The 144179-nt window shown below is 41.6% G+C and overlaps 5 protein-coding genes across 12 annotated transcripts in view; 3 read left to right on the top strand and 2 right to left on the bottom strand.

Moving 5' to 3' along the window:
* The window catches only part of MYL3 (myosin light chain 3), an 18212-nt gene extending 2478 nt beyond the window's left edge, over window positions 1-15734 (top strand). Inside the window, exons 2-7 of the mRNA XM_086867596.1 lie at window positions 3922-3949; window positions 9052-9201; window positions 10785-10958; window positions 12011-12088; window positions 12277-12311; window positions 15201-15734. Of these exons, the coding sequence (XP_086723722.1) occupies window positions 3922-3949; window positions 9052-9201; window positions 10785-10958; window positions 12011-12088; window positions 12277-12305 (459 nt within the window). The 3' untranslated portion in view covers window positions 12306-12311; window positions 15201-15734. The remainder of the gene's footprint in view (window positions 1-3921; window positions 3950-9051; window positions 9202-10784; window positions 10959-12010; window positions 12089-12276; window positions 12312-15200) is intronic.
* An 18023-nt stretch (window positions 15735-33757) lies between these two features.
* On the bottom strand, window positions 33758-46210 carry TMIE (transmembrane inner ear). Of its 2 annotated transcripts, none has more exons than XM_086867574.1 (4): window positions 45728-46210; window positions 42761-42878; window positions 37807-37956; window positions 33758-34193 (listed from the first exon to the last, which is right to left on the bottom strand). In XM_086867574.1, exons 1-4 carry the CDS (start codon window positions 45812-45814, stop codon window positions 33883-33885), a joined length of 666 nt encoding a protein of 221 aa, XP_086723700.1. In that variant the 5' UTR covers window positions 45815-46210; the 3' UTR covers window positions 33758-33882. The 2 variants fall into 2 exon arrangements, with proteins under 2 accessions (XP_086723700.1, XP_086723707.1); XM_086867581.1 differs by lacking the exon at window positions 33758-34193 and adding an exon at window positions 36282-36516.
* A 9490-nt stretch (window positions 46211-55700) lies between these two features.
* Window positions 55701-99563, top strand: ALS2CL (ALS2 C-terminal like). Its single transcript, XM_086867511.1, has 26 exons — window positions 55701-56470; window positions 59358-59466; window positions 60072-60252; window positions 61611-61676; window positions 62341-62506; window positions 63532-63660; window positions 64944-65063; window positions 66985-67061; window positions 67581-67647; window positions 68826-69022; window positions 74026-74091; window positions 75227-75325; window positions 76375-76533; window positions 76752-76863; window positions 79767-79844; window positions 81842-81882; window positions 82331-82504; window positions 83567-83654; window positions 86789-86946; window positions 88585-88623; window positions 90109-90273; window positions 91891-91933; window positions 92032-92078; window positions 94685-94813; window positions 96879-96975; window positions 97110-99563. Exons 1-26 carry the CDS (start codon window positions 56360-56362, stop codon window positions 97170-97172), a joined length of 2781 nt encoding a protein of 926 aa, XP_086723637.1. The 5' UTR covers window positions 55701-56359; the 3' UTR covers window positions 97173-99563.
* Window positions 99516-117685, bottom strand: JMJD4 (jumonji domain containing 4). Of its 6 annotated transcripts, none has more exons than XM_086867538.1 (7): window positions 117563-117685; window positions 116227-116660; window positions 113107-113272; window positions 110878-111003; window positions 106647-106914; window positions 103562-103708; window positions 99516-101549 (listed from the first exon to the last, which is right to left on the bottom strand). In XM_086867538.1, the coding sequence occupies exons 2-7, from the start codon at window positions 116483-116485 to the stop codon at window positions 100461-100463; spliced, it is 2055 nt and encodes a 684-aa protein (XP_086723664.1). In that variant the 5' UTR covers window positions 116486-116660; window positions 117563-117685; the 3' UTR covers window positions 99516-100460. The 6 variants fall into 6 exon arrangements, with proteins under 6 accessions (XP_086723664.1, XP_086723653.1, XP_086723691.1 ...); XM_086867527.1 differs by having other exon boundaries at window positions 117602-117685; XM_086867565.1 differs by having other exon boundaries at window positions 106647-106878; window positions 117602-117685.
* An 88-nt stretch (window positions 117686-117773) lies between these two features.
* SNAP47 (synaptosome associated protein 47) lies at window positions 117774-134954 on the top strand. 2 transcript variants are annotated; one of them, XR_015280280.1, is made up of 6 exons: window positions 117774-117893; window positions 120558-121104; window positions 122950-123422; window positions 128516-128631; window positions 131140-131902; window positions 132117-134954. XR_015280280.1 is itself a non-coding variant. In XM_086867603.1 (5 exons), the coding sequence occupies exons 2-5, from the start codon at window positions 120617-120619 to the stop codon at window positions 131284-131286; spliced, it is 1224 nt and encodes a 407-aa protein (XP_086723729.1). In that variant the 5' UTR covers window positions 117774-117893; window positions 120558-120616; the 3' UTR covers window positions 131287-134954. The 2 variants fall into 2 exon arrangements, 1 of the variants encoding a protein (XP_086723729.1); XM_086867603.1 differs by having other exon boundaries at window positions 131140-134954.
* Window positions 134955-144179: the final 9225 nt, after the last annotated feature.

The raw sequence follows: 144179 nt of genomic DNA, 5'->3' as shown, positions 1-144179 counted from the left end.
AAAAGGAGGGGATATTTCCTGGAGAAGTTTTCCTGGGAATTCTTTAATTTGATCAGGAATGTCCTTGTCGGTTTATGCAAATTCCTGCTCCATAAATCCAGCTCTGCTTGAGCCCCGAATCCCTTCCCAATGTTTGGAAAATTGGGTTGGAATTCTCCAAATATCCCAATTTCTGCACTGCAGGATGAATTCCATTTCTATTTCCATCATCTTTTCCATAATTTCCATAGTTTTTATCCATAATGGATAAAAAAGTTGGAAAAACATTGCATCCAAACAAAATGTTCCAAAATCCATCTTTTTTTTTTTATGGGAATATCTCAAATGATTTCTATTTATTCCCAGATTTTATTGGTCGTGTTTGGAATTTTGGGACATTTTTTTTTAACCCGTGGAAAGTCTCAAAATCAAAATATTCCTGGGGTAGGGAAAGGTGCCGCATGTAGAATATTCCTTCTTCTCCCAGTCCTGATAATGATCCCAGGATTTTCTTTGGCGCCTGGAATTATTTCAGATATTCCCAAATTTTTTTCCTCTTTTTTTTCCTTTTTAGTCTGTTTTTTGTGTCAGTTGGGACGCCAATTCCAGGGGCCTAAATGTGGGACCCATCCCTTATCCAAAGCCATCATCCCAAATTTTTTGGCGATTCTCATATGCCCGTTCTCGTCGGATTTGATCCAACGCTCCAAAATTTCCGGCTTTCCAAAGGCTTCCCGAATTTCCGAGCGCTGGTGCGATTGGATGTTGTTTGCAGCTCATCCAAAAATATTTTGGGGGATTTGTTTCTGCCTTTTCCAGAAGAGCTGGGCTCATTCCTTGGATTTTTTTCTTTTTAAGGAAGTGTTTTTCTAGGGTGATCCCTGAACTTTTTATTTTGAAGAATAAATTGTCCTGAAAAAATTTGGTTACAAAAAAAAAATTTGTCTTTTCCAAACATTTAAGTCATTCCCACCTGGAAGCTCTTTAATTTTCCCAGGAATATATTTCACTTCCATGAAAAAGAATCTGAAATCCAGAATTGATTTACGATTTTTAAGGACACGGAAAGTGGGAACGGCTCCTTTAACCAGGGGAAAAGGGATCACCGGATTGAAATCCTCAATAATGAACAGGGAGAAAATCCCTGGAAGTTCATCCCTTGGGATGGTGCCAAACTCCTGTATCCGGGTGGACTGAGTCACCCCTGGGAGACGCTGAGCTGGGATAAAGGGGGATGAGACGGGAATTCGGGAATTTGGGTGCCGGCATTTCAGTGGCTAAAGTTGGAATGAGGTGACGTTGTTCCAGGTCTGGTGACTGGGATAAAAAATCCACGTGGAGACCTGGAAGGGACGTGGTTTTCCATAGGGAATTATCCGTGATGGTCGCGTTTTCCATGCTTTCCTGGGGAAAATGTTATTTTTGGGGAGCGTTGGGATCTCAAGGCTGCGTGGAATCTGTTGCCCCTGGAAATCCCTGGAAAGGAAAAGTTTCTTTCCTTTTTTTTTTTTCTGTGTGGAAAGATGGAGAAGTATCCGGGGAAAACTAGGAGCAGCCAGGGGAAAGAGGGCACCCGGAATGGTGAATCCTGCTGGATTTCAGCTCCGGAGCTTGGAGCGTTCCGCGGGCAGAAGAGCTGCACCTGAGGCCGGGAAAAGGGGATGGGAAAAATCCCATTCCCTTGGGATGAACAAATTGATCTGGGGGAGTTTTTCTTGGGAGAGATGGATTGAATCATTCCGTTAAATCCCAACCCAGGGATGGAAAAATTCCATGGGATAATTCCAACTACCTGGCCCCAGCCAGTCCCCTCCATCCTCGGGCTTTTCCGGCTCCTGAAAAATCCAGCTCTAGGAGCTCTTTGAAATATTCCGGCCTTTGTCTTGGAACTGTCCCGAGAAATAAACAGGGATGAGCTGCCCAAGGGGCACCGGGATAACGGGATAAATGGGATAACGGGATAAATGGGATAACGGGATAATAGGATAATGGGATAACGGGATAAATGGGATAATGGGATAACGGGATAATGTGGTGACAGGAGAGCTCCTTTCCCTACGCTGGAAGGTACAACATTCCCAAAAGAATCCCTCTCAGTCCCACTTCCAAAGGGACCAAAATTTCCCTGTGGAAAATTGATAGAATCCCAGGAATTCTGGGTTAAAAGGGACCTTAAGGATCATCCCAATCCACTTCGACCATGGCAGGGACATTTCCCATTATCCCAGGCTGCTCCAAGTTCCATCCAGCCTGGCCTTGGGCACTTCCAGGGATCCAGGGCCAGCCACAGCTGCTCTGGGAATTCCATCCCAGCTCCACCCCACCCTCCCAGCCAGGAATTCCTTCCCAATATCCCATCCATCCCTCCCCTCCGGAATTTTAAGTGCAGATAGGAAATAAGGAATAATTCTGTGGGATTTTTATGCAGCAGCAACCTCTGTGTGACCTTGACAATTTTTCTATTCCTGAGATATTTCACCTTGGAATCCAAGCTGGAATTAAGGGTTGATTCCTGGTTTTGCTCCCTTTTCCTTTGGAGCTCTTGGAGACTGGATCAGTGCTCATCCCAGGACGCTGGAGGAGTTTTATCCCCATTCGAATGCCCGTGGAAAGCGATGGGAGAGGGGATGACGGGAATGTTGTGGATTAATGGGATTAAAAAGGTTTTAGTGCAAGGAAAAAAAAAAAGACCACGCGACGGTGAAACGCAAATGTAACCTCAGGATCCCGATCCCGATGGTTTTCCTGGCCTCCTTCCCAATCCCGCATTTCTGTCTCCTGAAGCAGCGACCCGAGGGAACGGGGAAAACCTCCCCAAAACAACAACAACAACAACACCCCACAAAAACCCCTCAACAAATGAAATCAATGAAAAACCCTCTGAAATCCAGCCTCCTCTTCCTCCCAATCCCTGCCGTTCATCCCCAGATTCCTCAGTGTCCTATGAAAAACCAGGAATGTTGTCTGGCTCTTGGAAAGGCTCGGTTGTCGAAACACTTCCCCCGGCTCCTCTCCCGCCTGCCGGGTGAGAACAGATTTATTAATAGGGCTGATGTCAGGCTTAGCCTCGGCACGGAGTGACGGGGTTTATTGGGATCGAGAAAAATTCCGGGAGATTGGAAGCTGTGAATGACGTCAGAGGGGCCAAGGTGGAGTTAATCCCCCCTGGAGCCTCCAGGGAAAAATCAGGGAAAGAATCTGGAGGCATTGGGATGCAGCTGATGCCATCAGGTGATGATTCCCTGAAGGCTGGAGATGAGGAAAGCTGGGATCATGCCGATGGAAAGGTTTGGATTTGGATCCTCATGGAATGTGTGGCGTTGTCTGTACGTCAGGGCAGGACAGAAAAAATGGGAATTTCTCTGTCTCCCATACGGATTTGGACCAAACCCCACCACTGAGGAGAGGGAGGCTGGGATTGGAATGTCCTGGCTTTGAAACCTTCATTCCCAATGGGAAAAAAATGCCAGGGAAAACTCAGTTTCCCTTCTGCTGGGATATTTCCCACAACCAAAATCCCAAGGGAAGCCATCCTAGTGTCCTTCCCAGGAAAAGAGGGACTGTGGAGTCACGGATCCATTTAGGGTGGAAAAGTCCTCGAAGATCGTCAGATCCAAGAATTAATCCAGCGCTGCCAAGGCTGTCGCTGTCCCCAGGTGCTACATCCCTAAAATCCCTCCAGGAATGGCCGTGGGCAGCTGGGCCAGGCCTGGACAACCTTTTCTGGGAAGATTTTTTCCCAATATCCAACCTGAACCTCTCCTGTGAGTGAGTGTCCAAGGCTGGGAAGGGCTTGGAGCAACCTGGGATAATGTGAGGTGAACCCTTCATGGACCTCCTGACCCCGCCGGGATCATAAAACTGAGATGGAACTGATTTTTCCTTATCTGCATCGTTCTTCCCTTCTTATCAGTTCTCTTATCTTGTTTTTGTCTCTTCTAGGTGGAATTCAGCCCTGACCAGATCGAAGGTGAGGAAGATTTTTCTATCCCAGGTTCAGTAAATCCATCCCTGGGAAATGCTGGGATGAGCAGGGTTGGGATATTGGAAGAACTTTGGGAAGGCTGAGCTTGAATTCCTGGTTTTTCTTCAGCTCCTCCTCAAAATCCTTCCCTCCGAAAGAAAAGCAGGGAATTTGTGTCCCATTTCCAGCAGCTGCACCCCCAACCCAGCCCAAAGACAGGTTTTTCTTCAGGAAAAACCCACAGATATCAATATTTTCAAAGGAAAACCCTCAATTCTCCTTCAGGAAATTTTTCCTGCCTTCCCTCAGAACTTAATGTGTTCCAGCTCTCCCGAATCCAGCACGTAACGCCAGGCGTGGAATTTCTTTATCCTTTCAAACCCAAACATCGGCATTCATTTCCAAACCCTTTGTGGCAGCTCGAGAAACTGATCCCAAAACCTCCTGCCTGAAGCCCTGGGAACCCTGGGGCTGCAGCTGTTCCCTTCTCCCTCAAAAATCAGCCTGGCTTTTATGGGAAAATGGATGGCTGGTATCAAACATCTGGCAGGATTTGCCTTTGCTCTTTAAACCCTTGGGATTGGGGTTAATTAGAACAGGTTAATTAAATGGATCAGAGAGGAGAGATGTTTAATTATCACCTCCCTTTGTCTTTCCCTGCTGAGCCGAGGAGGATCCCGGTGTTCCAGGAAGGTTGGATTTCCCAATTTCCCAAAGCAGAAGGAATCCCATCCTCTGGGTTGGATATTCCTGGTCTTCCCTTCCCTTCCCTTCCCTTCCCTTCCCTTCCCTTCCCTTCCCTTCCCTTCCCTTCCCTTCCCTTCCCTTCCCTTCCCTTCCCTTCCCTTCCCTTCCCTTCCCTTCCCTTCCCTTCCCTTCCCTTCCCTTCCCTTCCCTTCCCTTCCCTTCCCTTCCCTTCCCTTCCCTTCCCTTCCCTTCCCTTCCCTTCCCTTCCCTTCCCTTCCCTTCCCTTCCCTTCCCTTCCCTTCCCTTCCCTTCCCTTCCCTTCCCTTCCCTTCCCTTCCCTTCCCTTCCCTTCCCTTCCCTTCCCTTCCCTTCCCTTCCCTTCCCTTCCCTTCCCTTCCCTTCCCTTCCCTTCCCTTCCCTTCCCTTCCCTTCCCTTCCCTTCCCTTCCCTTCCCTTCCCTTCCCTTCCCTTCCCTTCCCTTCCCTTCCCTTCCCTTCCCTTCCCTTCCCTTCCCTTCCCTTCCCTTCCCTTCCCTTCCCTTCCCTTCCCTTCCCTTCCCTTCCCTTCCCTTCCCTTCCCTTCCCTTCCCTTCCCTTCCCTTCCCTTCCCTTCCCTAATTCCTTCCCTAATTCCTTCCCAAATTCCTTCCCTAATTCCTTCCCAAATTCCTTCCCAAATTCCTTCTCTTTTTTTCCCAAGGGAAAACTCGTGTGGTACAAAAAGATTCCCTGAAAAGATTTCTGGATATTTTTGCCCCCAAAATGTTGCTCCAGGACAAGAACTGATGCTCTGGGGTGAATTCCACCCCCATTTTTAGGTGTCCCATCCCTGGTTGCAAAGTCCTCTCGGATCCCTGGATTTGGGCCTCTCCAGCTCCCGGAATTTCTGGGAAGGGAGGGAAAAGGGAGCTGTTCCAGGCGGGCAGAGAGGCAGTAATTAGGGATCCGAAAATATCCTTCCCGAGGTTTCCTGGCCAGAGGGAGGGCGAAGGACACCGAGGTGGTTTTGGAGCTTGGACGGGAATTTCGTGGAGTCAGCAAATGCAAATGAAAAGATTAAAATTGAGGGAGGAAAAAAGAAAAGGAACAAACCCTTGGAAATCTGAGCCTGAGACAGGAATTTTGCTGGATTGGGAATCTTTGGGAGATGGTGCTCAGCGCTCGGGGGCGATGGGTGAGGAGCTCAGGGAGGTGGGAATATTTCCCCTTATTCCTGACCCGCGAGCACCAGGAAAGGAGCTGGGAAGGGAATCTCTGCCCCCATTCCACAGCAAGAATCCCAGGAAAATCCACGATTGCCCTCTGCTGGAATGAGGGGCTGGAAAGGGATCGGGGCTCTGCCCAGGGACAGGAGGGAAAATCCAGGAGAGGGAGGAAAATTCCAGGAGGGAAGAGGAGAGCGGGAAGAAGAAAACAAGGGAACGTTAATTAGTCCCAAATGAGAAAGTTCAGTCTTGTTTGGAAGTGTTGGATGAGGAAGGAAATGAGGAAAATTGGAGCGGAATGATCAAAATGGAAAGGGAAGGAGAGAGGAGAATCCAGGAAAAGTCCAGGAAAATCCAGGGAAAATCAAAAAGGAAAGGGAGGGAGAGAGGAGAATCCAGGAAAAATCCAGGAAAATCCAGGGAAAATCAAAATGGAAAGGGAGGGAGAGAGGAGAATCCAGGAAAAGTCCAGGAAAATCCAGGGAAAATCAAAGAATGGAGGACAGAGGGAAAGAAGGAAAGGAAAAATGAGATGGGATGAAGGGAGGGAGTTGGGGAAGATGGAGAAAATCCGAGGTGCAGAGTGTGTGGATGAATGGTGGAATAAATCAGGATTTAGGGAAAAAAGGACGATATCCTGGAGTTTGGAAAAGCGGGAAGGAAATAAAGGCGGATCCAGGGGTTTAAAGCCAAAAGGATTTCTGTGATCAGCTGTGGATGGTGCCCTGGGAAGTCGAGGATAACAGGGAAGTTAAAGGATAAAGGATAAAATTAAAGGATAAAGGATAAAGTTAAAGGATAAAGGATAAAGGATGAAGGATGAAGTTAAAGGATAAAGGATGAAGTTAAAGGGTAAAGGATAAAGGATAAAATTAAAGGATAAAGGACAAAGTTTAAGGATAAAGGATAAAGTTAAAGGATAAAGGATAAATGATAAAGGATAAGGGATAAAAGATAAAGGATAAATGATAAAGGATAAAGGATAAAGGATAAAGGATAAAGGATAAAGAATAAAGGATAAAGGATATAGGATAAAGAATAAAGGATAAAGGATAAAGTTAAAGGATAAAGGATAAAGGATAAATGATAAAAGATAAATTATAAAGGATAAGGGATAAAGGATAAAGGATAAATGATAAAGGATAAATGATAAAGGATAAAGTTAAATTATGAAGGATAAATGACAAAGGATAAAGGATAAAGTTAAAAAATAAAGGATGAAGTTAAAGGATAAAGGCTAAAGGATAAATGATAAAGGATAAAGGATAAAGGATAAAGGATAAAGGATAAATGATAATGGATAAATGATAAAGAATAAAGTTTAAAGGATAAAGGATAAAGGATGAAGGCTGAAGTTAAAGGATAAATGATAAAGGATAAATGATAAATGATAAATGATAATGGATAAAGGATAAAGGATAAAGGATGAAGTTAAAGGATAAATGATAAAGGATAAATGATAAAGGATAAATGATAAAGGATAAAGTTAAAGGAAAAAGGCTGAAGTTAAAGGATAAATGATAAAGGATAAATGATAAAGGATAAAGGATAAAGGATAAAGGATAAAGGATAAAGTATAAAGGATAAAGGATAAAGGATAAAGGATAAAGGATAAAGGATAAAGGATAAAGGATAAAGGATGAAGTTAAAGGATAAGGGATGAAGTTAAAGGATAAAGGATGAAGTTAAAGGACACCAGCCTATTGCTGCAGCTCCCTGGGATGCTCCTCTGACCCTGCAATTCCAGCAGGGAAAGGAGAGCTGGAGGAGTCGGAGTGTGTGGGGAAGTCTGTGCTGGATCCTGCACTGACTCCATGAGAATCACGGAATTGTTCTGTTTGGAAAAGATCCTTAATAGCACTGATCCCAACACTGCCAGGTCCAACATCCGATGTCCTCAAGCACCACATCCGTGTGAAATCAGTGGTGGGAAGGAGAACCTGTCCCATGGGAATGCTCCACCGGGATCCTGTTCCTCACAGCAGTGAGGGACTCCATCTGGGGAGGTGGGAAACCTCTGAAGGGAATTTTTCCAGCTCCATGCAGGAGATCCATCCTGGTCCCACTTCCTGAGGGAAAAACAAATCCCGTTCTCTGGATCCCACCCTGGAGGTGCCTCTGGGGTGTCCAGCCCTGGCTCCTCAGCACAGCAGGGACAGGAGCTCCTGGAGCTCAGGAAGGGCCTGGAGCGTCTCCGTGCCCAGGAGAGGCTGAGGGAGCTGGGGCTGCTCAGCCTGGAGAGGAGACACAGCTGAGAGGGACCCTCAGCCCTGGGGGTCCCTGGGTGTCCCTGAGTGTCCCTGGGTATCCCTGACTGTCCCTGGGGGTCCCTGGGTATCCCTGGCTGTCCCCGAGTGTCCCTGTCTGTCCCTGTCTGTCCCTGTCTGTCCCTGAGTGTCCCTGTCTGTCCCTGAGTGTCCCTGGGGGTCCCTGGGTGCAGGGAGGGTCAGAGCAGGCCCAGGTTCTGCTCCAGGCCCAGCAATGGCACCAGAGGAACGGGCAGGGACCGATCCCAGGAATTCCCCCGGCACAGGAGGCAGAACTTGTGCCCTGGGCAGTGCCCAGCCCTGAGCAGAGCCCAGAGAGGCTGTGGAGTCTCCCTGATTGGGGATATTCCAGAGTTATCGGGATGTCATCCTGAGCCCTGTGCTCTGGGACGGCCCTGCTGGAGCAGGATCCACTCTGGTCCCTTCCAACCTGAGCCGTTCTGGAATTCTGGAATTCTGGGATCAGGTTTTCCACACACCTTCACCCTCCCCCACCAATTCACTGCTTGTTGGGTGACAATCCTGGTATTTTTTCCTGGCATCTCTCATTTCCAGCTCCTTGAGGTGCTCCTGGAGCTCCAGGCACTGGCTCAGTGCTCTCAAAGTATCCAATCTTTTATCCAAGATCCACTTCCCCGGATGAGCAGAGCTGCTGTTGAATCCTGGCCCTTCCTGAGGAGCTGGAAAGCTCCCAAGGCTGATTGCTCCTGTTTTCCACACTTTCCGATGTTAACTGAGACGGAAATACCACGGGAGAAACATTTTGACCTCTCCGATTCCATTCCCCGGTGGAACCGGAAAACCCAAGGAAGGAGGAACGCAAACATCGGAGATAACAAAACTCATCCAAATTTTTCCCAAACCGCAAAACCAAACGGTCAAGGCGGTCGCTGAGAGAAAAATCCTGATGGTATTGGAATGAATTTCTCCTGACCCTTTTTCCCTTCCAGAATTTAAGGAAGCGTTTTCCCTCTTCGACCGGACCCCCAAGTCGGAGATGAAAATCACCTACGCCCAGTGTGGAGACGTCCTGAGGGCTTTGGGGCAGAACCCGACCCAGGCCGAGGTCATGAAATTGCTTGGCAGACCCAAACCTGAAGGTTGGTCACCGATTTATCAGCTCTGGGATGAGAATATATTTTGTTCATTCAGTAATTCATATTACAGGTGATTTAATTAATTTTAATCTCCTATAATGTTAATTATGCATCTTAATAAGGCCTGGATTGATGTAAAAGTATTATTTGCTGCATGTTTTTTAATGATTTTTCAAGTTCATAACAAAAAATTAAATATCTTACCTTTAATTACAGAAAAAAGGGGGGGAGCAGAGGCTACGCCTCAGAAGTATAAAAACCTTATAAATCTTAAATTTTTGAAAAAAAAGCTTAAAAAATTATATAAATACTGGAAATTTTATGAACAGTTCTTTCTGAACAGTTCTTTTACAACAAGATAAATCAAAAATCCATTTCAATTAATAACCTGGCCTCCTCTGTCCGTTTTGGGAAAGGGAAATCCCAAATTCATTCCTGGAGAAGATCTCCGTTTTCTGGGTGTGGAGTAGCTCAGGATACGGAACAGCCTCTGAAAGGGAGGAAGAATTGATCTGGAAATCAAGATTATTGTCCCAAATCGAAGGGAATTAATTAATTTAACAGCCCTGGGCATCAATGGGTTTTAAAATGATGAATTTTTGCATTTTGAAGTTGAATTTATGGAGGAATTAATGAGTTTTTCCTAAAAACATGGGTGTTTCCAGCAATTCCAGAGAAACAAAGGGATAATTTGGATGTAAGGACACGGATTGTTCCACAAAAGTGGGGCAGGAACTTCTGTAAAGATTGCAGTGATATCCTTCCGTATTCCATGTTTTCCACGTATTTCCATGTTCTTCTCTCCCTTTATCCAACTTTTATCCCCACAGTTCTGTGATCATGGATATTCCATGGTTAATTCCCAAATCTCCCAGAATCCTCCCAAATTTTCCTTTCCAGGCTCTTCTATCCCTTAATCCAATGTTTGTCGCCATGGATCTTCCACCCCATGCTGGATATTCCATGGTTAATTCCCAACTCTTCCAGAATCCCTCCCAAACTTCCATTTCCAGGCTCTTCTCTCCCTTTATCCAATGTTTATCCCCACAGATTTTCCACCCCATGCTGGATTTTCCATGGTTTAATTCCCAAATCTCCCAGAATCCTCCCAAACTTCCATTTCCAGGCTCTTCTATCCCTTAATCCAATGTTTATCCCCACAGATCTTCCACCCCATGCTGGATTTTCCATGGTTTAATTCCCAAATCTCCCAGAATCCCTCCCAAACTTTCATTTCCACCCTCTTTTCTTCCTTAACCTGGAATTCATCCCCACAGTTCTTCCCTCACAGTGGATATTCCATGGTTAATTCCCAACTCTCCCAGAATCCTCCCAAATTTCCATTTCCATGCTCTTCTCTCCCTTTATCCAATGTTTATCCCCACAGATCTTCCACCCCATGGTGGATATTCCATGGTTAATTCCCAACTTTCCCAGAATCCCTCCAAACTTCCATTTCCAGGCTCTTCTATCCCTTAATCCAACATTTATCCCCACAGATCTTCCACCCCTTGGTGGATATCCCACATTTAATTCCCAAATCTCCCAGAATCCCTCCACATTCCCTTTTCCCCCGTGTTTTCCAGAGATGAATTCCAAGATGATCGACTTTGAGACCTTCCTGCCCATGCTCCAGCACATTGCCAAGACCAAGGACACTGGAACCTACGAGGATTTCGTGGAAGGGCTCCGGGTGTTCGACAAGGAGGGGAACGGGACGGTCATGGGAGCCGAGCTCCGCCACGTCCTGGCCACGCTGGGTGAGGAAAAACTTCCCTTGGGAATTTCCATCCCTCCCTCTTTTCCCTTCGTGTTTTATTTCTCTGGTAAACATCTCATTCCCTTCACGGTAAAACGATCCCGAAATTTCCAACCCCGCCCATTCCCTCGGTTTGGTTCCACTTCGCCAAAACGAAGCCAGAGAATCCAAATATTTCAATCATCAAATGAAATTTCCTGAAATCCATCATTGATCCATGCCTGAGATCCCAAATCTGACCTTGGAATCTTCCAGAACCTCAGTCTCTGAGGGGAACTGAGTTTTCGCTGAGAGTTTTTTCACCAGGCCTTGGTTAAAACCAACCCAAACCTTCAAGATTTGGCACTCAGACGAAGTTTATTCTTAGGAAAATGAGTTTTTCCCCATAATATCCCATGGGTTTCCAGATTTTTCCCGTCTTTCTGGATTTGGGATCAAATTCACTCTCAGATTTGCATCCGGATTTGGGTCAACTTTGGAATTTGGATCAAGTTTGCAACTCCAAGAGGAACTTTTCCCATGGTCGGCACCCCAAACTCCCCCCAAGGAGAAACCTCCCCTTTCTCCTCTCTTTTGCCTTCCTCAGGAGCTTCCTAAATTCCTAAATCTGTGATTTTGATCCCTAATTTTCCCTAATTTTGATCCCTAAATTCCTAAATCCAGGATTTTGATCCCTAATTTTCCCTAATTTTGATCCCTAAATTCCTATATCTGGGATTTTAATCCCTAATTTTTCCTAATTTTGATCCCTAAATTCCTAAATCTGGGATTTTGATCCCTAATTTTCCCTAATCTTTGATACCTAAATTCCTAAATCTGGGATTTTGATCCCTAATTTTCCCTAATCCTTGATCCCTAAATTCCTAAATCCGGGATTTTGATCCCTAATTTTCCCTAATTTTGATCCCTAAATTCCTAAATCCGGGATTTTGATCCCTAATTTTCCCTAATTTTGATCCCTAAATTCCTAAATCTGGGATTTTGATCCCTAATTTTGATCCCTAAATTCCTAAATCCGGGATTTTGATCCAGGGATTTTTGTTTTCCACACAGGGGAGAGACTGACCGAGGAGGAAGTGGACAAATTGATGGCTGGCCAGGAAGATGCCAACGGCTGCATCAACTACGAAGGTGCCTGGGGTCCCTGAAAGCTTAAAATATTCCCAAGAATCTTGAAATCCGTGGAAAAAACGGAGCAAGAATTCCAGATTTTAGCCCAACCTTGAGTCTAAATTTAGTCTCCTGATGAACCCCATCAGTGAGAGGTTAATGATGTTTTCCATGGGATAACTGATCCTTCTTTCCCTCTTTTTTCCCAGCTTTTGTGAAGCACATCATGGCTAACTGAGGCCAGGTGAGTCTCCTCCCGGATTTCTGAGCCCTCCTTCCTTTAGGATTTCCTGGAAACTCCCAAGAAGGAATATTTCCCATACAAATCCCTGCTCCCAGACTCCTAAAAAAACAAGGAATTAGAGCTGAGCCAGCGGGAGAGGGGAGAAAAAACAGGAAGGGAAGAGATAAGAAGGAATCAGGAATCACCTCTAGCCGTGTATGTAGGAGTCCAGAAATGTAGAGACATTTCTGTATTCAATTCTTTAAAAGATTCTTTATCAATCCTATATAATATTGACAGAAAAGCTTCCAAATATCCCTGAGAAAGCAAAAAAATTATAAAAAATTAAGTAGAAAGTAGAAAAATTTTAAATTTATCATTGAGGTGAAAATATAGATTTTATATATATAAAATCTATATAGTATATGAAATATGAAATATGAAATATGAAATATTAAATATGATATGTGAAATTATATTATATTATATTATATTATATTATATTATATTATATTATATTATATTATATTATATTACATATAATGTTTATTATATATTATATTATAATATATATTATGGATATATTAAATAATATATATAATATATATAATATATAATACTATAATATAATATCATATATTATATATATTATATATTATTATATTATATATAATATAATAATATAATTATTATATTTATATTATATTATATTATATTATATTATATTATATTATATTATATTATATTATATTATATTATATTATATTATGTTATATTATATTATATTATATTATATTATATTATATTATATTATATTATATTATATTATATTATATTATATTATATTATATTATATTATATTATATTATATTATATTATTCTATTCTAGGGTTTCACACACGGAGTAAAGACAGAGGAAAAAGGGTGTAATTTTTAATCCTTCTCCCTTCTTCTCCATAATTCTGCAGCTTTTAGGAGCACAAAGAATGATTGGTATAGAGTTAGTCGCAGTTTTAATTACGTAATTAATTGTTAAGGAATAAAAACAATTCACTTTTGGTAGTTAATGGGTAAAAATAGAAATAAAGGTGAAACAGCCTCGTGTTTTGGGGCCATTTTTTACCATCAGAGTGAAATGAGCCAGTTTTTGGTGAATTGAGCTTGTGCAGAAAGTCTGGATGGACCTGCCAAGTTTTTTAATAAAACTTCTAATAAACACGATTTATTTAATTTTAAATATTAATTTTAATTTTATTTAAGATTTTAATGAGCCCCGGGGAGTTTTCTTTGAATAATTAGGACTGAGATAAGTGAGACTCCCCATGAGGGAGGATCCCAAGAGAATTCAGCCCAAAAGAGGCTGAGAGAGACGAGAGAAAATTAGAGTATAATTAGTATAATTAGTGGTTTTCCACAAATCCGCCTCCCGACAACGGATTGGTTTTCCAGGAAAAGTCCGGAGCTTTGTCCGGTACATCCAAACCACGGCACCACCGAGGGTTTCTCCGTCTCACCCTCACAAAGGAGCTGGGGTTTATTCCCAGGATTTCCTGGCTGGGTTTATCCCGGTTTTACTGGAAAAGGCTCCCGCTGCCTTTTCCCGCCATTCCCTGGGTTTTCTCAACCCCTGGGGAAGGACTCGACCGATCCATCTGTTCCAATATCCCGGGAAAAGCCGCGCTCGGATTTGGTCTGGACCTTTTGTTTGTTTTTAGTCTTTCCCCTCGGCTCTGGTTTATTTTTAGGCCTGGCTTTGGTTTGGTTTTGGAGCTGACCTGGCTGTTTTGTGGTGACTTTTGATTCTGGGAGTCACATCTCAGTTTTTCAGGAATTCTGTTCCGAGATATAATTTAACAAAATATAAATAAACTAAAAAAAACCCCAAACCTGATTTAGTTTGGGTTTTTTTTTCCTTTATTTATATTTCTTCCTTTTAGAATCCATTTTTTTTTTCTTAAAGAATTTACCTTTGAACTTGGAATTTTCCTTAAGGAATTTTCCTTAAGGAATTTACCTTTGAACCTGGAATTTTCCAACTGGTTCCCAGTTTTTCACTCCAAAGATCAGGAACCATTTCTTTTTTAGGATCCATTTTTTTTTCCCTTAGGCATTTACCTTTGAGCTTGGAATTTTCCTTAAGGAATTTACCTTTGAACCTGGAATTTTCCAACCGGTTCCCAGTTCTTGATACCAAAGTAATCCAAATCCATCATTCATGCCTCTTGTTTCGGGATATTTTCCATCCTTAATCCAAACCCACTGATGGAAAATTCCCGTTCCGATGGGAACCAATGTTTGCCACCAGAGAAGACAAATGAGCACGGAAAACCGGGAAGCTGGAAAACTGGGAATAGGATTGGGAAGCAAATTGATTTTTAATGGGTTTGGAAAGGTGAAGATGGAAGTTTGTGATTCCCAGGAATCCAACATTCCTGGGATTTGCCGATGAGTTTGGGTGGCATCATCCACTGGGGGCCCTTCAACCCCTGCTGTGGGGCTTGGAATATTTCGGGAAAGACAAACGGAATGGCATCTCCATCCTGGAAGGAGCAAAGGTCTTTTGCCACAGGATTTGAACTCAGTGGGAATCTGGAGCTGAGCCCAAAAATTCGGGAATGGCTTCGTCTCTTGGCCATTCCCATGGGATGGAGGAAGGAAAAGCCGAGTCTCCGTACCGGGATGAAACTGGCCCTTTCCTCCTGATTTCCTGAGGGAATTGGGAATATTTTATAGGGAATTTTCTGACCTGGATTGGCTCCAGGGACTGCTTCCCGTGTTTCCTCCATCGCCGGGATTTTGGGATGATTCCCGGTGTTTTGGCAGCTCTCGTTGTTGATGAGGATGATTCCCGGGGGAATTGTTTGTTCTTTCTTTTTTCCTCGAATTCTTAAAAATATCTTTATCTTCCAGGACAAGATAAGCAGCGAGAATTCCGGATACCGGCTGGATTTCCACCTGCTGGAATTTCTCCTTGTTTTTCAGCCCCGATTCCCATTCCAGAGCTCTGAAATGTGCCTAAATCCCAAAAAATATTTGGATATTTTTGTTTAGCTCACTTTGTTCCTCCGTGGGAAAAGGGTGGATCCTGTGGAGACCCGGCGGAAAAAACTGGAATGTGAACTGGGAATCCCTGGGTATTTCTTTAGGATGAAGGATATAAACAGAAATACAAAACTAAGGAAAAGGGAGGAATTCTTTTCATGAATAAATCGATAAAAAAAATCCCTTTTCCCATCCCAAACTTCACCTTTTCCCTGTGTTTATGGGACACCAGTGTAAAAATCCCAGGAATATCCTTCATTCTTAGGGAAAACCTGTGGAATTCCCAGGAATTAGCAACAAACAAAACCTCGCTGATGTTTTTTTTTCCCTGCTTTGGATGATGGAAAATTAAAGATAAAAAAGCAAAAAAAAACCCCCAAATTAAAGCAAAATTTGCTCAAATCCGTCTTTTCTCCACGAGGATTCCTTCCCATCCCAATAATTTTCCTAGGAAAAAAGGAGAAGTCTTCCCCAAAGGAAAACTGGAAGTTGTTCTAATAAAAACATCTCGGTCCTGGAGTTTTTGCAGTAAAAAATGGGATTTTCCGTGTCTTTGTTTCTGTGTCCGTGTGAGGGAAGGGGAAAAGGGAAAGAAATCCTGAGAAAAACCTCAGCAGAAATTGGGAAATTTCTTTGGAAATTGGGAAATTTCCCAAGGAAATTTGGGAAAGTGGTGGAAAATCACATGGATTAAGAGAACTCCTTTCCTGGGAAATAATAATTGAAAAAGCTAGGAAAAAAAATATAAATCCTCTGGAGTTGGAAACAGGAGAGGCCAGGAGCTGGTAGAGGTTTTTAGGGAATGCAAATCTATTAATTAACATTAATGTCAATATCAACATCAATAGCAATAGTAATCTTAATTTTAATATTAATATTATTAATCTTAATCTTAATCTTAATTCTAATATTAATATTAATTCTAATATTTATATTTATATCACTATATCAGGATTAATACTAATATTTCTGTTTATAGCAATATTAATATTAATATTACTAGTACTATTAATATCTATATTCATATTAATACTGATGCTGATATCAATACTAATTTTAATATTACTATGAATCCTAATATTTACACTATTATTGTTTATATTTTATTATTTATAATATTATTATTTAGACTAACATTAATTAATATATCTAATATTAATTAAGGTAAATATTAATATATATTAATTAATATAATACATATTAATATTATAGATAAATATATAACTGATAATATATAGAATGTATAATATATAATATACATGATCTATTAATTAATTAATATTTATTAATATAACATTTATATATTAACATTGATATAATGGTATTATGCAATATATTATTTAATAATCTATTATGATAACCACTATATTAATATATATTAATATACTAATATGTATTCTATATTAACATATATGTATTTATATGTTATTATTATTAATAATAATTATTATTATTTAAATTTATTAAAATTAATAATATTTATATATTTATATAGGTATATATAATATATTTTATATTTATATATTAATTATGATGTTAATATGAATATGAATATGAATATTAATATTAATATTAATGATAATATTAATATTATTATTATTATTAATAATAATAATAATAATAATAATAATAATAATAATAATAATAATAATAATAATAATAATAATAGTAATAATAGAAGATTAATAGAATATTAATTCCAGCATCAGACGTATCCCAGCCCCAATCCCAGTTTTCTCCCAGCCCCATCCAACCTGGACAATTCCAGGGACAAGAGCTGAGCTCCAATCTGGGAACGACACCAGGAAAAATCCATTTGTGTTGATTCCCATGAAATTCCAGCTGCAATCCCATAAATCCCGCAGAATCCATCCTGGATGAACAATTCCCAGAATTCCTGCCGCATCCCACGGGATTCACTTCCCCACTCTCCCTCCCGGGGTCCGGCACCATTCCCATCCCTGAATTCCACGGCACTTTTGGGATCCGTCATTTCCTTCCCATGGATCAGCGGTGGGATGGAATTCCAATCCCAACCGGGATATTCCAACCCCAGGGAAGCACTGAGGATTCTTTCCCTGCATCCTTCGGATCCCACCCAGAGTAAATTTAGATCCCGAGCTCCATCCCTCAAATCCAGCTCCCGTTTTTTAGGGATTCCATGGAACCGCCCCAATTCCCTCTCCACAGCTCAGGGATTTTATGGCCTTTCCCACATTTTTCCCACATTTCGCTCCTCCTATTTCTTATTTCCTAATGGGAAATCCCTCTCAAATCTCCCTGAGAGGAAAAACCATCCCTTAAAACCCCCCACAATCGCCAAAGTCGGAATTCCACCCCCTCCTTTGCCGCTGGAGAGGTGAAAAACCGGGATTTGGGAATTCCTTGGTTTGGAAATTCCAGGCTGCTCCGACTCCCAAATTCCTTCAAAAACAAAGGACATCATCCCATTGGGAAAATTAACGGAGCGGAACGTTCAGCTCTGAGTTTTCCTCCTGAGGGGCTTTTAATGGAGAACAGGTGCCGGAGGCAGAAATTCGGGAATAAACGGAGCGGAAAAAGGGTGAGCGGGTTGGAACCGAGAATTCCAGGGAATATTAATGCCATCAGATTTGAGGGAGAAACGGTGGTTTTGTGATTTCCTGAGGTTTTGAACTTCCTGAGATTGGGTGTGAGCATCATTCCTTGGAATTTTTCCCTTAAAAACAGCTCCAAAAATGAAAATGTTCTTTCCCACGGGAATTTTTCCATGTTTTTTGTTCTTATCCTTTATTTCTCCTTTCAGTCTCGGGAACAAATGGAATTTTTCTTTCCCGCTTTTTTTCTCTTTTCCCTGCTTTTTTTCTCCTCTAAAAGAGATCGGTGCCAGGAAAGCTGGAAAACCAGGAATATTTTTTTAAATTTATTATTAGATGATTTGGAATCCATAGGGAGACATCGGGAATTCTTAAGGAATTCTGAAAAATCTTCTTTATTCCCGGGAAAATCATCCATAGGAATATCATGGAATCAGAAATATTTCCAGCTTGGAGCAGTTCTAAATAGCCCAGAGGGAGGGAAGAATTCCTGATCCTGCTGAGAAATGAAGGAAAAGGAGAGGAAAACTTCCCAGGGGGTCGAGCCAATTCCAAAGGAATTTCTTGGAATACCAGGAAATTCCTGTTTTCCCTCAAAAACTCTGGAATGTTGGGTTTTCCTGGAAATCCAGGCGGGTTCCAGAGCTCCTGACTGGCGGCTGGGATTCATCCAAAGTTTGGGAATGGGGAAATCTCCAAGGGAGAGGAGCTCTGGGAGCGCCTCCGGTGGTGATTTAGTCCGGAAGAGGGAGCAGGGCCGTATTCCCACATCCTGGTTTTCAGCTGGAATATCCCAGAATGGCTGGAATCCATTAATTTAATCCAATTAATATTTAAATTCAAATATAAATAAAGCATAGTTTTAGGGCTGCTGCTAATCCTGGATTTCCTACATGGAATTTTCACCACGGGAAATAAATTTGGGAATACTTATCCTCACTCATATGAGGGGCGGAGGCAGAGAAACATTTTTTTGTGGGAAAAAAAACCAAAAAAGAGGAAGTTTGGGATTTCAGCCTGGATATTTATGGAAGTTGGACGGGAATCATGGAGCTGACACACGTTCTTCCACACTTCCTAAAGGAAGATTTATCCAAGAGTTTAATCCCGAGGATTGCTCCATCCGTATCCGTTTCTTTGGCTCGACTGAGTCTCTTAATCCCCTCGCCCTCGGTGGATTCCAGCCCTGGAATAAAGACAATTCCTTCCTTTCATTCCTTGTTTTTAAAACACCTCTGATCTGGAATAACTGGGAGATTGTCTCGGGATCCAAGCGGCTCCTCCCCATCCAGAAATGCTCATGGAGCCATTCCAAAGGATCCTGGGAGCTTGGGAAGATCCCTGGATCATGAGGCAGCAGGAGCCAGGGACAATTCCCAAAGAACGCCTGGATTTGGACATTTTCTTATTGGGAGAGGAGGAATTCCTGAGTGTGGATGTGAGTCAGGGTGTGGGACTGGGTCTGGAGCCAGGAACTGCTCCTGGAGGGTTTGAAAAAGAGGGAATTGTGTGTGGGAATGAAATCCATGGCCTGGAGTGTTTGATTTGTTCCATGATTTAGTGGGAAAGGGAAGGAGAGGGGACCATGGATGGGGACAAAATCCATGACCTGGAGTGTTTGATCTGCTCCATGATTTAGTGGGAAAGGGAAGAGAAGGGATCATGGATGGGAACAAAATCCATGGCCTGGAGTGTTTGATCTGCTCCGTGATTTATTGGGAAAGGGAAGATAAGGGATCATGGATGGGAACTAAAATTGGATTCCAGGATGACCTGGAGTGTTTGATCTGCTCCATGATTTAGTGGGAAAGGGAAGAGAAGGGACCATGGATGGGAACAAAATCCATGACCTGGAGTGTTTGATCTGCCCCATGATTTATTGGGAAAGGGAAGGAAACGGGATCCTTCACGGGAATGAAATCCCACGGCCTGGAATGTTGGTGGGGTTGCAGATCTCCAGGTGCGACCTTTCCTGTGAGATCCTTTCCCAAACTTTGTCCATCCTGCCTGGGAGAAGGGGCTGGATCCAGAAGGTTCTCCTGGATCCACAGCCATCCCACCACTCCCTTTTCCCACCAGGATAACCTGTGGAATACAGAGGAATTCCTCTCCTTTCCCACCAGGATAACCTGTGGAATACAGGGAGAGGAATTCCTCTCCTTTCCCACCAGGATAACCTGGGGAATACAGAATTCCTGCCCTTTCCCACCAGGATAACCTGTGGAATACAGGGAGAGGAATTCCTCTCCTTTCCCACCAGGATAACCTGTGGAATGCTGAGGTATTCCTCCTTTTTCCCACCAGGATAACCTCTGGAATACAGAATTCCTGCCTTTTCCCACCAGGATAACCTGTGGAATGCAGAGGAATTCCTCACTTTCCCACCAGGATAACCTGTGGAATACAGGGAGAGGAATTCCTCCTTTTCTCACCAGGATAACCTTGGGAATGCTGAGGAATTCCTCCTTTTTCCCACCAGGATAACCTCTGGAATACAGAATTCCTGCCTTTTCCTACCAGGATAACCTGTGGAATGCAGAGGAATTCCTCCCTTTTCCCACGAGGATAACCTGTGGAATGCTGAGGAATTCCTGCCTTTTCCCACCAGGATAACCTTGGGAATGCTGAGGTATTCCTCCTTTTTCCCACCAGGATAACCTCTGGAATACAGAATTCCTGCCTTTTCCTACCAGGATAACCTGTGGAATGCAGAGGAATTCCTCCCTTTTCCCACGAGGATAACCTGTGGAATGCTGAGGAATTCCTGCCTTTTCCCACCAGGATAACCTGTGGAATACAGAGGAATTCCTCCTTTTCCCACCAGGATAACCTGTGGAATGCTGAGGAATTCCTGCCCTTTCCAACCAGGATAACCTGTGGAATTCCTCCCTTTCCCACCAGGATAACCCATGGAATACAGAGGAATTCCTCACTTTCCCACCAGGATAACCTGTGGAATGCCGAGGAATTCCTCTGGCCCTGCCGGTTCTTACTCCATTCCCTCCCTGGACATTTGGGATCCTCCTTTTCCTCTTTCCCACTGTCCTGAGCCCTTTTCCATGCTGGGAGACATCGCCCCGCTCCCAACGCATCCCAAAAACTTCATCGGGTGCTTTTCCCTCCGTTCTGGATGGAAAATTCCCACTTTCTCCCCGTTTCCATCCGGGATCCCTTCCCCTCAAAAGAGGAGGAATCCTGGTGTTGGGAAGCATAGGATGAATGCACTTGTTCCAAGACTTTTGGGAATTAAGGAATTTTATCTTCCCTTCTTCTTCTTCCGGATTCCATCGCCCTGAAGCCTCCTCAGGGTTCCCGTTCTCCCACTCTTCCTTCTCTTTCCCTGGAAAATCCCCATTCCCTCTTTTCAGGCATTCCCAGCCATGGCAGCAGCAGTTGGAAAAGCCCCAGGATATTTTCTCCCACCCAGAACCCCCTCTCCTCCCATTTTCCTCTCCTTTGCTTCTGGAATATTCCGAAATTTTCAGCTTCCAGCAGGCCTGGACTTCATCCATCCTCTGGAAGCGGCTACAGAGCCGCTTCCAAAGGGTTCTCCAGCTCCTATTTATAAACCAGCCGGGGTTTATTATTCTTGCAATCACCATTATTATTCCTGGGCTTGGAAAAACACCGGGAAGCGTGGCCCTGTTTGTGCAGATTTGCTGTCCCGGAATATTTTGGGAGTCGTTCTCAAATCCCATCCCAAGCAGCAGCAGGAAAACAAGGAAGTGCAATTAGGAGCGGAGTCAGGCTGGAGTTTTGTTGCCCTTGGCCGGCAGGTTTGGATGGGAGCTCCAGCCAAGAGGAAATCTGATCCAGATGAAATCTCACTTCCAGCACCTAAAAAAAGGCCCGGACAGCTCTGTGTGAGCAGGGATTTTTATCCCTGAGGAAATTCCATGTGTTTTCCGAGGGGATCCCAAGCTTTGTGCTCTCACTTCTGTGACAGGAACAAAACCCAGCTCCTTTTCCTGGTCCTGGTAAAGCTTGAGGAGAAACCAGGCTCTGCTGGAACCGGGATCCCCCGTTCTCCTTCCCGGCCTCCCGGATTTTCCGCACGGAGTGACCTGAGAGGAACTTCCCTGGAGGTGCTGTTTTCCCTCTTCCCGAGCTCCTGGCAGGGCCTCCAGTTAGGCTGGGACACAGAGGCTGGAGAAAATTCCCAGCCCGGAGCGGAGGCGGAATTCCAGTCGCCGTCCTTCAACCCAGGAATCTTTTCCCTTTGAAATCTTGGAAATTCAAATATTTGAAAGCTGCTTCGAGGCACAGACTGAAGGATCCAGGAGCTGGAATATGGGACAGAGTTTCCATCCCATTTCATGGAAATTGTGCTCTCCACAACTCCCAGAAGGGAGGGATCGGGCTCTGCTCCCAGGGAACAGGGACAGGAGGAGAGGGAACGGCCTCAGGGGAGGCTCAGGTCGGACACCAGCAGGAATTTCCCCATGGAAAAGGTTCTCAGGCAATGGATTTGCCCAGGTGGGGTTTGGAGTCCCCATCCCTGGAAGCATCCATGGAATTCCAGGATGGGCCCTGGTGGGATCGGGCACAGTTTGCACTCGGTGATCCCAGAGGTTTGGGATTCCATCCTGGGGTCTTTGAGTTTGGGAAAGATCTCCAAGCCCAACCTTCAAATCCCTCCATGCCCAGAAAAATCTTTCCTCAGCCCCACGCAAAGGGAATTTCATGGGATGAGGAGCAACTTCTTGGCCAAAAAGGGGAAGGAGTTGGATTTTCCAAGTATCCCGTTATTTTTGCACTTTTGGGATTTTTGTGGCTCCCGCTCCGGGTTGTGATCTCCTCGTGCCGGGTGTGGCACAAACGTCCAGATTTCATTGTCCCAAGAAATTGTGGATGCCTGGAAGTGCCCAAGGCCAGGTGGGACCGGGCTTGGAGAAATTTAGGATAGAGGGAGGTGGGGCTGGATGGGCTTGAAGGTCCCTTCCATCCCAAACCATTCCAGGATTCCAGGATAACGCCATGTCCCATATATCCAACGTCCAGAGAACCACGGATTCTACAAATGACTGGATACAATTCCCGCACGAAGAGATTTCCTGGGAGCTCCAAGGGATCGATGGATTGGAATGCTCAGGATTTTTCTTCTTGAATTATTTGATCACCTCAGATGTATTTCCAACCTCAAGAATTCCTTCCTTCCGTGGCTAAAACCACATCCCAAACTTATTCCTTAATTCCTAAAGCTGGGAATACTTTATGTATCTACTGGGATAATCCCACGGAGCTCCAGCAGCTGTGAAATCCCTGGATAGAGGCACTGAAATTTGGGAAAATCCAAGAGCTGGCAACTCCTGAGCTTCCCCAGCAGCACGAGGAGCTCCAAGCTGGCGTTGGCTGGAGCCCAAACCTGGCCCAGGGAGCGCAAATCCCTGGATGAGGAGGGAATAAACCAGGAAAGGTTTCACCATGGTTTTCACCTGAAGCCACCTCCTGTTGTCCCACCAGGATCCTGGTGGACGATCCTGGGAGCGACTCCCATCCCTTCCCATGGATTTGTGGCACATCCTGGGCAAATCCAAATAATTTTGGGCAAATCCGGATTTTAGGCCCAGCCTGTAGGCCTGGCTTTGTGCCCAGACCGACCAGGAGCGAGGGAAGGTCACGGAGGACGAGCTCCAGCCCTTCCACCTTGATCCATCTGAAGCACTTCCAGAAAACCCTGGAGAAAATCCAAATTCGTTTTTGACCGGAAGCCGCCGAGCCAAAAAAAATTCCTGAAACCAAGTGAATGAAATCCATGAGTTTTCATGGATCCCTTGGGATGGATCCACACACGGTGGAAAACAGAGGAATTGGGTGGATTTTGAAGGAAAAACCATCCGGGAAGGAGCTGCCAGATCTAAAACGCTTTTTGCACCCCAAAAATTCATTTTTTCCCCCTTTTTCCTTTCCCTTTTTTCTGCTTTTCCTTGGAAAAAAAGAATAAAAATCCCTATAAATAACTCAGCTGTACTGCTCCGTCTGAAAACTGGGAATTTTTTACAAGCTGGACTCGGAGCCAGAATTTGGGATCTGCAAATGGGAGCCCTTTCTGCGGTGGTTGAAAAATGTGGGGAAATAATAAAACCAGGAATGTCTCGGCTTTAAAAACAAAAAAAAATCTGGAAAGGGAATCCGAACCCTCTGGTCTGTATTCCTGGTTTTTATTGGATTAAATTGGAGGGTGCTTGGAAGGGCCAGGGAAGGATCTGGAAGCTGCTGGAAGGGTTTGAGCGTTAATTAAAAGCACCTGGAAATAATTGAATTTAAAATGAGGGGTGGGGGGAGTTGGAATGTCCAAAAAATGTTTTTCCAATCTTTTTCTGCTCGGGATTCAGGATGACCTGGGATGAAGAACGGCCTTGAGTCTCTTGTAGATGTGGGGCAGTTCTTCAGAGAGCTGGAAAATCATGGAATTCTGGAGTGGTTTGGGTTGGAATGGACCTTAATTCCATGGGCAGGGACACCTCCCACCATCCCAGGCTGCTCCAAACCCCGTCCAGCCGAGCCTTGGGCACTTCCAGGGATCCAGGGGCAGCCCCGGCTGCTCTGGGAATTCCATCCCAGCCTGGAATTCCTTCCCAATATCCCATCCAACCAGTGGGAGCCATTCCCTGTGTCCTGTCCCTCCATCCCTTGGGAATTGTCTCTCTCCATGTTCCCTGCAGCTCCTCCAGGTCCTGGAAGGTCACACTGAGCTCACCCCAAAGCTTCTCCTCTCCAGGGGAACATTCCCAGCTCTCCCAGCCTTTCCTCCATCCCTGGGATCATCCTGGTGCCTCCTCTGGATCTCTCCAGCAGCTCCGGTTCCTTCCTGTGCTGGATCCAGGGCTGGGGCCTCACCTGAGCGGGTCAGGATGGATCGACACCATCCCGGAGCTTCCTTACGTCATTCCCAAGAATTCCAGAAACCCACGCCCTGCTGTTATCCCTCTTTCAGCAGCCTGGAGAGTGCGGAAGGACCTTGTTCAACCCGAGGAGAGCAAAACAAAACCCTGGAAGAGTTTGGGTGGGAAGTGACCTTAAAGCTCATCCCATTCCACCCATTCCATGGGGAAGGAGAATTCCCGTTATCCCATTGCTCCAAACTCTGTCCAACCAAATCCCACCAGAGCCGTCCTTTCCTCGTGTTTTCCCTAAAATCCCGGAGAGATGCCGGTGGTTTTTGCTGGATCCTTGCGGTTCTTCGCATTCCAACGCCAGTTCTGAGAGGAATCACAGCCGTGGGAGCGATTTTCAGGGATTGGCGCTCCTGGAATCTCGAGGAATAATCAGGAAAAGGAGATGTTTTTATTTGTGGGAATGATTCCAGCTCCTGGAGCTCTGCGGGGAAGGAGCCGGTGAAGAACATCTCCGGCAGCTCCGAGGTTGTTAATGAGGGAATTTTTACGGAGATTCCCGCCAGGAAAAAAGGGAAAATCTGGGATTTATTTCTTCCTGGAGTTCGTGCTTGGCAGCCAGAGGTGAAATTAAGATGGAAAAGCCAAAAAAAAAATCAAATTTGAGCAGAGAGGGATGGGAATTTATTGGGAGGAGGAGGAGGAAAAACGAGGGGGAAAAGGGGATTTGGGAGAGGGGATCCATCATTTTTCCCAAATATTATAAAATCCAAGTTTGTTTTTCCAAGCTGGAGAAATGAGCCTGGGGACTCAAAAGCAGGAAGAAGTTAAAATATCCAAGAAATCCTAAGGAAAAATCTAGGAGATGGGAGGTTTCAGGGAATTCTCCATTTTTTTCAGGGAATTCACTATTTTTAAAGTGAATTCTCCATTTTTAAAGGGAATTCTCCATTTCTTAAAGGAATTATTTGTTTTTACCAGGAATTTTCCATTTCTTAAGGGAATTCTTCATTTTGAAAGGGAATTCTTCATTTCTTAAAGGAATTCTTTGTTTTTAACAGGAATTTTCCATTTTTAAAAGGGAATTCTCCATTTTTAAAGGGAATTCTTCATTTTTTAAAGGGAATTCTCCCTTTTTCAAGAGAATTCCCCATTTTCAAAGGGAATTTTCCATTTCTTAAGGGAATTCCCCATTTTCAAAGGGAATTCTCCAGTTTGAAAGGGAATTCTCCATTTTTAAAGGGAATTTTCCATTTTTAAAGGGAATTTTCCATTTTTAAAGGGAATTCTTAATTTTAAAAGGGAATTCTCCATTTTTCTTCAGGGAATTCTCCATTTTTTTTCAGGGAATTCTCCATTTTTAAAAGGGAATTCTCCATTTTGAAAGGGAATGTTCTATTTTTTCAGGAAATTCTCCATTTCTTAATGGAATTCTCCATTTTTAAAGGGAGTTCTGCATTTTTTAAATGGAACTCTCAAATTATTTCAGGGAATTCTCCATTTCTAACAGGAATTCTCCCACTTCCAGCCAGGATTTCTTTGGTCAAAAGCCACAACCGGATTCCCTTTTAGAATTCCCTGTTCAGTTCCAGAAACTTCTTGTAACCACGGGATTCTTTTGGGAATTTGGCAGAGGAGCCACCCTTTGGATTCCCAAAAAAATTCCCGAAGGTTTGGGAATTCCGAGCCATCCCACGGAAAGATCCAATGGCCGATAAAGGAGGGATCCAATGCCCTCCGACTGCTGCAATTCCCAAAATCTTTTCATTAATTTTGGAGGATGGATGAGATGGAGCTGGGAGTTCTGCCCGGATTAAATTCGGTTTGGGATCTTCTGGTGGAAAAGAGGCTCAAAAATCCCAGGATTTTCCATGGTTTGAATCCTCAGGGATTTGGAATCAACTCATGGTGAGAAACTGAGGAAGCGACGGAGAAATATTTTCACTTTGGGATTTTTTAGTAAATTTTCATTTTAAATCAGGAAAATCTCCAGCACGAATCCCTGGAATTAATGGGAAAATTTGGGATTTGGGATGGGATACACCGGGATCGGGAATAGTTTTCGGCTCCTGGAGTTTCCCGCCGTGGATTTTTAGCTGAATTTCAGGCTGGGAAAGAAACAGGGCCCTCATTTTAACAAATCCCAGATATTTGGGGCTTAAAAATGACTTTTTAAACCATTCATAGATTTCAAATTCCCTGATTTCCTCACGAATTCCCAAAATCCAGAGCTCTCCTCTCCAGCCCATCCCGCTGGGAAATCTGGGATTCGGGAACAGAGATTTTCGCGGGATTTTTTGGACTTCGGCATTTTGAGGTCTGTAAAATGAAACATTTTCTCCTAAACCGCTTTTTTGAGGAGGAAAAGTTGAATTTGGAGAACCAAACTTCTCCTTTTGGGCGGTTTTGTTTTTGGATTTCACTTCCCAAAAAATCCTTTGGCTTGGAACTGAAAATAGAAAACCTCGGCAGGAGATTTTGGGGTTTTTAAAATCCGATTTTATTTTTTTCCCTGAGTTTTAAATATTTTTTTTTTCTTTATTTTAATCAAATCCAGAAACTCATTTCAAGGAGGGGGAGGGGGAAGAATTCCCTCCATTCCAGGTTTTTCCCATCCTTTATTATTTAATAAAAACGGGATTTTTTAAAATTTTTTTTTTTGTCTCTTCCAAAGCACCTAAAGCTCATTAGAGCTAATTCAACCTGGTGTTCATTAATTATTTTAATAAAATTTTAATATTTTAATAATATTCTAACAATCTTATTTAATAATATTTAATAATATTTTAATATTTAATAATATTTAATAATATTTAATAATATTTAATACTAATTATTAATATTTAATACTATTCCAACATTTAATAATATTTTAATAATAATTTAATTATTTATTTAATAATTATTTCTTTATTTAATGCTTTAATTATTTACAGAATTATTGATTTAATTGACTAAACAGAAAAATTCGAAGAATTAATTTAAGGATGTGATTATTAAATGATTATTTATTATTAAATTAATTCTATTCATTAATTATTAAATTCAATTAATTTAAGGATGTGATGGGAAAATAATTAATTAATAAACCCGGTGTTTAATTAGTGCAGAAGGTTTTAATGAGCTCATCTGGAGATGGGGGAGCTGGAAAAAAACTGGGAATGTTTCCACGCCGAGAGGAAAAAACGAGCTCCTATCGTTTTTCATTCTTTATTTTAAGCTTCCCCATTTTCCTCCTAAAAAAGTCCCCCCCTTGAGGAATGGAATTTTCTTCTCTAAAATCCCGATTTTTTTTATTTGTTGAGGAGAAATCCAGCTCCAAATGCAAAGCTGGAATCCCAAATTTTCTTCCATTCAGAGGTGATGATCCCAAAATTACCTCAAATCCCAAATTTCCTCCCATTCCAAGCTCCTGATCCCAGAATTACCCAAACCCCCAAATTTCCTCCCATTCCAAGCTCCTGATCCCAGAATTACCCAAACCCCCAAATTTCTTCCCATTTTGATCTGCTGTTCCCAAAATTATCTCAAATCCCAAATTTCCTCCCCTTTGGAGCTGCTGATCCCAGAATTATCCAAAATCCCGGGAATAGGGCCTCGTGCTCCGGCGAGAGATGGAAGTTGGGAGAATGAGAAGCTCCAGCAGGATTGGGAATTCCGAGGAAGAACACGGGAGAAGATCCAAAAGGGGTTTGTGAGAATTCCCAAAAAATACAGCAGGGCCTGCTGGGGCCGTATTCCATGGATTTGCCAAAATTCCCAGAAATTACAGCAGGGCCCTGCTGGGGGTGCCTTTTCCATGGATTTATGAGAATTCCCAAAGGAAAGGCCCCAGCAGGGCCCTGCTGCAGCTCTGGGAATTCTCACAAATCCATGGAAATCCGATTCCCGCAGGGCCTTGCTGGGGGTGAGTTTTCCATGGATTTTTAGGAATTCCAGAATCGACGGCAGGACAGGTGCGTTTTCCATGGATTTCCCTCCCTGGGTTCATTCCAAGCGGGGTCAGGCCATTCCTGGTATTCCCAAGGGGGATTTTCCAAGGGTTCTTTAACAGGGGATGGGAATATCCCAAGATTATCCCACAAATATCCTGGAATATCCCATAAATATCCTGTAATATCCCACAAATATCCCGGGAATATCCCATAAATATCTCGGGAATGTCCCATAAATATCCCAGGAATATTCCACAAATATCCTGGAATATCCCATAAATATCCCAGGAATATCCCTGGAATATCCCATAAATATCCTGGGAATATCCCACAAATATCCCGGGAATATCCCATAAATATCTCGGGAATGTCCCATAAATATCTTGGGAATGTCCCATAAATATCCTGGAATGTCCCACAAATATCCCAGGAATATGCCACAAATATCCCAAAAATATCCAACAAATATCCTGGGAATATCCCATAAATATCTCAGGAATGTCCCATAAATATCCCAGGAATATCCCACAAATATCCTGGAATGTCCTGAGAATATCCTGGAATATCCCATAAATATCTCGGGAATGTCCCATAAATATCCCAGGAATATCCCACAAATATCCCGGGAATATCCCATAAATATCCTGGGAATATCCCTGGAATATCCCATAAATATCCTGGGAATATCCCACAAATATCCCAGGAATATCCCATAAATATCTCGGGAATGTCCCATAAATATCTTGGGAATGTCCCATAAATATCCTGGAATGTCCCACAAATATCCCAGGAATATGCCACAAATATCCTGGAATGTCCTGAGAATATCCTTGAATGTCCCATAAATATCTGTGAATATCCCACAAATATCCCGGGAATATCCCATAAATATCCTGGAATATCCCATAAATATCTGGGAATATCCCACAAATATCCCAGGAATATCCCATAAATATCCTGGGAATGCTCCACAAATATCCCGGGAATATCCCATAAATATCCCGGGAATATCCCATAAATATCCTGGAATGTCCCATAAAAATCCCACAAATATCCCATAAATATCCTGGAATATCCCATAAATATCTGGGAATATCCCACAAATATCCCGGGAATATCCCATAAATATCCCGGGAATATCCCACAAATATCCTGGAATATCCCATAAATATCCCGGGAATATCCCATAAATATCTCAGGAATGTCCCATAAATATCCCGGGAATATCCCACAAATATCCCGGGAATATCCCACAAATATCCCGGGAATGTCTTAGGATCTGGACAAGACCCCAGGACTCGGGAATTCCCAATTCCCTGGGAATTCCCATGGATTCCGCATTCCCAGACCCTGGGGCAGGACGAAGGGAACCTCCCGATCCTTTTCTGCCCGGGAATGTGAAAAAAGCTGGAATGTTCCGTTTTTTCCTTCTGTTTTCCATGGAAAACCAATCCAGGGAGAAAATCTGGAGATTTTCCCAGATCCTGGATTTTTTTATCCCAAGGAATCTCCAATCCCTTAAATCCGGGTGGGATATCCCAGAGCAGAATTTCAGGAATCTGCGGAGATCCCGGGATTTATTCCCGCTCCGGGAGCTGAATCCAAGGAAATGAGCGATCCTCTCGTTATTCCATGGATTTCTGGGAATGAAAAGCAACTTTCGGCCTCTGGAATTTCCATTTCCAATGGAATTCCTGGAGAATCGATCCCGTTTGCCGCTAAAAATTCCTTCCCGTGTTTTTTCCAAGGCGATTTCTCCACCTGCTGGTGGAAAAGCGAATCCCAAAATCTTGGAATTGCTCCCGCCTGGAATTTTCCACCTTTTTTTTTTATCACTTTCTGATTTCCCGATCCCGGTGGGAACAGGGAAAAGGTCGGATCGGGAATGGGAATTCTTTCCCTCTGTTTCCACTTGGGAATTGGGATGAGATTTATGAGCCCTGGAAAGTCCAGGGATGGATTCCCCAATCCTGGGAATGGATTCCGAAATCCCAAATCCCAGAAAAATATTCCCAAATCCCGGGAATGGATTCCCAAATGCTGGGAATGGATTCCCCAATCCCAGGAATGGATTCCCAAATCCCAAATGCCAGAAAAATATTCCCAAATGCTGAGAATGGATTCCCAAATCCCAGGAATGGATTGCCAGATGCCAATTCCCAGGAATGGATTCCCCAGTCACAGGAATGGATTCCCAAATCCCAAATTCCAGGAGTGGATTCCCAGATCCCGGAAATGGATTCCTCAATCCCAGGAATTGATTCCCAAACCCCAAATCCCAGGGATGGATTCCCGAATCCAGGGAATGGATTCCCAATTCCCAGGAATGGATTCCCTGATCCCAGCAATGGATTCTCGGATTCTGGCAATGGATTCCCAGATCTCAATTCCCAGGAATTCCCAAATTCCAATTCCCAGGAGTGGATTCCCAAATCCCAGATCCCAAGAATATATTCCTAAATCCCAGGAAAATATTCTGAAATCCCAGGAGTGGATTCCCCAATCCCAGGAATGAATTCCTAGATCCTGGGAATGGATTCCCAAATCCCGGGAATGGATTCCCAAATCCCAAATTCCAGGAGTGGATTCTCAGATCCTGGGAATGGTTTCCTCAATCCCAGGAATTTATTCCCCGAATCCCAGGAAAATGTTCCCAAAGCCTGGGAATGGATTCCCAAATCCTGGGAATGGATTCCTCAATCCCAAATCCCAGGAGTGGATTCCCCAATCCAGGGAATGGATTCCTCAATCCCGGGAATTTATTCCCCAAATCCCAGGAAAATGTTCCCCAAATCCCGGGAATGGATTCCCCAAATCCCGGGAATGGATTCTCCAAATCCCAAGAATGGATTCCCAAACCCCAAATCCCGGGAATGGATTCTCAGATCCCGGGAATGGATTACCAAATCCCAGGAATGGATTCCCAAATCCCCAATCCCAGGAATTCCCCACATTCCCCCGCATCCCTGAGAATTCCAAACCCAACAATTGCCGAAGGAGAAATTGATTTATTTTTAGTTTTTCATGGAAAAATCCCTTTTTTTAAAAAAAACCAAAACAAACAATCAGCCATTCCCAGGAATCTCCCGGATTCCCCGATCCCAAGGAATTTTTTATTCGGTGTTTGGATTCTTTTTCACTGGAAAAGGAATTCCATGGAAAAAATAAACAAAGGAGAGGATTTTTCCTCCCAGAAAAAAAAAATAAATTGGATCAGGAATAAATCCGCTCCTTTTCCCTCTCCATCCCAAATTCCAAGCTGGATCCCATCCCGGAATTTTTAAGGGATAAATATCCCAATCCCAAAATTCCCACGGATCTGAGCCCGAATCCAACGGGAAAATCCCAATGGAAAGGAGCCTTGAAAATTTGGGATTGAAATTCCAAAAAAATCCCAATATTGGGATCCCAATTCCCGCTTTTTCATCCCGAGGATGGAAATTTTGGGTGTTCGGGGCAGAATTCCCAACCCCGGAATTCCCAATTTTCCTGGATGTTCTGGGAATTGTTCCCAACCTCTCTCCTTAAGTTTTCCATGTTTTTGGTGGAAAATTTGGGATTTTGGGGAATTCTTTTTAGACATTTAGGATTCTTTTGGGAGAAATTTGGAATTTTTGGGGATTTTTTTGGAGAAATTTGGGATTTTTGGGATTTATTTGGAGTAATTTGGGATTTTTGGGATTTTTTTAGAGAAATCTGGGATTTTGGGGATATTTTTTTGAGAAATTTGGAACTTTTTGGAATTTATTTGGAGAAATTTGGGATTTTGGGGATTTTTTTTAAAAATTCAGGATTTTTTCAGAGAAATTTGGGATTTTTTGGGATTTTTTGGGAGAAATTAGGGATTTTGGGGATTTTTTTAAAAAAATTTGGGATTTTTTTTTTATTTTTTAAAAAATTTGGGATTTTTGGGGATTTTTTTGAGAAATTTAGGAATTTTTTGAGAAATTTGGAATTTTTTGGGATTTCTTTTGGAAAATTTGGGATTTTGAGGATTTTTTTTGAGAAATTTGGGAATTTTTGGGGATTTCTTTTGGAAAATTTGGGATTTTGAGGATTTTTTTTGGAGAAATTTGGGATTTTTGGGATTTTTTTTGGAGCTGAGTCATCTCATCAGGCCAGACAATCCCTTTTTTTTTTCCAGAATCTTTTCCCACTGGGATGAATCGTCTGAGAGAGAAGGGAAAGGAAAATTGGGATGAGGAAAAGCCGGAAAAATGGGAAAAAAATGGGGAAAAAAATGGGGAAAAAATTGGAAAAAATGGGAAGAAATGGGAAAAAATGGGAACAAATGGAAAAAATGGGAAAAAATGGGGAAAAAATGGGAAAAAATGGGAAAAAAATTGGGGAAAAATCAGGAAAAAATTGGGAAAAAACTGGGAAAAATTGGGGAAAAACTGGGAAAAACTGGGAAAAATTGGGGAAAATCCCCATTGGAAAAACAGCAGGAAAATAATTGGAATCAAATGGATGAAATAAAAAATAATTTCCATTCCCAGGGATAAAGGATGGGATGAAACTGTCTCTATGGAGCAGAAAATTCCAGAATATCCCAAATTTTCATTATCCCAAGATTTTTCCTGCTATTCCCAAAAAACCCTGGAGTTAATTCCCCCCCAAGCTGGAATTTTTAAGGCAGAAATTTCTGGAATATTCCCAAAATATTCGGGAAAACGCCGCTCCCGATCAAATCGTTCCAATAGAATTCCCAGGAATTCCCGGGAAGGGAGGGAGGAGCGGAATTCCTCGGAAAAAATCAGGAAAATGCGGCTGAATTCCATGGAAACGACGGAATTCCCGCTGTTCCCTGCAGCAATCCAGGGAAAAAGGCACCGGAGAAGGGAGGAAAAATTCCCAAATCTCCAAAAACCGCTTGGAATCTTTGGAGAATCCCAAACTTTTGGGATTTTCCCGGAATCCCTAAAATTCCCCGTGAGGAATTGCAGAATACCAGGAAAACTTTCTCCAACTTTTCCAGCTCCTCCGGAAGAAGAAAAAATTTGGGATTGATCCCAATTTCCTTCGGATCCTCATCCCTGCTCATTCCCAAACTCTCATTCCCATTTTTTTTGCCTTTATTATTCCACCAAATTCCCGTTTTTCCTTCGGAGGAGCCGAATCCCGGCGGTTCCCATCCCATCCCGTGGGAATATCCGGGAAATCTCATCCAGCATTCCCAAAAAATTCCGGAATTTCCGTGAAATCACTTCTTTTTCGCCGGAGTTTTGGAATTCCCGTTGGATTTTCCGGCTTCTCCGTCTTTTTCCCCCTTTTTTCCTTGGGATTTGTCCTTTGATTCCTTTTCCTTTTCCCCCTTTTCCTTTTCCCCTTTCCCGTTTTTTTCCTCTTTCCCGTCTTTTTTTTTGCCTCCGTCTTTCTTGGATTCTTCCTTCTGTTCCTTCTCTCCGTCTTTTTTCTTGGAATCTTTGGATCCCTCTTTTTTTCCCGGAGTTTTTTCCACTTTTCCGGATACCGTGGGAATTTCTTCCTCTTTTTTTTCTTCCGTCGTCTGAGCTGTTCCCGAGGATAAAAAAAAAAAACAACAGGGAATTGATGGGGATTCCCAAAAAAAAAAAAAAAATCTGGGAATTGTCACAATTCCAACTCTCAGGAATTCCAGGGAAAATATTCCCCCAAAAAATTCCCGCTGTGAGTTTTCCCATCAAGCCGAGTGAGGATTTTTTTTGGGGGGGGAGGGGGGGGGGAAACAATTCCAAGGGTTGATTTGGAATTAAATTTGGAATTTTAATTAATTAAATTTGATTTGGAATTAAATTTGGAATTCAAATTAATGAAATTTGGAGTTAAATTTCCTTGGAAAAGAGAAGCCACGGGAGGGCGGGAATGAGAATTCCCAGAATTCCTTGGAAAATCCCGGGATTTGTGCGAATTCCCATGGTTTGACTCCAAATTTTGCAGGAAAATCTGGGAATCGCCAATTTTGGACTCTTTAAATCCCGGGATTTGTGCGAATTCTTGGCTCTGAATTCCGCAGGAAAATCTGGGAATAGTCAGTTTCAGACCCCTGAAATCCTGGGATTTGGGCGAATTCCTGCAGTTGGGCTCCGAATTCCACAGGAAAATCTGGGAATTTCCAATTTCAGACCCACAGAAACAGAAAAATCCAGGAATGGAGAAGCGGAAAATCCGAGGAAATCTTGGAAAAGAGAAGCCAGAGGAGGGCGGGAATGAGAATTCCCAGAATTCCTTGGAAAATCCCACAAGGATGAGCTGGAAGGATTCAGTGGAAGGACGAGGATTTATTCATGGAATTGGGATCAGCTCCGGAGGGAAATCTGGGAATCGCCAATCCCAGAATCCCGGGATTTGGGTGAATTCCCATGGTTTGATTCTGAATTCTGCAGGAAAATCTGGGATTTGCCTATCTCGGACCTCCAGAATCCCGGGATTTGTGCGAATTCCCGAGGTTTGGCTCCGAATTCCACAGAAAAATCTGGGAATTTCTAATTTAAGACCCCTGAAATCCCGGGATTTGTGCGAATTCCCATGGTTTGACTCCAAATTTCACAGGAAAATCTGGGAACCGCCAATTTTGGATCCTTGAAATACCGGGATTTGTGCGAATTCCTGGAGCTCAGCTTCGAATTCCACAGGAAAATCTGTGAATTGTCAATTTCAGACCCCCAGAATCCCGGGATTTGTGTGAATTCCCATGGTCTGACTCCAAATTCCACAGGAAAATCTGGGAACTTCCAATTTCAGACCTCTGGAATCCCGGGATTTGTGCGAATTCCCGGCTCCGAATTCCACATTTTTCTCCTTGGTGCGGCTGAATTTTTCCAAGGAATTCCCGGATTCCCACAGTTTTGGGATCCGCCTCTTCCCCCAGAGATCCCGAATCCTGGATTTTTCCATTTTTATGGAATTCCGGCTCCTGGAGAGACCCAGGAAAGAGGGAAAAAAACACCAAAAAGCGCTGAGGAAACGGAAAAATCCAGGAATGGAGAAGCGGAAAATCCGAGGAAATCTTGGAAAGGAGAAACCACAGGAGCGTGGGAATGAGAATTCCCAGAATTCCTTGGAAAATCCCGGGATTTGTGAGAATTCCCATGGTTTGACTCCAAATTTTGCAGGAAAATCTGGGAATCACCAATTTTGGATCCTTGAAATAACAGGATTTGTGCAAATTCCTGTGGCTCAGCTCTTAATTCCACAGGAAAAATCTGGGAATCGCCAACCTCAGACCTCCAGAATCCCGGGATTTGTGCAAATTCCCGAGTTTGGCTCCGAATTGCACAGAAAAATCTGGGAATTTCCAATTTCAGACCCCAGAAACAGAAAAATCCGGGAATGGAGAAGCGGAAAATCCAAGGAAACCTTGGAAAGGAGAAACCACAGGAGGGTGGGAATGAGAATTCCCAGAATTCCTTGAAAATCCCGAGATCTGTGTGAATTCCCATGGTTCAGGTCGGAATTCTGCAGGAAAATCTGGGAATTTCCAATTTATGACCCCCAGAATCCCGGGATTTGTGCAAATTCCCATGGTTTGACTCCGAATTCCACAGAAAAATCTGGGATTCGCCAATCTCGGACCTCCAGAATCCCGGGATTTGTGAGAATTCCTGTGGTTCAGCTCCGAATTCCACAAAAAAAATCTGAGAATTGCCAATCTCAGACCCCAGAAACGGAAAAATCCAGGAATGGAGAAGCAGAAAATCCGAGGAAATCTTGGAAAAGAGAAGCCAGAGGAGGACGGGAATGAGAATTCCCTAAATTCCTTGGAAAATCATCTCATCCTCTTCCTTCAGCACCGGCAGCGAGCGCAGAGCTCGGGATTGGCCCGAGGGAGGGAGGAGATTTTCGGGAATGGAATTTCCTACGGAATCAGGAAAGGAGAGTGAGAAAAAATTCCAGAGGGGGAGAAAAGATCCAGGAATGAGCAATTCCAAACCCTCCCGGAATTCCCTTGGAATAAACGGGAATTTGAGATTTGAAAGACGGGATAGGATTCCCGATTTTCTGACGGGAAAGTCGGGAATGGACGGGAAAATGGGATGAGGATTCCGGGGTTTTTTTTCCCAGGAAAAGTTTGGAATTGCCATTCCCAGAAGGGTCAGAAAAGCGGGAAAAGCGGAATTTGACGGAGTTTTTTTAGCGGGATTTGGAAAAAAAATGGGATTTGAGGTGTTTTTCCCAAGTTTTAATTTGGGAATGGAAAAATTATTCCGGCTGGAAGCGACGGGAAAATTCCTTCTTATCCAAAGGGTTTTATCCCGAAATCCGGATCTGCTGCTGGGAATATGGGAGGAATTTTGTGGTGCCAGAATTCCCCCCAAAAAAGCGGGAATTACATCCGGGAATGTCGGTGGGATAAGGGAGGGAGTTTTAACTCCCAGAATTCCCAAAAATAATTTGGAATTACCTTTGGGAATGTCACTGAGCTCAGAGAAGGACTTGGTATTCCCAGAATTCTCAGAGAAAAGCGGGAATTACCTCCTGGAATGTCAGTGAGCTCATGGCGGGAATTTTTACTCCCAGAATTCCCAAAGAAAAGCAGGAATTACCTCTGGGAATGTTGTTGAGCCCAGGGAGGGAATTTCCCCTCCCAGAATTCCCAGAGAAAAGTGGGAATGACCTCCAGGAATATCACTGAGCTCTTTTAGGGACTTTGCACTCCCAGAATTCCAAAGAAAAGCGGGAATTACCTCAGGGAATGTCGGTGAGCTCAGTGAGGGAATTTCCCATCCCAAAATTCCAAAGAAAAGCGGGAATTACCTCAGGGAATGTCGGTGAGCTCGGGGAGAGAATTTCCCATCCCAGAATTCCAAAGAAAAGCGGGAATTACCTCCAGGAATGTCGGTGAGCTCAGGGAAGGACAGAATTCCAAGAAAAAGCGGGAATTACCTCCGGGAATGTCAGTGAGCTCAGTGGGGGAGTTTTAGCACCCAGAATTCCCAAAGAAAAGCGGGAATTACCTCCAGGAACATCACTGAGCTCAGGGAGGGACTTTGTGCTCCCAGAATTCCCAAAGAAAAGTAGGAATTACCTCCAGGAATGTCGGTGAGCTCAGGGAAGCACAGAATTCCAAAGAAAAAGCAGGAATTACCTCTGGGAATATCGGTGAGCTCAGGGAAGCACAGAATTCCAAAGAAAAAGCGGGAATTACCTCCGGGAATGTCGGTGAGCTCCCCGAGGGGCGGCACAGTCTCCAGTTTATCCGCGTAGGATTTGGCCGCCTTGCGCTGGGCGTAGCGAGCCTCGATCTCCTTCCGAGTGCGCGGAATGCGGCACTTGAACAGGCAGCAGAGCGTGATAACTGGGAATAACCGGAATTCCCATGGATAACTGGGAATAACTGGAATTCCCATGGATTAATGGGAATAACCGGAATTCCCATGGATAACTGGGAATAACCGGAATTCCCATGGATTATTTGGAATAACTGGAATTCCAGGGATAACTGGGAATAACCGGAATTCCCATGGATTACTGGGAATAACCGGAATTCCCATGGATAACTGGGAATAACCGGAATTCCAGGGATTATTGGGAATAACTGGAATTCCATGGATTACTGGGAATAACCGGAATTCCCATGGATTATTGGGAATAACTGGAATTCCCAGGATTATCGGGAATAACCGGAATTCCCATGGATAACTGGGAATAACCGGAATTCCCAGGATTATTTGGAATAACTGGAATTCCAGGGATTAATGGGAATAACTGGAATTCCAGGGATTAATGGGAATAACCGGAATTCCAGGGATTATTGGGAATAACCGGAATTCCAGGGATTATTGGGAATGGAATGGGAATTCTGTCAGGGAATGGGAACGGGAATTCCCATGGATTACTGGGAATAACTGGAATCCCACGGATTAATGGGAATAACCGGAATTCCCATGGATAACTGGGAATAACCAGAATTCCAGGGATAACTGGGAATAACCGGAATTCCCATGGATTACTGGGAATAACCGGAATTCCCATGGATAACTGGGAATAACCAGAATTCCCATGGATTATTGGGAATAACTGGAATTCCCAGGATTATCGGGAATAACCGGAATTCCCATGGATAACTGGGAATAACCGGAATTCCAGGGATTATTTGGAATAACTGGAATTCCAGGGATTAATGGGAATAACTGGAATTCCAGGGATTAATGGGAATAACCGGAATTCCAGGGATTATTGGGAATAACCGGAATTCCAGGGATTATTGGGAATGGAATGGGAATTCTGTCAGGGAATGGGAACGGGAATTCCCATGGCTTACTGGGAATAACTGGAATCCCACGGATTAATGGGAATAACCGGAATTCCCATGGATTATTTGGAATAACCGGAATTCCAGGGATTACTGGGAATAACTGGAATCCCACGGATTAATGGGAATAACCAGAATTCCCATGGATTACTGGGAATAACTGGAATTCCCATGGATTATTGGGAATAACCGGAATTCCCAGGATTATCGGGAATAACCGGAATTCCCATGGATAACTGGGAATAACCGGAATTCCCATGGATTACTGGGAATAACCGGAATCCCAGGGATTAATGGGAATAACCGGAATTCCCATGGATTACTGGGAATGGGAACGGGAATTCCCATGGATTACTGGGAATGGGAACGGGAATTCCCATGGATTATTGAGAATGGGAATTTTGTCAGGGAATGGGAACAGGGAACGGGAACAAGGAATGGAAATGGGAATTCCATCAGGGAACAGGGAATTCCAATGGTTTAGTGGGAATGGGAACAGAAAATTCCATCAGGGAATGGGAACAACAGGAACACGGAATTCTGTCAGGGGACAGGGAATTCCCATGGATTAGTGGGAACGGGAACGGGAATTCCATCAGGGAATGGGAACAGGGAATTCCATCAGGGAACGGGAATTCACTCAGGGAACAGGAACATGGAATTCCAATGGGTTAATGGGAATGGGAACAGGAATTCCCTCAGGGAATGGGAATGGGAACAGGAATTCCATCAGGCAACGGGAACTTCCTCAGGGAATGGGACCAGGAATTCCATCAGGGAATGGGAACGGGAACATGGAATTCTGTCAGGAGACAGGGAATTCCCATGGATTAGTGGGAATGGGAACAGGGAATTCCATGAGGGAATGGGAACTTCCTCAGGGAATGGGAACAGGGAATTCCATCAGGGAATGGGAACATGAACATGGAATTCCATGAGGGAATGGGAATGGGAATGGGGAATTCCATCAGGGAATGGGAAACCTGGAATTCTGGTGAGTTATTCAGAACAGGAAACCGGGAATTCCCAGTGAGTTATTTGGAATGGGAAGCATGGAATTTCCGTGGGTTAGTGGGAAACCGGGAATTCTGGGTGAGTTAATGGGAATGGGAAAGCTGGAATTCCCAGTGAGTTATTGGGAATGGAGAGAACATTGAGGAATTCCGGGTTAGTTGATGCTTTGGGAATGTTCCAAATCCCAGGATTTCTGCCCTTGGAAAAGCCGGAAAAGTGGGATATTCCCAGATTTTCTGGATTCCAATCCCATTCCCGGCTCCCGGGAAAATCCGTGGCTTCTAAAATTTTTGGGATATGCCAGGAAACCTCTGGAGCAGAGGAGGAGCAGGATAGGGGAAATTCCAAGGAAAAGGTGAGGAATGATGGAAGAATACCGGTTTTCCTAATAAATTCCATTGGGATTGGATTTTAAAGGATGAGGAGTTCATCAAAATTCCCAAAAAACCCACGGGGTTGGAAAGAGAGCCTGGGATCCCTTGGGATGCTCCAGATTTATCCCGGATTTTCAAATCCCTGGGATCTCCCAGAAATCGGGATTTTTCCCGGTTCTGGAATTCCCTGGATATGGAATTTGGGGATTTTTCCCGGTTCTGGAATTCCCTGGATTTGGAATTTTGGGATTTTTCCCAGTTCTGGAATTCCCTGGATTTGGAATTTTGGGATTTTTCCCAGTTCTGGAATTCCCTGGATCTAGAATTTTAGGATTTTTCCCCGGTTCTGGAATTCCCTGGATTTGGAATTTTGGGATTTTTCCCTGTTCTGGAATTCCCTGGATTTGGAATTTCAGGATTTTACCTGGGTTTGGAATTTGATTCTTTCCCTAATTTTGGAATTTTTGCTGGTTCCAGAATTCAGGATTTTTATCAGATTTGGGAATTTCAATTCCCGGTTTCCCATTGAAATGATCCTTTTCCTGTTTATTCCCGATTTTCCGGAACCGGGAGTTGGATTTGGATTTCTATGGATCCTTTTCCTTTCGGGATATTCCAATTTTCCTGGATTTTTCCCGTTCTTCTCGGCACTTCCAGGTTAAAAATCCCAGGGGTTTCAAATCCCAGCTGAAATCAAGTGGAAAATCTTGGAATTCCAAACATTCCAGGATTCCCAAAGCATTCCTGGATTCCCAACCCATTCCTTGATTCCCAAGGCATTCCATGATTCCTGATCCATTCCAGGATTCCCGATCCATTCCAGGATTCCCAAGGCATTCCAGGATTTCCGACCCATTCCTGGATTCCCAATCTAATCCATTCCATGATTCCCAATCCAACCCATTCCTGGATTCCCGACCCATTCCCAGATTCCCGACCCATTCCATGATTCCCAATCCAACCCATCCCAGGATTCCCAAGGCATTCCAGGATTCCCAAGGCATTCCAGGATTCCCAAGGCATTCCATGATTTCAGCCCATTCCACCATTCCCAAACCAAAGCATTACAGGATTCCCAACAAAAACCATTCCCGGATTCCCAAGGCGTTTCATGGATCCCAACCCAAACCATTCCCAGATTCCCAATCCAAGTCAATCCACAATTCCCAACCCAAACCATTCCCAGATTCCCAACCCATTCCATGGATCCCAACCCAAACCATTCCATGGATCCCAACCCAAAGCATTCCATGATTCCTGACTCATTCCACAATTCCCAAACATTCCATGATTCCTGACCCAAAGCATTCCCCGATTCCCAATCCAACCCATTCCAGGATTCCCAACCCATTCCCGGATTCCCAAGGCACTCCAGGATTCCCAATCTATTCTACAATTCCTGACCCATTCCTGGATTCCTGACCCATTCCTGATTCCCAAGGCAAGGCATTCCATGATTCCCGATCCAATCCATTCCCGGATTTCTGACCTATTCCCGGATTCCTGACCCATTCCATGATTCCCAATCCAACCCATTCCCAGATTCCCAAGGCACTCCACAATTCCCTCTCCATTCCCGGATTCCCAACCCATTCCTGGATTCCCAACCCATTCCATGATTCCAAATCCAACCCATTCCTTGATTCTCAACCCATTCCCGGATTCCCAAGGCACTCAGGATTCCCAATCTATTCTACAATTCCCTCTCCATTCCCAGATTCCCAAACCATTCCCAGATTCCTGACCCATTCCCGGATTCCCAAACCATTCCCAGATTCCCAAGGCACTCCACAATTCCCTCTCCATTCCTGGATTCCCAACCCATTCCATGATTCCAAATCCAACCTATTCCTGGATTCTCAACCCATTCCCGGATTCCCAATCTATTCTACAATTCCTGACCCATTCCCGGATTCCTGACCCATTCCCGGATTCCCAACCCATTCCTGGATTCCCAACCCATTTCAGGATTCCCAACGCACTCCAGGATTCCCAATCTATTCTACAATTCCCTCTCCATTCCCAGATTCCCGACCCATTCCCAGATTCCCAAGGCACTCCACAATTCCCTCTCCATTCCCGGATTCCTGACCCATTCCCAGATTCCCAACCCATTCCCGGATTCCCGACCCAACCCATTCCCAGATTCCTGACCCATTCCCGTATTCCCGACCCATTCCCGTATTCCCGACCCATTCCCAGATTCCCGACCCATTCCCAGATTCCTGACCCATTCCCAGATTCCTGACCCATTCCTGGATTCCCAAGGCACCCCACAATCCCCTCCCCATTCCCAGATTCCCGAGCATTCCCGAATTCCCCGAAGCGCGTCTCCAGCCGATTCCCGATCCCTCCCCGCTCACTCCCAGCATTCCCAAGAACTCCAAGGGGGGATTTTCCCAGGAAGGATTCCCGTGGGGATGGGGAATTCCGGGAATTCCGGGAATTCCGGGACTCACTGATGGAGAGGACGAAGAGGGCGAAGATCCCGACCACCTGCCACAGGCGCAGCCCCCAGATCACCACGGTCTCCGACGTCACCGGATCCGGCTTCGGCTTCGGCGGAGCCGTCGTGGCCTTGGGGAAAAAACAGGGAAAAGAGGAAATGGGAAAATTCCTGGAAAAAAATAACGGGAAAGAAAGAGGGAAAAGTGGTGGGGGAAAAGGGAAAATTCCTGGAAAAAAAAAGGGAGTGAAAAGAGGAAAAAAAAAGAGGGAAAAGTGGTGGGAGAAATGGGAAAATTCCTGAAAAAAAATAAACTGGGAAAAAGAAAAACTGGGGGAAAAAAAACAGGGAAAAGAGGAGAAAATGGGAAAATTCCCGGGAAAAAAATGGGGGAAAAAAGAGGGAAACTTGAGGGGGAAACGGGAAAATTCCCAAAAGAAAAAAAGCTGGGAAAACAGGGTTTAGGATGGGAAAATTCCCCCAAAAATTTGGATTAAAAAGAGGGAAAACTGGAGGGAGAAATGGGAAAATTCCCCCCAAAAAATGGGGAAAAAAAGAGGGAGAAAATATTATAAGATGGGAAAAATTCCCAAAAAAACTGGGAAAAAAAGAGGAGAAAGTGGTGGGAAAAAAGGGAAAATTCCTGGGAAAAAAAAAAAAAAAACCTAGGAAAAAAATAAATTGGGAAAAAAACAGGGGAAAAAAGGAGGGAGAAATGGGAAAATTCCTGAAAAAAAATGGGAAAAGAAAGAGGGGGGAAAAGGGTTCAGGATGGGAAAATTCCCAAAAAAATTTTGGAATGAAAAGAGGGAAAAGAGGAGAAAATGGGAAAATTCCTGAAAGAAAAATGGGAATAAAAGAGGGAAAAGTGGTGGGAGAAAAGGGAAAAATCCTGAAAAAAATGGGAATAAAAAGAGGGAAAAGAAGAGAAAAGGGAAAATTCCTGAAAAAAAAACCCTGGGAAAAAAAAGAGGGAAAAGGGGAAAAAATGGGAAAATTCCTGAAATAAAAAACTGGGAGGGAAAAAAAACTGGGGGAAAAAAAAAAAGAGAGGGAAAAGTGGTGGGAAAAATGGGAAAATTCCTGAAAAAATATAAACTCCGAAAAAAAACTCGGGAAAAAAAGAGGGAAAATAGGAGAAAATGGGAAAATTCCTGGAAAAAAATGGGAATAAAAAGAGGGAAAAGTGGTGGGAGAAATGGGAAAATTCCTGAAAAAATAAACATGGGAAAAAAAGAGGGAAAAAAGGGAAAAAAAAAAATGGGAAAAGGGAAAAGAGGCCTGAAATCCTGGGAAAAAATGGGAAGGGAGGGATGAGAGACTAAAAATCCTGGAAAAATGGGAAAGGATTAGAAACCAGGAATGCTGGGAAAAAAATCTGGAAAGGGCCAGGATAAGAGGCCAAAAATCCTGGAAAAATGGGAGGGGAGGAGAGGTTGGAAATCCTGGGAAAAAAAAATATGGGAGGAGAGGGAAGAGAGGCAAAAAATCCTGGAAGAAATCGGGATAAGGTCAGGGATGAGAGGTTGGAAATCCTGGAAAAATCTGGAAAAGGGTAAGGGATGAGAGGCCAAAAATCCTGGAAAGATGGGGAGGGATGAGAAACTGGAAATCCTAGGAAAAAAATATGGAAAGGGAGGGAAAAGAGGCTGGAAATGCGGGGAAAAATCAGGATAAAAGCAGGATGAGAGGCCGGAAATCCTGGGAAAATGGGGCGGGATGAGAAACAGGAAATCCTGGAAAAAAATATGGAAAAAGAGGGAAGAGAGGCCGGAAATTCTGGGAAAAATATGGATAAGAGCAGAGATGAAAAACTGGAAATCCTGGAAAAAAATATGGAAAGGGAGGGAAAAGAGGCCAAAAATCCTGGGAAAAAAATATGGGAAGGGAGGGATGAGAGACTAAAAATCCTGGAAAAATGGGAACGGATTAGAAAGCGGGAATGATGGGAAAAAAAATATGGAAAATGGAAAGGGAGGAGAGGCCGGAAATCCTGGGAAAAATGGGGAGGGATGAGAAACAGGAAATCCTGGGAAAAAATATGTAAAGGGAGGGAAAAGAGGCTGGAAATGCTGGGAAAAAATGGGAAAGGAAGGATGAGAGGCCAGAAATCCTGGAAAAATGGGGCGGGATGAGAGGTTGGAAATGCTGGGAAAAATCAGGATAAAAGCAGGAATGAGAAACTGGAAATTCTGGGGGAAAAAAAATATGGAAAGGGCCGGGATGAGAGGCCAAAAATCCTGGAAAAATGGGGGGGGGATGAGAAACTGGAAATCCTGGGAAAAAAATATGGAAAGGGAGTGAAAAGAGGCAGGAAATTCTGGGGAAAATCAGGATAAAAGCAGGGATGAGAGTCTGGAAATCCTGGGAAAAAAAATATGGAAAAGGAGGGAAGAGAGGCCAAAAATCCTGGAAAAATCTGGGAAAGGGAAAGGGAAGAGAGGCTGGAAATCCGGGAAAATTGGGGAGGGATGAAAGGCCAAAAATCCTGGGAAATTCCTGGAATTCTCCCATCCCAGAAATCCTGGCAAAATTCTGCTCCAGGAATTCCCAGCTGGAATTTCCAGAGGGGGAAATTTTTGGGATCTGGGATTTTTGGGTTTATTCCAGGCAGGAATTTCCCTCTGGATTTTCCTCTGGGATTATTCCCGGTTTTTTCTCCCAAGGAAAATGCAAAGTCATTCTTAGGGAAAAGGGGGAGGAATTCCCAGGGAATTCCAGGATTTCCTGGGAATAAGGAAAAACAAGAGAAACAAAACTCATCCCAAAAATCTGGAATATCCACCAGGAATTTTTAGGATCATTTTCCCACCCCAAAAAACCCCCAAAATTCCCGATTTCAACCCCAAAAAAATTCCTTAAAAAAAAACCCCAAAAACCCCTCGGAATTCCTCGGATCCACCTTAAATTCCCGGGTTTTTTTTGGGAAAATCCTCATTCCCGACCTCCATTCCCACTTTTCCAGAGGGATCCTCCTCACCTCGATCAGTTGAGCCAAGGAAATCCTGGATCTGCTCAGGACCAGGCAGGAAAATCCCAAAGAATTCCAAGGCGGATCCCGACCCATCCTTTAATTTCTATTTTTCCAGGGATTTAAATGATTTTTTTTCTGGGATTTAAATTAATTTTTTCCAGAATTTAATTAATTTTTTTCTGGGATTTAATTCATTTTTTTCCCATATTTAATTCATTTTTTCCCCATATTTAATTAATTTTTTCCAGGATTTAATTCAATTTTTTTTTCCCAGGATTTAATTCATTATTTTCCGGGATTTAATTCATATTTTCCTAGGATTTAATTGATTTTTTTCCCCCGGAATTAATTAATATTTTCCCCGTATTTAAATTAATATTTCCCCAGGATTTAATCAATATTTTGCCGGTATTTAAATTAATATTTTCCTAGAATTTAAATTAATATTTTCCCAAGAATTAATTCATTTTTTTCAGGATTTAATTAATATTTTCCCAGGATTTAAATTAATATTTTCCCAGTATTTAAATTAATATTTTCCCGGTATTTAAATTAATATTTTCCCGGGGTTTAATTCAATTTTTTCCCAGGATTTAATTAATATTTTCCCGGTATTTAAATTAATATTTTCCCAGAATTAAATTCAATATTTTCCCAGGATTTAATTAATATTTTCCCGGTATTTAAATTAATATTTTCCCAGGATTAAATTCAATATTTTCCCAGGATTTCAATTAATTTTTCCCCTGGATTTGGGAATTTTCCGCCTTTCCAGGCCTGGTTTTTCCAGCTTTTCCAGCGCTGTTTTCCAGGTGCCGATGGATTCAGGGATTCATGGCCGGGGCGGTGTCGATGGCGGAGCCCCGGGAAGGGGGATCGGGAGCACCGAGGCCCTTTCCAGGTTTTTTTTTTTATTCCAAAGGGAAAAAAAAATTCCAGGAATTTCTCGGTTTTTCGGGATTGTTTTTTCAGGTTTAAGGAGGATTTGGGGTTTGTTTTTATTTAAAAAAAAAATGATTATTAAAAATTAATAATTATTAAAAAAAGAATTAAAAAAGAATTTGGGATTTTCGTCGAGCTGGAAGGGAAATGGTTAAAATCTTGGTTTTCCAAACGTTTTTGGGATGTGAAAAAAACAACAAAAATTCAATTATTTAATTAATTAATTAATTAATTTTTAATTCATTAATCAATTAAAGTTTTATTTCTTTAATTATTTTATTTTATTTTATTTTATTTTATTTTATTTTATTTTATTTTATTTTATTTTATTTTATTTTATTTTATTTTATCCTGATTTAATTTAATTTAATTTAATATTTAATTCTATTTTATTTATTTTTAAATTTATTTTTATTTTTAATTTTATACCAAAGGGAAAAGAATTCCAGGAATTCTCGGTTTTTCTTGGATTTTTTCAGGGATTGTTTTTTCAGGTTTAAGGAGGATTTTGGGGTTTGTTTTTCATTAAAGATAATAATTATTAAAAATTAATAATTATTAAGAAAAATAATTAAAAATTATTTGGGATTTCGGTGGCGTGGAGGGGAAATGGTTGGAATTTTTTGGTTTTTATTTTTTGTTTTACCAAACGGTTTTGGGATGTGAAAATTAATTAATTAATTAATTAATTAATTGAAATTAATTAATTAAATAATTGAAATTTAATTTTATTTCAATATTTTATTTTATTTTATTTTATTTTATTTTATTTTATTTTATTTTATTTTATTTTTATTTAATTTAATTTAATTTAATTTAATTTAATTTAATTTGTTTTTATTTTATTCTATTTTATTTATTTTTTAATTTATTTTTTAATTTTAATTTTATTCCAAAGAGAAAAAAATTCCAGGAATTCTCGGTTTTTCTTGGATTTTTTTTTTTCAGGTTTAAGGAGGATTTTAGGGTTTGTTTTCATTAATAATAATAAGTATTAAAAAATGATAATTATTAAAAAATAATTCAAAAGAATTTGGGATTTGAGTCGAGCTGGAGGGGAAAAGGTTGGAATTTTTATTTTTTGTTTTTCCCAAGTGGTTTTGGGATGTGAAAATAACAAACAAATTTTTAATTAATTAATTAATTAAATTAAATAAATTAATTTTTAATTAATTAATTAATTAAAAATGCTTTTATTTTATTTTATTTTATTTTATTTTATTTTATTTTATTTTATTTTATTTTATTTTATTTTATTTTTATTCCTGGGGAAAATCCAGGGAATAATCCTGGGAATTTTGGGAAAAATTCTGGGAAAAAATCCTGGGAATTCTGGAAATAATCCTGGGAATTTTTTGAATAATCCTGGGAAAATCCCTGGAAAAATCCTGGGAATTCTGAGAATAATCCCAGGAATTTTGGGAACAATCCTGGAAAAATCCTGTGAAGAATGTTTGGAATAATCTTGGGAATAATCCCGACAACAATCCCGAACCTCAGCTTCCTCCTCATCCCATTTTTTTTTTCTTGGAATGTTGGGAAAATTTTCCTCATCCCGGTTCCTTTGGGAATTTCCTGGGAATTCCTGGGAATTCCTTTTCCCATTCCCAGGGAATTTGGGATCCAACCTCCCCTTCCCAAAGTCCCGGAGTCACTTCCCGGATTTTTGGATGTTCGGAGATTCCCGCGATTTGGGAATGGGCCTGAGAGCTGGGAAAATCTGGGAAAAATCCAGGAAAATCTGGGAAAAATCCAGGAAAATCCGGGAAAAATTTGGGAAACATCCAGGAAAATCTGGGAATTTGGGGGAAAATCCAGGAAAAATCCAGGAAAATTTGGGAAAATCTGGGAAAAATCGAGGAAAATTTGGGAATATCCAAGGAAATCTGGAAAAATCTGGGAAATGCAGGAAACATCCAGGAAAATCTGGGTATTTTGGGGAAAATCCTTGAAAATCTGGGAAAATACATGAAAATTTTGGAAAATACGGGGAAAATCCTGGAAAAAGACGGGAAAAAATCCTGGAAAATTTAGGAATATCCAGGGAAATGCAGGAAAATCCAGGGAAATCTGGAAAAACCAGGGAAAAATCTGGGAAAATTTGGGAAAATCTGGGAAAATTTGGGAAAAAAACAGGGAAAATCCAGGGAAATCTGGGAAAAATTTGGGAATCATCCAGGAAAATCTGGGAATTTTGGGGAAAATCCAGGAAAATTTGGGAATATAAAGGGAAATCCAGGAAAAACCTGGAAAAATTCTGGGAAATCTGAGAAAATTTGGGAATATCCAGGGAAATTCAAAAAAATCTGGGAAAAAATGGGGAAAATCCATGAAAAATTGGAAAATATGGGAAAAATCTAGGAAAATTTGGGAAAAAAAATGGGAAAAAATTAGGAAAAATTAGGAATATCCAGGGAAATGTAGGAAATTCCAGGAAAAATCCAGGGAAATCTGGTAAAATTTGGGGAAAATCTGGAAAATTTTGGAAAATATGGGAAAAATCCAGGAAAATTTGGAAGAAATTGGGAAAAAATTGGGAAAATTTGGGAATATCTGGGGAAATTCAGGAAAATCCAGGGAAAATCCAGGGAAGATCCAGGGAAATCTGGGAAAATTTGGGGAAAATCTGGGAAAATTTGGGAAAATCCAGGAAAATTTGGGAATATCAGGGAAAATCCAGGAAACATGCAGGAAAATCTGGGAATTTTTTGGAAAATCCAAGAAAATCTGGGAAAAGACATGAAAATTTTGGAAAATATGGGAAAAATTTGGGAAAAATCCAGGAAAATTTGGAAATATCCAGGGAAATCCAGGAAAATCTGGGAAAAATTCAAGGAAATCTGGAAAAAAATAGGAAAATCCAGAGAAATCTGGGAAAAATTCAGGGAAATCCCAGAGAATTCCAGAAAATCTGGGGAAATTCAGAAAAATTGGAGAAAAACACTGGAAAAATCCAGTTAAATCTGGGGAAAATCTGAGAAAATCTGGGGAAAATCCAGGAAAATCTGGGAAAAATCCAGGAAATATCAGGGAAAAATTGAGAAAAATCTGGGAAAATCCCAGAAAATTCCCGGTAGGAAAAGCTCCAGAGCCCCCCAGGGAGGAAAATTTGGGAATTTTGGGAATTTTTGCCGCCTTTCCTTATAAATCACGTCCGAGACGTTTCCGTGGAGACCGGGAATGTGATCCCGGAATTCCATCCCGGGAATTCCATCCCAGAAATTCCATCCTGGGAATTCCATCCTGGGAATTCCATCCCGGAAATTCCATCCCGCTGGGATTGAGTCGGGAATGGCGGAGCCGAGCTGGAGCCGGAGATTTCCCATCGTTCCCATGAAACTTGGAATTCCATGGATTCCAGCTGAATTAGCTGGAATTAAACATGGAATTCCATCCTTGATTCCCACTGAATTATCTGGAATTACACTTGGAATTCCATCCTTGATTCCCACTGAATTATCTGGAATTACACTTGGAAATCCATCCCTGTTTTCCCTGGAATTTTCAGGAGTTAAACCTGGAATTCCATCCCAAATTCCAGCAGAATTTCCTGAAATTAACTTGGAATTCCGGACTGGTTTCCCCCGCAATTTTCAGGAGCTAAACTTGGAATTTCATGCTGAATTCCCACTGAATTTCTTGGAATTCCATCCCAGATTCCATCAGAATTTCCTGGAATAAACTTGGAATTCCGGCCTGAATTCCTCTGGAAATTTCAGGAGTTAAACATGGAATTCCATCCCAGTTTCCCACTGAATTCTCTGGAATTAAACTTGGAATTCCATCCTGGTTTTCCCCGGAATTTTCAGGAGTTAAACCTGGAATTCCATCCTGAATTCCCACTGAATTTCCTGGAATTCCATCCCAGTTTCCAGCAGAATTATCAGGAATTAAACATTAAATTCCATCCTGAATTCCCCAGGAATTTTCTGGAATAAACTTGGAATTCCAGACTGGTTTCCCACTGAATTCTCTGGAATTAAACTTGGAATTCCATCCTTGATTCCAGCGGAATTTCCTGGAATAAACTTGGAATTCCATCCCAGTTTCTCCCAGAATTTTCAGGAGTTAAACTTGGAATTCCATTCCAATTTCCGCCTGAATTTCCTGGAATTAAACATGGAATTCTATCCTGAATTATCAGAAATTAAACTTGGAATTCCATCCTGAATTCCTCTGGAATTTTCAGGAGTTAAACCTGGAATTCCATCCCAGTTTCCAACTGAATTTCCTGGAATTAAACTTGGAATTCCGGCCTGAATTCCACTGGGAATTTTCAGGGGCTAAACTTGGAATTTCATGCTGAATTCCCACTGAATTTCTTGGAATCACACTTGAAATTCCATCCAGATTCCAGCGGAATTTCCTGGAATTAAACATGGAATTCCATCCTGAATTCCCCTGGAATTTTCTGGAATTAAACTTGAAATTCCATCCTGGATTCCCACTGAATTATCTGGAATTAAACCTGGAATTCCTTCCCAATTTCCAACTGAATTCTCAGGAGTTAAACATGGAATTCCATCCTGAATTCCCACTGAATTTCTTGAAATTAAACTTGGAATTCCATCCCAATTTCCTACTGAATTATCTGGAATTAACTTGGAATTCCAGACTGGTTTCCCCTGGAATTTTCAGGGGCTAAACTTGGAATTTCATGCTGAATTCCCACTGAATTTCTTGGAATTAAACCTGGAATTCCATCCCAATTTCCAACTGAATTTCCTGGAATTAAACTTGGAATTCCGGCCTGGTTTCCCCCAGAATTCTCTGGAATTAAACCTGGAATTCTATCCCAAATTCCCGCTGATTTCTTGAAATTAAACTTGGAATTCCATCCTGAATTCCAGTGGAATTTCCTGGAATAAACTTGGAATTCCAGCCTGAATTCCTCTGGAAATTTCAGGAGTTAAACCTAGAATTCCACCCCAGTTTCCAACTGAATTATCTGGAATTAAAGTTGGAATTCCATCCCGGATTCCAGCAGAATTATCAGGAATTAAACTTGAAATTCCATCCTGGATTCCCACTGAAATCCCTGGAATTAAACTTGGAATTCCATCCCAATTTCCAACTGAATTTCTTGGAATTAAACATAGAATTCCATCCTTGATTCCAGCAGAATTTCCTGGAATAAACTTGGAATTCCGGCCTGAATTCCACTGGGAATTTTCAGGAGTTAAACATGGAATTCCATCCCAATTTCCTACTGAATTCTCTGGAATTAAACTTGGAATTCCGGCCTGGTTTCCCCTGGAATTTTCAGGGGCTAAACTTGGAATTTCATGCTGAATTCCCACTGAATTTCTTGGAATTAAACCTGGAATTCCATCCCAATTTCCAACTGAATTTCCTGGAATTAAACTTGGAATTCCGGCCTGGTTTCCCACTGAAATCCCTGGAATTAAACTTGGAATTCCATCCTGAATTCCCACTGAATTTCTTGGAATTACAATTGGAATTCCATCCCAGTTTCCAGCAGAATTATCAGGAATTAAACCTGGAATTCCAGCCTGAATTCCTCTGGAATTTTCTGGAGTTAAACATAGAATTCCATCCCAGTTTCCAACTGAATTATCTGAAATTAAATTTGGAATTCCATCCCGATTTTCCCCAGAATTTTCAGGAGTTAAACATGGAATTCCATCCCAAATTCCAGCAAAATTTCCTGGAATAAACTTGGAATTCCATCCCAAATTCCCACTGAAATCCCTAGAATTCCACTTGAAATTCTATCCCAAATTCCAACTGAATTCTCTGGAATTAAACATGGAATTCCATCCCGGATTCCAGCAGAATTTTCTGGAATTAACTTGGAATTCCGGCATGGTTTCCCACAGAATTTCCTGGAATTAAACATGGAATTCTGGCCTGGTTTCCCCTGGAATTAAAATTGGAATTCCATGCTGGTTTTCCACTGAATTTTCTGGAATAAAACCTGGAATTCCATCCTGGTTTTTCCACCTTCCCACTGACGATCCCGGTTTTTCCTGGAGCCTCTTTTCCCATCCCCACCCCATCCTTTGGGTTTGAGTCTCCCCAGTGAAAATTCCGGGATCGGATTTTCCCGGAGATTTTTTCAGGAGTTTTGGAATCACAACCGGATTTCCCAGGAATGTGAAAATCCTGGAATTCCGGCTCAGAATTCCAGGCTCGGAGTAGATCCAAGGAAATCCCTGGAAATTCCCAGTTTTCCATTCATTTCCAAAACCTGGGATAATCCCGGAGCAAATCCCATGGGAATTTCCATGGAATTCTCTGGAATATTGGAGCCGCAGATCCCAAAAATTGGGATTTTTTTTTTTCCCATCTCCGGGTTCTCCATGGAAAAATCTTGGAATATTTGGAGGGAAAAACGCCCCTGGAATTACAACCAGAAATCCTTCAGGGGGGGAAAGGGTTAAAGGGGTTTGGGAGCTCCCGACTGAGGAATTTGGGAATTTTTGGGATCGGATTTGGGGATTTTTAAGGGGATGGAAAAGAATTCCTGGGATTGAGGGATCTGGGATCTTCTGAGGGACGGATTTGGGAATTTTGGGATGGGATTTCGGGTTTTTTTTTGGAAAAGGGGAGAGAATTCCTAGGTCTGAGGGATTTGGGATTTCCTGAGGGACGAATTTGGGAATTTTGGGGTCGTTTTTAGGATTTTTAGGAGGACAGGGAAGGGTTAAAGGTTCCTGAGCTGCTCAGGGAACTCCGGGATTCCCTGACTGAGGGATTTGGGAATTTTGGGATGGGATTTAGGATTATTTTTGGAAAAGGAGAGAGAATTCCTGGGGCTGAGGGATTTGGGATCTCCTGAGGGATGAATTTGGGAATTTTGGGGTCGATTTCGGGGTTTTAAGGAGGACAGGAAAGAGTTAAAAGTGGCTGAGATGTCCGGGATCTCCTCCCGATGGATTTGGGAATTCTGGGGTTGGATTTCGGGGTTTTTTTAGGAGGAGGAGAGAGCTCCTGGGGCTGAGGGGTTTGGGATCTCCTGAGGGACGGATTTGGGAATTTTGGGATGGGATTTGGGGTTGTTTTGGGAGGAAAGGAAAAAGTTAAAGGTTTCTGAGCTGCTCAGAGAATTCCGGGAGCTCCTGACTGAGGGATTTGGGAATTTTGGGATCAGATTTGGGGATTTTTTAGGATAAGTTCCTGGGACTGAGGGGTTTGGGATCTCCTGCCCGCGGGATTTGGGAATTTTGGGGTCGTTTTTAGGATTTTAAGGAGGACAGGAAAGGGTTAAAGGTGTCTGAGCTGCTCAGAAACCTCGGGAATCTCCTGACTGAGGGATTTGGGAATTCTGGGATGGGATTTAGGATTATTTTTGGAAAAGGAGAGAGAATTCCTGGGGCTGAGGGGTTTGGGATCTCCTGAGGGAGGGATCTGGGAATTTTGGGATCAGATTTAGGGATTTTTAGGATGAATTCCTGAGGCTGAGGGGTTTGGGATCTCCTGCCCGTGGGATTTGGGAGTTCTGGGGTTGGATTTAGGATTTTTAGGAGGACAGGGAAGGGTTAAAGGTTCCTGAGCTGTCCTGGGAACTCCGGGAGCTCCTCCCAGCGGGATTTGGGAATTTCGGGGTTGGATTTCGGGGTTTTTAGGAGGACAGGGAAGGGTTAAAGGTGTCTGAGCTGCCCAGAGAGCTCCCGGACTCCCCTTCCCGATGGATTTGGGAATTTTGGGATGGGATTTAGGAGTTTTTTAGGGAGAATAGAAAGAGTTCCTGGGGCTGAGGGGTTTGGGAATCTCTGGTTGGATGAGTTTGGGAATTTTGGGATGGGATTTGGGGTTGTTTTGGGGAGGAAGGGAAAGGGTTAAAGGTTGAGCTGCTCAGAGAATTCCGGGAGCTCCTCCCAGGGGGATTTGGGGATTTTTGGGATGGGATTTCAGGATATTTTTTGGAAGAGGGGAGAGAATTCCTGGGATTGAGGGAACTGGGATCTCCTGAGGGAGGGATTTGGGAATTTTGGGATGGGATTTGGGGATTTTTTAGGATGTGTTCCTGGGGCTGAGGGGTTTGGGAATCTCCGGTCGGATGAGTCTGGGAATTTTGGGATGGGATTTGGGGTCGGATTTGGGGAGGAAATGAAAGAGTTAAAGGTTCCTGAGCAGCTCAGGGAACTCCGGGAGCTCCTCCCAGCGGGATTTGGGAATTTTGGGATGGGATTTCGGGACTTTTAGGAGGAGGGGAGAGAATTCCTAGGTCTGAGGGGTTTGGGATCTCCTGAGGGACGAATTTGGGAATTTTGGGATGGGATTTGGGGTTGTTTTGGGAGGAAAGGAAAGAGTTAAAGGTGTCTGAGCTTCCCACAGAAGTGCGGGAGCTCCTCCCAGCGGGATTTGGGAATTTTGTTGTTGGATTTCGGGGATTTTTAGGAGGACAGGAAAGAGTTAAAGGTGTCTGAGCTGCCCAGAGAGCTCCCGGACACCCCTTCCCGATAAATTTGGGAATTTTGGGATGGGATTTCGGGACTTTTAGGAGGAGGGGAGAGAATTCCTGGGGCTGAGGGGTTTGGGATCTCCTGAGGGACGAATTTGAGAATTTTGGGATGAGATTTGGGGTTGTTTGGGGGAGAACAGGAAAGAGTTAAAGGTTTCTGAGCTGCTCAGAAAATTCCGGGAGCTCCTGACTGAGGGAATTTTGGGATCAGATTTGGGGATTTTTTAGGATGAGCTCCTGGGTCTGAGGGGTTTGGGATCTCCTGCCCGAGGGATTTGGGAATTCTGGGGTTGGATTTAGGATTTTTAGGAGGACAGGAAAGGGTTAAAGGTGCCTGAGCTTCCCACAGAACTCCGGGAGCTCCTCCCAGCGGGATTTGGGAATTTCGGGGTCGGATTTCGGGATTTTTTAGGATGAGGGAAAAGTTCCTGGGGCTGAGGGGTTTGGGATCTCCTGCCCGAGGGATTTGGGAATTTCGGGATGGGATTTGGGGTTTTTAGGGAAGCGCTCCCCGCCTCCCTGCGAACGACAGGAAAAAAACAACTCCTTTTCCCAAGGATTTCCTGGAATTTTCAGCCAATGGGAGCGAGCCTGGAGGGAGGAGGAGGAGGAGGAGGAAGAAAAACAAATCCCAAAGTTTGGGGTTTTTTGGGATCACAAGAAAAAAAACCCCCAAAACCTTCGTGACCTTTTCACGTCCCGAAATTTCAACTTCCCGAAAATTTCGGCGGGATGAGCAAAATCCGGGATGAGAAAAATCCGGGATGAGAAAAATCCTGGATACGAAAATCCGGGACTACAGAAATCCGGGATACGAAAATCCGGGAAGACAAAAATCTGGGATACGAAAATTCGGGATATAAAAAATCCGGGATGAGCAAAACCCTTGATACGAAAGTCCGGGACCACAAAAATCCGGGATACAAAAATCCGGGATATAAAAATTCAGGACGAGAAAAATCCGGGATGAGCAAAATCCGGGACTAAAAAATCTGGGATACAAAAATTCGGGATACAAAAATCCGGGATATGAAAATCCGGGATGAGGAAAAACCGGGACTACAAAAATCCGGGAGGAGCAAAAATCCGGGATGACAAAATCCGGGATATAAAAAATCCGGGATGACAAAATCCGGGATGAGCAAAATCCGGGATTATTTAAAAAAAAACCTCAGGAAAAGGGAAGAGGAGGAGCAGGAATTTTGGGAATGGCGAGGATCGGGATTTTGTAATTCCGTGGGAGGTTGGGATTTGGGGCTCTGCCCCCGATGTGGGAGGGAAAAATGGGAGGGAAAAATTCCAGGCTCGGGAAGAGCGAGAATTCCCAGATTTCCGAGAGTGCCGGAGATTGTTCCAGCCGGGAATTCGCTCCCTGCCAGGTAAATCCATCAAAATCCTGGGAATTTGGGATTTTCCGGGTGGGTTTGGGGTGGTGTTGAGGGCGGGGTTGGTTTATTCCACAGGAAATTTGGGAATGGTTTCACTAAGGAGAAGCGTGGGAATTTCAGGGAGGAGTTTTTGGGATTTTTCCCATGAAAATCGCGCTTTTCCCCCCAAAAATTAGATGAATTATTATTATTATTATTATTATTATTATTATTATTATTATTATTATTATTACTATTACTATTACTATTACTATTACTATTACTATTACTATTACTATTACTATTATTAACATTATTAATATTATTATTAATATAATCATTAATATTATCATTAATATTAATATTAATATTAATAATATTTCTATTTCTATTTCTATTTCTATTTCTATTTCTATTTCTATTTCTATTTCTATTTCTATTTCTATTTCTATTTCTATTTATTATTATTGTTATTATTATTTTTATTTTTATAATTTTAATTTTTATTATTTTTCTTCTTCTTCTTTTATCTATTTTACTTTTATCTATTTAATTTCATTTCATTTCATTTCATTTTATTTCATTTTATTTTATTATTATTATTAATTGTTATTATTAATTGCTATTAATTGTTATTATTATTTTATCTTACTTTTTATTATAAAAATATATTTATATTTTTTATGGAATTTCTAAAAAATTAAATTAATTTTTTAATTATTGATTCATTTTTGTTTTTAATAAAAGTTGATTTTTTTTTTTTTATAGGAAATATAAAATTAATTTTATTGCCGGTGTTAATTCCGGTTTTTATCCTTGGGGATTTTCCAGCGGGGAATTCCAGGGTGGATCAGAAAAGCTGGAAAAGAGTCTGGGAAGGGAGAGCAGGAATTTCAAAGGAAATAATTCAGTGAAAATCATTTTGTTAATAAAATATGAAATGAAATGAAATGAAATGAAATGAAATGAAATGAAAATATAAAATATAAAATATAAATGAAATAAATATAAAATATAAAATATAAAATAAATAAAATATAAATTAAATACATAGAATAGAATAAAAGTAAAATAAAATAACAAAAAATATAAAGTAAAAAAGAGAAATGAAATAAATGAAATAGAAAAAATGAAATGAAATGAAATGAAATGAAATGAAATGAAATGAAATGAAGTAAAATAAAATAAAATAAAATAAAATAATATAATTAAAATTAAAGAATATGGAATAAAAATAAAATGAAATAAAATAAAAATAAAATATTAATAAATTAAAATGTACTAAAATAACATATAAAATGAAATAAAATGAAATAAAGTAAAAATAAAATAAAATAAAGTGAAATAAATATAAAATAATGAAATAAAATAGTAAAATAAAATAAAAAAATCAAAATAAAGTAAAGTAAAATAAAGTAAAATAAAGTAAAATAAAATAAAATAAAATAAAAATGAAATAAAATAAAAATGAAAGGAAATGAAATGAAATGAAATGAAATGAAATGAAATAATTGAATTAATTAAAATCCAATTTCCCGCTCATTTAATGAACAAAACGGACCCAATTTAATCAATAAAATCCCAAACTCCCCCCAGGAATTCATTTAAATATTAATTATTAATAATTAATATCATCAATAACCTCAGCTCCCCAGGAGCTGATCCCAGGCAAAAAAACTTCCTGGAATTCCATGAAAAACCAGGATGGGAGGATCCGGAATTCCATGGAAAGCTGGGATTGGGGGCTCCGGAATTCCATGGAAAACTGGGATCGGGGGCTCAGGTTTTCGGGAAGAGGCCGAGGAAAAGCCGGGTTTAAATTCCCATCTGAGTTTTAGGCCTGGCTTAAAATTGAGGGAAAATCCCGGAATTCCTGGAATGTGTAGCCGCTCCATGGGATTCCTGCATTCCCAAAAGGCCAAAAAAAAATGGGAATATTTGACAATCCGGGTGGGATTATCCCAAAAATCCTGCCCTGAAGGGGTTTTGGATGGAATAAAGGCGGGAATTCCAGAGGAATTTGGGGATAAAGGCGGGAATTTGGAGATTGGTGATTCCAGAGGGGGAGGATTTTTTGGGAATGGGAGCGGGAAAAAGCTGCAGGATTGGGAATTGCCAGGTCAGGATCCCTGGGATTCCCAACTGGAATTCCCAGCCGGAATTCCCAACTGGAATTCCCTTGGGAAAAGCTTTGGGCGGGAAAGCGCCCTGGGAATTTCTGCCTGGAATTGGGGGGGAATTTTCTCTGGGAATTTGTGGGAATTGTGGGAATTTCCTGTGGGAATTGTGGGAATTTTGTCAAGGAATTTCCTCTGGGAATTGCGGGGAATTCATCAGGAATTGGGGAGGATTTCCTTGGGGAATTTCATCCAGGAATTTTTAGGAAAATTTGGAAAAATTTGAGAAAAAAAACTGGGAAATTTTGAGAAAATTTGGGACAAAACTCTGGGAAAAATTTGAGAAAATTTGAGAAAAATCAGGAAAATTTGAGAAAAATCAGGAAAATTTGAGAAAATTTGGGAAAATCTGAGAAAATTTGGGAAAAAAACTCTGGGAAAAATTTGAAAAAAATTGAAAAAATTGGGAAAAATTGAGAAAAAAATTTTGCAAAATTTGAGAAAAAAAATCGGGAAAATTTGGGAAAAAACCTGGGAAAAATTTAAGAAAATTTGAGAAAAATGGGGAAAATTTGGGGAAATCTGGGAATCTTGAGCTCGGTTGTGTCCAGTTGAGCCGTTCCCTTTCATCCCTTTCCCAACTTTTCCCGAGGATTTTTGGGATGGGCCCAGCCGGGATCGCCGCTGAGGGCGGGGAATCGATCCAAGGAAAATCAAAACCCTTGGACTGGATCCCAGGGATTCCATTCCCAGGAATTCCGGTCGTTCCCGGTGTTTTCCAGGCCATGTCCGTGCCGGGAATTCTGGGATCGCTGCTCCAAGAGGAGGAAAAATTTTCCTCGTGCCTGGCCCGGCTCGACGCCCTCATCCTCAAACCTCTGCTCCAGGCAGGTAAATCCAGGGAATTTTGATCTGGAATTCCCACTGGGAAATGTTTTTTGGGAATGTTTTCTCTAAAATCGGGAAGCCCGAGCTCGGGGTTGTGTTTTTTTGGGATGGATCCGTGGAGAATTCATCCATAAATCCCTAAAATTTGGCTCCTCCTCTTTCCCTGCTCCCGTTCCAGGCTGATCCCGGATGGGAAAATTCCTGGGAATGGAATCCAGGGAATCCAAACAGCTCCGAAATCCAGGGAAATTCCTGGAGCCATTCCAGGAATTCCCTTGGGGATGATTCCAAGGAAACTGGGAAATTCCTTGGGAAAAAGACGGGAATTTTGCCTCCGGAGCACTGGGATGAGCTCCCGGAGAGTTTGGGATGGATTTTATCCCATTCCAGCAAAACCAACTCCAGGAACAGGGAAAATTCCTGGATTTTTCCCTTTTTCAGATCCATTTTCCCGGTTTTTTTTGGGTCCCCATTTCCCTAAATCATGGAATTTCTTCCTTGGAATTTCCCCTTTTCCCTTTTGTTTTTATCAGAGGCCACATTCCATGAATTTTTTGGGGAATCACGGCATTCCCACTGCATTTTTCCCGATTTTTTTCCCCTCCCAGAACCCAACGATCCAAAGGAAAAAGAGAATTTCCAGCTCTTGGTGCTGCTCAACGATCGCTTCCAAGCCCTCTGGAATTTCACGGAGGAGAATTCCCGGATACTGAGGGGCTCCGATTCCGGCTGTATCCAGGATTTTTACATCCTCTGGAAAGGAGATCTCTTCCTCAGCCTCTCCATCCAGTGAGAGCCGGAATTATTTGTTACTACTACTATTATTATTATTATTATTATTATTATTATTATTATTATTATTATTATTATTATTATTATTATTATCATCATCATCATCATCATTATCATTATCATTATCATTATCATTATCATTATTTATTATTACTATTATCATTATTATTATAAATATTATTATACATATTATTATTTTTATTCTATTTTATTATTTATATTATTATTATGATTTATTTATTATATATTGTATATTATGTATTATATATTATGTATTATTTATTATATATTATATATTATATTATTATATAATTACATTATTATATAATTTTTATATAATTTTATATAATTTTTATATAATTTTTATATAATTATTCCGGAGCAGGAAAACGGGATTCCGTGGATCCCGGTTGGGAATATCAGGAAAAATCGGGATGAGAATCCTCGGAATATCCCAGAAAATTGATTGAATTGGGGGTTTTTTTTCCATGAATTTGTGCTTTTGGGTCGGGAGCTGAGATTCCAAAGGGAATCAAATCTTATGGAGAGCTGAAATTCCATAAAAATCTTTAATTCCACCTTTTTTCTTCTCCATAAAAGTGGCCAAAATTTTTCCAGGTTGGGATTTTCCAGTTGGGATTTTCCACTTTGGATTTTCCACTTTGGATCAAAATCCCGGGAATTCAAGTTGGTTTTCCTGAAGAAATGGGGAAAAAAATGGGAATTTGGGATGAGACTTGGGAATGATCCAAAGGAATTTGTCTAGAGATTTTATTCCCGTTTCTTTTGGAATTAAACCCGGGTTTAACGTGGGATTTGTTGGGAAAATGTGGGATTTGAGTGGGAAAATCTGGGATTTGGTGGGAAAATCTGGGATTTGTTGGGGAAATGTGGGATTTCTTGGGGAAATCTGGGATTTGGTGGGAAAATCTGGGATTTGAGTGGGAAAATCTGGGATTTGCCGGGAACTTTTGGTAAAATTGCAGCTCTTGGAAAAAAAACTGTGGAAAATATTAAATGGGAAAAGAAAATTCTGAATTTGGAGAAATGAATGGAGCTCAGAACCGAAACAATTCCATCATTTCCATACCAGAATTCCCAGATTTTCCAAATTCTGATGGGAATTCCGGGCTGAGGAATTCCTACAGGCAGGAATTTCATTCCATGAAATCCGATGGAAACGGATCCCGCTCCCATCAGCGCTTTTATGCCCAAAAATCCTGGAATTAAAGTCGGAAAAAAATTCCCGGATCCGATCCGACCTTTAGTGGGATTAAGGGAATTTCCCAACGATTTGGGATCCCGAAATTCATCCCGAATTTCCTTCTCCCGTGTATCCTTGGAATTTTTTCCAGGTATTTTGTCACCTTCGCCAATTTCGTGGTGGTTCAAGGATTCGAGCGGGCGGCCGGGAACAAGAGGTCAGCAGCTGGAAAATCCTTGGGAATCTTGGGAATCCATGGAATTCAGGGACAATTCCAGGATTTTCCTCTTTCCAAGCACTCCCAGCTCCATTTAGAGTCAGAATTCTGGGATTTAGGGACAATTCCAAGATTTTCCTCTTTCTAAGCTCTCCCAGCTCCCTCTGGAGTCAGCAACTTGAAATTTGGGGATTTAGGGAAAAGATGGGATTGGAAAGCAGGAATCTGGCTGGGAATTCCTCTAATCCCAGATTTTGATGGAAACAGGGAATGAAAATGTGAATTTCTAAAGAGCCCATTCCCAAACCCTTTATTCCCAATTTTTCCGTGGCTCAGTTCCAGGATTTTCCTCTTTCCAAGCGCTCCCAGCTCCCTCTGAGTTGGAATTCTGGGATTTAGGGACAATTCCGGGATTTCCCTCTTTCCAAGCGCTCCCGGCTCCCTCTGAATTTTGAATTCTGGGATTTAGGGACAATTCCAGGATTTTCCTCTTTCCAAGCTCTCCCAGCTCCATTTAGAATCCGAATTCTGGGATTTAGGGAAAGTGTGGGATGAAATTCCCTTTAATCCCATCTTTTGACAGCTGAAAATCCCAATTCCCTGATTTTTTCACGGCGATTCCAGCAGAATTAACGACCTTTTCTCCTCATTCCCGATTTTCCAGCGAGGCCTGGAAGCGGCACAAGGCGGTGCTGAAGGAATTCCTGCGGGATTTCAGCTCTGAGAGCTCCCTGGCTCCGGCTCTGCACTCGGAGCTCCTCAAACCTTTCCGGGAGCACGGCCAGAGCTGCCTCCGGCTCCTCCGGCAGCTCCGGGAGCAGCTCCAGGAGGTGGGAATGGGTCTGGAATGCTCGGGGTTTTGGCGGGAAGAAACATTGCAAAAAATCCAATCTTTATGGATTTATTTATCTTTATTCATTGCAAAATATTCCCAAAAATCCAACCTGGATATTCCTAAATATTCCCAAAAATCCAGCCTGGATATTGCTGAATATTCCCAAAAATCCAGGCAGGACCTCGCCAAACATTCCTGAAAATCCAGCCTGGACATTGCTGAATATTCCCAGAAATCCAGCCTGGATATTCCTAAATATTCCCAAAAATCCAACCTAGACATTGCTAAATATTCCAGGAATTCCAGCTTGGATGTTGCTGAATATTCCCAAAAATCCAGCCCGGACATTGCTGAATATTCCTGAAAATCCAACCTGGATATTGATAAATATTCCCAAAAATCCAGCCTGGATATTCCTAAATATTCCGTAAAATCCAACCTAGATGTTGCTAAATATTCCAGGAATTCCAGCTTGGATATTGCGGAATATTCCCTAAAATCCAGCCTGGACATTGCTAAATATTCCCAAAAATCCAGCCTTGATATTGCTGAATATTCCCAAAAATCCAGTGTGGATCTCCTTTGCTGAATATTCCCAAAAATCCCTGGATATTCTTAAATATCCCAAAAATCCAGTGTGGATCTCCTTTGCTGAATATTCCCAAAAATCCAATCTTTATGGATTTATTTATCTTTAATCATTGCTAAATATTCCCAAAAATCCATTCTGGATATTCCTAAATATTCCCAAATATCCATTCTGGATATTGCTCAATATTCCCGAAAATCCAACCTTTATGAATTCATTACTGAATATTCCCAAAAATCCAATCTGTAAATTGATAAATATTCCCAAAAATCCAGGCAGGACCTTGCCAAACATTCCCGAAAATCCAGCCTGGATATTCTTAAATATTCCCAAAAATCCAGAATGGATATTTTTAAATATTCCCAAAAATCCAGCCCGGATCTCTCTTCCCCCCACCGGGAGCATTCCCGGATTTTTCCATCCTTTCCCAGGGCCCCGAGCGGGACGCAGCCGGAGCCGTGGAGCAGGAATTCGGGAAGTTGGAATCCTTCGTCAGCCAGGTCCTGGATGAAGCCGCCCGCACCAAGGAGCTCTGGAATTCCCTGGGATGTAAATTCACCGTGAGTCCAGAATGGGATGGGAGAGGGAATGGGAGTTTGGGAATGGGAGAGGGAATGGGAGAGGGATTGGGAATGGGAATGGGAATGGGAATGGGAATGGGAATGGGAATGGGAGAAGGAACGGGAACGGGAATGGGAATGGGAATGGGAGAGGGAATGGGAACAGGAATGGGAGAGGGAATGGGAATGGGAAAAGGAATGGGAATGGGAGAGGGAATGGGAATGGGAATGGGAATGGGAATGGGGATGGGAATGGGAGAGGGAATGGGAATGGGAATGGGAATGGGAATGGGAATGGGAATGGGAGAGGGAATGGGAATGGGAGAGGGACTGGGAATGGGAATGGGAATGGGAATGGGAATGGGAATGGGAATGGGAATGGGAGAGGGATTGGGATTGGGATCGGGAATGGGAATGGGAATGGGAGAGGGATTGGGATTGGGATCGGGAATGGGAATGGGAATGGGAATGGGAGAGGGATCAGGAGTTTGATAAGAATTGGGAATTTGATTTGGATTGGGAGTTTGATAAAGACTGGGAATTTGATATGGATCAGAATTTGATTTTCATGGGGAATTTGATCTGGATTGGGAATTTGATTTTCATGGGGAATTTGATATAGATTGGGAATTTGATATGGATCAGGAATTTGATAAGAATTGGCAATTTGATCTGGATTGGGAATTTGATTTTCATGGGGAATTTCATAAGGATGAGGAATTTTATAAGGACAAGGAATTTGATATGGATCAGAATTTGATATGGATTGGGATTTCGATAAGGATTGGGAATTTGATCTGGATCAGAATTTGATCTGGATCAGAATTTGATAAGGATTGGGAATTTGAGGCTGGAATTCCATAGAACAGAGCTGGGTGGGGGAGCTGGAGAAAATCCTGGAATTTTTGTCCCAGATGTGTTGCTGTCCCTGGAACCCTGATCCAGAGGGAATTTGATCTGGATCGGGAATTTGATCTGGATTGGAAATTTGATGTGGATCAGGAATTTGATAAGAATTGGGAATTTGATCTGGATCAGGAATTTGATGTGGATTGGGAATTTGATCTGGATTGGGAATTTGATGTGGATCAGGAATTTGATGTGGATCGGGAATCTGGGTCTGGAATTCCATCAATCAGAGCTGGCTGGAGGAGCTGGAAGAGCTCCCTGGGGGTTCCGAGTTTGTGCCCCACATTCAACACCCCGAGCCAGCTGATCCCAGTGGGAATTCCTGCCCAGAATTCCGTGTCCTCTCCCAATCTCAGTTTTTCCCACCACTCCAGGATGTGCTGCGCGTTCCGGAGCGGAGACTCCTGGAGGACAGCAGGAACCTTCCCATCGCTTCCGGCAGCTCCCGCTCCGAGCGTCTCCTGCTCTTCGACGACGTCCTGGTGCTGATCCAGGTGAGTCCGGGATCCTCCAGAGGGAGCAGGAAGAGAAAACGGAAAAAAGCACCCTAAAATTTTTATTTTTATTTTTATTTTTATTTTTATTTTTATTTTTATTTTTATTTTTATTTTTATTTTTATTTTTATTTTTATTTTTATTTATATTTATATTTTTATTTATATTTATATTTATATTTATATTTATATTTATATTTATATTTATATCTATATCTATATCTATATTTATATCTATATTTATATATTTATATATTTATATATTTATATATTTATATATTTATATATTTATATATTTGTATATGTATATATTTATATATTTGTATATTTATATTTATATATTCACATTTATATTTATATTTATATTTATATTTATATTTATATTTATATTTATATTTATATTTATATATATATATAACATATAAAACTATATATAATAATTACAAAAATTACTGGAATTTCCTGAAGGAATGGCTGGAAAATTCCAGGTTTTTTGATGCTGAAAATCCAGCAGAGTTCAGCTGATTGGAAAAGTTGGGAAAATTTTGTGTGGTTGGCTCTGGGGAAAAAAAAAAGGAAAATCTGGGAAGGAGTAGAGGAGATCCACAGGATTTTCCCAGGAAATGTAGATTCGGGCACCTTCGGAGTGATCCAAACCCTTTTCCACAGGGAATTTGGGCCCTTTGTTATTCCAAGGGATCTGCTGGATCAAGGCTGAGATCCCGGATTGGGATCAATGGGATTTTCCGTGTCTGTGGCAGGGCTGAAGATGCTGGAGGTGGTTTTGGGAATTTTGGGCTGTGGGGATGTGTTCCCGTGAGGGAATTCCAGCAGAATTCTGGTTTGGAAGCTCCTGGGATCCAGCAGGAATCTCTTCCTGCTCCTCAAGTATCCCAACACTGCCCTGGGAGCTGGAACATTCCCAAATTCTCCCAAACAAAACTTTGGGAATAATCAGAATCCAACCTTGGGAATGGGGTGGAGGTTCCCTTCTCCACCCGGACACTGCGGAATTCTCATCCCTGAGATGATGAGAATTCCCTAAAAACTCCAGGAAGAGCATCCCGTGCCATGGAATTTGGGTTTTCCACATTTTTGGATGAGCTGGATCCCGGCCCAGCTCCGGTGCCTGGGATGGGAACCGGGATCAGCAAATCCATGGAATTATCTCCGTGTTCGATCCGTGATTCCCGTCTGTGTCTTTCCTGCTGCTGCCGAGCTTTATAGAACTTTGGGAATTCCAACTGGATTGGGATGGAGCTGGTTGGGAATCTTGACATCCCTTCCTTGCCTCTTTTCCCAAATCCGGGAGAACATTCTGGGAATTCCTTGGAAAACTCCATCCTGCCAGGCAGCAGCTCCGTGTGGACACCTGGATGGGAAAGGAGATGGGAAATGGAATTTTTTCCTTTTCTTCCATGTTGGATTTTGTTCTGTTCCTCTGCTGCTGATCCCAAAATCCTTCAATTTGGGATTCCTGGGATATTTTTTGGCGCTGCTGCCCAGAGTCCGAATCCTAAATAAATCCCGGGATGGATTGGATGGGAAGGGAGTTTAAAGCTGATCCATTCCCACTTCATTCCGTGTTTCCCACAATCCCAGTTTGCTCCAACCTTTCTTTGGACACATCCGGGGATGGGGCAGCCACAAATCTCCGGGAATATCGGCTGGAATGATTTGGGAATGTTGTCGTGTGGTGGGGAAGGAATTCCCGTGGACATCGGGGTCACCTGGGAATGTTTCACTCCTGGGTGTGGCCATGGAATTTTGGAAGATCTTTAGGAATGTTCAGACCAGAAATTCCCTCCTTTTCCCTTGGTTTTTCCATCTCTGGTTCAAAAAAATCAGGAATTTGAGCTTCCCCTCCACCTCTGCTATTCCACAGATGTTTCCAGCAATGCCCTTTTCCCGTTTTTTCCAGGGAAACAGCTTCCAGAGTTTTGATCTGAAGTTGGTGTGGGTGGATGAAAACTGCGGAGAGAAATTGGCTCCGGGATCGTGAGTGAGAAATTCCTACCGGGAATTCAAAAAATATTCCAGGAATAAAAACGTTCAGGTGGATGGGAAAACGCTCCAAAGCTTTTTCCCATCTCCTTTCCGAGCGGTGGGGTTGGGATACGGATAACGGGATCTCAGCAGCTTGGAATTTGCTGCCAGATTGAAATCCCAGGATTTCTGAGGTTGGAAAAAACCCCTCTGGAATCATCAAATCCCACCTCGTTCCCAGAATTCCTCGGACACCTCCAGGGATGGAAACTCCAAACCTCCCTGAGCAATCCCGACCCAAGTTTTCCATAAAAAAATTCCCGCTGATATCCAACCCTCCCCAGGCACAACCCGAGGCCGTTCCCTCTCGTCCCGTTCCTCACCCATCAATCCCAAAATTATTTAATCCAGCAGAACTCCAGAAAAAAACCTAAAAAAACACCTGGAAAAGCACCGGGATCTCCAGGAGGAAAATCCGACAGATCGGGAATTGCGTTTTCCATCCTTTTTTTGGTTTTTGTTCCCTCCCAGGCATGGCCTGCGCGTCACCACCCCGGAGGAGACGTTCGTCCTCTCCACCAAGGACCCCCAAACCAAGGTCAGGATTCGGGATTTTCCCATTTCCATAATATTTAAATCAGGAGAATAATCCAGAGTGGGATTGGGTTGGGATTTTTCCCCTCCTTTTCCAAAAAAAAAAATCCTGGATGAGACTCCAGAGGTTGCTCAGAGCTGATGTTGGTGGGAACCCATCGGTTTTTTTGTCTTTCTTTTTTAACATTTTTCCCGTTTTTTCACATCCGAGCGGGAATTCCTCCCTCCCACCTGTCCAGGAGAATCCCCTTGGAATTTCCATAAATTCCTCAGCGCTTCCTTGACATCATCTCCGTCCCATTTTCCCGGGATCAGCGCTGATTCCCACAAATTCCTCAGCGCTTCCCTGGAGTCATCTCCAGATGATTTTCCCGGGATTGGCGCTGATTCCCACAAATTCCTCAGCGCTTCTGGGATCGGGTTGGGATTTTCCCCTCATTTTAAAAAAAAAATCCTGGATGAGACTCCAGAGGTTGCTCAGAGCTGATGTTGGTGGGAACCCATCGGTTTCTCGCTGCTTTTCAACCGGAATTTTGTCTTTCTTTTTTAACATTTTTCCCCTTTTTTTCACATCCGAGCGGGAATTCCTCCCTCCCACCTGTCCAGGAGAACCCCCTTTGGAATTCCCACAAATTCCTCAGCGCTTCCCTGACGTTTTTCCCATTGATTTTCCCTTGATGGGCGCTGATTCCCACAAATTCCTCAGCACCTCCCTGACCTCGTCTCTGTCCGGTTTTCCCGGGATCGGCGCTGATTCCCACAAATTCCTCAGCACTTCCCTGGAGTCGTCTCCAGTTGATTTTCCCAGGATCGGAGCTGATTCCCACAAATTCCTCAGCGCTTCCTCGATGTCATCTCCATCCGTTTTTCCCGGGATGGGCTCTGATTCCCACAAATTCCTCAGTGCTTCCCCGACGTTTTTCCCATTGATTTTCCCTTGATGGGGGCTGATTCCCACAAATTCCTCAGAGCTTCCCCGACGTCGTCTCCAGATGATTTTCCTGGGATCAGCGCTGATTCCCACAAAATCCTCAGCGTTTCCTCGACATCATCTCTGTCCCATTTTCCAGGGATCAGCATTGATTCCCACAAATTCCTCAGCGCTATCCAGCTGTTTTCTCCATCCGTTTTTCCTGGGATGGGCTCTGATTCCACCCCTCTCCCTGTTTTCCGTGCCCGCAGGCCGTGTGGCGCTGGAAGCTGGAGCAGGCCGTGCGCCAGGCGCTCAACGGGAAGCGCGATTTCCCGCTCTGGGGCGGCAGCGGCGACGGAGCCGAGGCTCCTTCCCGAAGATTCTTCAGCTACGGATTCCGCAGGGACAGCCGGCTCCGAGGGGCCACCTACGAGGGCGAGTGGCTGGAGGGGAAACCCCACGGCAAGTAAGGAACAGCCTGCGACACTTTTCCGGGCGGGAATGAGGCTGGAAGTGGATTTTGGGTCCCTTTTTCGGTGGGAATGATGTTGGAAGTGCCTTTTGGGCTCCTTTTCCGGGGGGGAATGAGGCTGGAATTGCCTTTTGGGGACTTTTTCCAAGCGGGAATGAGGCTGGAAATGGATTTTCGGGACTTTTTCCAAGTGGGAAGAAGGTAGGAATTGACTTTTGGGCCCCTTTTCCAAGTGGGAATGAGGCTGGAAGTGGATTTTGGGCCCCTTTTCCAAGTGGGAATGAGGCTGGAAGTGGATTTTGGGCCCCTTTTCCAAGCTGGAATGAGGTTGGAATTGCCTTTTGGGGACTTTTTCCGGGCAGGACTGAGGCTGGAATTGTCTTTTGGGGTTTTTTTCCAAGCGGGAATGAGGCTGGAAGTGCCTCTTGGGGACTTTTTCCAGGTAGGAAGGGTTGGAAGTGACTTTTAGGACCCTTTTCCAAGCCGGAATGAGGCTGGAATTGTCTTTTGGGGACTTTTTCCAGGCGGGAATGAGGCTGGAAGTGATTTTGGGGTTTTTTTTTCAAGCAGGAAAGAGGTTGGAATTGCCTTTTTGGCCCCTTTTCCAGGCAGGATTGAGGATGGAATTGTCTTTTGGGGTTCCTTTTCCAAGCTGGAATGAGGCTGGAATTGTCTTTTGGGGACTTTTTCCAGGTGGGAATGAGGCTGGAAATGGATTTAAGGCTGCTTTTCCAAGCAGGATTGAGGACGGAAATGGTTTTCAGGTCCCTTTTCCAAGCTGGAATGAGGCTGGAATTGCCTTTGAGCACCTTTTTCCAAGCGGGAATAATCTTGGAAGTGCCTTTTGGGCCCCTTTTCCAGGCTGGAATAAGGATGGAGGCGCCTCTTGGCCCCTTTTCCAAGCGGGATTGAGGCTGGAAGTGCCTTTTGGGTCCCTTTTCCAGGCGGGAATGAGGCTGGAATCGCAGGTTTGGCATTTCCGTGATGGTTGGGAAAGATCCCCGAGCTCCTCCACCACATCCGATCCTTTTCCAGGCACCTCCAGGATGGGACAAATTCCCAGAGGGAATTCTGGCCCTGAGGGAATTCCAGAGGGAATTCCAGAGGGAATTCTGGCCCTGAGGGAATTCTGGTCTGAGGGAATTCCAGATGGAATTCTGGCCTGAGGCAATTCCAAAGGGAATTCCAGAGGGAATTCTGCCCTTGAGGGAATTCCACCCTTGAGGGAATTCCAGAGGGAATTCCGTCCTGAGGCAATTCCAGAGGGAATTCCAGAGGGAATTCTGGCCTGAGGGAATTCCAGAGGGAATTCTGGCCTCGAGGAGGGGTTTAGCAAAGGCTGAGAGGGAAAATTTGGGATTAATTGTGGATGTCTCATCCATGGTTTTTTGTGGATTCAATCCAGGAATGTGGTGTGGATCAGCCTGAGGGGGGTGCAGGGGATGGTGACTCTAATTAGGGCTGGAATTAGGATTTATAGTTAATTATATGTAAATTAGATGTGTATATGTATGCTAAAAAATTATATAGATATAAAATAAATAATAAAATATAAATACATATACATATACATATACATATACATATACCTACAAATATAAATATAAACATAAATTAAAAAATATATTTATGTTTATATTTATATAAATATACATATACCTACAAATATAAATATAAACATAAATAAAAATATATTTATATTTATATTTATATTTATATTTATAAATATCATATAGAATTATATATAATAATTATATATTATTTACAATATGTATTCAAATTATATATAAAATTCTATATATTAATACCTAAATATATATAATATATTATATACATATATTATATATAAATATAAAATATAATTTATAAATATATAAATTAAATATTAAATATTCCCTGAGGAATATTCCCATTCCCAGGTGAACATTCCCAGGTGAACATTCCCATTCCCTCTGGAATATTCCCATTCCTGGTGAACATTCCCATTCCCAGGTGAATATTCCCATTCCCCATGGAACATTCCCATTCCTGGTAAACATTCCCAGGTGAACATTCCCATTCCTGGTGAACATTCCCAGGTGAACATTCCCCTTCCTTGTGGAACATTCCCATTCCCTCTGGAATATCCCATTCCTCGGGCCGAACCTTTCCCTAAAACCCAACCGAAACCTGGCCGTGCTCCGGCTTTTCCCTCCTCCCTTTTTCCATTCCCACGCACGAATCCAAAGGGAAGCGATCCAAGGATTTCAAAATCCTGGAAAAGCTGGAGCTGCTCCAGTCTCGCGGAGGCGTCGGGAACAGCCGGAGAAATCCAAACAACCCCGGGCCAGGTTTTGGTGTTTCGCCATCCGGAGGTCGGGATGAAACCTCGGGATGGAATTCCCGGAGATTCCAGGCTGCCCCTGGATCCCTGGGATATCCAAGGAAGGATTGGAGCAGCCTGGGATAACGGGAAACGTTCCTGGCACGGGGTTGGGATTTTAAGATTCCCATCAAGGCCCAAAAATTCCAGGATTTTTAATTGTTCTCATTGGGATTTGGAGCAGAGGAGGGGAAGAAAAATATTCCAACATTCCCTGAGGGATTCCAAAGCCTCCAGCTCCAAAATGAGCTCGGAATTCCTGAAATTCCCAAAATTCCCGATTTTCCAGGCTGCTGGCTTTCCCTCAGCCCAATTCCCAGTTTTAATTCCATGCTCTAATTCCATTTGGGAAGGAATTCCTGGCAATTCCATGGGGTTGGAACTTTGAAGATCCCAAAAATTCCGTAATTCCAGGATTTCCAATCGTTCCAATTGGAGGCAAAGCAAGGGAGAGGAGAAAAAAAATTCCAACATTCCCTGAGGATTCAAAAAATTCCAACATTCCCTGAGGGATCTCTGAGGGATTCCCAAGCTCCAAATTCCCAAAATTCCTGATTTTCCAGGCTGCTGGCATTCCCAGTTTTTATTCCAAGCTCCATTTGGAATTGGAAATTTGATTGGAATTTCAAATTGGAATTTTATTCCAATTCCATTTGGGAAGGAATTCCTGGCTGGGAGGGGCTGGGCTGGAATTCCCTGGAATTCCCTGAATCCCTGGAAGTGGCCATGGTTGGGATGGTGGGAATGGCCCTGGGATGGGATGGGATGGGATGGGATGGGATGGGATGGGATGGGATAGGATCAGTGGAATGGGATGGGATGATCCCAAAATCCCAAACTGGGGAAACTGGGATTGGGATCGGGACTGGAACTGGTATCAATGGGGAGGAGCCGGAATTCCCAGAGATTTGGGGCTGTCCCTGAATCCCGGGAATGTCCAGGTCGGACTCTCGGATCAGCCTGGGATTGTGGGAGGTGTCCCCAAAGCATTCCAGGATTTTGGAATTCCGTTGGAAATCAGGGATCCGATTTTCTGGGATGAGGCCGGAATTAAATTAAAGCGGGAACCCGGCAAGGAGGGAAATCGCTCTGGACCCGGCAGGAATTCCGGGATTTCGGGAATTCCATTTTTATCCTGGAATCCCTTTTCCAACCCCCAAAATCCACGGAATCGCCGATCCCTCAGGACTGGAATTCCGGGCTGGAATTGGATTAATTCCAATTGCGCTTGGATTAATCCCTGTAATTAATTCGGGATCAGCTGCCAGGTCCTAAAGGCACCTCCAAAAAATAATTTTGGGATTAGAGAATTCCAAAGGATTCTTCCCACTCATCCCAGAGCTGGAAAACATTCCGGGATTAAATCGAGGCCTGGAGGTGCCTTTTGGCTCTCTGGTCTTCGAGGAATTTTTTTGGATGGAATTTTTCCCCCTAAAATCTGGGAATTGATGAACGAAATGGAAAGGAATTCCTGGGAAAAAACCTTGGGAATGATCCAATTCCAAACTCCGCTCAAAGCTGCGGCTGAACTGGCCTGGATGTTAATTAGCGGCCTGAATGCTAATTAGACTAATTAATATTGGCTGGGATTTGGGAGCTCCTGTTCCAGGCGGGAATGTCGGGATATTCCATACGGGAATGTGGGACTGGATTCCGGGGAAAAGGGGATTCCAGGGATTTAAAATTCCAGGGAAAAGCAGGTTCCAGGGATTGAAAGGGAGAATGTTGGGATTTTCCCCATGGGAATGTCGGGATGTTCCATTTGGGAATGTCTGGATGAATTCCAGAGAAAATTCCAGGAAAAAGGGAGTTCCATGAGTTTAAAATTCCAGGGAAAAGGGGTTTCACGGATTTAAAATTCCAGGGAAAAGGGAATTCCAAGGATTTAAAATTCCAGGAAAAAGGGGATTCCTGAGATTTTAAATTCCAGGGAAAAAGGGGATTCCAGGGATTTAAAATTCCAGGGAAAAGGGGGTTCCAGGGATTTAAAATTCCAGGGAAAAGGGGATTCCAGGGATTTAAAATTCCAGGGAAAAGGGAATTCCTGGGATTTAAAATTCCAGGGAAAAGCAGGTTCCAGGGATTGAAAGGGAGAATGTTGGGATTTTCCCCATGGGAATGTCGGGATGTTCCATTTGGGAATGTCTGGATGAATTCCAGAGAAAATTCCAGAGAAAAGGGGATTCCAGGGACTTAAAATTCCAGGGAAAATGGAGTTCCAGGGATTTAAAATTCCAGGGAAAAGGGGGTTCCATGAGTTTAAAATTCCAGGGAAAAGGGGTTTCAGGGATTTAAAATTCCAGGGAAAAGGGGATTCCAGGGATTTAAAATTCCAGGGATTTAAAATTCCAGGGAAAAGGGGATTCCAGGGATTTAAAATTCCAGGGATTTAAAATTCCAGGGAAAAGGAGATTCCAGGGATTGAAAGGGAGAATGTCGGGATGTTCCATGTGGGAATATCGGGATGTTCCATGTGGGAATACCAGGACGTCCCATGTGGGAGTGTCGGGATATTCCAGGTGGGAATATCGGGATGTCCCATGAGGGAGTGTCGGGATATTCCAGGTGGGAATGTCGGGATATTCCGTGCGGGAACGTCGGGATGTTCCATGTGAGAGAATTCCCTGCATTCCAGGGGGACGCTGAAGTGGAGCGACGGCCGCAACCACGTGGGCGATTTCCGGGAGGGCCGGGAGCACGGGTGAGCCTGGGAAAACGGGAGCTTTTCCATGCTGGAATTTCTCAAGCTGGGCTTTTCCATCCTGATGTTTTCCATGCTGGAATTTGTGCTTGGATTCGCTATGCCGGAATTTTCCACGTTGGAATTTTCCATGCTGGAATTTTCCCTTCTGACCTTTTCCATCCTGACCTTTCCCATGCCGGAATTTTCCATCCTGGAATTTTCCCATGCTGGAATTTTTCCCTGCTGGAATTTTCCCTGCTGGAATTTTCCATGCTGGAATTTTCCATACTGGAATTTTCCCTACAGGAATTTTCCCTGCTGGAATTTTCCATCCTGATGTTTTCCATGCTGGAATTTCTACTTGGCTTTTCCATGCTGGAATTTTTCCATCCTGACATTTTCCCCGCTGGAATTTTCCCTGCTGGAATTTTTCCCGCTGGAATTTTCTCTTCTGGAATTTTTCCTGCTGGAATTTTCCACACTGGAATTTTCCCTTCTGGAATTTTCAGTGATGGAATTTTCCCTGCTGGAATTTTTCCCTGCTGGAATTTTCCCCGCTGGAATTTTCCATATTGGAATTTTCCATCCTGATGTTTTCCATGCTGGAATTTTCGGTGATGGAATTTTCCACACTGGAATTTTCCATGCTGGGATTTTCCATGTTTGACTTTCCCTTTCTGTTGTTTTCCATGCTGGAATTTCTACTTGGCTTTTCCATGCTGGAATTTTCCCTGCTGACATTTTCCCCGCTGGAATTTTCCCTTCTGGAATTTTCGGTGATGGAATTTTCCACACTGGAATTTTCCCTGCAGGAATTTTCAGTGATGGAATTTTCCCTGCTGGAATTTTTCCCTGCTGGAATTTTTCCCTGCTGGAATTTTTCCCTGCAGGAATTTTCCCTGCAGGAATTTTCCATGCTGGAATTTTCCCCACTGGAATTTTCCATGTTGGGATTTTCCATCCTGATGTTTTCCATGCTGGAATTTTCGGTGATGGAATTTTCCACACTGGAATTTTCCATGACTGGAATTTTCCTTGCTGGAATCTTCCCTGCTGGAATTTTCCATGTTGGAATTTTCCATCCTGACCTTTTCCATGCTGGAATTTTCCCTGCTGGAATTTCCCCCCTGAGCATTCCGCGTGTTCCCGGCAGGTTCGGGATCCGCCTGGTCCCGCGGCGCTCCGAGGATCGCTACGACTGCTACAAGTGCCACTGGCAGCAGGGCAGGATGAGCGGCTACGGAATCTGTGAGTAAGTGAATTCCAGGGCTCGGAATTCCAGGGAAAAAGGGAATTCCAGGGATTTAAAATTCCAGGGAAAAGGAGGTTCCGGAGATGTAAAATTCCAGGGAAAAGGGGGTTCCAGGGAATTAAAATTCCACAGTTGGATTCCAGGGAAAAGGGAATTCCAGAAAATTAAAATTCCAGGGCTGGATTCCAGGGAAAAGGAGGCTTCAGGGATTTAAAATTCCAGGGAAAAGACGGTTCCAGGGATTTTAAATTCCTGGGAAAAAGGGGGTTCCAGGGAGTTGAAATTCCAGGGAAAAGGGGGTTTCAGGGATTTAAAATTCCAGGGCTTGAAATTCCTGGGAAAATGGGGTTCCATGGGTTTAGAATTTCAGGGAAAAGGGGATTCCAGGAATTTAAAATTCTAGGGAAAAGGGGTTCCAGGGATTGAAAGGGATGTTGAAATATTCCCTGAAATCTCAGAATGCTCGGTGGGCATTTAGAATTCCAGAATTTTAGGAATTTAAGGATGATCCCGTTCTCATCCCATTCCATGGGCAGGGATTTTCCACCATCCCAGATTCTCCAAACCCCGTCCAACCTTTCCTTGGACATTCCAGGGATCCAGAGGCAGCCATGGCTGCTCTGGGAATTCCATCCCAACCAGGAATTCCTTCCCCATATCCCATTTTCCCAGTCCAGGGAAGGAGCTGGATCCAAGCTCCAGATCCAATTTTCCAGCCTGGATTCACCAGAGCAATTCCAAGCCCTGGCATTGATTCCTTGGATAATCCGGGAATGTCCACTTTTTGGAATTTTTATTGGGATTTATGGTTATTTTTGGTGGAGTTTGTGGGAATTTTTGTTGGGAATTTATTGGTATTTATGGGAATTTTTGGAGGAGTTTGTGGGAATTTTTATTGGGATTTATGGGTGTTGCAGCCATCGAGGATCCAATCCAAATAGCTGGAATATTTTGGGATGGATGAGCTTGAGCTCCTTGCTTCCCTGGATTTCCACTCCAGGAGTAGAAATATTCCCGACGGAATCCAATATTCCTGGATTTTCCGGCAGGTACGGGAATGGCCAGGTCTACAAGGGTTATTTCAAGGATGACGCGCGCCACGGATTCGGGATCCTGGAGAATTCCTCGGCTCAGCGTCCCTTCAAATACACCGGCCACTGGGAAAAGGACAAAAAGAGCGGATACGGAGTCTGGGAAGACAAGGAGAGGTAAAAGCGGGATGGATCCGAGGTGTGGGACAGCTTCGGGATCACTGGGATCCATCCTGGACGTTTGGGATGGATCCACGGAGATGTAAGGCTGGAATTCCTTGGGAAACATTCCCGGAGTTCCATTTGTGCGGGATAACCCGGGAGGGACGGGTCCAACGGGGAGAGGCGGGAAAAGCAAGGAAAAATCCATGGACGGGGTTTTGCCGGCATTCCAGAGGGGAGAGGTACATCGGGATGTGGTGGGATGACCGCAGGCATGGAGACGGAATCGTGGTGACGCACTCGGGGCTCTGCTACCAGAGGAGGTTCCAGGCGGATAAAATGGTGGTGAGTCCGGGATTTCCATGGAATCCGGGAATCCCCAGTACCGGGAATTCACTGCGTGGGGCCGGGGGGAGGTTCCGGTCTGGAATTAAATCTCAGAGGATAAAGAGGGTTGGAGATCAGGGAAAGGTTTTGCTCTGGGAGGGGGATGGGAATGGATATTCCCAAGGGAATAGGCGCTATAATATCGGATTGTATCAATCAGATCAGATTGGATCAGATTGCATCATATCAATCATATCATATCGTATCATATCATATCAATTGTATCGTATCGTATCGTATCGTATCGTATTGTATCGTATCGTATCGTATCGTATCAATCATATCGTATCGTATCAATCATATCATATCAATCATATCATATCTCATCTCATATCTCATATCTCATATCTCATATCTCATATCTCATATCTCACATCTCATATCTCATATCATCTCATATCATATATCAATCATATTGTATCATATAAATCATATCATATCATATCATATCATATCATATCATATCATATCCCAATCATATCAATCATATCAATCATATCATAGAAATCATATATCATACCTTATCAAATAAATTATATAGTATCATATTGTATCACATCATATCAATCATATCAAATCAAATCAATCATCAATCATATCAATCATATATCATATCTATCATATCAACTATATTGTAACAGATCATATCAGTCATACTGTAACATATCATATCATATCATATCATGTCATATCATATCATATCATATATCATATCTATCATACCATATAAATCATATCAATCGTATCAATCATATCATATCATATCTTATGTATCATATCAATCATATCAAACTGTATCATATCATATCATGTCATATCATATCATATCATATCATCCATATCGTATTATATCAATCGTATCGTATCATATCGTATCGTATCGTATCATATCAAATCAATCATATCATACCTTATCAAATCAATGATATCGTATCTTATTTTATCACATCATATCATATTGTATTGTATCATATCATATCATATATCATATCATATATCATATGATATCATATCATATCTTATCATATCATATCACATCAAAATATATCTGTCATATATCAATCATATCATATCAGTCATATCTTATCAAATCATATCATACCAATCATATCAATCATATCATCTCAATCCTATCATAGCAATCATATATCATAGCAATCATCAATCATATCAATCATATCAATCATATTGTATCATATATCATATGTATCATACCATATAAATCTTATCAATCATATCAATCGTATCGTATCGAATTGTATCGATCATATCAATCAAGTAATATCAAATTATATCAAATCATATCAAATCATATCAATGTAATGTATCGTATCATATTGTATCATATCATATCAATCACATCAATCTTATCAATCATATCTATCATACCATATAAATCATATCAACCATATCATATCTACCTAATCAATCATATCATAACAATCATATGAATCATATAATATCAATCATATCAGTCATTATATCAATCATATCAATCATATCTATCACATCATATCAATCATATCAATCATTATATCAATCATATCAATCACATCATATCAATCATATCAATCATTATATCATATCAGATCACATCAATCACATCATATCAATCATATCATATCAATCACATCAATCATAGTATATCATCATATCAGATCACATCAATCATACCATATCAATCATATCATTCACATCAATCATACCAATCACATCAATCATATCAATCAGATCAATTATATCATTTCAGTCATATAATACCAATTGTATCAATCAAATCAATCAGATCAATCAGATCAATCAGATCAATTCCATCAATTATATAATTTCAGTCATATAATACCAATTGTTTCAATCAAATCAATCAGATCAATCAGATCAATCAGATCAATCAAATCAATCACATCAATCAAATCAACCATATCAAATCAATCAGATCAATCATATCGATCAGAACGGTCACATCTATCAGATCAAATCAATCACATCTGTCACATCAATCACATCAATCAAATCAATCAGATCAATCATATCAACCATATCAAATCAATCAAATCAATCAAATAAATCATATCAATCACATCTGTCACATCGATCACATCAATCAAATCAATCAAATTAATCAAATAAATCATATCAATCATATCAATCATATCAATCACATAAATCACATGAATCATATCAATCATGTCAATCAAATAAATCATATCAATCAGATCAATTATATAATTTCAGTCATATAATACCAATTGTATCAATCAAATCAATCAGATCAATCACATCAGTCAGGTCTATCAGATCAAATCAATCACATCAATCACATCACATCAATCGAATCAACCATATCAATGAGATCAATCATATCAATCAGATCAATCATATGAAATCAATCAAATCAATCAAATCAATCAGATCAATCATATCAATCATATCAAATCATCACATCAATTATATTTTATCAATCATAAAATATCAATCATATCAATCATGTCAATCATATCAATCAGATCAATCATATCAACCATATCAAATCAATCAAATCAATCAAATCAATCAAATCAACCATATCAAATCAATCAAATCAATCAAATCAATCAGATCAATCAAATCAACCATATCAAATCAATCACATCAATTATATCATGTCAATCATATCAATAATGTCAATCAAATCAATCATATCAATCAGATCAATTTGGATTTTCCCAAAGAAAATCACATTTTCCTTGGAATTGTCTTGGAATCATTTCCCAAACAATTCCTAAAAATATCTTTCCTGAATTCCCAGAATTCCTAAAATTCCTTGGAATTCTCTTGGGAATTTTTCCCAAAGAATTCCCAACTTTTTTCCTCATCCCAAGGGCTCGGGAATTCTGTTCCTGGAGGACGGATCTGTCTACGAAGGGAATTTCACGGAAGATCTGACGTTTGTGGGAAAGGTGGGAATTCCTTCCACAATTCCATATTCCCAAATTTTGGGAATATTCCTCATTCCCAGAAGGAAAGCCGAAGCCGGGAGATTTTTGGGAATATTTGGGATTTTTGGGGAATAATTTGGGATTTTTAATGATTTATTTATCGCGGGTTTTGGTGGGATTGGGGTTTTTTTTGGTGGGGGGTTTATTGGGATTTATGGGAATTTTTGGTGGAAATTTTTGGAATTATTCAAGGGTTTTCTTGGGATTTATGGGACATTTTTGATGGACTTTTTGGGAATTTTTAGGGGATTTAAATTGGGATTTATGGGAATGTTTGGTGTAATTTATGGGAATTTTTGTAGGGATTTTATTGGGATTTATGGGAATTTTTGATGGAATTTTTGGGAATTTTTTGAGGGTTTTCTTGGGATTTATGGGAATTTTTGTTGGGAATTTATTGGGATTTATGGGAATTTTTGGTGGAGTTTTTAGGAATTTTTGGGTCATTTATTGGGACTTTATGGTTAGATATTTGGGAATTTTTGGGGGAGGATTTTCTTGGGATTTATGGGAATTTTTATTAGAATTTGTGGGAATTTTTGGAGGTTTTTATTGGAATCAATGGGACATTTCTTGGGGGATTTTATTGGGATTTATGGGAACTTTTAGTGGAGTTTGTGGGAATTTTTATTGGGATTTATGGGACATTTTTGATGGAATTTGTGGGAATTTTTGTAGGGATTTTATTGGGATTTATGGAAATTTTTGGTGGAATTTGTGGGAATTTTTCGAGGATTTTAATTGGGATTTATGGGAATTCTTAGTGGAGTTTTTGGGAATTTTTCTTGGGTTTTTATTGTAATTGATGGGAATTTTTTGGAGGGATTTTATTGGGATTTATGGGAATTTTTGGTGGAATTTTTGGGAATTTTTCGAGGGTTTTCTTGGGATTTATGGGAATATTTGGAGGAGTTTGTGGGAATTTTTGGAGGGGTTTATTGAGAGTTTTTGGTTGGGATTTTGGGAATTTTAGGGGGAGGATTTTATTGGGATTTATGGGAATTTTTGATAGGATTTTTCGAGGGTTTTCTTGGGATTTATGGGAATTTTTGATGGAATTTGTGGGATTTTTTAGGGGATTTTAATTGGGATTTATGGGAATTTTTGTTGGAATTTTTGGGAATTTTTGGGTCATTTATTGGGACTTTTTGGTTGGGTTTTTGGGAATTTTTGGGGGAGGATTTTCTTGGGATTTACGGGAATTTTTGTAGGAAATTTTTTGGGATTTATGGGACATTAAATTAATAATGGGGAATTTAGTAATAAATACAGGATTTAGTAATAAAATTTAATAATTGAGAATTAATTAAAATTCAATAATAAAGTTCTACTAAATCAAGATGTTAAATTAATAATGGGGAATTTAGAAATAAATAGAGAATGCAATTATAACATTTAATAATTAAGAATTAATTAAAATTCAGTAATAAAGTTTAACTAAATCAGGATATTAAATTAATAATTGGGAATTTAATAATAAATAGAAAATTTAGTAATAAAATTTAATAATAGAGAATTTAATACTGAACAATTCATTAATAAAGTTCAACTAAATCAGGATATTAAATTAATAATGGGAAATTTAATAATAATAAATAGAGAATTTAATAATAAAATTCAGTCATTAATTAAATCGGGATATTAAATTAATAATGGGAAATTTAATAATAAACAGAGAAATTAATACCAGAAAATCTAATAAATATTAAATAAATCATTAAATTAATAATGGGGAATTTAGTAATAAAAGCCGAATTTAGTAATAAAATTTAATAATAGAGAATTAATTAAAATTCAATAATAAACTTCAACTAAATCAGGATATTAAATTAATAATGGGGAGTTTAATAATAAACAGAGAAATTAATAATAAAATTCAATAACAGAATAGATTGTTAAGAACCAATATTAATCAATATCAGTTAATTAATAATTAATCAATTAATCACTCTCGGCAGGGCCGGCTCTCCCTGGCTGACGGCTCCGTGCAGGCAACGCCGTGAGTGAGGAAATCTGGGAATTGTGGGGATCCCTGGGATCCATCTGGGATCTCTGGGAATTCTGGGCTGGGATCCTTGGGAATTCCAGGGACTCTTCCCGATGGGTTCTGGGTCCATCCAAGATCCCTGGGAATTCTGGGGGTGCCTCTGGATCCATCTGGGATCTCTGGGAATTCCAGGCTGGGATCCTTGGGAATTCCAGGGGCTCTTCCTGAGGGGTTTTGGGTCCATACAGATCCTTGGGAATTCCAGGCTGGGATCTTTGGGAATTCTGGGAGTGCTTCCTGAGGGGTTCTGGGTCCATCCAGGATCCTTGGGAATTCTGGGCTGGAATTCTTGGGAATTCCAGGGGCTCTTCCCGAGGGGCTCCGGGTCCATCCCTGTGCAGATTCCAGGCTGGGAATTTGGGAAGAACACGGAAAATCCCAATCCCGGCTCCTTTTCCAGGCAGCTGGGCCTGAAGGAATTCCCGGTGGAGAAGAGATGGGCGGGAATCTTCCAGCAATTCCAGGAATTTCTCCATTCCGGCTGCAAGGAGGAAACCGAGGAATTTTTCACGGGATTCCACATCCAAACGGGCAAGGAGCTGAGGAAATCCCGGGAATTCCTGTTCAGCCAGGGGTATGGAGCAAATCCTGGGAATTCCCGAGGAAATCCTGGGAATTCCTGAGGAAATCCTGGGAATTCCTGAGAAAATCCTGGGAATTCCTGAGAAAATCCCGGGAATTCCTATTGGGCCAGGGGTATGGAGGGTATCCTGGGAATTCCTGCGGAAATCCTGGGAAATCCTGAGAAAATCCTGGGAATTCCTGAGGAAACCCTGGGAATTTCTGAGGAAATTCCAGGAATCCCTGAGAAAATCCTGGGAATTCCTGTTCAGCCAGGGGTATGGAGGGAATCCTGGGAATTCCTGAAAAAATCCTGGGAACTCCTGAGGAAATCATGGGAATTCCTAAGGAAATCCTGGGAATTCCTGGGGATATCCTGGGAATTCCTGTCCTGTCAAAGAGGAAATCCCGAGAATTCCTGAGGAAATCCTGGGAATCCCTGAGAAATCCCATGAATCTCTGACAAAATCCTGGGAATCTCAGAGGAAATTCCAGGAATTCCTGTTGGGCCAAAGAGGAAATCCTGGAAATTCCTGAGAAAATCCTGGGAATTCCTGTTCTGCCAGAGGTACTGAGGGAATCCCGGAAATCTCTGATGAAATCCTGGGAATCCCTGAGGAGATCCCTGGGAATCCCTGACACAATTCCAGGAATCCCAGAGGAAATCCTGGAAATCTTGTCCTTTCAAAGAGGAAATCCTGGGAATCTCTGGGAAAATCCTGAGAATCCCTGACAAAATCCCAGGAATCCGTGAGGAAATCCTGGGAATCCCTGAGGAAATCCCGAGAATTCCTGAGGAAATCCTGGAAACTCTTGAGAAAATCCTGGAAATCCCTGAGGAGATCCCTGGAATCCCTGAAGAAATCCCGGGAATCCCGTCCATCCCAAGGATTCCCTCATTCCCATCCAGGGCTCCGCTGCCATTCCAGGAATTTTCCGGCTCCTCCGGCTCTGGAGGAATTTCCCAGCCCAGCTGAGCCCAAATCCAGGAGATTCCCAGGGATTTCCGGGATTTTTCCCGTCCCTCTGGAATTTTCTGGGTTCTCTTTTCCGTTCTCACTTCCCGGTTTTCCAGAGGCGCCGAGGAGCTCTCCTGGAGAAACGGGAATTTCCCGGAGGAGCTGGGCCGGGAGCCGGAGGCGCTCCGGAGATTCCTGGAGAAGGTAAAAACGGGAATGATTCCCAAATCTAAATGATCGATGTTCCCTAATTAATCGGTTATTAATAAATGATTTAATGGAATAATTAAATATGAAAATGTTTAATATTTAATTAAGGAATTAAATGTTCCATTAGAATGGAATAATGAAAATTAATTTATTAAAAATAGTAAATTATTAATAAATAAATAAATTAAATATATAATTTTAATAATTAAATATTTAAATATTTCCTATTTAATTAAGTAATTAAATGTGCCATTAAAATCGAATAATGAAAATTAATTTTTTTAAAATATTAAATTATTAATTAATTAATGAAATAATTAAATATTTCAATTTAATAATTAAATAGTTAAATATTTCATATTTATTAAAGTAACTGAATGTTCCATTAAAATGGAATCATGAAAATTAACATTTAAAAAAAAAAACTAATTAATTAATTAATTAAATTTAATAATTAAATCGTTAAATATTTCCTATTTAATTAAGTAATTAAATGTTCCATTAAAATGGAATAATGAAAATTAATTTTTAAAAAATATTAACTTATTAATGAATGAATGAATGAATGAAATATTTCAATTTAATAATTAAATAGATAAATATTTGCTCTTTAGTTAAGTAATTAAATGTTCCATTGAAATGGAATAATGAAAATCAATTTTTTAAAAAATAGTAATTAATTAATTAATTAATTAATTAATTAAATATGTCAATTTAATAATTAAATAGTTAAATATTTCATATTTAAATAAGTAATTAAATGTTCCATTAAAATGGAATCATGGAATAAATTAATTTGTTTAAAAAATTTATTTAATTAAGAATTTAATTTATTAAATTAAATAATTTTTTCAATTTAATCATTAAACATTTAATATTTAACATTTAATTTAAAAATTGATTATTAATTAATAATTCATTAATAATTCAGTTTAATAAATTAAATAATTGTTTTAATTTTATGATTCAATATTCAATATGTCATAATTAAATAATTACACATTCCATCAGAATGGAACAATGGAATAAATTAAATTTTGTAAAAAAATATTAAATTAATAATTCAGTTTAATAAACCATATAAATAATTATTCCAATTTAATAATTGGATATGAAATGTTTCATATTTAATTAAATAATTAAATATTCCATAAAGATGGAATAATGGAATAAATTAATTTTTAAAAAAATATATTAAGTTAATAAATGAATTTAATAAATAAAATTATAGAGAAAATAAGAAATAAACTCATAAATAATATAATATAATATAATATAATATAATATAATATAATATAATATAATATAATATAATATAATATAATATAATATAATATAATATAATATAATATAATATAATATAATATAATATAATATAATATATAATATAATATAATATAATATAATATAATATAATATAATATAATGCAATTAATAGAATAGACTATGTTAATATAATACAATATTCCATACCATAACATAATATTTAAGATAAATTAATAACTAATAATTAATTTCATTTAATTTATTAAAAATTCAATTAATTAATTCAATAATTAATTGAAGCCCAATTAAGACCCCCTAATTCCCAGACCCAGCCATTCCCAACCTCTTTCCCTCCCCCCTTCTCCCTCCAGAACATCCCAAAAACCCCAGCGGGAACCCAAAGCGTGGACAAATCCCAAATCCCCCCGGAGAGTTCCCGAGGAATTCCTCCCATTCCTGCTGCTCCCTTTGGATTCCCAGACTCAAATCCCAAATCCCCCCAAGAATTCCATCGGAATTCCGGCCATTCCCGCTGCTCCCTTTGGCTTTCCGAGGCTCTAATCCCAAATCCCCCCAAGAATTCCATCGGAATTCCGGCCATCCCCACTTCTCCCTTTGGATTCTGAGGCTCAAATCCCAAATCTCCCTGAGAATTCCCGAGGAATTTCAGCCATTCCTGCTGCTCCCTTTGGCTCCGCAGGCTCAAATCCCAAATCCCCCCGAGAATTCCATCAGAATTCCATTTGAATTCCAGTCATTCCCGCTTCTCCCTTTGGATTCTGAGGCTCAAATCCCAAATCCCCCTGAGAATTCCCGAGGAATTCCATTGGAATTCCACCCATTCCTGGTATTCCTGTTGTCCCTGCAGGCTCAAATCCAAACCCCCCTGAGAATTCCATCAGAATTCGATTGGAATTCCTCCCATTCCCTCTATTCCCTTTGGATTCCCAGACTCAAATCCCAACTGCCCAAGAATTCCATCAGAATTCCGGCCATTCCCGCTTCTCCCTTTGGATTCTGAGGCTCAAATCCCAAATCTCCCTGAGAATTCCCGCTGCTCCCTTTGGCTTTCCAAGGCTCAAATCCCAACTCCCCTGAGAATTCCATCAGAATTCCATTGGAATTCTGCCCATTCCTTCTATTCCCTTTGGATTCCCAAGCTGAAATCCCAAATCTCTCAGAGAATTCCTGAGGAATTCTGGCCATTCCCTCTTCTCCCTTTGGCTTTCCCAGGCTCAAATCCCAAATCCCCCTGAGAATTCCATCAGAATTCCATTGGAATTCCGCCCATTCCCGCTGCTCCCTTTGGCTTCACAGGCTCAAATCCCCCCGAGAATTCCATCAGAATTCCGGCCATCCCCTTCTCCCTTTGGATTCTGAGGCTCAAATCCCAAATCTCCCAGAGAATTCCTGAGGAATTCTGGCCATTCCCGCTGCTCCCTTTGGCTCCACAGGCTCAAATCCCAAATCCCTCCAACCCAGGGGAATTCCATTTGAATTCCGGCCATTGCCACTGTTCCCTTTGGATTCCCAGACTCAAATCCCAAACCTCCCTCAGAATTCCATCAAAATTCCATTGGAATTCCGCCCATTCCCGGTATTCCTGTTGGCTTTTCCAGGCTCAAATCCCAAATCCCCCCCAAGAATTCCGTTGGAATTCCAGCCATTCCCGGTATTCCCGATGTCCCCGTAGGCTCAAATCCCAAATTCCCCCGAGAATTCCATCAGAATTCCATTGGAATTCTGCCCATTCCCGGTATTCCTGTTGGCTTTCCCAGGCTCAAATCCCAAATCCCCCTGAGAATTCCATCAGAATTCCATTGGAATTCCGCCCATTCCCCGTATTCCCGCTGTCCCCCCAGGCTCTGCGCTGTCCCCGGCACCCCCTGGGGAAGCTGCTCCGGGCTCTGGGCTCCGCATTCCAGGCCTCGTATTCCGGGCCCGGCTCCAGCCGGCTCCTGCTGGGAATGGCGCAGGCCGAGGTGCAGCTGTACGCCCGGAAAATCTGGGAATTCGCCCGGTGAGTCCGGGATGGGGGATGGGAAGGGCGGGATTGGGAATTCGGGGAGTTTTGGGGAGGGTTTTGGGGAGGTTTTGGGGAATTTTGCAGAATTTTTGGGAGTTTTTGGGAGTTTTTTTGGAGTTTGGGGAGTTTTTGGAAGTTCTTTGGGAATTTCTTGGGAATTCTTGGGAATTTCTGGGAGTTCTTGGGAGTTCTTTGGGAGTTTTGGGAATTTGTGGGAGTTCTTTGGGAATTTTGGGGGAATTTTGGGGAGTTTTGGGGAGGAAAGGAAAGAGTTAAAAGTGGCTGTGCTGCTCAGAGAACTCCAGGAGCTCCTGACTGAGGGGTTTGGGAATTTTGGGATCCAAATCCAAATAATCCCAATCCTGATCTCAATCCCAATCCCAATTCCAATAATCCAAATCCAAATAATCCAATGCCAATAATCCAAATAATCCCAATCCAAATAATCCCAATAATCCCAATAATCCAAACCCCAATCCCAATCCTGATCCCGATCCCAATTCCAATAATCAAAAAAAATCCAATCCAAAAAATCCCAATAATCACATTCCTGATCCAAATTCCAATCCAAATAATCTGAATAATCCAAATAATCCAATTCCGAATCCCGATCCCAATAATCCCAATCCAAATAAACCATTCCCAATAATCCAAATAATCCCAATCCAAATAACCCAAATAATCCCAATCCAAATAATTCCAATCCAAATAATCCCAATCCCGATCTTGATCCCAATCCTGATCCAAATAATCCCAATACAAATCCCAATCCCAATAATCCCAATAATCCAAATAATCCAAATCAAAATAATCAAAAAAATCCCAATCCCAATAATCCTAATAATCCAAATAATCCCAATAATCCGAATAATCCGAATAATCCGAATAATACAAATAATCCCAATAATCCGAATAATCCCAATATTCCTAATAATCCAAATAATCCCAATCACAATAATCAAAAAAATTCCAATCCCAATAATCCCAATCCAAAAAATCCCAATTCCAATCCCAATCCCAATAATCTGAATAATCCAAATCCTAATCCTGATCTCAATCCCAATCCTGATCCAAATAATCCCAATTCCAATCCAAATACCCCAATAATCCCAATAATCCCAATAATCCATATAATCCAAATAATCCAAATCCCAATCCTGATCCTATTAATCCAAATCCCAATCCCGATCCAAATAATCCAAATAATCCCAGTAATCCCAGTAATTCAAGTAATTCCAATAATCCAAATAATCCCAATCCAAATCCCAAAATCCCAATAACCCAAATAATCCCAATAATCCAAATAATCCAAATAATCCCAATAATCCAAATAATCCAAATAATTCCAATAATCCAAATAATCCCAGGTTTCTCCCAGCCCCATCTAACCCCTCCCTGATTTCCAGGATCAGCCCCACATTCCCGGGAATTCCCTCCCAACCCCTCCCATCCACCAATTCCTTCCCAACCCATTCCAAACCCTCTGGAATTCCATAGAAATCCTGGAATTCTCCCCGTTCCCGCCGGAATTCCCAGGATTTTCTCCCCTCTCCCCCTGGGCCGGCTCCTCCTTTGGGAACAAATCCCGAGGAATTCCCGGGAAGGAGCTGATCCCGGATTTTCCTTTTCCAGAGCTTTTCTCCGGCTGCCCTCGGACGACGTCGATCCCAGGTCGGTGCCACCTCCGGAAATTCCCGCTCATCCCTTGGGAATTCCCAGGGAATTCCGGGAATTCTGGAATTTCCCCATCCGGCTCCTCCTCCTCCCATTCCGGAGCCGGAAAACTCGGAATAAAAAGCGGGAAAAATTCTGGGAATGCGGCTTTGGGATTTGAGGATGGAGGAGCCGAGGTTTGGTTCCGCTCCGGGATTTTCCAGGGATTTTTCCCAAAAATCCCGGAAAGACAAAGAGCTCCAAATGGATTTCCTGGAGCTGCTGGGATTCCTTGGGAATGGCTTGGAAAAACGGCTGGGAATTTCCCAGGTGCTCCGGGTTTTTCCTGGGAATTTCCTGGAGACCTCCAGGTTCTCCAGATGTTTCCCACGGAATTTCCTGGAATTTTTTCCCAAGGAATTTCCTGGAGACCTCCAAGTTCTCCAGACATTTCCCATGGAATTTCCTGGAGATCTCCAGGTTCTCCAGATGTTTCCCATGGAATTTCCTGGAATTTTTTCCCAAGGAATTTCCTGGAGATTTCCTGGAGCTCCAGAACTTTCCTGGTGATTCTGGAGATCTCCTGGAGCTCCTGGTTTTTTTTCCTATGGAATTTCCTGTTGTTCCAGGTTTTCCCATGGAATTTCATGGACACCTCCAGGTTTTCCCAGTGAAATTCCTGGAGATCTCCAGGTTCTCCAGACGTTTCCCATGGAATTTCCTGGAATTTTTTTCCAGGGGAATTTTCTGGAGATCTCCTGGTGCTCCTGATTTTTTTTCCTATGGAATTTCCTGGACATCTCCAGATGCTCCAGGTTTTTCCCAAGAACTCTGGAGATCTCCAGGGGCTTCAGGTTTTCCCAGAGAATTTCCTGGAGCTCTCCTGGTGCTCCAGGATTATCCCATGGAATTTCCCGGTTCTCCAGGATTTTCCCATGGAATTTCCTGGAGCTCTCCTGTTTCTCCAGGATTTTCCCCTGAAATTTCCCGTTTCTCCAGCTTTTTCCCATGGAATTTCCTGGCACTCCAGGATTATCCCATGGAATTTCTTGGAGCTCTCCAGGAGTTTCCCATGGAATTTCCTGGTTCTCCAGGTTTTCCCATTAATTTTTCCAGAGCTTTCCTGGTTCTCCAGGATTTTCCCATGGAATTTTCTGGAGCTCCAGGTTTTTCCTGATGAATTTCTCAGAGCTCTCCTGGTTCTCCAGGATTTTCCCATGGAATTTCCAGGAGCTCTCCTGGTTCTCCAGGATTTTCCCATGGAATTTCCAGGAGCTCTCCTGGTTCTCCAGGATTTTCCCATGGAATTTCCTGGTGCTCCAGGTTTTCCGATGGAATTTCCCGGTTCTCCAGAATTTTCCCATGGAATTTCCCGGAGCTCCCTCCCTTCTCCATCTCCTCCAGGATCCATTCCCTCCCCCCAACCCCTTCCCCGTCCCCTCCCGGTAAACCCACCCGGAATTCCTTTGGAAAATCCCAATTTTTTTTCCGTGTTTTTCGCAGGGGCTCCGGGCCGGTGCTGCCGCTGATCCTGGCCAGGTTTTACCCGGAGCTCTCGGTGCTTTACCTGCTCCAGCACCAGCGCCAGGACGAGCTCTACAGCCAAGGAATTCGGGAGCTGAGCCAATTCCCGGATTTCCAGCTCCTGGAATTCCTGGGAGTGCAGAAGTGAGCGGAATTCCCGCGTGAAAAATCCCGGGAAGGTTCAGTGCTCCGAGGGGGTTTTATTTTTCTGGAGGAATTCCCGTTCCGGAAGGGTTTGTTTGGGAGGTGTTGTTATCCTGGTTTGTATTCTGGGATTTTTATTTTTTTGGGGGGAATTCCTGAATTTTTTTGCTGTAAATTATCCTGAAATTTTGGAGGTCATAAACTTATAAATATGGAAAAATTCCCATTTTTTTTGCTCCAAATTATCCTGAATTTTTAAATTTCAATGATTTCTAAATGTGGGAAAATCCTGAACTTTTTGCTCCAAATTATCCCAAATTTTTGGAAGTCAATGATTTTTAAGTGTGGGAAAATCCTGAATTTTTTGCTCCAAAATATCCCAAATTTATGAATTTATAAATGTGAGAAATTTCCAAATTTTTTGTTCCAAATTATCCCAGATTTTTAAATGTCAATAATTTGTAAATTGTGCAAAAATTCCCAAATCATCCCAAATTTAGAAATATCCATAAATTTATAAATTGGAAAAATTCCTGAATTTTTTTGCTCCAAATTATCCCAAATTTATAAATTTTTAAATGTGAGAAATTCCCAAATTTTTTGTTCCAAATTATCCCAAATTTTTAAATTTCAATGATCTATAAATGTGGGAAAATCCCAAATTTTTTGCTTCAAATTATCCCAAATTTTTGGAAGTCATAAATTTTTAAATGTGGAAAATTCCCAAATTCTTCACCCCAAATTATCCTGAGTTTTTAAATGTCAATAATTTTAAATTTTGGAAAATTCCCGGATTTTTGGGAATTCTCCCAGAGGATTCCTGGGAAAGGGATCCGGGGATGGAATCCCAAGGCTGGAATTCCCAGAAAAATGGATCCATGGGGTGGAATTCCCATGGATGGAATTCCCAAGGAATTGGATCCATGGATGGAATTCCAAATTCCAGGAAAAATGGATCCAAGGATGGAATTCCCATGGACAGAATTCCCAAGGAATTGGATCCACGAGCTGCAATTCCCGGGGAATTGGATCCATGGGATGGAATTCCTAAGGATGGAATTCCTGGGAAAGGGATCCAGGGATGGAATTCCCAGGGATTGAATTCCCAGAAAAATGGATCCATGGGCTGGAATTCCCAAGGAATTAAATCCATGGGATGGAATTCCCAGAAAAATGGATCCATGGGCTGGAATTCCCAAGGAATTAAATCCATGGGATGGAATTCCCAATGAATTGGATCCATGGGCTGGAATTCCCAACGAATTGGATCCATAGGATGGAATTCCCAAGGATGGAATTCCCAGAAAAACGGATCCATGGGCTGGAATTCCCAGGGATTGAATTCCCAAGGAATTGGATCCATGGGATTGAATTCCCAGATTCCCGAGGCTGGAGCAGGGCCGGGAGAGGAGCAAACAGAGGAGATCCCAAGGGATAATTCCTGGAAAATCCCAATCCCAAAGGATTTTCCTGGAATTCCATGGAAAATCCAATTCCTTCCATCCCAGAATTCCCCACTGTCCGTGTCCTATCCCAGAGAAAATTCCAGGATTTTCATGGAATTTCTTTTTCTCCCGCGGGATCGGGAAATCCCAAATCCCAAATTTCCCTTCCCAGGCACCTTTGGCCTCTCCAGGATCCGATCCCGAGCCGGAACCAGGTGAGGAAAAACCGGGAATTCTCGGCCATTCCCGGCTTTCCGTCGATTTCCTTCCCGGATTTCTGGGAATTCCCAGAGGTTTCCGATCTCTTTTCCAGGATTTTTGCTGTTTCCGAGTGGCCACTGAGCGGCTCCAGAGGCTCCTGTGAGACCCCAATTCCCGGGATTTGGGGAATTTTGGGATTTGGGGAATTTTGGGATTTGGGGTTGTTGCGATTTGGGATTTTTGGATTTTGGGGATTTGGGATTTTGGGAATGTGTTGGGAATTTTTTGGGAATTTTTGGGATTTGGGATTTGGGGATTTGGGGTTTTGGGGATTTGAGGATTTGGGGAATTTTGGGGATTTTGGGATTTTTTTTTATTTTTGGGATTTTGAGATTTTGTTGTTTTTTTTTATTTTGGGATTTTGGGGATTTTTTTTGATTTTGGAAATTTTGGGGATTTTTGGAATTTGGGGATTTGGGATTTTTGGGATTTGGGGATATGGGATGTTGGGAATTTGGGGGGAATTTTGGGGGAATTTTTTGGATTTTGGGGATTTGAGGATTTTGGGATTTTTGGGGGATTTTTTTTTTGGATTTTTTTTAAATTTTTTTTTGGTTTTTATTGGATTTTGGGGATTTGGTTTCTGTGCAATTGAATTGCAGGGAATTTTTACTTCCAAAACTCCCCATTCCCAGATTTTCCCATTCCTGGATTTCTTCATTCCCACATTACCCCAATTCCCGGATTTCCCAATTTCCCCATTCCCAATTTCCCCATTCCCAGATTCCTGGGATTTGCCTCGGGGCCAGATGGAATTCCCACGGAATTGGATCCATGGGATGGAATCCAGAGACATCAGGAATGTCCCATCCCAGAAATCCTTTAATCCCTTTTTTTTTTTCCAATTTTTTCTTCCCAATCCCATTTTTCCGGCTTTTCCCGGGTTCTTTGTGCCCACAGCACCACGGTGGATCCCAGGGAAAAGCTGGAATTCCATCCTGGAAATCCCAGAAATTTCCCCTCCCACAAACCCCAATTTCATCCCAGATTTTTTCCTTAGATTTATTCCCAGTCCCATTTTCCCTGTTTTTCCCATTTTTCCAATTTTTCCCCATTTTCCCCTATTTTTTCCTGTTTTTTTCCCATTTTCCCTGTTTTTCCCCATTTTTCCCCATTTCCCCCATTTTCCCATTTTTTCCCATTTCCCCCCATTTTTTCCTTTTTTCTCATTTTTTCTCAATTTTTCCCCATTTTCCCCCATTTTTCCCACTTTCCCCCCATTTTTTCTCCTTTTCTCACTGTTTTCCCCTGTTTTTTTCCCCATTTTTCCCTATTTTTCCCTTTTTGTTCTCATTTTTTTCCCATTTTCCCCCAGTTTTTCCCCCATTTTTCCCTGTTTTTTTCCCATTTTTCCTGATTTTCCCCCGTTTTCCCCCCAAATTTTCCCCAGATTTTCCCCATTTTCCCCATTTTTTCCCTGATATTCCTATTTTCCCCATTTTTCCAGTTTATTACCCATTTTTCCCCATTTTTTCCCATTTTCCCCCATTTTTCCCACTGTTTTTCCGGCAGCACCACGGTGGATCCCAAGGAAAAGCTGGAATTCCATCCTGGAAATCCCAGGAATTTCCCATCCCACAAACCCCAGTTTCATCCCAAATTTTTTCCTTAGATTTATTCCCAATCCCATTTTCCAGGTTTTTCCCATTTTCCCCCATTTTCCCCATTTTCCCCATTTTTCCCTGTTTTTTCTCCATTCTTCCCATTTTTCCCATTTTCTCCCATTTTTCCCCATTTTTTCTCCATTTTTTTCCATATTTTCCCTGATTTCCCCATTTTCCCCCATTTTCCCCATTTTTCCCTGTTTTTTCCCCATTATTCCAGTTTTTTCCCATTTTTCCCCATTTCCCCTTTTTTCCAATTTTTTCCTGTTTTTCCCCCATTTTCCCCTGTTTTTTCCCATTTTTTCCTGCTTTTTCCCATTTTCCCCATATTTTCCCCATTTTCCTGTTTTTCCCCATTTTTTCCTCCATTTTTTTCCCATTTTCCCTCTTTTTCCTCATTTTTTCCCATTTTTCTCCAGTTTTTTTCCTGCTTTTTTCCCTGTTTTTTTCCCCCATTTTCCCCACATTTTTTTCCCCATTTTTCACTGGATTTCCCCCATTTTCCCGCTGTTTTTCCCCATTTTCCCTGGATTTTCCCCATTTTCCTGCTGTTTTTCCCCATTTTCCCTGGATTTTCCCCATTTTCCTGCTGTTTTTCCCCATTTTCCCTGGATTTTCCCCATTTTCCTGCTGTTTTTCCCCATTTTCCCTGGATTTTCCCCATTTTCCTGCTGTTTTTCCCCATTTTCCCTGGATTTTCCCCATTTTCTCCTGTTTTTCCCCCCATTTTCCCCGGATTTTCCCCATTTTCCCGCTGTTTTTCCGGCAGCACCACGGTGGATCCCAAGGAAAAGCTGGAATTCCATCCTGGAAATCCCAGGAATTTCCCATCCCACAAACCCCAGTTTCATCTCAAATTTTCCCCGGATTTTCCCCATTTTCCCCATATTTTTCCCCATTTTCCCCATTTTTCCCCATTTTTTCCCATTTTTCTCCAGTTTTTTTCCTGCTTTTTTCCCTGGGTTTTTCCCCCATTTCCCCCCATTTTTTTCCCCATTTTCCCGCTGTTTTTTCCCATTTCCCCCGGATTTTCCCCATTTTTCCCCTGTTTTTCCCATTTTCCCCGGATTTTCCCCATTTTTCCCGCTGTTTTTCCGGCAGCACCACGGTGGATCCCAAGGAAAAGCTGGAATTCCTGGGCGGCGCCTGCCGGGCTCTGGCGGCTCCGGGCTCGCGGCTCCCGATGGACGAACTCCTGCCCCTGCTGCTCTTCGTGGTGGCCAGAGCCAGGTCCGGGAATTCCCATGGAATTCTGCATTTCCGTGGAATTCTGCATTTCCCATGGAATTCTGCATTTCTGTGGAATTCTGCATTTCCGTGGAATTCTGCATTCCCACCCTCTGGAATTCTGCATTTCCCATGGAATTCTACATTCCTGACCCCCTGGAATTCTGCATTTCCCGTGGAATTCTGCATTCCCGTGGAATTCTGCATTTCCCATGGAATTCTGCATTCCCACCCTCTGGAATTCTGCATTTCCCATGGAATTCTGCATTCCTGACCCTCTGGAATTCTTTCATTCCCTCTGGAATTCTACATTCCTGACCCCCTGGAATTCTGCATTTCCCGTGGAATTCTGCATTTCCATGGAATTCTGCATTTCCCATGGAATTCCACATTCCCAACCCTCTGGAATTCTGCATTTCCTCAGGAATTCTTTCATTCCCAACCCTCTGGAATTCTTTCATTCCCTCTGGAATTCTGCATTTCCTCTGGAATTCTGCATTCCCAACCCTCTGGAATTCTGCATTTCCTCTGGAATTCTTTCATTCCCTCTGGAATTCTGCATTTCCTCTGGAATTCTGCATTCCCAACCCTCTGGAATTCTGCATTTCCTCTGGAATTCTTTCATTCCCTCTGGAATTCTGCATTTCCTCTGGAATTCTGCATTCCCAACCCTCTGGAATTCTTTCATTCCCTCTGTAATTCTTCAATTTCCTCCGAAATTTCATTCCCACCCTCTGGAATTCTGCATTTCCCATTGAATTCTGAATTCCCGACCCTCTGGAATTCTGCATTTCCTCAGGAATTCTTTCATTCCCAACCCTCTGGAATTCTGGATCCACTCTGGAATTCTTTCATTCCTTGCCTCTGGAATTCTTTCATTCCCTCTGGAATTCTGCATCCCTGACCCCCTGGAATTCTTTCATTCCCATGGAATTCTGCATTCCCAACCCTCTGGAATTCTGCATTTCCTCTGGAATTCTTTCATTCCCTCTGGAATTCTTCAATTTCCTCCGAAATTTCATTCCCAACCCTCTGGAATTCTGCATTCCCATGGAATTCTGCATTCCCGACCCTCTAACCCACAATAATTCCCAAATAATAATAATAAATATTCCCAAATTATTTCCCAATAATCCACAAATAATTCCCAAATAATTCCCAATTAATCCCCAAATAATTCCCAATTAATCCCCAATAAATTCCCAATTAATCCCCAATTAATTCCCAAATAATCCCCAATTAATTCCCAAATAATTCCCAATTAATTCTCAAATAAATTCCCAAATAATCCCAAATAATTTCCAACTAATTCTCAAATAAATTCTCAAATAAATTCTCAAATAAATTCCCAATTAATCCCCAATTAATTCCCAATTAATCCCCAAATAATTCCCAATTAATTCCCAAATAATCCCCAATTAATTCCCAATTAATCCCCAATTAATCCCCAAATAATTCCCAATTAATTCTCAAATAAATTCCCAAATAAATTCCCAATTAATTCTCAAATAAATTCCCAATTAATTCTCAAATAAATTCCCAATAAATTCCCAATTAATCCCCAATTAATTCCCAATTAATTCCCAATTAATCCCCAAATAATCCCCAATTAATTCCCAAATCCCAATTAATTCTCAAATAAATTCCCAAATAATTCCAAATAATTCCCAATTAATTCTCAAATAAATTCGCAAATTCCCAATAAATTCCCAATTAATCCCCTGTAAATTCCCAATTAATCCCCAATTAATTCCCAATAAATTCCCAAATAATCCCCAATAATTCCCAAATAATCCCCAATTAATCCCCAATAAATTCCCAATCAATCCCCAATTAATTCCCAAATAATTCCCAAAATAATCCCCAAATAATTTCCCAATTAATCCCCAATCAATCCCCAATTAATTCCCAAATAATTCCCAAAATAATCCCCAAATAAATTCCCAATAAATCCCCAATAAATCCCCAATTAATCCGCAATTAATCTGCAGTTAATCCCCAATTAATCCCCACCCTCTCCACATTCCCGAGAGGTTTTTCCCGGATTTTGGGATTCGGTTTTCCTTAGGATCCAACACCTGGGAGCCGAAATCCACCTGATCCGGGATTTCATGGATCCATCCCAGCAGGGCGGAATGTCAGATTTCCTGCTCACGGCGCTCGAGGTCAGGGAAGTTTTTCCCGGAATTCCTTGGGAATTCCTGGGATCCGCGGGAATTTTCCGGCTGCAAGAGCTCGGATTTAATCCCGGAATTCCCGATTTTTTTTCCCTGATTTTTCCGCTCTTTTCCCTCCTCAGTCGTGCTACGAACACATCCAAAGGATCCGGATTCATCCCAAAGAAAATTCCCACAGTTCGTGATCCCTTGGGAAAAATCTTCTTCATCCCGAATTTTCCAGCTGGAAAAATCGGGAATTTCATCCCTGGCTGCTTTTAAGGGAAGGAATTCCTCCCCAGCTGAGGTTTTCCCATCCCAAAAATCACTGGAAAAGCTGGAATTCCAACCTTGATCCCATTTTCCCATCAAGAATTCCCGGGAAAAATTCCGGAATTCCCGCCTTGATCCCATTTTCCCATCAAGAATTCCCGGGAAAAATTTTCCTTTTCCTGCTTCGGGATTTTTAATTTTTAATTTACACTGGAGAATTCCCAGGAAAAAAAAAAAAAGGAATTTTTTGGGATGGGAAATGGATCCCAAAGCTCTGAAAAATTCCTGGAATGAGGGAAAAAAAATGTGGAAAAATTTTCACTTTTCCCGCTTTTCCTGAGTCGGGATTTTTGGAATTTCCCATTCCCAAAATTTCCAATTTTCCCGTGGTTTAATTCCCTCTCAGAGCTCAGGAAAAATGTGGATTTCTCCCGTATTTTGGGGAAATTCCAGGAAAACTACGGGAAAACAGGAATAGAAACTCCAATCTCTGCCCCGAATCCCTTTGGAAAAGGAAAATTTGGGATATTCCCAACGAATTTTTGGGATATTCCCGATGAATCTGTGGGATTTTCCCAAAACAGCCCCAAAATTCCATTTTTTAAACATCTTTTATCCCGATTTTTTCATTTTTCCCTGGATTTCGTTTTCCTTTTCCAGGCGATTCCTGGGAAAACAAAACTCCCCCGGGATTTTTTCCGGCTGTTTTTTCCCCAAGTTTTCCTCATTTCTTAAATCCTGGAAATTTTTGGGAAGGAAAATTGGAATCCAAAGCTTTAAAGAAATGGGAATTTGGTCATTTTTCCCAGAATTTTTTAAATTTTTCCCAAAATTTTTTAATTTTCCCTGGACTTTTTTTAATTTTCCCTGGATTTTTTTTAATTTTCCCAAAGGATTTCCATAATTTTTCCTGAATTTTTGTCATTTTTCCAAGGGTTTTTTGATTTTTCCAGGATTTTTTTCCAGGATTTTTCCCAGGAATTTTTTTATTTTTTCCAGGATTTTTCTTTTTTTTTATTTTTCCAAGGGATTTCTGTAATTTTTCCTGAATTTTTGTAAATTTCCATTGGGATTTTTCCATTTTTCCCAGGAAATTTTGTCATTTTTCCCAGAATATTTTCACTTTCCTTGGATTTTTTTTTTTAATTTTCCCATGGGATTTTTGTCATTTTTCCAAGGGATTTTGTCATTTTTCCAAGACTTTTTGCCATTTTTCCCAGAACAATTTTATTTTTCCCAGGATTTTGTCATTTTCCCTGGAATTTTTTTATTTTCCTGCGGATTTTTGTCATTTTCCATTGGGAATTTTCAATTTTTTCCCAGATTTTTTTCATTTTTCCCAGGATTTTTTTATTTATTTTCCCCAGGAATTTTTCGATTTTTCCCAGAATTTTGTGATTTTTCCCTGAAATTCTTTCATTTTTCCAAAGGATTTTTGTCATTATCCCAGAATTTTGTCATTTTTCCCAAGAATTTTTAATTTTTTCTGAATTTTTATCATTTTTCCCTGGATTTTTTTTATTTTTCCCAGATTTTTTTTAATTTTTCCCAAGAATTTTATTCATTTTTCCCAGGCATTTTTATTCTTCCCAAGAATTTTTTTCATTTTTCCCAAAATTTTTTTGTAATTTTTCCCAGGAATTTTTAATTTTTCCAAGGATTTTTGCCATTTTCACAAAATTTTGTGATTTTTCTCAGGAATTCTTAATTTTTCCTGAATTTTTTAAATTTTTCCTGAATTTTTATCATTTTTCCCTGGATTTGTTTTTTATTTTCCCAAGAATTCTTGTTATTTTTCCCAGATTTTTTTTTTATTTTTCCCTGGATTTTTTTTTATTTTTTCCAAGAAATTTTTGTCATTTTCCCCAGGAATTTTTAATTTTTCCAAGGATTTTTTTTTTATTTTCCCAGGAATTTTTAATTTTTCCTGAATTTCTATCATTTTTCCCAGAATTTTTTTCATTTTTCCCAGGAATTTTTTATTTTTTCCAAGGATTTTTGCCATTTTCCCAGGATTTTGTCATTTTCCCGAGGAATTTTTAATTTTTCCTGAATTTTTATCATTTTTCCCAGAATTTTTTTTTATTTTTTCCCAGGAATTTTTAATTTTCCCAAAAAATTTTTGTCATTTTTCCCAGGAATTTTCATCACTTTTCCCTGGATTTTTTTTTTTTATTTTTCCCAGAATTTTTGTTCTTTTTCCCAGGAATTTTTCCCCCCCAATTTTCCCTCCCATTTTCCCAACTTCCATAAAAAACCCCGGAATCCCACAGGAATTTCACCAGGAATTTTTTATTTAAATAAAACTGGGAATTCTCAAGAAATTCCAGCCTCCGCGTGCTCCTTATTCCCAATTTTCCTTTGGAATTCTTTCCAGCAATCCGAGAATTTTCTCCATTTCTTGGGATTTCTTGGGATTTCTTGGGAATAAAAAACCTCAAATTCCCCACTGGAAAACTGGATAAAAATTCCAAGGAATTCTCTGGAAAACGAGGCCGATTTCCGCTTCCGCTTCCTAAAACTTCCCAAAATTCCAAGTTTTTTTTAGCTCCGGCCTTTTGTGCTTCCAGCTTTTTGATTTTTCCAAGGAAAAGCAGGAAAGGGGACGCTCCCCTTGGAAAATCCGATGGAATTCCGGGTGGGAATTCCCGACTTTCCCATTCCCCTTTTTTTTTCTCGGGATGATTCCAGGCAGATTCAGATTTTTCACAGAATCGATCCCCGAATGGAATTTTCATGGAAAAATTTCTAAATTTCATGGAATTTAATTTGGAAGAGCCAACCAAATCCAGCTCCACCTTCCAGGGAATTCCATGGAATTCAGCTGGAATTCCCAAAAAAAAAAAAAGCTGGAGCTGGGAGAGCTTTTCTGGTTTTCCTCTTCCAGGTTTGATCCACCGGGAATTTTTTCCCTGAGCGAGGCTCAGAATCCATAAAAATTCCAGGATTTTCCTTCAGCTTAGATGGGTTTTCCCAAATTCCTCTGAACTCTGGGAATTTCTTCCTCATTCCTGAATTTTCTCGCTCCTCCTGTTGGATTAAAGCTCCAAATCCTTTGGAATAAAGGCGGGAAAATCGGGAATTCCCGTGTCCATCGTCGCTTCCAGCTCCGGCTTCAACAGGAATTCCATGGAATTCCACAAATTCCGTGAAATTCCATGGAATTCCTGAGCTGCACCCGGAAAAGTCACGGAATTCCCGTCCAATCGAGGGAATTTTTTTCAGAATCCGTAAAAAATCCGGGATTTTCCTTCAGCCGGGACGGCTTTTCCCGAATTCCTCCGGGAATCTTGGGAATCTCGGGAATCTTGGGAATGGAGAATTCCCATCAGGGCGGTGTCCAAGGCCTTTTCCAGCCTCTGGAGCAGCTCCGGAGGGGGCGGAGAGGGGGGCGGGAGCCGCTGGAATTCCTCGTTAGCGCTTAACGAGCGCAGCACCGCGGCCAGGCGCTGCAGGTCGAACACGGCGTGAGGAATTCCCAAGGCGGGGACGGAGCCGCGGGAATTCAGGCTGGGAACAGAACTTTGGGAATTCTGGGGAGTTTTCAGGTTGGGAACAGAACTTTGGGAATTCTGGCTGGGAACAGAACTTTGGGAATTCTCTGGTGTTTCCAAGGTGGGAACAGAACTTTGGGAATTCTGGGGAGTTTCCAAGCTGGGAACGGATTCTTGGGAATTCTGAGGAATTTCCAGGCCAGGAACGGATTCTTGGGAATTCTGTGGAGTTTCCAGGCCAGATACAGAATTTTGGGAATTCTGCAGCGTTTTCAGGCCTGGAACAGAACTTTGGGAATTCTGGGGAGTTTCCAAGCTGGGAACAGATTCTCGGGAATTTTGGGTAATTCCCAAAGTGGGAACAGAACTTTGGGAATTAAGGCTGGGAACAGAATTTTGGGAATTCAGGCTGGGAACACAATTTTGGGAATTCAGGTTGGGAACAGAACTTTGGGAATTCTGGGGAGTTTCCAAGGTGGGAAGGGATCCTTGGGAATTCTGGGTAATTCCCAACGTGGGAACAGAACTTTGGGAATTCTGTGGAGTTTCCAAAGTGGGAACGGATCCTTGGGGACTTTGGGAATTCTGTGGAGTTCCCAGCGTGGGAACAGAACTTTGGGAATTCTGCGGCATTCCCAGCGTGGGAACAGATCTTTGGGAATTCTGCGGCGTTCCCAGGCCGGTTACGGATCCGGGGGAGTTTTCCCGGGATGAGAATTCCCGGTTTTCCAGCAGCGCCAGGCGGCTCTCGGCCAGCAGCCGCAAGAAGTTGTAGAATTCCGGGAAGTCGATGCCGGCGCAGGATTTCAGCAGGAGCTGGAAAAAAGGGAAAAGGGATTGGGAATGAGAGAGGGGAAAAATCCCAGCTGGAATGGGGGAGAATTGGGTTTAAATAAAATTATTATTATTATTATTATTATTATTATTATTACTACTATTATTATTATTATTACTATTATTATTATCATCATCATCATCCTCATCATCATTATCATTATCATCATTATTATTATATTTTATATATTATATTTTATATTTTATATTTTATATTTTATACTTTATACTTTATATTTTATATTATTAATATCAACATCAATATCAATATTATTAAGAGCATTAATAGCATTAATAGCATTAATAGAATTATTACTATTACTACACTTTTACACTTATTACTATTACTACTCTTATTATATTACTCTTATTATTACTATTATTATTAAATAAGATAGTATCATACAATAATTAATATTAATTATTATTAATGTGTTAACATTATTATATTGATATTATTACACAAATATTATTATTACTATATCATTATTACTATCTCGATATTATATTATATTATATTATATTATATTATATTATATTATATTATATTATATTATATTATATTATATTATATTATATTACATTATACTATGTTATGTTACTACTACTAATATCAATTTATTAGTAATAATAGTGACAATAATAATGATAATGATGTTACTGATAATGACAATAATTATATAATAATCATCACAATTTCCGTGAATTAATATAAACAAATGGATATAAATAACATATTAATTAATATTTCTTATTTATGATAATTAATAATTAACAATTTTTTTATTAGTAGTATCAGTTATCTAATATTACTAATAGTATTAATAATGATGTTTATAATTTCTGCAAATTAATAGAAATAAATTATATAAATCACACATCAATTAATATTTATTAGCCATTATTACTAATAATTATTATTACTATTTATTATTAATATAATTATTTGATATTATTATTAACAATGTTTATAATTTCTGTAAATTAATAGAAATAAATGTATATAATCACATGTCAATAATTATCATCAACAATTAATAATAAGAATTATCAATTGATATTTCTTCTTAATTGTCAATAATTATTAGTAGTAATATTATTAGCGTATTAATGCTACATTAATAATATAGTAATTATATATAATTAATATATTACAAAATAATAGAAATAGATATAGAAATAATTAATAATATAAATGGGAATTCCATCCCATTAAGGAATTCCTTCCCAAGATCCCACGGGAATTCCATGGGAAGCCATTCCCGGTCATTCCAGGCTTTATCCCAAATCCCTCTCCAGCTTTTCTGGAATTTGGTGGGAATTCCGGGATTCTGGGGGATTTTGGGTTGGAATTCTGGGATTCTGGGAGGGAATTCCCAGATTTTGGTTGGGAATTCTGGGATTTTGGGTGGGAATTCTGGGATTTTCAGTTGGAATTCTGGGATTTTGGGTGGGAATTCCTGGATTTTGGGTGGGAATTCCGGGATTTTGGGTGGGAATTCTGGGATTTTGGGTGGGAATTCTGGGATTTTGGGTGGGAATTCCTGGATTTTGGGTGGCAATTCTGGGATTTTGGGCTGGAATTCTGGGATTTTGGGTGGGAATTCCAGGATTTTGGGTGGGAATTCTGGGATTTAGGTCAGAATTCTGGGATTTTGGGTCAGAATTCTGGGATTTTGGGTCAGAATTCCGGGATTTTGTGTGAAAAAGCTTTTTTAATCTCCAGAAGGATCTCTGTAGTTTCCCCTGGAATTTTCCCTTCTCCAGCTGAACATTCCCACTTTTCCCCATCCCAAAATTTCCCACTTTTCCAACCAATCCCAAAATTTTTATCGGGAACGTCTCCCGCCAAAACAAAAGAAAAACAATAATAAAAACCAAAATAAAAACCAAAATAAAACGAAAACACAAAACTCCACTCCTTCATTCGAAAGAGGGAAAATTCCGGCCGGGAGAATTCCCAGAATTCCCGGAATTCCGGGATAATTCCGTACCTGGCACTGGAGGGGGTCGTGGCCGTCGGGGCCGTGCCAGCGGCTCAGCTCCCGGCTCACGGCCCCCAGCTCCTCCCGCAGGAAGCGCCACATCCGCCCCACGCTGCAGCCGTTCAGCCAGTTGTGGTTGATGGAGATGGTGTCCTCCTGGCCGGGAAAGGTGGGGTAATTAATCATTCATCGCTAATTAATTAATTAGGGGTGATAAGATGGAATTGTCGATCCGAAATTTCTGCTCTTGAGAAAGGAAAGGAATCGAAATCCTGGGAAATTCCTTCTTTAGGAACCCTGATTCCCAAATTCCCTGATTCCTCAATTCCCCAAAAAATTTGGAAAAACTCATGGATAATTAATGATTAATTACTAATTAATTTATTAGGGGTGATGAGATGGAATTATCGCTCCAAAATTTCTGTTGCTGAGAAATTTCTGCTGCTCTGAAATTTCTGTTCTTGAGAAGGGAAAGGATTCAAAGTTCTGGGAAATTCCTTCTTTAGAAACCTCAAAGTGGCTCTAATTCCCCCAAAATTTGGAAAAACAAATGGATAATTAATGGTTAGTCGCTAATTAATTAATTAGGGGTGATGACATGGAATTGTCAATCCAAAATTTCCCTTGTTGAGAAGGGAAAGGAATCGAAATCCTGGGAAATTCCTTCTTTAGGCACCCTGATTCCCAAATTCCTTGACTCCCTGATTCTCTGATTCCCAAAAAAATTAGGGAAATACCCATAGATAATTAATGATTAATCACTAATTAATTTATTAGGGGTGATAAGATGGAATTGTCGCTCCAAAATTTCTGTTCCTGAGCAACCCAAAACGTCCCCGATTCCCAAAATGCTGCCAAATGTTCAGCCAGTTGTGGTTGATGGAGATGGTGTCATCCTGGCCGGGAAAGGTGGGGTAATTAGAGATTAGTCGCTAATTAATTAATTAGGGGTGATAATATGGAATTGTCGATCCGAAATTTCTCTTGTTGAAAAAGGAAAGGAATCGAAATCCTGGGAAATTCCTTCTTTAGAAACCTCAAAATGCCTCTAATTCCCAAAAAAATTTGGAAAAACCCATGGATAATTAATGGTTAGTTGCTAATTAATTAATTAGGGGTGATGACATGGAATTGTCAATCCAAAATTTCCCTTGTTGAGAAGGGAAAGGAATCGAAATCCTGGGAAATTCCTTCTTTAGGAACCCCAAAATCTCCCTAAATCACCCCAAAAATTTGGGATAACCCACAGATAATTAATGATTAATCAGTAATTAATTTTCTAGGGGTGATGAGATGGAATTGTCGATCCGAAATTTCTGTTCCTGAGATGGGAAAGGAATCAAAATCCTGGGAAATTCCTTCTTCAGGAACCCCAGAATGTCCCTAAATCACCCCAAAAATTTGGGATAACCCACAGATAATTCATGATTAATCACTAATTAATTTATTAGGGGCGATAATATGGAATTGTTGCTCCAAAATTTCTGTTCCTGAGAAGAGAAAGGAATCAAAATCCTGGGAAATTCCTTCTTTAGGAACCCCAAAATGTCCCCAATTCCCCAAAAATTTGGAAAAAAATATGGATAATTAATGATTAATCAGTAATTAATTTATTAGGGGTGATAATATGGAATTGTCGATCCGAAATTTCTGTTCTTGAGATGGGAAAGGAATCAAAATCCTGGGAAATTCCTTCTTTAGGCACCCTGATTCCCAAATTCCTTGACTTCCTGATTCTCTGATTCCCAAAAAAAATAGGGAAAACCCGTGGATAATTAATGATTAATCACTAATTAATTTATTAGGGATAATAAAAAGGAATTTTCTCCTCCGAAATTCCAATTCTTGAGAAGGGAAAGGATTCCCTGGTGCTGAAAACCTGGGAAATTCCTTTTTCCCGAGTCTTTGAAGGACCCAAACGATCCCAAATTCCCAAAAAATCCGAGGGGTGGGAGAAGGGGGGGAGGGGCAGCGCCGCTCCTTTCCATGGAATTCCATGGAATTTTTCCTTAATTGGCCCCGATCCCATCCCAATTCCCGGGATTCTCAGCTCCCCCCCGGCTCTGGCTCATCCAGGATCCCATTCCCGAGGAATTCCCTGCCGAAAAAAGCGGGAATACGGGAAGCGGGCGGATTTTTCCATGGAATTCGCTCCGGAATTCCAACGGGGCCCGAGGAGATTTTGGTGCTTTGAACATCCCAGAATTCCATGGGATGATCCCAGAAAGATTTGGGATGGAAGGGATCCGTGGGCAGGGAGAATTCCTGCTGCTCCGAGCTGGAATTTCTCCTTCCTGGGAAGGATTTCCAACATTTCCTCTTAATTTTCCTCCCAATTCCGGGAATACCATGGAATTCCTGGAAAACCACAGAATTCCTGGAATTATTTAGTTGGGAAAAGCACCCTAAGGATCATCCCAGAGCGCTCCAAGCTGGAATTCCTCCTTCCTGGGAAGGATTTCCGACCTTTCCTCTTCTTTTTCCTCACAATTCCCGGAATACCATGGAATTCCTGGAAAACCACAGAATTCCTGGAAAACCACAGAATTCCTGGAATTATTTAGCTGGAAAAGCACCTTAAGGATCATCCCATTCCCAATATTCCAGAGCTCTCCGAGCTGGAATTCCTCCTTCCTGGGAAGGATTTCAGACCTTTCCTCTTAATTTTCCTCCCAATTCCTGGAAAACCAAGGAATTCCCGGAATTATTTGGCTGGAAAAGCACCTTAAGGATCATCCCATTCCCAATATTCCAGGGTGCTCCAAGCTGGAATTCCTCCTTCCTGGGAAGGATTTCTGACCTTTCCTCTTCTTTTTCCTCCCAGTTCCTGGAATACCATGGAATTCCTGGAAAACCACGGAATTCCTGGAAAACCACAGAATTCCTGGAATTATTTGGCTGGAAAAGCACCTTAAGGATCATCCCAGAGCGCTCCAATCCTCACCCAAACCACTTCCAAACACGGAAAATCTCCGGGAAAAAAAACCCATCCCATCTCACGCTCCACCTTTTCCCCGCGGATCCGCCAAAAACCCGGAATTCCCATCCCCGAATTCGCGATTCCCGGCGCGATTCCCGGTGGGAATTCCCTCACCAGGTTGTGCACCTGGTGGTGCCACCCGCTGGGAACGAAGACGATCTCTCCGGCTTCCTGGATGATCTCCAGAGGGGCTCGGGCGAGGCCGGAGCGCGGATAAATCCGCGGATCCCGGAATTCCGGAGCCGTCAGGTCGAAGGGGAGATTCCCGTGGGTATCCGTGAGGAATCGCTCCTCTCCCGGCGGATACAGCAGCCAGCGCTTGCGGCCGCACACGTTGGCAGACCAGCTGTAGGAGCGGAAAACGTCGGCGTGGAACGGAGTCCTGGGAAAAATCGGGAATGGGACGGAGAGGGAGAGCGATCCCGAAGAATTCCGATCTGAGCGGTTGAGAAACCGAGGGGGTGATCCCGAAATTCCGCGAGGAATTTCCGTTGGATTACAGAGTTTAAAAGGTCCCTATAGGGACCCTGATCCCAAAATTCCTCATGGAATTTCCATTGGATCGTGGAGTTTGGACTGTTAAAACCCCTGGATCCATCCCAATCCTGAAATTCCTCATGGAAAATCCGTTGGATTATGGAGTTTGGGCTGTTAAAAGGTCCCTTTAAGGATACTGATCCCAAAATTCCTCATGGAATTTCCATTGGATTACGGAGTTTGGGCTGTTAAAGCCCCTGGATCCATCCCAATCCCAAAATTCCTCATGGAATTTCCCTTGGAATGTGGAGTTTGGGGCTGTTAAAAGGTCGCTATAGGGATACTCATCCCAAAATTCCACAAGGAATTTCCATTGGATTATGGAGTTTGGGCTCTTAAAGCCACTGCATCCATCCCAATCCCAAAATTCCTCATGGAAAATCCGTTGGATTGTGGATTTTGGGCTGTTAAAGCCTTTATAGAGACACTGATCCCAAAATTCCACGAAGAATTTTGGGTGGATTATGGCATTTTGCCAATTAAAAAGCCACTGGATCCCAATCCCAAAATTCCTCATGGAAATTCCATTGGATCACGGAGTTTGGGCTGTTAAAGCCACTGGATCCATTCCAATCCTGAAATTCCTCATGGAAATTCCATTGGATTATGGAGTCTGGACTGTTAAAGCCACTGGATCCATCCCAATCCCAAAATTCCTCATGGAAAATCCATTGGATTATGGAATCTGTTAAAGCCCTTATAGGGATTCTGATCCCAAAATTCCACGAGGAATTTTAGGTGGATCATGGTGTTTTGCCAATTAAAAAGCCACTGGATCCCAATCCCAAAATTCCTCATGGAATTTCCATTGGATTATGGAGTTTGAGTCATTCGAAAGCCGCTTTTCCTGGAAAAATCAGGGATGGGCGGGAAGGGATCCCGAAAAATTCCACCGGGGATTTGAGCGGTTGAGAAACTGAGGGGCTGATCCCGAAATTCCGCGAGGAATTTCCGTTGGATTACGGAGTTTAAAAGGTCCCTATAGGGACCCTGTTCCCAAAATTCCTCATGGAATTTCCATTGGATCGTGGAGTTTGGACTGTTAAAACCCCTGGATCCATCCCAATCCCGAAATTCCTCATGGAAAATCCATTGGATTATGGAGTTTGGGCTGTTAAAAGGTCCCTGTAAGGATACTGATCCCAAAATTCCTCATGGAAAATCCATTGGATTACGGAGTTTGGGCTGTTAAAGCCCCTGGATCCATCCCAATCCCAAAATTCCTCATGGAATTTCGGTTGGATTATGGAGTTGGGGCTATTAAAAAGCCACTGGATCCAAACCAATCCCAAAATTCCTCATGGAAAATCCATTGGATTATGGAGTTTAGGATGTTAAAGCCTTTATAGGGACAGTGACCCCAAAATTCCACGAGGAATTTTGGGTGGATTATGGCGTTTTGTCAATTAAAAAGCCACTGGATCCCAATCCCAAAATTCCTGATGGAATTTCCATTGGATTGTGGAGTTTGGGACTGTTAAAGCCACTGGATCCATCCCAATCCCAAAATTCCTCATGGAATTTCCATTGGATTATGGAGTTTGAGTCATTCGAAAGCCGCTTTTCCTGGAAAAATCAGGGATGGGCGGGAAGGGATCCCGAAAAATTCCACCGGGGATTTGAGCGGTTGAGAAACCGAGGGGCTGATCCCGAAATTCCATGAGGAATTTCTGTTGGATTACGGAGTTTAAAAGGTCCCTATAGGGACCCTGATCCCAAAATTCCTCATGGAATTTCCATTGGATCGTGGAGTTTGGACTGTTAAAACCCCTGGATCCATCCCAATCCCGAAATTCCTCATGGAAAATCCTTTGGATTATGGAGTTTGGGCTGTTAAAAGGTCCCTTTAAAGATACTGATCCCAAAATTCCTCATGGAATTTCCGTTGGATTACGGAGTTTGGGGCTGTTAAAAGGTCGCTATAGGGATACTCATCCCAAAATTCCACAAGGAATTTCCATTGGATTATGGAGTTTGGGTTATTAAAGCCACTGGATCCATCCTGATCCCAAAATTCCTCATGGAATTTTTGTTGGAATGTGGAGTTTGGGCTCTTAAAGCCACTGCATCCATCCCAATCCCGAAATTCCTCATGGAAAATCCGTTGGATTGTGGATTTTGGGCTGTTAAAACCTTTATAGGGACACTGATCCCAAAATTCCACGAGGAATTTTGGGTGGATTATGGCATTTTGCCAATTAAAAAGCCACTGGATCCCAATCCCAAAATTCCTCATGGAAATTCCATTGGATCACGGAGTTTGGGCTGTTAAAGCCACTGGATCCATTCCAATCCTGAAATTCCTCATGGAAATTCCATTGGATTATGGAGTCTGGACTGTTAAAGCCACTGGATCCATCCCAATCCCAAAATTCCTCATGGAAAATCCATTGGATTATGGAATCTGTTAAAGCCCTTATAGGGATTCTGATCCCAAAATTCCACGAGGAATTTTAGGTGGATCATGGTGTTTTGCCAATTAAAAAGCCACTGGATCCCAATCCCAAAATTCCTCATGGAAATTCCATTGGATCACGGAGTTTGAGTCATTCAAAAGCCGCTTTTCCTGGAAAAATCAGGGATGGGCGGGAAGGGATCCCGAAAAATTCCACCGGGGATTTGAGCGGTTGAGAAACCGAGGGGCTGATCCCGAAATTCCGCGAGGAATTTCCGTTGGATTACGGAGTTTAAAAGGTCCCTATAGGGACCCTGTTCCCAAAATTCCTCATGGAATTTCCATTGGATCGTGGAGTTTGGACTGTTAAAACCCCTGGAACCATCCCAATCCCGAAATTCCTCATGGAAAATCCATTGGATTATGGAGTTTGGGCTGTTAAAAGGTCCCTGTAAGGATACTGATCCCAAAACTCCTCATGGAAAATCCATTGGATTACGGAGTTTGGGCTGTTAAAGCCCCAGGATCCATCCCAATCCCAAAATTCCTCATGGAATTTCGGTTGGATTATGGAGTTGGGGCTATTAAAAAGCCACTGGATCCAAACCAATCCCAGAATTCCTCATGGAAAATCCATTGGATTATGGAGTTTGGGGCTGTTAAAGCCACTGGATCCATCCCAATCCCGAAATTCTTCATGGAAAATCCATTGGATTATGGAGTTTGGGCTATTAAAAAGTCCCCATAGGGACCCTGATCCCAAAATTCCTCATGGAATTTCCATTGGATCGTGGAGTTTGGGCTGTTAAAGCCACTGGATCCATCCAAATCCCGAAATTCCTCATGGAAAATCCGTTGGATTGTGGAGTTTGGGCTGTTAAAAAGCCATTGGATCCAAAGCAATCCCAAAATTCCTCATGGAATTTCCATTGGATTATGGAGTTTGGGCCGTTAAAGCCCTTATAGGGATTCTGATCCCAAAATTCCTCATGGAATTTCCGTTGGATAAGGGAGTTTGGATTATTTTGATTGGATTATCGAATCCTTAAAAAGCCATTGGATCCATCCCGATCCCAAAATTCCTCCCGGAATTCCGGCTGGATAACGGAACGTTTTCTATCCTTTTTCATTAATCCCAAAAAATTCCTCGAGGGCCGAGAATTCCTATCAAAACCCCCCCAAATCCCAATTCCAGAACCAACTCCGGGCTGGAATTTTCACCTGGAAAACTCCGGAATTCTCCCCGCGCGTTCCGAGCGGCCGATCCCGAGGGAATTTCTCATCTCCCGGGATTGTTTTTTGAGGAGAATTTGGGTTTTTCCCTTTCCCCTCCCCACTTTTCCCGTGAGATAACGGGAATTTTTTGGGATATCCAGCTGGAAAAGCGGGAATTTTCCGGGATCGGAGGCTTACCAGGATCCTTTGGGTCCCATGTAGACGAAGCGGAAATCGTCGGCGCCCACGGCATCCCAATATTCGTTGAGCCAATCCGAAGAAAAATACACGGGAATGCTGTAAAATTCCCGCTCCGGGAAAGCTCTGGAAAACACAAGGAGCTCGGAAAATCAGGATCCCAAATTCCCGAGGATCCTTTAGGGTGGAATTTGGGGGAGGTTCTGGAGCTCATTCCGTTTTTTTTTTCTGTCCCGGGGTTGTTCTGAGCTGGTTTTGGAGTAATTCCAGGGATTTAGGGGGAGGGGTGGATTTTTTGGGAATTCCGGCTCCTCCCCATTCCCACGGGGAAAATTCCTTCCCAAGGTTCTTTGGCAGCTGGAGGAGGAAAAGCAGAGGTGGGAGAAGGGAATTGGGAGGAGTGGGAATTTCCTGGAAAAGTCGATGGATGATCAAGGATCCCAAATCCAACAGAGCCATGGAATAATCCCAATCCCAATCCCAATCCTGATTCCAATCCTGGTCCCAATCCCAGTCCCAGTTCCAGTACCAATCCCAGCCCCAGTCCTGATCCCAGTTCCAATCCCAATCCCAGTTCCAATTCCGATCCCAATCCCAATTCAAATCCCAATCCCAGTTCCAACCCCAATCCCAATTTCAATCCCAATTCCTATTCCAATTCCAATCCCTATTTCAATCTCAATTCCAATCTCAGTTCCAATCCTGATCCCAATCTCGATCCCAATTCCATTTCCACTCCCAATCCCAATCGTGATCCCAGTTCCAATTTCAGTTCCAGTCCCAATCCTGATCCCAATCCCAATCTGAATCTGAATCCCAATCCCGATCCCAATCCCAATCCCAATCCCAATCCCAGTTCCAATTCCAATCTGAATCCCAATCCCAATCCCAGTCCCAATCCCAATCCCAGTTCCAATCCCGATCCCAATCCCAGTTCCAATTTCAATCCCAATCCCAATCTGAATCTCAATCCCAATGCCAGCTCCAATCCCAATCCCAATCCCAATCCCTCTTCCAATCCCAGTCCCAACTCTGATCCCAATCCCCTTTCCAATTCCAATCCCGATCCCAATCCCAGTTCCAATCCCGATCCCAATCCCAGTTCCAAACCCAATCCTGATCCCAGTTCCAATCCCGATCCCAATTCCAGTTCCAATTTCAATTCATATCCCAGTCTGAATCTGAATCCCAATCCCAGTTCCAATCCCAATCCCAATCCCTCTTCCAATCCCAACTCTGATCCCAATCCCAACTCTGATCCCAATCCCAGCTCCAATCCCAATCCCAGTCCCAACTCTGATCCCGATCCAAATCCCAATCCTGATTGCAGTTCCAATCCCAATCCCAGTCCCAGTCCCAGTCCCATTTCCAATCCTGATCCCAATCCAAATCTCAATCCCAATCTCAGTTCCAATCCCAATCCCGATCCCAATTTCCCCAGTTCGGGATTTTGGGATCATCCCATCCCATCCCACTGATCCTATCCCATCCCATCCCAGGGCCATTCCCACCATCCCAACCGTGGCCACTTCCAGGGATTCAGGGAATTCCAGGAAATTCCAGCCCAGCCCCTCCCAGCCAGGAATTCCTTCCCAAATGGAATTGGAGCTTGGAATAAAAACTGGGAATGCCAGCAGCCTGGAAAATCGGGAATTTTGGGAATTTGGAGCTTGGGAATCCCTCAGAGATCCCTCAGGGAATGTTGGATTTTTTTTTCTCCTCTCCCTTGCTTTGCCTCCAATTGGAGCGATTGGAAAACCTGGAATTATGGAATTTTTGGGATCTTCAAAGTTCCAACCCCATGGAATTGCCAGGAATTCCTTCCCAAAATCCCACGGGAAGGAAGAGGAAGCCATTCCCTGACTCCTGCCATTCCCTGCCTGATCCCAAATCCTTCCCGGGCTCTCCTGGAGCTCCTTCCAGCCCTGGAAGAGTCCTGAGGATTCCCTGGATCCTTCTCCAGGAGAATATTCCCGGGGTGGAAATTTGGGAAGGGGCCCCGAGGAACCCAGAACATTCCCAGAGTGGAATTTTGGGAAGGAGCCCTGAGGATTCCCTGGATCCCTGTCCAGGAGAACATTCCTGGTGGGAATTTTGGGAAGGAGCCCTGAGGATTCCCTGGATCCCTGTCCAGGAGAACATTCCCGGTGGGAATTTTGGGAAGGAGCCCTGAGGATTCCCTGGATCCCTGTCCAGGGGAACATTCCCGGTGGGAATTTTGGGAAGGACCTGCTCAGGTGCCAGTCCTTGAGGTAGAGGCAGCCGCGCGAGGAGCGGTGCCCGTTGCTGATGAATTCCCGCCAATATTCCACAAATTCCGGGAAGGGCAGCAGCTCCTTGGGGTGGGAATTATATTCCCGAAGGTCACAGTTGGCCACCGGCACCGGGGCTGCTCCTGCAGGGAGAGATCAGCGGGAATGGGGGAGAGATACCTTGGGAATCAGGGAGAGATCAGCGGGAATTGGGGAGAGATCAGCGGGAATTGGGGAGAGATCCCGAGGGAATCGAGGAGAGATCCCGAGGGAATCAGGGAGAGATCCCATGGGAATTAGGGAGAGATCCCATGGGAATCAAGATCAATGGGAATCAGGGAGAGATCCTGTGGGAATCGAGGAGAGATCAGCAGGAATCGGGGGGAGATCCCATGGGAATCAACAAGGGAAAGATCCCAAGGGAATCAGGGAGAGATCCCGAGGGAATTAGGGACAGATCCCATGGGAATCAAGATCAGTGGGAATAGAGGAGAGATCCTGTGGGAATCAGGGGGAGATCCTGAGGGAATCAGGGAGAGATCAGCGGGAATCGGGGAGATCCCAAGGGAATCAGGGAGAGATCCCATGGGAATCGAGATCCCGAGGGAATCAAAGAGAGATCAGCGGGAATCAGGGAGAGATCCTGAGGGAATGAGGGAGAGATCCCAAGGGAATCGAGATCCCTTGGGAATTAGGGAGAGATCCCATTGGAATCAAGGAGAGATCCCTTGGGAATTGCGCTCCGGAAGCCGCAGGGGGCCGGGAATGATTCCCGGAATTCCGGCCTTGGGGCAGCCGGAGGAGGCGAACCCAGATTGGCGGGATTATGCAAATGAAGCCATCAACATGCATGAATATTCAAATCACCTCATATACAAACAAGTATTGAAATGTGTTAATTAATGCCAATATTCAAATGAGGTCATAAGTGTGAATTACGTTTCCTATTAAACATGAGATATTAAAATGATGTCATAAATATGAATATGCAAATGTTCCATAAAATATTCAAATAGCCCATTAACAAATATTAAAATGCATTCTTAAAGAGTATTGATATGCAAATGAGCTCATAAATACAATTAACATTCAAGCATGCTCACAAATATGAATATTTAACTACATTCATGCATATTAATGTTTTATATTTAATTGGTTTTATTTAATATTTAATTGGCTTCATAATTATAAAATAATATTAACATGCATCTTAAATATGCATGATTATTTAAATATATCCATGGATATTATTAATATTCAAATGAAATCATAAATAATGATTGGTGATTAATTAATAATTCATACGTATGAATTAATCAATGGCTCGTATTCAGCATAGAATAAATTCAAAATAATTATGAATATTTAAATGTTCATTATATTTTTATACTCATTACCTATTAATTTTACTGTTTAATTAATTATTTTCTGGGATTTGAAAGGGAATTTTCCTCCTCAATTCCATTAATTAGGGACTAATATTCAAATACATCCATAAACATTCCTTAATTAACCTGCAATTCACAAAGAATTCTTAATTCTCATTAATTATTAATTATTTTATTTAAAAAATTCTAATTAATTACAAATATCTTAACTTTCATTGTGTTTTTTCTTCATTTTATTTTTAATACATTAATTAATTTATTAATTAATTTCCTGGTTTTCTTCCCCATTTCCTGAATTTCTCCATTTTTTCCCTTTAAAGGGAATTTTCCTTTAAAATATCATTAGGAGCAAGGCATTAATTAGGGTTTAATATTAAAATATATTCATAAATATTCCTTAATTAATCAGTGATTTGTTAATAATTATTCTGCGTAGAAAGAAAATTCAAATTAATGAGAAATATTTTAACATTAATTATATTTTATATTTGTTATCTCTCTATTAATTTAATCCTTTAATTAATGAATTTCCTGGGTTTGTCCTTTCATCCTTTAGGGTTTGGAATCATTAAATTATCCAAGATTTTTAATTGATTGTAATCAAAATAAGAAATAAAATTTGGGAATAAATGGGAAAAAATGGGAAAAAAAATTCCATTAGTTAAATCAAGAAAAAATTTGGAATTTTGGGTTTTTTGTGTTTTTATCCCTAAAAGTCAATCCTAATAAATTCCATCCTTTAGGATTTGGAATCATTAATTTATCCAAGATTTTTAATCGATTTTAATTGAAATAAGAAATAAAACTTGGGAATAAATGGGAAAGAAATCCATGGATTAATCCAAGAAAAAAACCTTGGAATTTTGGGGTTTTGTTGCTTTTATCCCTAAAATAAATTCCTAAAAATTTCATTGTTTAGGATTTGGAATCATTAAATTATCCAAGATTTTTAATTGATGGAAATAAGAATAAGAAATAAAATTTGGGAATAAATGGGAAAAAATCCAAGGATTAATCCAAGAAAAAACTTGGAATTTCAATTTTTTGGTGTTTTTATCCCTAAAATTCAATCCCAATAAATTCTATTCTTTAGGGTTTGGAATCATTAATTTTTCCAAGATTTTTATTGGATTTTAATCAAAATAAGAAATAAAATTTGGGAATAAATTTCACCTTGGAATCTTCCAATAAAAAATGGGGAAAAATTCCATACATTATGGGAAAAAAACGTGGAATTTCAAGGTTTTTTGTGTTTTTATCCCTAAAATTCAATCCTAATAAATTCCATCCTTTAGGGTTTGGAATCATTAATTTATCCAAGATTTTTAATGGATTTTAATAGAAATAAGAAATAAAATTTGGGAATAAATGGGAAAAAAATCCATGGATTAATCCAAGAAAAAACCTTGGAATTTTGGGGTTTTGGTGCTTTTATCCCTAAAATGAATTCCTAAAAATTTCATTATTTAGGATTTGGAATCATTAAATTATCCAAGATTTTTAATTGATGGAAATAGGAATAAGAAATAAAATTTGGGAATAAATTTCACCTTCCAATCTGCAAACCAGACCAAGAAAAAATTGGAAAAAAATTCCATATATTATGAGAAAAACCTTGGAATTTCGGGTTTTTTTTGCGTTTTCATCCCTAAAATTCAATCCTAATCAATTCCATCCTTTAAGATTTGGGAAAAAATTCCCGGATTTACCTTGGAATTCCTGCAGGAGCCTCTCCAGGTCGGGTTTCCCATCCTGAGTGACCCAGAATTTCCGACTGCTCCAATCCTTGGTGAACTCAGCCGAGAAGACGCAGGGACGGTTGGGAAGGAGATAATCCCGGAAAAACTGGGAATACGTGAAAGAATCGGATTTGTTGATAAAATCCACCCGATCCCTGGGAAAATCTTCCGGAGAATTCTCAAAATCCTGGAAAAAAGAGGTGGAAAAATCCAAGGTTTCTCTGTCCATGCGGGAAGGGAAATGGAAAATTCCCGCTCGAGGCGAGAAAGTTTGGAATGGGTTTTATTCCCAAAAAAATGGGATTTAGAAGGTTGGAAATTGCAGGAAATTACGAGGAAAATGAGGGGAAATTGGGATAATTTGGATTTTCCGTGGATTTTCGGGATGATTCTCTGGTTTTGTCCTGGAAGAGAAAGAAAAGAAAGATTTAGTGGGATATTCCCAAAAAATGAGGGTTGGGAAGGAGGAAATTCCTGGAATATTGATGGGATCGGCTCTTTCCCGATGAGTTTTCCATGGATTTGAGCAATGGGAAGGACAAAATAGGGGGAAAATGGGAAAGGAAATCAAAAGGGAAGAGGGAAAAAATGGGATTTGGGAATGGGATTGGGAAGGAGGGAGGGAAAAATGGGATTTGGGGATCTGAGGGAGTGATTTCCATGGGAATATCGGGATCAGGGAACATCCAGGAGGGAATTCCCATCAGAGATTTCCAATGGAAAACCAGGATTAAGGGATTTTCATGAGGGAATTCCCTTCAGAGATCCAAGGGAATATTGGGATTAAGAAAATTCAGGAGGGAATTCCCATCAGAGATTTCCAACGGAAAACCAGGATTAAGGGATTTCCATGAGGGGAATTTCTCCCTCAGAGATTTCCAGGGGAATTCCCCTCAGAGCTCTCAGGGAATATCGGGATGAAGGAAATCCAGGAATATCGGGATTAAGGAATTTCCAGGAGGGAATTTCTCAGAGATTTCCATGGGAATACCGGGATTAAGGAAATCCAGGAGGAAATTCCCTCATAGGGAATATCGGAATTAAGGAAATCCAGGGGGGAATTCCCTTACAGGAATATCGGGATCCAGGGAATTCCCTCATGGAATATCGGGATTCAGGGAATTCCCTCATGGGAATATCGGGATTAAGGAATTTCCAGGTGGGAATTCCCCTCTCCCGGAGCTCCCGGCTGTGAGGGGAGGGAGGACCCGGACACCACAGGGCGTCGCACACGCCATTCCCGCCTCGCTCTCCCGTTCCCCTCGCAGGAACCGAACCGGGAGCATCCCGAGTGATCCGCACTCACCCGCTCCCCCCGCGATATTCCCAAAAAAAACGGGAATACCTGGCCCGAGGCCCGGGCGCCAATGGCGGAGGCGGCGCTGCGGGGCAATGGGGGCCGCAGCCGGAACCTCTTCATCAGGTGGGTGGGGGCAGGGGGGGAAGGTGAAAAGAGGAGCGCAGCGACGCGGGGTCAGCCAATAGAAAGGCGCGGATGCGCGGGGTCAGCCAATAGGAAGGCGCGGATGCGCGGGGCTCAGCCAATGAGCGCGTGCGGACGGCGCAGGCGCGGAGCGGGCTCGGTGCCGCACTGAGGGAGGTGCGCGAGGGACCGGCGGAGCTCGGACGGGGCTCGGGTGAGTCTGAGCGGGCTCCAAATGGGGCGGGAGGGGCTGGAGGTGGAACTCGGGATTGGAAATGGGGCTGAGGGGTCACGGGTTGGGGTTTGGGGGGCTCCGATCCGGGACCGGAACCGGGAGGGTCTCGAACCAGGGCCGGTGGGCCCGGGCTGGGTTTGGTGTCGGGGCCGGGGGGGCTTGGATGGGGCTGAAGGGGCTCGAAGTGGGGCGGGAGGGGCTGGAGGTGGAGATCGGGGTTGGAAATGGGGCTGAGGGGTCACGGGGTGGGGTTTGGGGGGCTCCGATCCATGACCGGGACCGGGGGGTCTCGAACCTCTGAATCCCGGTCTGGCGGAGCCGGGCTGGGTTTGCTGTCGGGGCCGGGACTCGAACCCGGGGCTGAGGAGGCTCCGGAGCGGGCACCGCCATCGGCTCCGGGCCGGGAACGGGGATTGGGAGAATTGGGAGCTGGGAATGGGGATTGGGAGAGCTGGGAATGGGGACTGGGAAAACTGGGAGCTGGGAATGGGGATTGGGAAAACGAGGAGCCAGGAATGGGGATTGGGAAAACTGGGAGCTGGGAATGGGGACTGGGAAAACTGGGAATGGGGATTGGGAGAACTGGGAGCTGGGAATGGGGATTGGGAGAACTGGGAGCTGGGAATGGGGATTGGGAGAACTGGGAATGGGGATTGGGAGAACTGGGAACTGGGAATGGGGATTGGGAGAACTGGGAATGGGGTTTGGGAAACCTGGGAATGGGGATTGGGAGAACTGGGAATGGGGTTTGGGAAACCTGGGAATGGGGATTGGGAGAACTGGGAGCTGGGAATGGGGTTTGGGAAGCTCCAGGAATTCCATCCTGGGCTGGGAGCGAGGGAAGGCTGGAAGAGGCCTCGGAAGCCAAGCCAGGATTTGGATATTGGGATTTGGAATTTAGGGATAGGGAAGGGATGAGCTGGGAGGGGATTGGGATAATCCAGTAAATTGATGGATAATGGTGAATTTGTGGGAATGGGGACTCTTGAGGGAGCTGGGAATGTTGATCCCAGAGAAAAGAGGGATGTCCCTGACAGGAGGGGAATTCGGGATCTGCTCCCAGGGAACGGGGACAGGAGGAGAGGAAAATTGAGGTTGGATTTTGGGAAAATTCCTTCCTGGAAGGAGCTGCCCAGGGAGGTTTGGAATCCCCATCCCTGGAAGTGTTCAAGGAATTCCTGGAGGTGGCTCTGGGATCGGGCACGGGGTGGATCCGATGGCCTCGGAGAGCTTTTCCAACCTCAACAATTCTGAAATTCCATGGGAAGAGAGGGAAGTTCTGGAGCCAGAGAGCCAGAGAATGGTTTGGGGTTTGTCCTGTGGCTTTTCCAAGTGGGATTGGGAAAAACGAGGAATTTTCTCAGATTAGGGAAAGCTCCTTCGAGTGCCTGAAGGGAGGGAGAGGGATTTGGGATAAGGGATGGAGGGACACAGGGAATGGCTCCCACTGCTTGGATGGAAAATCGGGAATTCCTGGCTGGGATGGAATTCCCAGAGAAGCCCCTGGATCCTGGAATGTCCAAGGCCAGGCTGGATGGGGCTTGGAGCATCCTGGGATAGTACAGAGCAGGAATTCCCAGGATTTCCATGGAGATTCCCAGGATTCCATCAAGGATTCCTGGTATTTTCTCTTTGGCAGAACAGGAATTCCTGGGATTTTGTCAGGGATTCCCGGGATTCCCTCAGTACCTTTGGTGGAACAGAGATTCCCAGGATTTTGTCTGGGATTCCCAGGATTTTCTCAGCACCTCTGGCAGAACAGGAATTCCAGGATTCCCCTTGGCCACAACAGGAATTCTTGGGATTCCCTCTGTACCTCTGGCAGGACAGGAATTCCTGGGATTTCCTCATACTGGAATACTGGGATTTCCTGGAGAATACTGGGAATTCCTGAGGAATATTGGGAATTCCCAGGGAATGCTGGGATTTCCTGGGGAATATTGGGAATTCTTGAGGAAAATTAGGAATTCCCAGGGACTGCTGGGATTTTCTGGGGAATACTGGGATTTCCTGGAGAATATTGGGAATTCTTGAGGAATATTAGGAATTCCCAGGGAATGCTGGGATTTCCTGGGGAATACTGGGATTTCCTGAGAAATACTGGGAATTCCCAGGGAATACTGGGAATTCTCAGGGAATACTGGGAGCTCCTGGGGAATACTGACCATTCCTGAGGAATATTGGGAATTCCTGGAGAATTCCTGGAATCCGTGCCTGTAAGTTGAGCTGCCAAAGGGGAAGGGGAGGGAGCAGGGATTTAGAACAAGGAACGAGCTGGAATTTTGGGATCTCCTGGATTTTCCTCAGCACCCACCAATCTCTGGGAAGCCGAGGATGAGCTGGGAATGGGAATATTCCAGGATATTCACAGAATTATCAGGAAAACGCACAGCCAGTGATGTCACTGGGCTTTTCCAGAGGAAATCTTGAATTTTGGGATTTTTCTCCATCCCTGCTGCTCTGTGGCAAACCGAGACGAGCTGGGAATATTCCAGGATATTCATGGAATTACCGGCTGACTGCATTGATGGGGTTTTCCATAGGAAGCCATGATTAAAAACAATTCCCAATTTTTTTAACTATCCCAAAAAAACCCGTTTATTAAGAATTCCCATTTTTTCTTACTTTTCCCACGGATTCCAGTTGCTCCCGCTGGATCCGAGAGCGTTTCCCGGGACGAGGAAACCGGGAAGAGCGAGCGGATGAGCGAGGACATCCGGATCCATTCCTGGCCTTGCTCCTATTATTTGGACAGCAACAAACAATGGATTCCCGGGAAGCTCTCCCTGACTCCCGTTTCCATCCGATTCACGGCTGACAAAAGCGGGGAGCTCCTGGCGGATTTCCGACTTTCCGGGATCAGCGAGATCAAGAAGGAATTTTCCCATTTCGTCTTCAGCTCCTTGACGATCCTGGAGAAGAGCAGCAAGCACTGGTTCAGTTCCCTGCATCCCAACAGGAATGTGGTTTTTAATATCCTGGAGCATTTCTGGAGGGAGCAGCTGCTCTCCGAGGCCGGGGCGGGAGCGGCGTTGGAATACGGAAAAGGGAAGGAATTAACGGGAATGTTGGAGGGATCCCAGAAACGCCTGCAGGACACGGCCCAGGTGCTGCATTCCCAAGGGGAACAGTTCGATTCCATCATGAGGGGACTCCACAAAATCGAGGGGGACATGGATGTGGCCGACAGGTACGGAATGGGAACGTTCCCGGAGCTGGAATTTCTTGGGGAGGTCTTTGGGAAGTGAAAATTGGGGATTTTTGGGTTTTTCATCGGAGGGATGGAGCAGCTCCGGGAGGAAAGGCTGAGGGAGTTGGGAATGTTCATGGAAAAGCTCCAGGGAAAGCTCAGAAGCCCTTCCAGGGCCTGGAGACGGATTTGGGATAAGGGACAGGATCCAGGGAACGGCTTCCTGCTGGTTTGATGGGATTTTGGGAAGGAATTCCTGGCTGGGCTGGAATTCCCAGAGCAGCTGGGGCTGCCCCTGGATCCCTGGCAGTGCCCAAGGCCGGGCTGGGAATTCCCTGCCATGGAATGGGACAATCCTTAGGATCCCTCCCAATCCAGGCCTTCTGTGCCCACGGGCTGGAAATGTTGGGAATTCAACCGTGGGAATTCGGGAGCGCCGCCATCTCCTCTTCCCATCGTGCCTGGCTCTGTGGGAATAAAACTCGGGATAAATGGAGCCCATCCCTGCTGCCATTCCTGGGAAATCCCTGGTGCTGCCTGCTGCTTCCCGCCTTTTTTCCTTCCCGCCTTTTTTTCCTTCCCGCCTTTTTTCCTTCCCTGCCTTTTTCCTTCCCGCCTTTTTCCTTCCCGCCTTTTTCCTTCCCGCCCTTTTTCCTTCCCACCCTTTTTCTTTTCCCGCCTTTTTCTTTTCCCACCTTTTTCCTTTCCCGCCTTTTTCCTTTCCCGCCCTTTTTCTTTCCTACCCTTTTTTCCTTTCCCACCTTTTTTCCTTTCCCATCCTTTTTCTTCCTCCCTTTTTCCTCTCTGCCCTTTTCCTTTCCCGCCTTTTTCCTTTCCCACCCTTTTCCCCACAGCTTCCCTGGAAAACCTTTGCCTCAATTTCCTAGGAATATCCCCAAACCTTTAAAGAACCCTTGGGATTGAACAGGATGAGCTCATGGCAGGATTGGGATATCCCGATATTCCAGCCCCAGGGAAAAGCTGGAATTGGTGGGAATGGGAACAGCCGGGGTTCCTTGGGAATATTTTTGCCGAGCGTTTCCTGATCTTTGAAGCCTCCGGATAAAATTCCAGCGGGAGCGAGGGGAACGCGGCCTCTGGAGCATGAGGAGAGGGAAGGAATGGGAAAGGACTCGGAATTCCATGGATTTGTGGGCAGCCAAACATTCCCCAGCTCAGAGCTCCGGCAGAAATTCCAGCGGCTCTTCCCAGTTTTTATGGAATTTACGGAGCAGGGAATTCCTGGGAGTATCCCAAAGTTTTAATGGACTTAAAGCAGGGAATGAAAACGGAATGAAATTGGGATTTTAGGGATGATGGTCGGTTTTCCCTTGAAAAAATTGGGAATATTTCCCTTCTCCTTAGAGCAGGAGCGGAACCTGAACAATTCCATCCCCTGCCTCGTTTTCTGGGAATGTTTTCCTTAGGGAGCTGCAGGCTGGACATTCCTGGGAAGTTTCTGCTGGATTTTGAAGCCTCAATCTGGAATTTTTTGTGTTTTTTCTGTGAATTTGGGTGTCTAGCAAAAGAAAAAGCGACATCAGGCTGAGGGGATGAAGGAAAAGGAGCAGGAAAAAACCTTGGATGGGCAGGAGTGGGAATATAGACCTGGAAAAATCCACTTCCAGCTCCTTCCTTCCCAGCAGGGATTCTGGGAATTTTTCCGATGAATGATGAGGGGAGGGCGGGCTTTGAACCACCTGGATCCTGGGAAAGCGTGGATGGCTTTGAGGAGGGAATAACGGGCTGGATTTGGGATTAAGGAATTTCCGTGTCTGTGGGAATTTCCTTGGAGATTTTCCCGATCCAGGGAACTGGGAGAAACTCACCTTTCCCTCTTTCCAGGCTGTTGACAGAGCTGGAATCTCCTTCCTGGTGGCCCTTCAGCATCAAACTCTGGAAAAACCCTTTGGAAGCGAAACCGAAGGAAAACCCCGCTCCTCCCGATCCCAAAATCCAGGAAGGAATCCTGCTGAGAATTCCCGTCATCATCACCCACGGGCCAGATTCCAACGCCAAACCAGGAAAACTCACCGTGCTTTCATCCGGCTTGGAAATCAGGGATTGCAATTCCCAACTCCTGCAGCGCTTCCAGTCGCGGGATGTGGATGAAATCCGCGTTCACACTCCGTACGAGATCAGCGTCCGGCAGAGATTCATCGGGAAACCCGACATTTCCTGCCGCCTCCTGGCGGCGCGCATGCCAGAGGCCATTCCCATCCTGGAGATGCAGTTCAGCAGGAAAATCCAGTTCTTGGAGGATGCGCTGGGATTTGCCGGAGCCGGGAAATCTCCCCAGGGGGATTTCTGGCGGGCAGGTGGGTGCTGGCGGGGAATTCCCGGCTCCAAAGGTTTCCGGGTGTTTGCCAAGGAATTTTGCAGGGAATTCCTGGTGAGGATCAATCCAGGGAATGAACTCCGGGTGGCTTCGGAGCCTTTGGTGCTGCCGATTTTCCTGGAGTTAATTCCCAGCTGGAAGGGAATATCTGATATCCAATATTCTGGATCTCATATCCAGTGTCCAATATTTCATCCCATATCCGATATGAAATAATCAATACCCCATATTTAATATCCCGTGTACCATATTCAGTATTTAATATCCCATATTTAATATTCCACATCCCACATCCCATATTTAATAATTAATATCCCACATTTAATATCTCACATCCCATATCCCGTATTTAATAATCAATGTCCCATATCCCATATTTAATATTCCACATCCCACATCCCATATTTAATAATTAATATCCCATATTTAATATCCCACATCCCACATCCAATATTTAATTATCAATATTCTATATCCCGTATTTAATATCCCACATCTCATATATGATAATTAATAATCAGTATCCCATATCCAATATTTAATATCCCGTATCTGATATCCCATATCCAATATTCCATATTCCATACCCAATAGTTAATAATCAATATCCCATATTTAATATCCCACATCCCATATTCAGTTTTCTGTATCCCATATCCAAGATTCCATATTCAATATCCGGTATCTGATATCCAATATTAAATATCCCATATCCAATATCCAGTGTCCCATATCCAATAGTTCATAATCAATATGCCATACCCCATATCCCATATCCAATATCCCATTTCTCATTTCCTATATCCAATATTTAATATCCCATATCCAATAATTAATATCCCACATCCCACATCCAGTATCCCACATCCAGTATCCCATATCCAGTATCCCATATCCAACAGTTAATAATCAATATCCCCTATCCCATACCCAATATCCCGTACCCCACATCCAGTATCCCATATCCAATGTCCCATATCCAGTAGTAAATAATCAATATCCCACATCCTATATCCCATATGCAATATCCCATTTCTCATTTCTTATATCCAATATTTAATATCCCGTATCCAATATCCCATATATCATATTCAATAATCAACATCCAATATTCAGTAACCAATATCCACTATGTAATACCCAATATCCCATATCCAATATCCCGTATCCCACATCCAGTATTTAATAATCAATATCCCATATCCAGTTTTCTATATCCCATATTCCACATCCCGTTTCCCATATCCAATAGTGAATAATCAATATCCCACATCCAATATCTCATTTCTCATTTCCTATATCCAATATTTAATATCCTGTATTCAATATCCCATATTTAATATCCCATATCCAATATTGCATATGCAATATTCAGTAACCAGTATCTAGTATCTAATATCCAATATTTAATATCCCAAATCCAGTATTTAATATCCCATATCCCATGTCCAGTATCCCATATCCAATGTCTAATATCTGATGGTTAATCAATATCCAGTATCCCATTTCTCATTTCCTATATCCAATATTTAATATCCCACATTTAATAATCAATATCCCACATCACAATATCCAATATTCATTAAGCAATATCCAGTATCTAATGTCTAATATTAATATCCCACATCCCATATATATCCCAATATCCCATATCCAGTATCCCATATCCAGTATCCCATATCCAACAGTTAATCATCAATATCCGATATCCCATACCCGGTAGTTAATATCCCATATCTCACATCAAATTTCCCATATCCAATTTTTAATATCCCATATCTAATATCCAGTGTCCCATATCCAATAGTTAATAATCAATATCCCATATCCCATTTCTCATTTCCTATATCCAATATTTAATATCCTGTATTCAATATCCCATATCCCATATTTAATAATCAATATCCCATATCCAATATTTCATTTGCAATATTCAGTAACCAATATCCAGTACCTAACATCCAATATTTAATATCCCATATCCAATATTTAATATTCCATATCCAGCATTTAATATCCCATATCCAATAATTAATATCCCATGTCCAGTATCCCATATCCCATATCCAATGACAAATATCCGATAGTTAATCAATATCCCATATCCATCAGTTAATAATATCCAGTATCCCATACCTAGTAGTTAATATCCCATATCCCACATCCAGTATCCCATATCCAATAGTTAGTAATCAATATCCCATATCCCATTTCTCATTTCCTATATCCAATATTTAACATCTTGTATTCAATATTCCATATCCCATATTTAATGATCAATATCCCATATCCATTAATCAATATCCAGTATCTAATATCCAATATTTAATATCCCATATCCAATAATTAATATCCCATATGCAATGACTAATATCTGATAATCAATAATCCGTTAATCAATATCCCATATCCAACATCTCATTTCTCATTTTCTATATCCAAAATTTAATATCGTTTATTCAATATTCCATATCCCATATTTAATAATCAATTAATTAATTTTTAATTTAATTAACAATAATTAATTTAATTAATATAATATAATTAATATAATTCATTAATATAATTTTATATAGAATTATATTTAATATAAAATTATATTAAAGCAATTAAAAATAAAATGATAATAAAATAAATAAATTAAAATATTATTTTATATAATAGAATAAAAAATAAAATAAAAAATAGTTAATTAATATTAATTAAAAGATAATTGAAATAAAATTCAGTATCATTTTTTTGCTAAGTATAATTTTATAATTATATGTAAATTATTAAATATTTAAAATTAAAATTAAATACTCCTTAATATAAAAACTATTTATGTAAATCCATATCAATATGTAAATAATTATAGTAGATTGTTATTGGTATGCTATTAACAACTATTAACAATGATTATTAATATTAACATCTAATTAAGGATAATAATTACAATATGTCATTATACTAATGTTTATACTTACAATAACTATATTTTTTATAATTTTTAAGTGTAAATTAATTTTAATTTATAGTTTAATGTAATTTAATAATTATTAATGGAATTAATATTGTTAATAGTGAATTATTATTAAATTAATATTATTTTATTATTTTAATTATTATATAAATTGATTAATTTATAAGTAATTAATAAATCCAGCAATTTAAGGCAGGAAATCTCCTGCTGCTGAGGAATTTTCCTGGAATTTTCCAACACAACTCCAAGGAAAAATTTCCCGTTATCCCAAAAAACTTCTCAATTCCCGATGGAATTCCAGAAAATAATTGGATTCCCGCCTTTTTCCAGCCGTTTTCCCTCTGTTTTCCAGCTGGATTTTGCTCTCCTTCCCTGTTTAATTTGGAAAAATGTTGGAAGCAGACGGGAACTGATTGAAATCCTGATTTTTCCAGGTTTTTCTTGGTGTTTTCCTTGGATTTATCACACGATGGCGCTCACGGACTGCGTGAGATCCTTGGGGATTTTTCCATGGAAAACAGATTTTTTTCCCTGATTTTTTTTCCTGTTTTTTTTAAATCAGGAGGGGAAAAAATTCCGATTTTTCTGTGCCCCTCTCTTCGTTTTCCAATCCGGAATCGATCCAGGGATTATTAGGATGGAAATTTTGGGGAAAATTATGGATTTTCCCTCAAAACTGCCACGATCCCGCCTGGATCCTTCATTTCCACCAATCCTGAACTCAGTTTATCCAGAAATTTATGGAATTAAATCCCCAAAAAAATCAACTCATGCTTCATTCCGTGTGGAAAAGGAATTCAGGGATAATCTGGAATGATTTGTAGCTTTTTTCCAGCTGATATTTTTTTAGGAAAAGCGTTGGAATTTTTATCATCGAGAGCTGTTATGGAGCAGCTCAGATCCGATTTTATCCCGAAAAAATAAAAAACTTGGATTCAAATCCTGAATCCTGATTCCATCAGCAGTGGGATCGTTCCAATCCTGCTTTTCCCAGATTTTATCCCTTGAGAGGATGAATTTTTCCCTCTTATCCCTGGGACCAAATTCCTTGAGGGTTCTGATTTTCTGGGAATTCCCGGAAAAATGCGGCGCCTTTTTCACTTCGAACCCAAATATTCCTGACTTTTGGCCTCTTCCATCCCTAAAAATTTGCTGGGAATTTCAGCTCTCCTTCCTCATCCTTTCTCTGCTCTTTTGGCATTCCCACGTTTTCCTCCTTTTTCTGGAAATTATTCCCGGCCTTGGTGGGAGGAGTGAGGCGGGAACGGCGGCTGGATCGATTTCCATGGAATAATCAACAGCTGCCCGTCGGTTTCCGTAGGGAATTCCATCATTCCCGCTTTTCCAGAGGGAAAGTGGGATGTGAATTCCCAATAAACAGCTTTTTCCCCCTTTGGAAAACAAAGATAACAAGGAATAACTTCCGTGGTTTCTGCTTGGATGGGAGCTGGACCCGGGGGTGATCAGATCGTTAGATAATTCCAAGGATTTGGAATTTGTTGGGATTCTGGAGAGGGATTTAGGGTTTGGTGTTTCTGGGGCGGGGAAGAGCGGTTGTGATAGCCGGGATATTGGGAAGGAATTCCTGGCTGGGCTGGAATTCCCAGAGAATTCCCAGAAAATTCCCTGGAAGTGTCCAAGGAAAGCCTGGGATAGCAGGGATCCATCCCAAGCCAAATCCTGGGATAATCCCGCGTTATGGATCGGGAATGTGCTGCTGTTTCTCCGCTCCAATGGAATCCCCACATTCCAAACGATCCCATTTTCCAAAGGCTCCTTCCGACAATAAATCCCGGCAACTTGGGCACCTCCAGGTGAAAAATTATCCGGGATACACCTTGAATATTCCCAGAAAAACTGAATTGAATGGGAAAAATTGTATTGGGAGCCATCCCAAATTCCCAAAGCACAACTCAACTGCTTGGATCCCGGAATTCCGGGTTGATCCGTACGGATTCCTGGGAGGAATTCCATCCTGCCAGGCTGCTCCATTGGACATTCCCAGGGATCCTGGAGTTTCTCTGGGAATTCTCAAGGCCTCCCCATCATGGGCAGGAATTTTTTCTTCACATCCGAGCAGGGAAAAGCTGAGCTTGGAATTTCTCTGGCAGGCGGCGGATTCCTGGGAGCGGCGGCGAATCCCGGAATTCCGGCGGGAAGCTCCGAAGGGATGGAGCAGCAGCAGCTGACGAAGGTTTCTCAGGAAGAGGTGAAGGAGATCCGAGAGGTAAAAATTGGGATGGAATTTCCGGATAGGAATTGTTGAATTGATTTAATTAATTTGAGAAATAATGAATTTTTAATGGAATCCATTCCATGGATTTAATTAATTGGGAATTGTTCCTTCAAATATTCCTGGAAATCCATTTCTGTGGGAATATTCAAAATATTCCTCAAGCCTGGGATGAAAATTCCAGGATCATTTATTGGTACAAGTCATATTGTTGTTGTTGTTGTTGTTGTTATTATTATTATTATTATTAATAATAATAATATTTCTTATATATTATTATATATATTTATTATATATAATCTACAATTAAACACAATACATTTTTATTATAAATTATTAATTATTATTACTATTAATAATAATAAAACATTTTCATAATACTTATATTAATAATAATATTAGTAATAGCAGTAGTAATAATAATATAATTAATAATATAGATTATATAGTAGTATCGATAACTTCATTAATAATTAACTGTATTATAAATTTAATTATAGTATTATATAGTTGTTATTAACGCATATTATGTAACATAATTACTTGATCATATATTTAATTCCATTGGAAATTATATTATTAATTAATTATATTAACTAAATACCGTTTCATGAATTATAGACGCAATTATGTGTTTTATGATTTTTTGTATTTTATATTGGATATTATTTTATATATTATTTTGTATTATGCACAATTTTAGATATTAAATACTAATAAAATTTAATGTTAAACTATTAATTCAATTAAAGTATATATTAATAATACAGATATTATCATATCTGTTCCACTCCTTGGAATGTGACCTATGGAAAATCCCAATTGGAAAAAAAATTGAAAAAAAATTGGAAAATAATAAATTTTAGCGTTTTCCAACTTTTTTGGGGATTTTCCCTCTCTGGTGTTTTATTCCTGAAAAATCCACCAAATATTCCAGAATCTGGAGAGATTTTGGTACAGAAATCCAGGTGGAATCCAAGGAATGAATGGATTTTCCCACAGATTTCGATGGGAAAAGATCACTATTCCAAGGATCCAGTGGGGTATTTTTCCATCAATGGCTTTTTAAGGAATTTCTCCTGCAGAACTTTTAGGGAAAATTCTTCGTTTGCGGTTTTTTTCCTTCTGATATTTTCTTTTTCCTGAATTTTTTAATGAGTCCCTTGCCTATGCTTTTTATTTTATTTATTTTATTTCATTTCATTTCATTTCATTTCATTTTATTTCTCATTTCATTATTTAATTTCTTATTTCATTTTATTTTATTTTTATTTTATTCTACTTTGCTTTACTGTATTTTATTATTTTGTTTAACTTTATTTTACTTTATTTTATCATTTTATTATTTTATTTTATTTTATTTTATTTTATTTTATTTTAATTTTTATCTTACTATATTTTATTTTATATTATTTTATTTTATTTTGCCTTACTGTATTTTATTATTTTATTTTACTTTATTTTATTATTTTATTTTACTTTGTTATTTTGTTTTGTTTTATTTTGTTTTCTATTATAATTTTAATTTTTATTTTCAAATTTTATTTTCATGTTTCAATATTTTATTCTTTTTAAATTTATTTTATTTAATTTATTTTTCTTTTACTTTATTTTTAAATAATGGGAAAAGTCTGCCTGAGGGCAGGGATGGATGGGATTTTGGGAAGGAATTCCTGGCTGGGGGGGTGGAGAGGGGCTGGGATGGAATTCCCAGAGCAGCTGCGACTGCCCCTGGATCCCTGGAAGTGCCCAAGGCCAGGCTGGATGGGGCTTGGAGCAGCCTGGGAGCTTCCAGAGCAGCAATTCCTGGGATTCCCTCTGTGACAGAGCAGGAATTCCCAGGATTCCCTCTATGACGGGCAGGAATTCCCAGGATTCCCTCTGTGATGGGACAGGAATTCCCAGGATTCCCTCTTGAACAGAGCAGGAATTCCCAGGATTCCCTCTTGGAGCGAGCAGGAATTTCTGGGATTCCGTCCATGACAGGACTGGAATTCACAGCATTCCCTCTTGGACAGAGCAGGAATTCCCAGGATTCCCTCTGTGATGGGACAGGAATTCCCAGGATTCCCTCTGTGATGGGACAGGAATTCCCAGGATTCCCTCCGTGCAGAACAGGAATTCCCAGGATTCTCTTTATGACAGGACAGGAATTCCCAGGATTCCCTCTTGGACAGAAGAGGAATTCCTGGGATTCCCTCTGTGACAGAGCAGCAATTCCCAGGATTCCCTGTTGGACAGAGCAGGAATTCCTGGGATTCCCTTTTCAACAGAGAATGAATTCCTGGGATTCTGGCAGAACAGGAATTCCCGGGATTTCCTGACTCTTGCCTGTTTGGATGTGGAATCCTGTGAAAGCTCCCTCCATTCCCTCCATGGATCCACCTGGGATCCATGCCCACTGCCCACAGCACGGCACAACCCTTAAATTCCCGGGATTCCGGGATATCGATCCTGAATTATCCCGCAGCCCTGACTGGGATCTCTCTGTGTTTCCCGCAGATCCTGCAGCAGCTCAAGGGCCTGGCCCTGGAGACGGAGGCGGAGCTGGAAAGGCAGGACGAGGCCCTGGATTCCATCGGCAGCTCCGTGGATCGCGCCACGCTCGGCATCGAGCGCCAGAACCGCCGCATCCGGAGGCTGACGTAACTTCCCGGCCGGAACGGCGACACCGGGAAGAGCGGGAGGATGAGGGAGAGCCGGGATTTTTGGGATTTGTTTTTCCAGAGACGCTTTAGGAAGGGATTTGGGATGAGGTTTGGAAAATGGCGCTGCTGGGGGTGAGTTCCGGTGAGGATCGAAACAGCTCCTGGACTTGGATGAGGTTTGGAACATGGATGGTTGGAACTTGGATCATGGATGGATCTTGGATCGTTGGACCTTGGATGAGGTTTGGACCTTGGATGAGGTTTGGAACTTGGATGGTTGGAACTTGGATCATGGATGGATCTTGGATGGTTGGACCTTGGATGAGGTTGGATCTTGGATGAGGTTTGGATTTTAGATGAGGTTTGGATTTTGGATGAGGTTTGGATTTTGGATGGTTGGAACTTGGATCATGGTTGGATCTTGGATCACGTTTGGATCTTGGATGGTTGGATTCTGGATGAGGTTGGATCTTGGATGAGGTTTGGATTTTGGATGAGGTTTGGATTTTGGATGAGGTTTGGATTTTGGATGGTTGGAACTTGGATCATGGTTGGATCTTGGATCATGTTTGGATCTTGGATGGTTGGATTCTGGATGAGGTTGGATCTTGGATGAGGTTTGATCTTGGATGAGGTTTGGACTTTGGATGAAGTTTGGATTCTGGATGAGGTTTGGTTCTTGGATGGTTGGATCTTGAATGAGATTGGATCTGGGATAAGGTTGGACCTTGAATGAGGTTTGGATTTTGGTTGATGGTTGGATCTTGGATGAGATTTGGATCATGGTTGGATCTTGGATGAGATTTGGATCATGGTTGGATCTTGGATGAGGTTTCAATTTTGGATGGTTGGAATTTGGATGGTTGTATGTCGGATGGTTGGACCTTGGGTGAGGTTGGCTCTTGGATGAGGTTTGGATTTTGGATGAGGTTTGGATTTTGGATGGTGGTTGGATCTCAGATCACAGTTGGATCTTGGATGAAGTTGGATCTTAAATCACATTTGGATCTTGGATGAGGTTTTGCTCTTGAATGAGGTTTGGATTTTGGATGAGGTTTGGATCTTGGATGGTTGAATCTTGGATCACATTTGGATCTTGGATGAGGTTTGGATCTTGGATGGTTGGAACTTGGATCATGGTTGGACCTTAGCTGAGGTTGGATCTTGGATGAGATTTGGATCATGGTTGGATCTTGGATCACGTTTAGGTCTTGGATGAGGCTGCAGTTTTGGATGGTTGTATGTTGGGTGGTTGGACCTTGGATGAGGTTGGATCTTGGATGAGGTTGGATCTTGAATGGTTGGAACTTGGATCATGGTTGGATCTTGGATCACGTCTGGATCTTGGATGGCTGGATCTTGGATGAGGTTGGATCTTGGATGAAATTGGACCTTGGATGAGTTTGGACCTTGGGTGAGGTTTGGATCTTGGATGGTTGGAACTTGGATCATGGTTGGATCTTGGGTGGCTGGAACTTGGCTGAGGTTGGACCTTGGCTGAGGTTGGATCTTGGATCACATTTGGACCTTGGATGAGGTTTCAGTTTTGGATGGTTGGATCTTGGATGAGGTTTGGACCTTGGATGGTTGGATTTTGGATGAGGTCGGATCTTGGATCATGGATGGATCTTGGATGAGGTTTGGACCTTGGATGGTTGATCTTAGATCATGGATGGATCCTGGCTCATGGGTGGATCTTGGATGGATCTTGGATGAGGTTTGGAGCTTGGATGAGGTTTGGATCTTGGATCACATTTGGACCTTTGATGGTTGGATCTTGGATGGCTGGACCTTGGCTGAGATTGGATCTTGGATCACATTTGGATCTTAGATGAGGTTTCAGTTTTGGATGGGTGGATCTTGGATGAGGTTTGGACCTTGGATGAGGTTGGATCTCAGGTGAGGTTTGGATCTTGGCTGAGGTTGGATCTTGGATGAGGTTTGGACCTTGGATGAGGTTTGGACCTTGGATGAGGTTTGGACCTTGGATGGTTGGGTTTTGGCTGAAGTTTGGACCTTGGATCACGTTGGGCCCTTGGCTGAGGTTCAGGAGCTTTTTTTGGCTACAAAGATCCGAATTTCCGATGGGGATGGAGCCGAACCCGCGGATTCTCCTGGAAATAGGAGGGGATGGAACAAAACCAGACTGATTCCGAATTAATTAATTCACCGCTAATTAATTACCGTCCTTTTGCACTTTGCTGCTTTCCAGGCCTGGAATTCCCTCTCCAGCTCTTTCCCTAAAATCCTTTGGAGCCAATCCTGCTTTTTTTTCATTTATTTGCACTCGGTGGTGACGAAAACATTTTGAGGCTTTTCCAGAATTCCCAAAAAAATGGGAATATTTTCAATTCCAGGCTGAAATTTGCACTTGGTTCTGGTTGAGGGCAGAAATGATTGAAATTCCAGAGGAAAAATTCCCGTTTCAGCCATCCACTGGAATTTTTAATTGAAATTTAGAATTTGGAAATTTTTTAGATTTTAATTTTAAATTATTTATTTAAATTTAAATATATTTTAATATTAATTTATTTTTTATTTAAATTTAAGTATATTTTAATTCAATTTTTTTATTTAAATTTAATTTTTTGGATTTAAATTTCCATCTTTTTTAATTTAAATAACTTCATTTTCCTTTTTTTATTTGAATTTATATAATTTTTATTTAAATTTAAACCTTTTTTAATTTAAATTTAATTATATTTTAATTTATTTTGTAACAAATTTAAATATTTTTGAATTTAAATTTAATTTTTGAACGTTAAATTTTTGAATTTAAAGTTAATTGTTGAATGTTAATTTTTGAATTTAAATTTAATTTTTGAACGTTAATTTTTTGAATTTAAATTTAATTTTTACATGTTAATTTTTGAATTTAAATTTAATATTTTAATTTCAATTCCATTTTTATTTCAATTTAAATATTATTTTAATTAAAATTTCGATCTTTTTTTTTAATACAAATTTAATTTTTATCATTTAAATTTCAATTTTTTTGCTGTTGCTTTCAAATCCCACACTTCCAATTCAACATTTTTCATATCCTTGGATTCAGTGGGAATTTTTTCCCAATTTTTTTTTGGGAATCCGGCCTAATTTTGGGAGAAGAAGACCCCAAACGGCGCCGAGGGCGTTGTTTCCGATGTTTTATCCCTTCATCTTCCGTAGGATCGGAATCAAAATTATTCCAAGTTTTTTTTTTCTGGGATAATCCGCCGATAATTCCGTATCCATGGATTTTTTTCCCGGGAATCCGATCCTCTCCAAGCTTCTCCCGTTGTTTCCCATCCCCCACAAATCGCTGCCGCTTTTCCGGGAGAGGAGAAGAAACTTCCCACCCCTCGTTTTTCCCTGGATTTCCCAGCGGATTTCCGCACTAAATCCGTGTTTTTTGAGGATCTGGGATTTGGGATGATTCCAACCCGGAATTCCCGAACGGAAATCTTTGGGATTTGAGCGTTTTTTGGGTGTTTTTTGTGCCATATTTTTTATCGTGGTGGGGTTTTAGCACTGACTCCGTGTTTTGTGGGTTGTGTCGAGTCCAACGTATCCCAAAAAAAAGTGGAATATTCCTTGGAAAACCCATCCCAGAGCTGTAAATCGCCTGAATTCCGTGTGCCAGAAGGATTTTCCACCTATAATTCCTTATTAAATCTCTCGGAATTGTGATTTTTTTTTTCCTCTCTCCTGTCTTCGCTTTGCTGGGAATTTGTGGGAAAAATCCATCGCAGTTTTCTTGCGGGATGGGAATTCACGGATTCCAGGATTTAGGAAGGGTTTCTTTGGGATTCAGATAATAAATAGATTTAAAGCTGATTTATCCTTCTCTTAGCCCATAGCTCACAACAAAAATCGTTATTAAATAGTTATTTAATAATAATTATTAAATAGTTATTGAACAATAGCATTAATAATAGCATTAATAATAGCAATAATAATATTAATGTTATGTAATGTAATGGTAATGTAATGCTAATATAATAGAATGTAATGATAATGGTAATGGTAATACACTATTATATAATAATTATGATAGAAATATAATATAATATAATGTAGTATAATAGAATGTAGTAGAATGTAATATTATTAATATAAAATATAATGTAATGTAATTGCAATATAATTGAAATATAATTAGAATTATAACATATTATGTACAATTAATATATAATATAGTGTAATGTAATATCTAATATAATATAATATTAATATAATTAATATAACAATGTATACAATTAATATATAATATAATATATAATGTAATATATATTGATTTATATTATATATGATATATATTTTATATATTATTATATTATATTATATTATATATATAAAATGTATATAACATATATATAATAATGTATATAATGTAATTACAATAAAATGTAATTATATAATAATTATAATATATGCAATTAGAATATAATATATAATATTAATATAATATTAACATAATTAATATAACACAATGTATACAATTAATATATAATATATAATGTAATATATGTTTATATATTATATATATTATAAATTTTATAATATATTATATAAAAAATATATAATATATAAAATAATGTATATAATGTAATTACAATATAATGCAATTATAATATAATTATAATTATAACATAATACATACAATTAATATATACTCTAATATTAATATAATTAATATAACACAATATATACAATTAATATATAATATATAAAACTATATAAAACTATAATATAAATATAATATAAATATAGTGTAATATAATTTTAATAGAGTACAATAGAGTAGAATTAATTCTGTAATTAATACTAGAAATACAATATATAATATAAATTTATTTATTAAATTAATTATTATTAAATTATTAGCAGGTATTATTTGATTTATTATTATTAACGGCTTTATTTTAACCCACCACATTTAACAACTCAAATCAACAAACCTAAACCCATGGAATGGGATGATCCCTAAAATCCATCCCAAACCCTTCCAGGGTTTTCTGGGATTTTCCAGGATTTTTCGTGCTGCGTTCCTGACTCCTTTTGTTGGCTGAAGATCCCGAACTCTGTGGAATTCCCACCGGATTTGAGGGATTCCAGACGGGAATTTTGTGTCCCAAATGGTGGAAACAGGAGCCAAAACGGAGATTCCGGTGAGCTCGAGCTCCGTGGATCATCAGAAGATCCTGGAGATTCCTGGATTCGGGAATTATTCCTTATCCACGTCGTCTCCGGAGCTGAGTCTGGCTTGGAAAACTCATCCCAAAAAAAAAGAGGAAGCGTCTCAGGAGCTGTTGCATCCGGGAGAGCGAAATTCCAGCGGCCGCCGCTCTCTGCGGCCTCGAGGCTGCCGCTTTTCCCCCATTTTTTTATGGATTTCCACTTCCAAACAAATTCCTGGAGGAAGGAAAATCCCGATCCTGGTTGGATTTGGTTCCGCACGGGAATTTCAGCCTCGTTTTGGGGTTTTGGTTCGGCGAACACCCGCGGGATTTTGGGAGAGCCCAAAGGGAAAGGAGGGATGAAGGGAAAAAAATGGGAAAAACTCCTGAAATGTGTCTTTTCCCACCTTTCCATAAAAAAAAATTGGGAAAACCCAAGAAACACCCCTGGAGAAAGGGGTGAGGGTTTTTTAGGGTTTTTTTTAAAAAAATCCATGGAATTCATGGAAAAAAAATCCTGTTCTGACTTAACAGGAAATACCCTGAGCCAAATTCCTTAAAAAAACATTCATGGATTAAAAAAAACCCAAGGAATTGGTGGGAATTGTGTCTGGATATGGCTGGATCAGCCTTTGTCGTTATTCCCAATGGAAAACGGGAGCTCTGGGATGAGCTCCGGGCAGGGGGGAAGCGGCTGGGGGGGATGGATCTGGAATTTGTTGGAGCTTCCTCAGAATTCCTGGTGATCCGTGTGGGACGGATCCAGGGTTATCCCTGTGGGATGGGATCGATCCAGGGTTATCCCTGTGGGATGGGATCGATCCAGGCCTTCACCCGCTCCTCGGGAATGCTTCACCTTTGGATTTCCGGGATCAGGAGGAGTTGGCGGCTCCCTGGATTGGGGCGAGGAGCAGCCAGGGCAAGGGGAGAGGGGAAGTTTGGACTTCCTGGAATTCGGAAGGTTGGAGGTGAGGAAAATCCAGGATTTCAGGGAAAACATCAGTTCCCAACTACTGGAGCTGTTGGGAAGGGGGAAATCCACACTGGGACACTTCCCACTATTCCAGGTGATCCAAACCCCGTCCAACCTGACCTTCAGCACTTCCAGGGACCCAGGGGCAGCCAACAGCTGCTCTGGGAATTCCATCCCAGCCAGGAATTCCTTCCCAATATCCCAAAATCCAACCAGTGGGAGCCTGTGTCCTGTCCCACCATCCCTTGGGAATTGTCTCTCTCCATGTTCCCTGCAGCTCCTCCAGGTCCTGGAAGGTCACACTGAGCTCACCCCAAAGCTTCTCCTCTCCAGCTCTCCCAGCCTTTCCTCCATCCCTGGCATCATCCTGGTGCCTCCTCTGGATCTCTCCAGCAGCTCCGGCTCCTTCCTGTGCTGGATCCAGGGCTGGGGCCTCACTTGAGTGGGGCCGAGGGGCAGAATTCCCCTTCCCTGGATTTCCCGGCTGCGTTTCTTTCAGATCCTCATTTTTCAAAAAAAACTGTTGCCTTAAACCCTCCTGGGCTCGTGTTTGATATCAAATGTGATGGGTTTTAATTTCTCTCCAGTTTAGGAGTTTGGGATTTTGCTCTCTCCATGGAGAGCAGTGTGGGCACCTTGAATTTTTCCACCGGAATCCGGGATCCTTGTGGGGTTTCGAGAATTCCATCCAATTCCACTGAAATCCTCAAATTCCTCCAATCTCGGAATCCACCAGAGCCGGATTCATCCCTGAGCGCCGGGACCACATTCTGGGCGCTTCCTGAACTCCTCGCTCTTCTGAGCTCCCAGGAAAACTCAAATTCCACCAAAAACCGGGAAGAAAACTCAGCCAATTCCCAGCTTTTCCAGCTCCGAGGAGTTTGGCTCTAAGCAGCTTTTTGCTGCCTGGTGGTGCCGGGTCTTAATTTCAACAAACCTCGTTAAAGGATTACGAAGGCCTCGTTAAAATAATGCCCTCGGAGCTCATTCCTGAGTGGAAGGAAAAGGAGGATAAACAGAAAAGGTTCTCTCGTCCCCAGGGTCGTGGCTTGGAGTGCTTTGAAAGGAGAAAAAAAGGAGGAAAAACTGGCAGGAATTTGGGAATATGTAAACACAAAGGCGCTTTTCTGGGAATATAAAGTGAGTTTTGAAAACAAAATTATATTTAATTAAATTAATGCTGATGTTGGGCCATGGCGGGGAAAGTTTTACCTCGGAGAAATCATCAATTAAAAGGGAATGGAAACAGTTCCGGAGGGGAGTTGCTATTTTTGTCTTTTTAATGGAGTTTAAGAAATGGGAATTAGAAATCCTGGGAGTTTTGTGGTGGCCGGAACGCTGAAAAGGGGAAATTTTAAATGGGGTTTGCCACAAATTTTAAATTTGGCGTTTTCCAAATAAAAGCTGGAAAAGCTGGATGGCTCCACGGAGAGCTCCAGGAGCGGCTCCGTCCCTCAAGGCTTCGACTTCATCCGGAGGGGGAAAAGAGAAACCAGGGAAGATCCCAATGGTGCCGATCCCTGGGATCTCCTGGGGACAGATCCGCCCTGTCCCGTCCTTCCGTGGGGGACCTGGAGCGGACGGGAACTGAGCGGGAATCTCCGGGATGTCAACGAAGAAAATCTGGATTGTGCCAAATGTGGGATGTTTGAATTCTCAAAAAAGTCAAATTCCGACTCTTTTATTCCTTCATTTTAGGGAACAAAACCTCGTAACAGAGTTTTATTGGAAACAACACCAAAATTGCTGCTTTTAATTAAAAAATAAAAAAAAAAAGCAAATTAAAAGAGCGATTGAGGGGGTTTTTTTTGGGGGGGTTCAATTTTCCTACTGGAAAGTTGGGAAAAGTTATGGAAATAAACCTTTTTTTTTGTGCCTGAACATTTTCATTCCAATGAATAAACGCGTTCCCTGGATTAGGAAAATAAAAATACATGGGCGAAGCGGCTTTACTTTCAAGGGTGGAATTAGAAACCGGTTCAAGCAGATCCACCTGGATCCTTGTAATATTTGGATCCCAGATCTTGGAGTGGGAATTCAGCTTTTAAATGGGAAATATTTTGCCTCCCACCAGGCAGAGATTTATTCCCATTGGTTTTGAATCCTCCCAGGGCCAGACAATGCGTTCCATAAAGGAATTATTCCCAATATCCAACCTCAGTCTCCTCTGGAATGACGTGAAGCTCTTTCCTCTCATCCTGTCCCTTTTTTTCCATGGGAGAAGATCCCAACTCCTGGATCCAAGCTCCTCTCAGGGAATTTTGGAGAGTGAGAAGGTCCCTCCTGATCCATGGATACAACTGGAAGTCCTCCAGGATTGCTGGAGATGAAATTCCTGCCAGCTCCAGTGGGGAAAAAAACTGGGATTTAAGGAAAAATCCCCCTCCCATGGATAAGAAAATGAGGCCACAAAGTGAGTCCTGCTTCTCTCTGCTCTCCTCTTCAGGAATGTTTTTCTGCTTCCCAGAATTTTCTTATTCCCTTCAAATATTTCCAATCATAAATTCCTTATCCACTTCCAACCTGACCCATCCCAGGTGTCTCTGTGCGAGATGGGAATCCCAATTTCCTCCCAAAACGAGCAAAAAACAGGGATTAAACCCAAGTTTTCTGCAATCTATGGAATATTTGGAACCAGGATTATCCAACTGGCAACGAGACAGTTCCTGCTAACGCTGCTCTGGGAGAAATTTAGAGTTAATTGCAATTAAAAAAGGAGATTGTGCTGAATTTGTGCCTCCTGCAGGGCTCCCTGAGCATTCCAGCCGCTGAAATCCAAGGATTTGTCGGACTTGGCACCGCTGGAATTAGATGGGATTTGGAGAACCTCCTGTTCTGACAGGGTTATAAAAATATGGATGCGTTAAGCATTAAATAAACACAGAAATTTTGGGGTTGGAGGTTGGATAACACAGGACAAACTGGATTTTTCCAGAAAAAACCAAAGTGATGTGTCCAAATCCGTACAGGAATGGGGACTGTCCTTGGAGCTGTGATGTTTGGGAAAGCTGGATTGACCTGGCCCAAAAACATGTCAGGAATAATGGGATTTGCATCCCAGTGCTGGGGTTGATTTAATGGCATGGATGGCATTTTCTACTTTTATTTTATTTTTATTTTTATTTCAATTTTTACATCTTTATTTTTATTTTTATTTTTATTTTTATTTTTATTTTTATTTTTATTTTTATTTAAATTTTTATTTTTATTTTTATTTTTATTTTCATTTTCATTTTCATTTCAGTTTTTTCATTTTCAATTTCAATTTTTTCATTTTTATTTGACCTATTTCTATTTCTATTTCTATTTCTATTTCTATTTTTCCATTTTTATTTTTATTTCAATTTTTCCATTTTTATGTGACCATTTTTTATTTTTGCCATTTTTACCATTTTTATTTTTATAATTTTTTATTTTTAGTTTTACCCTTTAGCAGTTCTTCATTTCTACTTTTGCCACTTTAAGCACCTTCTTTTTTACAACTTTTTATCTTCATTTTTACAACTTTTTACCTTCATTTTTATAATTTTACCATTTTTTAAGTTTTTATTTGTGCAATTCACGAGGGACAAATTCAGGCTGTGGAGAGAAGGAAGAATCGTGGAATTGTTTAGGTTGGAAAAGATCTTTCGGATCATCGAGTCCAAACATTCCCCAGCCCTGCCCCAAGTACCACAGCCAAGATTTAAATCCTCCAGGAACCCCATTAATTAATGAGGTATTAATTAATTCACTGTGCAGAGATTAATTAAGGTAACAAAGCCGTTTAAAAGGCTCAGGAAAATTCCAAAACTTTGCCTCAATTTCTCTCATTGTTTCTCAGGAGTTTGCATTTGTAAAACAAAATTAATTATTTTATTTTTTTTAATTTAATTTTTTTTAATTTTTAAAAATTTCAATCTTTTAATTTTATTTTCTTTAATTTTAATTTAATTTTTTAATTATAATTTTTTAATTATAATTTTTTTTAAAAAATTAATTTCTTAAAAAAAATTTTTGCCTCGATTTTTAATTGTACTCAGAAGTCCAGCTCAGAGGAAAAGGATGATTGAAATCCTTTTAATTAAAAATTATTAATAAAATATTAATTTATATGGTATTAATTCTATTAATTTAATAAATTAATTTATCAAACTAATAAATTAAATTTTATTACATTAAATTAAATTAAGTTAAATTAAATATATAAATAATATTAATAATATATAAAAATAAATTTAAAAATAAATAAATTGAACTATCAATTTTATTGCTAATTCAAATTAATGACGCTAATTCATGAAGCTTCTTCTTTTTGTAATTATTTTTTATGAGGAAAAATGCAAACGTCATAAAATCAGAAATCCCAGGATTGTTTGGGTTGGAAAAGATTTAGGGATCATTTAATTCCAAACCTCATCCAAGCTGGCCTTGGACATTCCAGGGATCCAGAGGCAGCCACAGCTTTTTTTGGAAATCCATTACAGCTCCTCACCACCATCACAAAAAAAATCAGGAATTCCTTCCAAGCAGGCGGGAAAACTGGGAATTCCAATGTTGGCTTTGAATTCAGGGAGCTCAGTTATAAAAAATTGTAATTGGTCATGCAATTATTCCCTGGATTTCCTTAGGATGCTCTCAATTATCTTTAATTTAAGAATAAAATCCAGCTGCAGCATCTGGAGGGTTGGGGCGGGACAATTTGTCGGCTAAAAAAATTTGGCACAAAGAATTCCTCAAAAAATTTGGGATATCTGCAGCCCAACCCCCACCCAACGTTAGATCCTTCATTCACCTCAGAGCAGCAAACAGGAATTTTGGGATACCCTTTGTTTGATGTCATCCGTCAGCTCTAGGAATAACGCCCTCAATCCCTGAAATCCCGAGGCTGGCTGGGATGGAATTCCCTTTGGAATATCCCTTGGATGCTGCGGGAGCTCCGGACGATTCTGTGGGATGCGTAACTTAAATGACACAAATTCTCCTCACGGCTCTGTTCCAGACCGAATTCCTTTCCTGGAAAAGGAATCCTGGGTGTGAAACCTTCAAAATCCTTCCATTTCCAGGAGATTTCCACTCTCAGGGCAAGGATTGACAGCTCGAGTGGAATCACAAACCCCCGCGGCAGCGCTGCATTAATTATTCGCGCTGTTAATTATCACTGGCTCGGGTTGGACTTCCAAAGGCTCTACAAGGCGTCAGATTTGTCATTCCAGCATGGAGCAATCCTCCTTCCCGGCTGGACGGCTGGAATTCCCTCCAGGAACTGTAAAGCTCCACGTGTGGCATTCCCGGATAATTTAATGAGGATTCCCCTCAGGGAATCCCGTCAGCAAATCCCATCAGCCAGGGAAACTCAATTCCTGACCTGAGGCTCCAAATTCATCCCCAGCCTTATAAAACACACCTGGAGGCTTTGGAAGAAATGGGAATGGCTGGAGATCGTGGAATGCGCAGGTAGAAAAGTCCCTTACTTATTTCCTGGCGCTGATTTGTCTCTGATTTCTCCTCACAAGTCCCAGGGTGGAGTTAAAGCCGCTCAAATTCCGTCAGCTGCCGGGGCTTTGTGCCCTGTAAATTTCCAGACAAACCGTTCATTTTTCCCCCTTTTTTTTTTTATTTTTTCCCAGTCGTTCCTTGGGTTCTCTTGGAGCTGCTGGAGGGCAGATGTGGGGTCGGATAAAAATTCAGGGACGGGGGATGTGGGGAAGTTGGTTTTCCACACAAAACCTAAAAATCTGGGAATAAGCGAAGAAATCCTGATTGATTTGGAGGGCAGGCGATTTCTGAGCCAGAATCCCAGGATGGGTTGGGTTGGAAGGGATTTAGGGATCATCGAATTCCATGGGCTGGGACACTTCCCATTATCCCAGGGTGATCCAGCCTGGCCTTGGACGCTTCCAGGGATTCGGGGGAAGCCACAGCTTCTCTGGGATTTCCATCCCAGCCAGGAATTCCTTCCCAAAATTCCCATTTCTCTCTGCCCTCTGGCATTTTCAATCCATTCCCCATCACGACAAATTATTCTGATCTTGTTTATCCCCCCGCACCCTCAAAATCCTGAAGGTGATTCCAGTCGCTCCCGGTTTTTCTGTGGGATAAGGAACGAGGGATGGCCGGATCCAGTGAATAGTTTTCCATCCGATTTCCATAAAAATCCACGCGCAGAGAAAATAATCCTGATATTGGAATAGAGCTGGTGGTGAAACTTCCTTTTGGCTGGGGAAAACTTCTGGTTTCATCAATTTTCCTGTCAGAACTTGACCAATTTTTAGCAGCCCAGGAATCCGTGGAAAATCCAGGATGGGAGAGGGATTTTGGGGCTTTTAGGTCTCTAAAAATACAAGAAAAATCGAGGAATGGGAGTGTTAAAGGAAGAGGCGTTTAAATTTTAATTAAAAGCTTTAATTAAAGCTGTTTTGCCTTTTCCATAGGGAAGGTTCCTCAGGAAGCTCATCCTGAGTCGGGATTTAGCCGGGAATTTGGCAAAACCCGGGAGTTGTTGGGATGAGGGAAACTGGGATCAGCCTCTTAAGAGCTGTCAGATTTCCCTCCTTTTTTGTTATCCCAAGGTTTCCCCAAAGGCTGCGTAACAAATTCCTTCTGCCAGGAAGGGCTGGAGCCGAGAAGGAAAGCGCGAATCCAGGAGTTCAAAGCCTGGAGGAGGAAATCCAATCCTTCCTCCTGGGAATTTTCAGGGAAGAGCGGTTGACCACAAGAAAATAAAAGCTCTCACGGCTGCTCGGGAGCTGAGCGAGGGGGTTGGAGAGGAGGAGCCTTGGA

Source organism: Cyanistes caeruleus, chromosome 1, assembly GCF_971803275.1.
Source record: "Cyanistes caeruleus chromosome 1, bCyaCae1.hap1.1, whole genome shotgun sequence".
In the NCBI taxonomy this organism is placed as follows: Eukaryota; Metazoa; Chordata; class Aves; order Passeriformes; family Paridae; genus Cyanistes; species Cyanistes caeruleus.
Note: the sequence above shows the minus strand (reverse complement) of the source record. Positions and strands in the feature narration are given on the sequence as shown.

Excerpts from the sequence above, each read along its gene's own strand:
- TMIE (XM_086867574.1), bottom strand. The coding sequence starts at position 45,814 with ATGGGTCGGGATCCGCCTTGGAATTCTTTGGGATTTTCCTGCCTGGTC. Across the intron at positions 37,957-42,760 it reads CCTCTTCGTCCTCTCCATCA|TTATCACGCTCTGCTGCCTG; the intron begins GTGAGTCCCGGA and ends GGTTATTCCCAG. Across the intron at positions 34,194-37,806 it reads GCTCACCGACATTCCCGGAG|CTCAGACGACGGAAGAAAAA; the intron begins GTAATTCCCGCT and ends CCTCGGGAACAG.
- JMJD4 (XM_086867538.1), bottom strand. The coding sequence starts at position 116,485 with ATGGACAGAGAAACCTTGGATTTTTCCACCTCTTTTTTCCAGGATTTT. Across the intron at positions 111,004-113,106 it reads AAGGACTGGCACCTGAGCAG|AGCTTTCCCGGAGCGGGAAT; the intron begins GTCCTTCCCAAA and ends TGTGTTTTCCAG. Across the intron at positions 103,709-106,646 it reads ACCACCAGGTGCACAACCTG|GAGGACACCATCTCCATCAA; the intron begins GTGAGGGAATTC and ends TTTCCCGGCCAG.
- SNAP47 (XM_086867603.1), top strand. The coding sequence starts at position 120,617 with ATGAGCGAGGACATCCGGATCCATTCCTGGCCTTGCTCCTATTATTTG. Across the intron at positions 123,423-128,515 it reads GGGGGATTTCTGGCGGGCAG|GCGGCGGATTCCTGGGAGCG; the intron begins GTGGGTGCTGGC and ends TTTCTCTGGCAG. Across the intron at positions 128,632-131,139 it reads AGGTGAAGGAGATCCGAGAG|ATCCTGCAGCAGCTCAAGGG; the intron begins GTAAAAATTGGG and ends TGTTTCCCGCAG.
- ALS2CL (XM_086867511.1), top strand. The coding sequence starts at position 56,360 with ATGTGGGAGGGAAAAATGGGAGGGAAAAATTCCAGGCTCGGGAAGAGC. Across the intron at positions 88,624-90,108 it reads TCGGACGACGTCGATCCCAG|GGGCTCCGGGCCGGTGCTGC; the intron begins GTCGGTGCCACC and ends TGTTTTTCGCAG. Across the intron at positions 96,976-97,109 it reads TCCTGCTCACGGCGCTCGAG|TCGTGCTACGAACACATCCA; the intron begins GTCAGGGAAGTT and ends TTCCCTCCTCAG.